The following is a 144,179-nucleotide window of genomic DNA, read 5'->3' as shown; positions in this document are numbered from 1 at the left end:
TTTGCCTTCAATACCATGCCCAGATCCATTCATTGTTGGCTTCGTGCTGATTGGGGAAAAGATCTAGTTGGATTAGGCCCGGCTCAAACATTGGATTTGCTGGTTGGAGTAATAACCCAAATTTATACTATGTATAAAAATGATGTGTGTTAGATCTGGTTGGTAAAATGGCGCATGAGATATTGTCCTACATAAAAAATACCTCATTAGGGGAGAGAAGGTTCAATCCCATATAAGTTATAATCTTTTTTCACTCACAACTGATGTGAGATTAAAGTTGTCATCCTCCTACAATAATATCTTTTTAATTTTACTTCAAAGTCAATGGGACTTTCAATTTGACATGGTTTTCGTTGTTCTTTTCACTTGCAATACAATGTGAAGGGTCTAAGGTGCACATGGGCCAATCCATGAAACATGTTTTATCAGGTCAAACCATCGTGTCATTTTAACCAAAATTTGGAAAATTCTTGCCAAGCGAAATTCTTTGTGCACCACGAGCGGTGTAGAAAATCCAACATAGAGCATACTACTTTATATGATTAGTCCACATAGCCATCGCTTTTCAATACATATTTAATGCCTGTAGTTCTACTTTTTAGTTTGAAAATTTTGAATGACAAAAATATCCTTACTCTTTGAAAAAAATTATGATATTCTGCATACAAAAAATTATAATTTTGATGCAAAATATCATAATATGCCGCAGGATGTCATAATTTTTTTCAAAGAGCAGCGGTATTTTCGTCATTCAAAATTTTCAAACAAAAAAGTAAAACTGCAGATATTAAATGCACATTGAAAAATAGTTGGACAAAAATATCATTTTCTATATTATGATATCTTGGGCCATATTATGACATCTTAGACCATATTATGATATCTTGCTAAGGCTGAAATCAGATCGGATACGGATCAAATACTAGCATATCCGTATTTATATTTATTTTGTCTGACAAAAATAAATATGAATACAGATATTATTTGAATGAAAAAATTTATATCCATATTTATTTTAAATAGATACAGATACAATTCGAATACTAGAAGTATGAATATAATTATGGATATAACTTAGATAATTAAATTTTATAACTATAGAATCAAAGATATTACTAAATATATGATAAATCAAGTTAATAATATATTTATATGTTGTATATTTTTTTTTAAAAATTAATAAGTAATTACTGGTGCGTTAAACCAGCCTTAAGATACGTGACATCATCATACGAGAATAAAGAGATGTCAATCTGAAAGTGCCAGGTCCCAACAGACCAATTGACCAGTTAGCAGATTCAGCTCAGGTTTTTTCTGACCTAAATAAAGAGTACCCTTGTGTTCTGACCGGATGACGTCTTGGCTAACAAAAAAATATTCAGATTGGATATTTACCGACCTAAACCCCGACACCTTATCCGAGATGAATGCTGTGACATCTCTATTTCACCCCGATTATTTACTGAGGTAAACTATTATAATAACGAACTTAATTATTCTGCAAACGTCCATGAAGGTTTTCTCAACCAAGCTACAGCTAGACACGATCTCCTGTCCAGCTCATATGCATAGCTGTATGCCAGCTCATAACCACCTAACAACTCCTCTAGCGATCTAACAAACTCTAAAACGGCCTTCTTAATCTCTCTATAAATAGAGGATCAGAGATCCTCCATCGGTACGTTTTATTCTCTGAAACTAGGAGAGACTCTGTCGGTAGAAAAGTAGGCCAGACTATTGGCTTCTATCCAGTTCTCTTCTAGTTCTATTCAATCTCTCTATCTCTTTTGCTCTTCTACTTTTTTTCACCCTTATTCTCAAAGCTCGAACTAACTTAAGTATCGAAGGGTCAAGAATCGAAGGATCTCTATCCAGTTTCTTGACTGATTTTGCAGATTGAAAGAATTCTTGTTAGGTCACAAGGCTTACTCCAGCCTAGCCTCACTCTGGTCGATCCAATCTACTCCAGATTTTGAATTCTGCAGTAATAGATTAGCGCTAGAGGAAGGGCCTGTCTGATTTCTTTTATGGAAAAGATGGTCAAGGCACGAGTTCAGCATCTCTCTCTGTCTGCTCCAAAAGAAGGAGCACCTGAGGTACCACTACAGCAACCAATTGCTGTTGATCCTCAGCAATTCAGCCTCCTTGTTCAACAAGTCTAAGCTCCGACAGCAGCTGTTCAACAGCTTCAAAAAAAGGAGGAGCAACTATCAAAAGAAGCTCCTCCCCCAAATGCTTGGTCTCAGCACAGCCCTCAATCAACCCACCAAAATGAACATCACATTGATGAGGATCACTGCGAATCTATCCTCAATACTTTGAAAGTTCAAAAAGGGTGGGACTTAGAGTACAAGGTTCTGGATCTTGAAAGGCATCTGATGGAGCTCCAGATAAGAGATTGATCTCAGAACAAACATAGTTTCAATTTTCGATCTCTTTTCTCTCATAAAATCTTGAGTGAACTAGTTTCATGCCGATTCAAGATGTCCGCCATCGAATCTTTTGATGGCTCTACTAATCCAATGGATCACATCGAAGGTTATAGGGCCCTCATGACTTTATAAGAGCCTTTCGATGCTCTATTATGCATTGCTTTTCCTGCAACCCTTAGAAAAGCAGTGAGGGTTTGATTTTTCGGACTCCCACAAGAGTCCATCTATTCTTTTGAGCAGTTTGGGAGGCTATTCATCACTTACTTTGGTACTAACAGACCTTATTTGAGGCATATGGATAGTTTTTTTTCTATTCAGCAACTGGAAGGAGAAGATCTCTGAAAGTATGTGGCTCGTTTTGATGCGGCCATCTTAGAAGTGAAAAATTTTAATAAATCAGTTGCCATGTTTGCTTTGAAGAAAGGACTTTGGAGCAATCATCTATTTTTTTTTTTGAATAAAAATTTTTTGGATACCTATGATGAGATGCTCGACTGGATGCGTAAGTACGCTCAGGCCGAGGAGGAGGAAGCTATTTTAAGGCAGGCAAAGAAGGATAACAATAAGAAAAAATAATTGAGGGAGAATGATGAGTAGACTAAAAATTCAAATTGACCCCAAAAAAATTCGAGATCAAGAAGCCCACCTCGACACTTTAATTCTGATGCCCCTCTGTCCGCTCCTCGAGCTCAAATTCTGATGAAAATTGAAGGGAAGAGATATCTTCGAAGGCCTGATCCTCTGAAGGCCCCTCCAGAAAAGAGAGACAAGCAGAAGTATTGCTGCTTCTACAGAGATCATGACCATAACACCGAGGAATACAGGCAGCTGCAGGATGAGATAGAAATCTTGATGCATTGGGGTTACCTCGACAAATATGTTAGACCGACCAAAATCAGAGAATACGAGCTCCCAACAGAAGGAACTTCTGATGATCACAACCAATCAATTGCTGGTGTTATTAATATGATATCTGACGTCTTACCTAGCATTGATGATCCATCCCTCAAAAGGAAGAAAACTGAAGATGTTGTTTCTTTTTCTAAAAATGATGTAAAGGAGATTCAAACCTCTCATAACAATGCTGTCATCATCTCTATGACGATAGTAAAATATGATGTAAAAAAAATTTTTATTGATAATGGAAGCACTACTGACGTATTATTTTATGATACTTTCTCAAAAATAAATCTAATCGGACAACTCAGACGGATCAGTACTCCCCTCATTGGTTTCTCAAAAAATCCGATGGCAGTCGAGAGAGAAATTACTCTACCAGTTACAATGGAACGGGAACCAAGGTAGTCAATGATATAGCTCACTTTTCTGATAGTCAGGGTCCATCTACTTATAGGGGGCATTTGGTTGCATGTAATCCTGATAGAATTACATATAATTTTGCAACAAGTAATCAGATTATATTATTTATTTCGTTACTTTCACAGATAATGCTGTATTACATGTAATGCAATATTATCTCAAAAAGAGGTAAACTGATTGCCTAGGGAGAGATGGCTATATGATTACATGTAATCTTACAATCCTGCAATTTTACAATCAGATAACTTCATAACCAAAATACCCCCATCAAAATAAATCAAAATAAATTATGGGTAGTATCAGTTGGTGAAAATAGAAAAAAAAAAATATAATGGATGATGTCAAAAAAAATGATTGGTTTTAAAATTAAGTTGTCCCTCTAGAAAATAAATAATAATCAATAAGAAAAGATGAAGATATTTTTTAAAAAAATTATTTATATTTTATATAATCTAAATTGTATATCAAACACTACAATGTCGGATTCTCTGTAATTTTACAATAATATTACTGCACATACCAACACTGCAATATAGAATTTTTTATAATTTTATCAAGTAATCACATTTTCTCTGCAATCACGTTACCATAGCAATATTTCCTATGTAATGCACCAAATGCTATAATAATGCTATCCTCGACCGACCTGATCTCAGTGCCCTCAAGGCTATTGTCTCTACTTACCATCTGTTGATACATTTTTCAATTAAGGAAGAAGTTGGTGAAATGCATAGCGATCAAATGGTGGCTCGATGGTGTTTTATGATTTTTGTTAAAATAAACCAACCAGCAGAAATTGTGTCGATTGATGTACCCGATGCATTGGATGAGATCAAAAAAATTCAAGATGAACCAGCAGAAAAGCTTGAAGCCATTCTTTTAGGAGATGATCAGAAAAAAATGATCCAGATTAGTGTAAACCTCAAGCCTAATTTGAGAGAGAAAATGATCAAGTTTCTGCGAGCAAATGCTAACGTCTTTACTTGGTCGGTCTCTGATATGTCTGACATCCCTGCCAATGTAATTATTCATAAACTGAACATGAATTCAAATTTCAAACCGATTTAGTAGAAGAAAAAAAAATTATTTTGAAAAGGCAAAAAGCCATCGATGAAGAAGTTGACAAGTTTTTAAAAGCAAAATTCATCAGAAAGACTCATTATCTGAAATGGATAGTCAATATTGTTATGGTCAAGAAGGCCAACGGCAAATGGAGGATATGCATCGACTATAAAGATCTTAATAAAGTTTGTCCGAAAGATAATTTTTTTTTGTTAAGAATTGATCAGCTCGTAGATGCTACTTCAAGTCACAAGCTTCTCAACTTTATGGATGCTTTCTCAAACTATAATCAGATCCAAATGGCTCTAGAAGATGAAGAAAATGCTGCCTTTATCACTAAAAGAGGTTTATATTATTACAAAATGATGCCTTTTGGTCTTAAAAATATAGGTGCTATATTCCAACGCCTCGTCAACAAAATTTTCAAGCAACAAATTAATCAAAATATGAAGATCTATATTGATGATATGATAATAAAAGCACCGAAGAAGATCGACATATTACCGACCTGAAGGAAGTATTTGAAAAACTTAGAAGGCACCAGATGAAGCTCAATCCTAACAAATATGCCTTCGGGGTTGGCTCAAGTAAATTTCTTGACTTTCTTATTAATCAAAGAGCAAATAAAAGCTAATCCTAAAAAAATTAAAGCATTATTGAAAATAAAATATCCGGCCTCTATCAAAGAAATCCAGTAGCTCACCAGACGAATGACGGCTCTCAGTCAATTTATTTTCAGGTCAGCTGAAAGATGCCTTCTATTCTTTAAAATATTAAGAAATATCAAAATTTTAACTAAACAGAAAAATGTCAGACTGCTTTCGAAGATCTTAAGAAGTATCTTACCTCTCCATCTCTTCTTTCTAAGCCAATCGAGGGTGAAGAGTTATACATGTATATTTCTGTCTCACCTTATACAGTCAGCTCAGTACTTATCCGAAAAAAAATAGATATTCAAAGACCTATCTACTACACAAGCAAACTATTGTGGGATGTAGAGATCCGATATAAAAAGATTGAAAAGATGATATATGCTTTGATCGTGACAGTTCGAAGACTCAGGTCTTACTTTCAAGCTCATACTATTGCAGTATTGACGGAGCAGTCGCTTAGATCGATATTACAAAAGGATTGATACTTCAGGTCGGATCGCCAAGTGGGCCATCGAACTCAATAAATTTGATATCCACTACCGACCTCGAACTGTAGTTAAAGGCCAGATACTAGTTGATTTTATCACAGAATACACTGTCCCAAATGATGGGTCAATCTCGGTAAGTTCTAAAAATGATAATTCATCTTGGATTCTATATATAGATGGAGTCTCAAATTCTTAGGGAAGCAACGTTAGTTTGATTCTGGCTAGTTCTGAAGGATTCATGACTGAGTAGGTCCTGAGATACAATTTTAACACTTCTAATAATGGGACTGAATATGAAGTCCTAACGGGAGGTCTCAGAATGGCAAAAGACCTTGGAGTCAGAAAATTAAATATTTTTACGGACTCATAATATGTCATCGATCAAGTTCGAGGTCAATTCGAAGCCAAGGATTTTATAATGGCCCGTTATCTGCAGAATGTCAAAAAATTATCCAAAAATATTGAAGAGCTTGAAGTGCTCTAAATTTTTAGATCAAAAAATACGCGAACTGATGCTCTATCGCACCTCGCCACTTTGGATTTTTCAAAACTAAATCAAAAAGTACTGATTGAACAGTTGGATAGGCCTAGTATTGAAGTGCTCTCCATATTTCAGGTTAGTGATGAGATGAGTTGGATTGATCTTCTCGTAGATTACATATCTAAAGGAGTTTTGCCCAATGATCTGACCTAAGCCAGAAGTATTACAAGACAAGATCCATAGTATGTTCTCCAAGATGGCCATTTATATAAAAAATCTTATTCTCTTCCCTTGCTTTGATGCTTGACACCATATGAAGCTGACTACGCACTTCGAGAAGTACATAAGGGAATATGTGAAAACCATCTGGGGGTAGATCACTTACTTATAAAGTAATCCGATAAGATTACTACTGGCCAACTATTCAAAAAGATGTAGCTGATCTTGTCGACAAGTGCGACTAATACCAGAGGTATGCTAATATCCAACATTAATCAGCCGCTGAACTTATTTCTATTACTACCCCTTGGCCTTTTATAATTTGGGGAATGGATATACTGAGATCTTTCCTAGTAGCAGTAGGCCAATATTTCTGGTGGTAGCCATTGATTATTTCATAAAATAGATAGAGGCAGAACCTTTAGCCCAAATTATAAAGAAAAAAATGCAAGATTCTGTCTGAAAATCTATAATATGCCTATTTGATTTACCTCAGATCATCATCACTGATAATGGTCGAGGATTTGACAACCCCAAGTTTAAAAAATTCTACTCCAAGTTTCATATTGACTACCGACTCATTTCTGTTAGATGTCCGCAGTCGAATGGTGAGGCTGAAGTAACCAATAGAACTATTATTGATTTGAAGATAAGGCTCACTGATGCAAAATGGTTGTGGGCTAAAGAGCTGTAGAGTGTACTATGGGCATATCGAACCACATATTGAATTTTGATAAGAAAAATTTCTTTCAGGCTCATCTATGAGACCGAAGCTATAATTTCAATTGAAATTGGCCTATTATCTGATAGAATCAGAAATTTTTATGAGGCAACCAATTCTGATCGGTTGAGAATCAATCTGGATCTTTTTGATGAAGTGAGAGAACAAGCTCATACTAGAATGGCAATCTATAAGTAGAGAATTATTAAATATTACAATGTTCAAGTGAAACCGAAGTCATTTCAGAAGGATGACCACATTCTGAGGCGAGCTGAAGTTTCAAAGCCTATTGAGCAAGATAAATTAGCTTCCAATTGGGAAGGATCTTATCGAGTCACTGATGTAGTTGGCTCAGGAACTTATAGAATTGAGAATTTAGAAGGGTATGTTATTTTTTATATTTGAAATTCTAAAAATCTCAAAAAATATTATCAATAAGAAAACTGTAACGAGCTCTTTTTTGTATGTCATGTCTTCTCATTTATCGAGATTCGATCCTTAAACCAGTAAAGCCCTGAAGGGCACATATGTCAATATGGATTTTGATATGGTGAAGCCCCAAAAGGCACATATATCCATCCAAATTTTGATTCGATGAAGCCCCGAAGGGCACATATATCCATCCGGATTTCGATTTGATGAAGCCCCAAATGGCACATATATCCATCTGGATTCTAGTCCGATAAAATCCCAAAGGGCACATATATCTATCCGGATTCCAATTCGATAGAGCTCCGAAGGGCATATATATCAATCTGGATTTTAGTTTGGTGAAGCCCCAAAGGGCATGAATATCCATCTAGATTTCAGTTCGATAGAGCCTCGAAGAGCATATGCATCAATTCGGATTCCAGTCTGATGAAGCCCCAAAGAACATGAATATCCATTCAGGTTCTAGTTCGATAGAGCCCCAAAGGGCATATATATCAATCCAGATTTCAGTCCGGTGAAGCTCCGAAAGGCACATATATCAATCCGAATTCTAGTCCGGTAAAGTCCCGAAGGGCATGTCTATCAATCTAGATTTCGGTCTGATAAAGCCCCGAAGGGCATACGTATTAATCCGAATTTCTATCTGACAAAGTCCCAAAGGGCATACATATTGATCCAGATTTCAGTCTGATAAAGAATCGAAGAAAAAATATTTTAATCCAGATTTCAGTTTGGTATTATCTCGAAAGGCTTGATCCCTCCATCAACCGATGAGTCTTATACCGAATGCAAGATCGAAAGGATCTTACATCGATTTCGAACTGATATGGTATTATATTGATCTTTAGAGTGAGATGTGTCTCTGAATTCTCTTGAAACATTGATCTCTAGATCGAATCTTAAAACTTGATCCATTCGTGGTCATACAAATAAAGGTATGTCTGAATTTTGATTTTTAGTTAATTAATGATGGATGAATTTAAAGTTATCAATTTTTGGTTATGTTGAATTATAAAGATATGTGTGGTTATTTTATCCTGACAAGCAATGGAATTCATTAGAACACAAGGATTAAATCATGACATTTAGAAAAATATTTCTTACAGTGATACGAAAAGAAAGTACAGAAGTGGGAACTCATATCAGGTTTACATGTTCCAAAAAAGAAGAGAAAAGAAAAAGAAGAAGAAGAAGATGACCTATATCAGGCCAATACATTTTGAGAAGAAAAAAAAATTATTGGATGACCACTAGCGCATTGGAGCTCTCATTGGTTGATTCTTTTTTGGTTTCCTTTGGCTTCCCAATAATATCGGTGGTAGCAAGCTCTGCAGTTAGGGTGGACTCCGATTTCTTACCGACCTCGAGGACTTTGATCTCTACTGGAGGCACCACAAATATAGACTCCATGACGATGACTTCAGTTGTGTTCACCCCGATAGTAGACTGATCAGATTCCTTCGCTGGCTCCTCTACCGCTTTAGAGGATGACTCAAAATCCCCCTTTACCCTCATCTCAATGGCCACCCTCTAAGTGACTTTGGAAAAATCTACCTTGGGATATAATTTTTTAATCAGATTGCAGCATTGACTGAAGGCATAATCATATGCGCCCTTGGAGCTCTCAGATACTTCATTCTTGAACTCCTCAGAGGTTTTGTATAGTTCCACTGCCTTAATCGTCTTGTCTTGCTCCTTTTTTACTTGCCTCTTCAAGGCCTCTATGGCCTTCTCATGAGCCTTATTGGCCTTTTCTGTCTCTCTAAGCTTTGGCTCCTGTTCTTTATTCTTCTTGGCGATAGTATGCAGATCAAAAATCATCTTCTCCTGTTCATTGATCTTTCATTGAAGATCCAGTAGGATTTGATTCTTCTCCTTCAGTGCCTTCTACTTTTCTTCAGGTTGATGTTTGAGTCTTACAGCGAGTTCGGACTCTTTTTACTTCTCCTCCTGGAGAATGATTAGATTGACATCCATGACCTCTTTATTCTTCAACAGGTAGGCCATGTTCTCATACATGACCTTGAAGTCGATAGTGACCTGCAAGACAAAGGCTCATGTCGATCATTCACCGAAGTAAAATAAAAGAAAGAAAGAAAGAAAAGAAAAACTCACATGCATGAGTAATTCGAATTCATGGTTGGCAATCTCTTTTGGTTTATTCTTTCGATGCGCCTCCAGATCGACGGTCGGCATCACTGATTCGAGAAGATCGCAATCCAATCAGGGCCGCTCCAAGAGTGACATCCTTGTCACGACGTCTCCCTCGGACGAACTCGATGGGGCCATAGAAGTTGCGGCCAGCTTGCATCCGGTTTCTTTAGAGGGTAGCGTAGGTCGGGAATTATTGTTCTTGATACTCACCACAGCAGGTTGGCAAGGTGGGGGTTCGAGTGATAGGACTCGGGGAGAATTTTGTTATCCCTGGGAGGCTTCACTTCTCCCCGAGTTGGCAAGAGAAGGGGTCGTTGAGGAAGATCGGGATGCCGTTTAGGTAGAAGGCAGCACCGCAACTTTGACTCTCTTCGATGTGGGGTCGGTGGCAAATGATTTTGGTTGGTCCTTCCTCTTTCTTTCCTCCACCTTCATTGGTTTGAACCTCATTTCTATATTAGACATGTGTTTTAGAATAACGAAGGCAGAAAAGAAATGATAAAATTGAAGAGTAAAATAATTCGGTCTTATCCCAAGAAGAGTATAGGCTGATACCGACATCATACAATATTTGATCATTTACTAGAGAAGATAACTTAAATATTTTGGTGGTAATCAAGGTTGAATGAGCCACTGCATCTCTGAAGAGAATTTCATCATTAGAGTTATGTTTGATATCCGAACACCCACAAGAAGTCCTAAAACCCCATGGAATGGAAGTCCGGATAAAGAAAAAATGACCTTTCCTGCTGTGAATCGAAGAGAAAAGATTAGATCTAACTTTATGACTTTTTTGAGGAGAAAAGTACCACCAACCTTTCTCATCGAGTGCCTTTTCAAAAGGACCAAAGATCTAAATAGAAAAATTATAAGATCTATGCAAAGAAAATTGTACATAATTATGAATACTAGATTTTTTTTAAATAATATATTTTTAATAAAATATTTTAAAAATATCATGGTTCAAAAATTATTTATGAAACTACCGTGGGGTGGGCATGTCGGATAAATTCGTGGGTTCAACCCACGAATCTAGTGGCCATGTGGATAATTTGTGGGTTGAACCCATGAATTCTCTCGATCCACGTGGCATATTCTCTCAGTCCACGCGGCACAAGAGCATGAAAGTTGATGTTTGAATTAATGTATAAGGACACGGATTCAAGTTAATTCGTGCCTTCAACCCATAAATTCAAAAATTCGTGAGTTGAGCCCATGATTTATTTTTTTAAATCATGACCCCAAGTCACGTTTTTCCTCTATTCCTCCCCACACCGTCGGTCCCCCCTCCCCCACTCCGTTCCCTCTCTTTCGACCGTCCGATTCCCTCTCCCCATGTGGTTCCCTCTTTCGACCGTCTGATCCCCCCTCCCCCATGCGGTTCCCTCTCTTCCGGCGGTCCCTGTCCCCCCTCCACAGTCTCCCCCCACCTATGTCGTCACGCTCGTCAGACGCCCCCTCCCCCTCCCCCCGATGCTCCCCTCCCCCTCCGACAAGGGTCCCGTTCACTGAGCCCCGCCCCCCTCCACGGTCCCCCTAGCTGTCGTTGTGTCCTCACCCTTGGAATCATGCCGCCCGAACCCCCTCTCCCCCCGCCCCCTCCCCTCCAACAAGGGTTGTGCTCCTTGTGGCCCACCCCCCCTCCACAGTCCCCTCCCCCGACTGTCGGTTCGATCATCGATGTTTTCATCATCCTGCTAATTTTTTTATATCATTATCTATTTTTTTTAATTGTTATAAGTGAAAAAAATAAAATTAATAATTATAATTTTTTTAAATATATAAAATTTTATAATATTATAAAAAATTATTGAGTCATATAATTTGTTCAAGTGAATTATTATTAGAAGATTTTATTTTAATTACTGACCTTGAGCCATGTAATTTACTTTATTTTGTATTTAATTGATGATTATATATATGTAAAGCATGCTAAAATTGTTGTATTTGTTATGTATGTTATGATGAAAGAAAATATCACGACTTTATGCTACATAAATAGTTCTATAGTTGATGGACTAAATAACATTGAATATATTGGTCGTCCTCAAAGAAAAATTAGAATTAAACTTGAAATTAAATTTAAGAAGTTGGAGAATAAATTATTCAAAGTCTTTCATATAGATAAAAGTAAGAATATACTCACGATAATATATAGATATTCACAGATTGTGCAGCTGTCATTATTAAAATATGAATTTGTTCCGATTAATGAAGATGAAGATATTGAAGTAATCTTGTCACGTTAGTTCACACTCATATTTATTGGGTGCATAGTTGTATCTAGAAGTACAGTCTATTGAAGCTTAATAGGATGAATATGAAGTAGTCGATAAGGATATAAGAACAATTCAGGGCATTGAACAGATTGGTCTATCTAGAACAACTCAGGGCACTAAACAGATTGGTCCATCTAGAATAACTCAAGACACTGACTATGTACCAGAGACTCAAAGTTTCAGACATACAGAGGATCAATTTTCTATAGTAGATCTTGATGTGGCAGGTGTCACTGTCAGACAATCATCAATTTATACACCTACTGATGATATGGTGCATATAGATAATCAACTATTTGAGGAAGATGATATACGAAGTGGAGATGAGATGGACTTTCATCCTCAGCAAGCTGATCTTCTACTAGTATAGAGTGCGGACCTGTGGAAAAGCACCCAAATTCAGAGATATTTGAAGCTCCTTCTGAAACATTTAGATCAATTGATTGGACAGTAGCTAATATATCAATGTCTTCTGGATTAGAGGCATGGTGTACTAGCTAGAAAAGAGGTGTCGAGTTGTCAAAAGGGTTTCATTTTGCAGATAAGATAGAACTACAAACTGCAGTAAAATAGTATCATATTGAGAGGCATTATGAATTTAGAGTTGTCGAGTTGGAGCCAAAGCTTTGGATAGTAAAATATAAAAATAGAGAGTCAGGATGTAATTGGATGCTTCAAGCCATTAAGCGATACAATTACTTTGAAATTACAAGGTATATCGGTCCACATACATATGTTTCGATTATGCTTTCTCAGGATCATTCTGGTCTTGATTCAAACTTTATTGTTAATAAAATTTAAGATGTTGTAAAAGAAATATCCACAGTTTCTATTACTGACATCGGTACAATTATTAAAAATAGATTCAACTATATGATCAGTTATAGAAAATTATTGGAGGCAAAGCAAAAAGCAATGGCATTGACATATGAAGATTGGGATAAATCTTATGACTTATTGCCAAAATGGTTATATACTGTACAAAAATTTAATCTCGACTCTTGAGTGAAGTTCATCAGTACTTCCATCGATTATCCTCCATTAGCTACATTTGATCATGCTTTTTGGACATTTGCATCATCAATTGAAGGCTTCAAACACTGTAAATCGATTATCAGTATCGATGCTACATTTATGTATGAAAAATATCAGGAAAAGCTGATGATTGCAACAACTATTGATGAAAACAATCAAATTTTTTCACTTGCCTTTGCTATAGTAGATGAGGAGTCTACTGATACATGGGGTTGGTTCTTGGCTTGTCTTAGATGTTGTATTACATCATGTCGTGATATATATCTTATTTTAGATCGGCATTCAGATATATTGTCAGTTTTGCAGAATGAACATCTTGGCTGGCAACCTCCAGATGCACATCATGTTTATTGTTTGTGCCACATAGCGAGTAACTTCAATACTTGGTTCCGAAACTTCAAACTCTGAGATTTGGTGAAAATAATTGGAATACAAACATAACTTAGGAAGTTCAATAAATGTATGATGAAGATTGAAAAAGTGAATTTGAAAGCTATTCAATGGTTGAATAAAATTTCTGTAGAGAAATGATCTCGTGCACATGATGGTGGTCGAAAATTTAGAATGATGACTACTAATTTATCTGAATATTTTAATAGTGTACTAAAAAATACACACTTTCTGTCAGTAACTTCATTGGTGCAACTGACGTTTTCTTGACTTGTATTATATTTTGATGATCGACGTGCCCAGACAGATGAAGCATTAACTAGAGATGAAAGATTTGTTCCATTTGCTATAACTTGTGTGATCGCCAACCAATCAAAAGCAACATCTCATAATGTCATAAAGTTCGATAGAGCAAATAGAGTATTTCAAGTCCAAACAGCATTCTGTGGGCTGTATAACAATAAAGGCAACAATACTCAGGTGATGGTAGATTTTAGTAGAATCAATACGTTTAAGTTATTATGTATTACAAATAAAAAATAATTTTTTGATCTAATAAGCTAATATGCATGCAGATAGTAAAGTTATCTGAGCATACATATACGTGTTAGAAATGGTAGTGTTATCATTTACCGTATTCTTATGTGATGGCTGTCTATGCACATGTGTCAATTGATTTTTGATGATATATTGATCGATGTTACACACTAGAAGAGTATTATCATAATTACAGCCATCAATTTCAATCCATCCCGCATGCAGATTATTGGGCACAATAAATAAGTGACATCACCATTATACCACAGAAAGAATGGTTGCGATAAAATGGAAGACCATGATCCTCTAAACAAAGGAATGAAATCGATTGGATAGAAGTTGGGAATAGAACTATATGCCAAAATTATGACGAAGTTGGACATAGTAGATGGACATGTCCGAGAACCAGAGAATAAATTTTTTTATTCTAACTTGTATTATTATCTAAAAAAAATTTTGTATTATTCTCAGTTGTAATGTGATACTACTTTTGTTCCAACTTGTTTCAAATATGTGTTTCTTTGATGGAGTATCAAATATGTGTTTATTTAATTCAGTAACAAAACTTTATTTTTACAAATATCTTCTATAGTATTGTGCAATGGAGCCAGGGCCGGTAGATCAGACGGTGTTATATGCTCAGGCGTCTCATCGATCTTCTACCATTTGGGATGGACTAGTATGTATTTATATTAGATGTGTTTAAAGACTCAGATATTTGAGTTAACTTCTTTTCATGTTCACAAAAGCATTTCTTTCTTCGATGTCGACGGCGAGAGCTAGCCTTTACTCGCTTGACTCGCTGGATATATGGATAGTTCCACTATTACAGCAGACGGATTTTTATGGGTTTAGCTGCGTGGGATCATCTCACTAGATTGACATTTGATCACCACATTCGTAGAGCGGTGGCATCCAAAAACTCATATATGTGTTTCTTTGATGGAGTATCAAATATGTGTTTATTTAATTCAGTAATAAAACTTTATTTTTACAAATATCTTCTATAGTATTGTGCAATGGAGCCAGGGCCGGTAGATCAGACGGTGTTATATGCTCAGGCGTCTCATCGATCTTCTACCATTTGGGATGGACTAGTATGTATTTATATTAGATGTGTTTAAAGACTCAGATATTTGAGTTAACTTCTTTTCATGTTCACAAAAGCATTTCTTTCTCCGATGTCGACGGCGAGAGCTAGCCTTTACTCGCTTGACTCGCTGGATATATGGATAGTTCCACTATTGCAGCAGGCGGATTTTTATGGGTTTAGCTGCGTGGGATTCATCTCACTAGATTGACATTTGATCACCACATTCGTAGAGCGGTGGCATCCAAAAACTCATATATTTTATCTGCCACTTGGTGAGTGCACTATCACTCTGAACGACGTCAACATTCAATTGAGTTTACCAGTTGATGGTCTTTCAGTGACAGGTAGCACATGTCAGGACTGGTGTTAGGTATGCTTTGATTTGCTAGGTGTTGTCTCACCTACTGATAAACTTAAGGATTGCCGATTGAATCTTGCATGGTTGGGACAATAGTTTTTCGAACTACTACTAGATGCAGATATTATAGCCATACAGTATTATGCTAGGGCATATATTCTGCAGCTGATTGAGGGGTGTTTATATGCAGATAAATTAAATAATATGATGTATATAATATTTTTGCCACTACTTATTGATTTTGAGGCTGTAGGACACTACAGCTGGGGTAGTGCAGGCTTAGTATAGTTGTATAGAGAGATTTGTAGGGCAAGTAGGATAGATGCACATGATATTGCGGGACCTTTGATTTTACTCCAGGGATGGGCCTGGGATAGATTTTCATCTATAGCTCCTCGTCAGTTACTTCAGCCTCCTATAGATCTTATTAAGGATTTGACAGGTGGAGGTACATTACCAGCTGGTCCTCTAGCCATGAGGTATGTAATTGCATGTGCTATTATAATCTTCAAACTCTGAGTTTTTGTATTTGAAGTATACTTGTATGTACTATTATAATTTCATTATGTAAGTGGAGAGATGCTTTTGAGGTGACGGAGGTTTCTACTCATATTTTACTGAGTTATCGACATCATCTTGATCATCTCGGATTTGAGCAGGTATAAACATAACTGATTTATATTATTTAGATAATCTCTTGGAACGACTATGTTCATATTACTTATACTTAACCCTGTGGATGAAAAGATTGTATATGACAGCCATATACTCCTCTGGTCCTAGCAGATCTATCATATTATTGTTTTAGTGGATAGCATATATGGCGGTGTTGGGTGATACTTTTATACTTTTTTATCATCGAGTGGCACTATCCGGATAAAGTGATGCGCCAGTTTGGATTACGACAGACTATTCTGGAGGTTTGTGATACAGATTTCAGACTTTATATTATCGATCTTCGGGGGTGAGCTGATCATAACTGGAGAAGAATTCATTAGCAGTGGATTACACTCTGGTAGAGTCAGTAAGATTATATTATAGACGGTCCGTGGCCAATGGTATGATGAAGTATTATGATGACTATATGGATTGGTATCGTCGCATTATGCATCGATTCATTTGTCGTGGTAGAGCAATGATTGACATCTGATAAGATTTCATATTTTATTTTTTATCTCCTATGATTAACACAGGTTTATTTATCTACTGCTCATCTTTTGTTTGTATCAGAGTGACAGTCTAGCGAGGATTCATTGTTTGGCTCATCCAGACTCGTTATCTACATCCGGACAGCTCATCCAAGATATTTATACTTCAAGCCTCCACGCCGTCCGACAGCATGCTTGTATCTCCATCGATATTCACAATCATAGCCATGGCATGCAGAGTCCACTCCTTCATCTTTCATGCATCCCTCATCATTAGGAGCACATGCATTGCATAGAGGAGGTACCAGACGATATTGCTCATCATCATTTTCGATCTTGGATCTTCCATCATTCAGTTCATATATGCCCTCGCCCGTGTATATGCATGATGATATGACCCAGTTTCATTTCACAGAGGAGACTGCAGCACATTTTAAGTATGCAGCGGATGAGTATGAGGGACCGAGTGAGGGTTCGATGGAGTATTGTACCGAGTCACATGAGGGTCCGACTCAGGATCCGGACGAGCATCGTATCAAGGAGCATGACGGTCCGATTGAGGGTCCAAACGAGCATCGAATTGAAGGACCAAGTGAAGCTCCACCTATGGGTCGTCAAGTACAACCTGCAAGGAAGAAGCAAAGACCACCTTGTGGCATATGATGTATATATTTTTATATTTTTTCATATTTGTAGGACGTATGGATTTATGGATTTATAGTATCACACATGTTTTATTTAATACATTTTGGCATGCCAAAGGAGATTTATGGATTTATCTAAGCAAAAAATATTTAACAAAAAAATTATAGTCCTAATAATTTAACAAAAAAAAATAAAAAAAAATTAAAAAAAACTTGAACTACCCAGCAGTCGATCGGCTCCATCCTGCGGTCGACCGCATTGGCACATTTTGCATGCCACAGTAGTTGATCGGACAGGCCAACATGGGTCGATCGGGTGGCTTGATCTACAGCGATCGATCAAAATCAGTAGGCGATCGATCGTATTGCACATTTTGCATGCCCTAATGGTCGATCGAACAGGCCGACTTGGGTCAACCTATCAGCTCGATCTACAGCGATCGATCGAAATCACCAGACGATCGATCGTATGCAAAGGGAATTGGGCTCTTGGTCGATCAACCTGAGGTTTTGAGCTCGATCAATCGGCTCGATGGGCCTCGATCGATCAAAATTCTCAGGTGGTCGACTGCAATGGCACGGCTTGCATGCCACAGTGGTCGACCGGCCTGAGGTTTCGAGCTCAATCGATCGACTCGGTGGGCCTCGGTTGATCGATTTTCTCAGGCGGTCGACCTTCCTGACCAATTTTTAATATATTTTTAAATTATAAAATTTTTTATTTAATTTTTTTATAATTATTGATTAACCATTTTGCTGCCAAAATCATATCTTAAATTTCTTATCTAAAATGACCGCAACAAAAGAAAGGTACATATGCTTACATCAAATCGAAGTATATTTATCTAAAAATAAATAAAAAAGATGACAGATCTTTGGGTGAAGACTCATATACTGCTACTAATCGCTGAAGTTTATTCATCCGAAGCAGGATCCTTTGGTGGTGGAGAAAATTGACGATAAAAATACGGTACGAATTGATCAAATTGTCCAAATTCCTCATCCAATTGGACACCCATCTGTGCAAATATCTCATCCAGTCGAGAATTCATATGTGCAAATCTCTCACTAACAGATATCTCCAATGCATCTATGCAAGCAGATAATGCATGCTGATCGGATGATTACTAATCGAACTATGTAGCATGTGTAGACTGCTCTCTATCGATAGGCTGATCACCTCTTTCACCGCCATATTCTTCTTCATCTACTGTAGACATACGTATCCATATCCCATCATGAAATGTATACCTCATATGCCTCAGAGATGCATAATTGTAAATATCACTACGTTTAATCTTGATAACTTTATCATCAGCCGTGATGTAGATATCAAATGCCTTGATTATAGCAATCAGAACAGCTCCATATGGCAAGATGATTTTTGAACTTTGAGAAATTCATTCATATAAAACATCATTAAATAGGGTAAATTAATCCTATCACCTAAAAGAACCATTCTGAGGAGATAAACATCTAAATATGATACGTATTCTCTATGACCTCCTCTGGGCAGAAAATTAAACATAAAAATGTGATGGATTAACCTAGTTTCAAGTGGTAATAGGTTTGCATCAGGTTTAGCAGTTGTAGTTATATTGTCATCAAAAATAATTCTAACACAAGAAGCATAGTCTAATACTGGATGATTTCAAATAGTACTATTATTGAAAAATCTATCACCATCTGATGGAATATCTAAAATTTGACCTCAAATTTTACAGTCAAATTTGATCAATTGTCCTTTAACATACGATGAAATGAAACAAAACTTACTATTAAAACTAAAATTACTATAAAATAGTGAACCAGAATAGGATATGTTAGCTTGTTAAGCATAATCATAGATAGCCAACCCATCTTTTTAAATAAAAATTTAATATAAAAATCATTAAAACTATTTAAATCGACTATTCTACTTCCTACAGCTTTTCTTTCAGAAAAGTTTGATTGAAATTTTTCACTACACTCACTATTTAGAAAAAAAGACTCTTTATACCTACGAGATGGTTGCTTTTCTTTTTCTACTCGAGTCCTCTTTTCTTTCGACAAAACTCTACTTTTTTTGAAGCCATAATAGATTTTAAGAATTTATGGACTAAATGCACCAATATAAGAAAATTTTTGAAAATCTCAATGAGTGGGGGGGTGAATTTAAAGACAATGAAATTATAGGTTGGAACCATGATTTTTCGAATTCGTAGGTTCAACCCATAAATTCATCTAACAGTCATCCAACGGTATAAAATTTCAAAAGAAATCATGGGTTAAACTCACGAATACGAGAATTCATGGGTTCAACCCATGAATTTTGTTTAAATTTAAAAAAAAAATTCATTGAGGGGCTGGATCGATGAATTTTTGAATTCATGGGTTGGACCCATGAATTTCTAAATTCGTGCAACCCATGAATTTTTGAATTTGTGGGTTTGAACCACATATCTATTTAATTAATTCGTGGCTCCAACCTATGAATTCAAATTTCAAAGTTCGTGCAAACAAGCCATGTAGACTAGGAAATTCGTGGGTTCAACCCACAAATTATCCACATGGATAGTGAATTCGTGGGTTGAACCCATGAATTTATCTGACATGCCCTTCCCACGGTAGTTTCATAAATAGTTTTTGAACCATAGTATTTTCAGAATATTTTATTAAAAATAAATTATTTAAAAAAAATCTTATGAATACTATAATCATCCTAATTGCGTTTGGAGTTATCTGAGTGGGGTAGACCCTATAGAAGTAAAAAATATTACTGAAAAAGGAGTGCAAAAGAAACCGCAGACCGGATCGAAGGGACTCATCGTAGAAAGCTATGCAACTTTTGGAAGGTTCAGATACCCGACCTTCTGGACCTGACAATATCATCTCATACTCGTCGGGTATGTCATATCTATCCCTAAGGGTTATGAGGTTCTCCTCGGTCAAAATAGATCCCTCTATTTTTGAATCGAGGTAGTTCATGAGACCATGCACAGAAAATTCTGCACTGTGCTCCGAAATCCCCTCACCTATAGAATTAGTTTTAGGGTCCTCCCAGGATGGATTTCCTACCTCAATAGCCAATAAAGACTGGGTCGACCTAATCTTCAAGTCACCTACGATCTCTTTCCCCTCTCTACCTTTTTAGGACATGTTTCTCAGGAGAAAATGTGAGGGAGAAATGAAAAGAATCGAAAGAGAAAGAAAGGTTACCTATGGCTGAAAGAGAGCAAATGAGGGAGGACCGATACCTAAGAGAGACAAATGAAATCCTCCCAAGAGATAAAGAATGGACTCCTCTCCTCCCATTTTGGTGAAGTTTCTCACTATCTCTGGCGACCATTCAATGCAGGGAAGCTTTTGAAGACAGTTTGGCAACACCTTCGCACGATAACAACAGAAATAAACAGTAATCGGGGGGCAAAAGCCTTTTATAGATGAATCGACGGTTAAGATTAACTGATCTCCTTGCCGATTTGTGACACTTGGTGTTAATCCGATACTCGATTAGATGGTGGTTTTGCATATCTCCCCCCAGATTTAGCCATAGCAGATCGATCTGTGCCCAAGTTGATAAGCCAATCAGACGTTGACAAATGGCGCACTCTTACTTGATATTTTCAAATCGTCAGTCCAAGTAATGATGATAGAAGATCTGGCAGATCATTTTCTGAAAGGTCAGGTCTCTTTATTTTCAACCAAGTAATTAATTTTGGTGCTCTCGAGACGCAGTGTATTTATTCCTGATGATGGCAACACTAGCCCAAAAAATCTTGAGGTAAAGCACAGAGATAAGATCTCCTAGTTGGTAAACTGCCGTGCCAAAATTCAAGTGTGGAGATAAGATCTTCTGATTGATGAAAATTGGATCAAAAATTTAAGCATGGAGATAAGATCTCCTAGTCGGTGAACTATCGAGTCAAAATTCAACTGTGGAGATAAGATCTTCTGATCGGTGAAAATCGGATCGAAAATTCAAATATGGAGATAAGATCTCCTGGTCAGTGAATGACCAAGCCAAAAAGCAAATGTGGAGAGAAGATCTCCTGATCGATGAAAAATCGAGCCAAAAGTCAAATGCGAAGGTAAGATCTCCTGGTCGGTGAAAACTAAGCCAACAATCAAATGAGGAGATAAGATATTTTGATCGATTAAAATCAGATCGAAAATTCAAGTGTGGAGATAGAATCTTCTGATCAGTAAAAAATCAAGTCAAAAATTTTAATTCAAAAATAAAATATCTTGATCAATAAAATCCGATCTCTATGACAAATGCCTCTCAAATTGATAAAAATCTAACCTTATGAAGATATTTTTACTTCTTAGTTTGATCAGAAAATTATCACCTCAGACATAGAAAGTGGAGGGTAAAGTATTGGTGCATTAAACCAACCTCAAGACACGTGGCATTATCATACGAGATCAAAAAGATGTCAATCTGAAAGTGCCAGGTCCCAGCAGACCAATTGACCAGTTAGCAGATTCAGCTTGGATTTTTTTTTACCTAAATAAAGAGCACCTTTGTGTTCTGATCGGATGACGTCTCAGTTAACAAAAAAATATGCAGGTCGAGTATTTATTGACCTAAACCCTGACATCTTATCTGAGATGAATGCTGTGACATCTCTATTTCATCCCGATCATCTATCGAGATGAACTATTATAATGACAGATTTAGTCATTCTGCGAACGTCCGTAGAGGTTTCCTCAACCAAGCTACAGTTAGCCACGATCTCATGTTTAGCTCATATGCACAGCTATACGCCAGCTCACTTACAGGTAGCTTTCTATCCACCTAACAAACTCATCTAATAGCCTAACAAACTTTGGAACGGGCTCCTTAATCCCTCTATAAATAGAGGGTCAGGGATCCTCCATCGGTAAGTTCTACTTTCTAAAATTAGGGGAGACTCTGCCGGTAGAAAAGTAGGCCAGACTCTTGGCTTTTATCCAGTTCTCTTCTAGTTCCATTCAATCTCTCTCTCTCTTGCTCTTTCACTCTTTTTCACCCATGTTCTCAAGATTTGAACTGACTTAAGCATCGAAGGGTCAAGAACTAGAGGATTTCCATCCGATTTCTTGACTGATTTGACAAATTGGAGGAATTCTCGCCAGGTCGCAAGGCTTACTCCAGCCCAGTCTCACTCTTGTTAATCCAATCTACTCCAGATTTTGAGCCCTACAGCAACAGTAATATATAAAATTATATAGGATTATATATAGATTCGGATATTCGGATACGGATTGGATAATTATTTATCCATATCTATATCTATTTTTCTTTGATGGATATAGATACGAATACGAATATTAATCGGATCCTAAAATTTCTATCCATGTTCCAATTGATCGAATATGAAAATAAATTCAAACGGATAATATGCATACTGATTTCATCCCAACATCTTATATGCATGAAATCATAATTATGACATCATATGATATATTATGGCATCTTACGTATAGTAAATAATAATATACCATCGCATATCATAATTTTTTTAAAAAATAAAAATATTTTTATCATATAAAATTTTTAAATAAAAAAATAAAATTATAAATATTAATATATATTAAAAAATAATAATTATATAGATCAACCCTATAAAATAATATACTCGAATTCTTTAGGCCGCCGGCGGCGCACGGAGGATCTCCCTCCTCGCCGGCACCCCAAGTCCATTCATTGTGCCCGTCAACCCGTCAACAAGCCACTTCCATAAAAAGACTTACGCATTGAAATGACAAACTAAGAATACAACTTGCACAAAAAATAATACCCAGATCGTACACCCAGCTACCAAATGCGAACCATTCCGCCGTCCACGCTGAATAACTCTACCCACCAAACTGTCGGCCCCACAGAAACGTGAAGGTTATTGTTCAAGTCAACGTCAGCTGTCGTGGAAAAATGGAAAAGAAGGCCAGAGTCTCCGTTGGAACTTCGGTCCTTTTTCGAGGTAAATTTGGAAATTTGCTTTTACCACGCGGACTAAATCCTCCGATCTCTCCGCGCTTTTTATTCCTTCATTTATTGGTTTTTTTCTCAGCTCTGGCCAGCGAAATAGAAACCAGAAGTCCGAATTTTGAGAAATTTTATTCAGTTTTATCCGCTGTCGATCGATTACATCGATTTCTATCCTTTCTTTCGTCGCATCTCGAGGTACTACGCCACTAACTTTTCGTCTCGTTCCTTGAATCCTCTCGAAACGATCGTTTTTTTTTTTTTTTTTTCTCTTGAGATTTCAGAACAGAATTATTGAGAACCGCTAAGCAGTGGTCGTTCGATTAGATTCTTTGTTATTTTGGTTGATTTGGTTCCACTTTTAGATAGATGTTGTTGGGTTTTTGGCGGCTAAGTTGATGTTCTATAAATAGAAATATACAACTTAGGAAAAGGGATTTCGATTCTTCTTCTTCTAAATATCTTCTCTTTGCTCTGGTGTTTTTGTTCTATGAATTAGGTTTTTTTTTTATTTTTTGGAAAAAAATCTAATATCTTATATCAATTTGTTCTTTTTTCTATATAACTGCATTCGTTTAGAAATGGTGGTTATGAGCAATTTTCTTCCTTTGCTTGCAGGTATCGGCGGAACGGGCAATTCCCTTTCAGCAAAAGAAAAAAATGAAGTTTTTTTGTGATTAGTTTGTCATCTTCCACAAATTGATCGAATTTTAAGGAGGAGAGGGGGTTCAGGCTGGCTGGAATCTGTGTTTTCTGCGACCAGAACATCCTCTCTCATTTGAAGTTTTGCATTTAATTCTAATTACTGTACAAAAAGAGAGGAAACAAAAGATATTCATAGCCAGGTAATAGAGTCGGAATTGGAGAATTGCTGCTGGAGAGATTGATTGGAACAGGGAAGGGAGTTCAGGGTTATGGGATCTGTTTGTTCCTGCTTGCACATCGAAGATTTCGAAGGATACACACATGCCAATGCTTCAGTTTATAGACAATGCATCTGTCTCAGATGCTTGGCTCAGCAATTGATACATGCCGTATGTTTCAATTTTAATGTCATTTCTTAAATTTCCTTCAAGTGTTGGGTTTCTGCATTATTTTGGGAACTTAGAAACCTTCTTGTCCCGTTTAAATAAAAAATTAGCATGGCAATTAACCTGTTGCCTGTTCTTTTGCCCTGAAAATTTACCAATTGTTACTAGTTTTTGTCCAGGACTTTTAGCTGAGTTTGACAGGATGACAAGTAGAATGACTAGTTGAAACTTTCAGACATTTAAGATGAAATTAGCATACAATTCTTACTTGCATAAACTGTATGGAAGATCATGGTTTGTTTCATTATCTGTGTTCCCATAATTCTATTTTTGTGATAAAAAGAATACAGTATTGAACTTAAGTTAAAGCAAACTGGAATTACACTAGTTTGCTGCTCAGATACCAGACATCACCAACAAAGAATATAATTATGTTCCGATGAGTAATGACTAGTGGAGACACTTTTGTACTTGGGAGGTTTGGTCACCACAAGCAGGTGAGGGTACACTATTATTTATTTTTTTCTGTCTAGTTGCTTATGGAAATATCTGCATAAGGGGAACATGATACAACTTTCAAGAGATATGATTGCAACCTGCAAATCTTCTTGCTATGCACTCATCAGTTTGTTTTTGTCATGGAAGATTTTGAATGGTCCATCATTAGTTATATACTCTTCTTGTCATGAACCTGGAATCAGGTAGCAGAAGACTAATGTGGGTAAAGAGTTTCTTAAATCACTTAATGGTGTAGATTGTCTCGAGAAATTATAAGAAACCATTAGAAACATAGAGGTTTTTTAAAAAAAATATATTTTTAAAATTTGAAAGTAGTTAATCTAGCCATGCTGACAGCTTTGTCTGTCAGAGAGCTCTTGTGCCCATTAACTTTATGATGTTTTAGTTATAACATGCCATGAGTTGCCTTCATTGTCTTTTCTAAAATTTTCTTTACGAAATTTACTTGTGGTAAGATATTAATATGAGTTATTTATGGGAACACTAAGGAGTTTTCTGCTTTTTGCTGTTCATGTTTGTGCTTGTTATAAATGCACCATTAGTATCATAAGGAGCCTGCTGTTGCTAACTATTTATGCTTTAAATAATAGAATGTGTGTTGTTGGGACAGTGAACTAAGTGTATCATAGGTCAGGATTATTGCAGTTTAACAGAATAACATTCACAGAATTGGATGTGCCTTTGGTCAATGGGTGGAGTTGAGAATTAATTGTTAAACTAAGGGCCTATTTGGATGTCTGAGCCCAAAATCCCATAGGATTCGTGGGTTGGGCCAAGACTAGTCAGCTTGGGTTAGGCCTATATTTATAAGAATCTAGGAAACCATTAGAATGGGCCAGCCCAATCCCATAGCCAAAAAAAAGACCTGCTGGTTGTCTTGGTCATGAGGTCTTTTGTTTCTTGCTATGGGATTCGAGCCCACCTACTCTAATGGTTTTCTGGTTTTTGTAAATATAAGCTTAACCTAGTCTGACTTAGCTGGTTGTCTTGGCCCAACCCATGAATCTTATAGGATTTTGGGCCCAGACTTCCAAACAGGCCCTAAGTGTTTTCAGTATTCACTGTCTATATTCATTTGTACAAAAGATAAAATGATGGGTAAGAATGCCTGAGATAGGAATATGTAGATAAATTGCACATTCAGATTGTTGATGATGACCCGTCATGAATTATTCTTGAAACTTTAGGTGATATCTAATAAACTATTTTTATTGCAGATACTTGATTGCTGAGCTATAGAAAGCGCTGACTAAGATATGCATTTCAAAAATGAAGATGCCGAGTTTTTCAGTAAAACCTGAAAATTGGAAAAATAATAGGAGTCCTGCAGAGGTGCTAGGAGTAGCGGTTGTAGAAAATAAAGTGAGGGAAATTATTAGAAGTTAGTGAGTGTTGGTTGCAAGTTTAATTTGGAGGTTCTGGAAAAGAGGAGTAGAATAAAGATGGCACAGATGGAAGTAGTGAGAAATGATAATTTTATGCTTCTAGACTGGAGTTGGCCTTTGATAGGACTCAATATCCATATACAATCTGCAGAGCTAATTGAAAACATTGAAATTTAAAACATGTAAAGGAGACCTACATGGTAGGTCGCACTGAATGAAGAGAATGTTTCATTGCAGTTAGTTAGAACAAAGGGAATATATGTCATAATGTGGATAGCTATTGAGGAAAATATACATGATGGCTGAGAAATTCTAAAGGTTAAGACATCATGAATGGAGCATCTCATGAGGTGCCATAAACCTGCAAATCTGCTATCTGCTTCATGTTCTGAGTTTGCTGCTTTATAGATAGCTGGTGCGTATGGTACAATCCTTGATATGGGGAAGTACATTGGCACAGAACACCCTGATATGCCTCAGTACAAATGCAAGAAAAAAGAAAGTGCGTCAAGCATTACCGCATGTTGATACATCCAACAAGATATGGCATAACACCTGCCTGGCTTGCCTCGTATCAGTGTGTATAGGCCCCTGTTATACTGGTCATGGGGGGCATAGTGCTGGAATGCACGAGTTTTGAACCCTTAATTTACAATCAAAGGTATAAAGGAAGCCACAGTCACTGCACCAGTGGAGTGTTGAAAGCAAGAAGCACCATTATTTTAATATGCAAAGTAGAAGGGAGCTGCTGAATGCCTAGGTATAAAGATGGGTATCGCCACCCTCTCGCTTGCCCAACTTCTGATTCAAAATGAGCCATAGGGTTTCATGAACCTGAACTGAAGCCAGGCTGCAGAACTGCATTCATAACTGATATGAATTGGAATAACTAGTTATTCCTTTATATGTTTTTCCACTTTCTGATTATTATAAACTGTGTTGATATCTGTAGAATGCAAATGCTTATAATCTATGTAGTTTGCTTTTTTACTTCAATCTAACACCTTTGTATAGATATTATGAGAATTGATTATGTGACAGTGCTTCATAATTTCGGAAATATTTACATGACTGGTGGTGCTGATTTGCTGGGTCATATGGATAGTAGTTATGCAGCATTTGTGTGAATACTTACTATGCTTGGGTTGATATTTCTATCATTACCTGCTACAATCTACTTGTGGTAACCAGTGTGATTACCTTTTTTAGAGAAGTAGCTAGTGTGCTTATAGATGTTTGTGAAAGTTAACTTGTCTGGAGGGAACATGGGAAGTATATCTATCCATTCTTGCAGGTATTAAATCTCGTGTTTTGCATAATCTTGGATCATGATAGGCTACTGTCTATTTAAAGTAACACTTGCCATGAAAATCAGGTTACAACTACAAACATTCAATAACTGTCCATCTAAAGAAATTTACCTCATGTTTCTGAAGGTTATTGAAATCATCATGTTTTTATCACACGATATGCACTCCTTTGGAACATTATAAATAGTTATATACTTGAAGAATTGTCTTTCCCTATGCTCATGCACGTGAAGGTAAGATACATTCCCACATTCAGCTCAAAAATATGTTGCACTTTTGTTTATATCTTTTTGAGAACAAGTGCACTTAATTTATTTCAAGGGTGCTTATCTTATATCTAAATTTATATACCTTTGTGTCTCCTTCCATGTGTAGCAGGAGATAATAAATTATACCCTTGACATGGACAAATTTAACATCCATAATTTGTGAACTTGGGTGATCATCTTGTGATAGTGAATAAGCTGGTTGCGGATATTGTGCAGTCTGGTGTTGAATTTAGTGTCATACACTGTTTTTGATATTTAAAGTATCTTGATAAGTAGACTTATTTGAAATGTATGATGTGCATGTGGTAAGCTGTCTTTTTCTTTCATCTTTGCAGTACACTGCTTTATTTCAAAGCGGGGAAGTGCGTGCTATCCCTTCATCTGTGCAGGGGACTGCTCCTATAGCTTCTGCCGCACTAGTCACAGATGATTCTATACCAGATACCTATCGCACTCCTCCAAGGCCTTTACCTTATGATGATCCTAGGTGCTCACGGCTGCAACATGATGGACTTATCTCAAGGCGTGATAAGTCCTCAAGCCATTGCCATGAGGAAACTGAACCACTAAGGAGAAATAGTAATGATGCTGACATAGAATCAAGGAGCAGACTAGACAAGTGGCATGGATCTAACTGTGAAGGGGGTTCCAAGTTGTGCCGTTCTGAGTCCTCACTGAAGCATCCCTTGACAGAAGACACAAAGGGAGCCACTTATTTTTTCCCTTCATCTGAAGATGAAGATGTGTGTCCAACATGTCTTGAAGGTAGATAACAGCAATCGTGTATTATATGTTGTCTTTACAAGCTAACCTCAAGATTTCTTATCAGATATCTCGTTTATCAGCTCTATCTGCCTTGCCCAAATGAACAAATTTGATTCTCTGTTTTATTGGTTATGCAAATTCAAGTTGTATCCTATAGGATTAAGCAGTAGAGTAGTACATGGACTGAGGAAAATATATACAAAATACTGAAATGAAGGGGTCACACAAGGAGCAGATAACACTATATGTCCCTAATTATTTGGTAGTATGACAGACTTCAGGATCATTGCACATATGCTGTTCTGTTGGGAGCTTTTACTCTCTGAAATAAATTATCCTGTTTAGCTTTTTTCTTTATCCGGAATTTTAAGCTTCTTCATTAGATTGTATTAACAAGCCCTTCAAAAATATTCTTGTTACTGTGAGAAAGGCAACATCTTACTCTGGTGAGACCTTACTGATGAGAGAAAGATCTTGCCATACTGTAATGATAAGGGGGGATTCAAAGCAATTCTTGATGAATACTACAGAGTCCTTGATCAGGTAATGGCATCAGAAGCTGCAGCTATATATTCTAGTTAGTAAACCCTAAACCTATTTAATGACTGGACTTATAATATTTATATTGTACTGAGTATTGACTTTATGGATTAGGATGTCATCCATCAAAGTTTGAGAAGGTTTCATGACCAGCTCTCAACTTGACATCTATGCTTTCATTTGGCATTCACTTCTTGATCAAGGCAACTCCAGGTAAGAAAGCACCTGCAATTAACCTAGAAGGACAATTGGTGGATAGAAAAAAGGTCTGCATTCTTGGTATCAGACTGTGTACCAGCAGAAGACCAGTAAGATATGGTACCATACCATACTGTTCCATATCAATACACCAAAATATATATTTTTTATTTCTAGTTTTTTAGAGCTTTCTTTATTTAGTTTTGAGTGGAAAGATAGTATTCTATGAGTTTGCTTTCAATGTTTAGATATAGTATACTTTAATCTTTCATGTTACATGTCTAAAGAATGGTTTGACTATATAATGAACATCAAGAAATCAAAAAAAAAAGAAATTGCATAGAGGTGGCAATTTATGATCCAATCCACCAATCTGACCGGCAAACTGACCTGCATTAAGCAAGTTCAGGGTTAGCATAAATAGGTCCAGGTCATATATGGGTCAACCCACCTAGACCTGTTTATTAATTGAGTTGGTTTCAGGTTTAACCCTTTAACCTGTTTAACCTATTTAACAATTAGATTAGGTCATGACCCGACCTATTTAACCCATCTATGACCCACGTAGCTTGTTTAAAACCCATTTAGGCCATATCGGTTAGCCCATTTAACTTGTTTAACTTGATTCAGCTCATTTATTAAATAGGTTATATGGGTCAGGTTGGGTTACTTGTTTAATAAAGTGGTTAGGTTCGGAATTGGATTTTTGACTTGTTTAATAAACAAGCCGGGTTTGGGTTGGCAGATTTTTGAACCGACCTACATCCAATGCAATTCGTATCCAATCTGACCCAACTTGATAGCCACCCTACCATTGCATAGATCTGGCTAACAAAATCATGCCAAAATATAACATTATAGCATTGTTTCTCTATATTTTTCAATATCTGTCCATTTACAGGATGTGACAGGAAAAAATCGAAGCAAGAAATATCTGGATCAGAGGAACATCTCAGCCTTCCACTCTATCTCTCCCTTTCTCATCTCCTCCTCTCCTTTTCTCTCTTATCTTGAAATTGAGGGAGAAAAAGGTTCTGGATTCCTTTCTCCAATTATTTAGGCCCCAAATTTGTAAGGAGCCCTTACCAAGCCAAACCGCTTGGAACCGAGCAGCTCCAGGCAGTTCAGTGCGGTAAAGATTGGTTGCACCGGGTCAAGCAAAATCCTGTTCCAAGACCATTAACCATCTTGGTTCGTGCTTGTTATGGTACTGCAATCCTTGGATCAGAAACCTGTTGTGGTGGCTACATGTATTAGTTGATTTTTCTTGTAGAATAGCTTGCCTTATTGTTAGGACTTTCAGTCCCTACGTGGATATCCGTTTACCATTTTGTTGTCATGTTGTACAAGGAATACATCTTGTTTAGAAATATGAAGTCTAACAAATATTTGTGGACTTCTTCCAAACTAGGATGTTGGGACTTATGCATATGCATTGTTAGGTTCCAAGATTTGCTTCATGACCATGACATCCAACATAAAAACTACTAGAGTGATTTTACTCGATGGCTTTCTTGCAAGTACTTCTGATGTCTTTATGCCCCTGTTGCTTAGCTACTTTAAATGGGCAACATGTTTGTAGTTCTTTTCTTAATGTTTCATATTTGCAGGTAATAATGTTTATCTGGTCTTTATGGTTCTATTTTGAAATTATTTGAGGTATTCATTTTTAAAACCGGGATGGCATACATTGTATAACAACCCAAACAATCCAAAAGAAGAAAAGTAATGACGTTTTCATTCCAAGATCTGCAGTTCTACCGCTACATTTTTAGGTAAGCCTCTTTTCCCACACTAAAGTTTTCCCCTTTTTATCTATGACCAACAATCATGACCAAATTCAAAGATGTCTTCAGTTTAACTTTAGGACTTATTATCACTACATCTTGATATTCTATCAGCTTGAGCCTTTGGACATTTGATAGCTTTGCATTGTTGAAAATCCCATTATTCTTCTCATCCCAGATATGCTTGATGAAGGAATGAAAAACCATGCTTGCTCTTGTAAGTATGGTACTGCCTTTAGAAAAATTCTCCAAGCCTTGTCAAGACTTCCTTGAGCCTTCATTTCTTGATCTTTGTAGTCTCATAATTAATTCTCTTTTTTAAAACATTCACTGTTCCGCAATCTTAATATTTAAGATGTAAGAATCCAAGGAACCTTTGTTTTAAAGTGTATGACATAATTATTCTTTTGAGAGACGACATGAGTCTGTTTTACAAACCTTCCCTAGTGATGACTCATGCATTTTCTCTTGGTTTGGCATTAGTCCTGGCATCTTATGTACCTACTGAAATAAATTACAAGCGCACCTTGATATATGCAATTGGTTTTTTTTCATGACTTTGCTATCTTATTCATCTGATGTTGTCTTTGGTACATTCCATGGTATAATATAATGGCCGGTATCGGTGCATATTGAGTGTACCAGACTGTACCAGTATTGAACCTGTATGCAGTACAGGAAGCGTATTGAGTGTCGGTCTGCCAAACTGACTGCCATACCAGATGTACTGACACTATACCATGGTAGTGATACAGAGTGCATTACCGAGATGGCAAACCTTGGTACATTCCATAATTTTCTTTCGGTTACATATGAATTGCCTGCACATAACACAACACTACCGACATTTTTGGAAATCACACCTTCATCTACTTTGATTTCTAATGTATATCCATCATGAAAGATGATCTTCTCTCATGATTCTTGAATCCATCCTTAAGATTTAGTTTAGGAACGAACCAGCCTTCTATTTGTTTAGGTTTGATACACCTGACCTTAGCTTGCACCAGGTTGATTTTCTTTTCCAGAAGACCCTGTGGCAGGTTAACCTGAGGGACCTGTGGTTGACTTGCCTGACATGGAACACTATAAATTGGCATCTGCTTCATGTTTAAAAAATATAGGAAGCTTTGATTGCTTCTTTATTGTAATGATTTCTAAGCTTTGTTAGCTTCATGTAGTTGTACATATTGTTGATGGATGCAGAGCATAATGCAGCATCTTTTTTTCCCCCCTCTTTAACCAATGTCATGTGTAATAGATCTCACAGACCTACTTATGTTTGTATATTGGTGATAAAACATGTTATATGCATCCCCTGTATCTGATCATTTTATTACTTTTGTTTAGAGCTTTAACTATGCCTGTTCTATAAGCTATTAACCCAAACCCCCAGCTGGTTTCTACTAGGTTGGCTTGCATCTACAAGGGTTCCTACTACTAATAGTATTAATGTATGTTTTCTAGTGATTTTTATTATATTTCCTTTTAAATTTGTCCAAGTCAAACTCAAGCGTACTGGTAGTCTGGTACTGTGAGCCTCTAGCTCTGCATCATTCTGTATTTCTTTCTTGTGATCCTTAATAAATAATTACTTTATGACATTGCTATTGAATTAGCCAGTTTCATTAAAAAAACTTTAACTAGTTATTTTAGAAATATCAAATATCTGTTTTTCTTATAGATGCTAATCAGCGTTGGCCAAGAAGTAAGGTTTAATTTCAACTGTTGAAACTCTAGGTGCTTTCGAAAATAAAATAGTTTGTTTCAGAAAATAAAATAGTTTGTTTCAGCATGTATTTGTGATATTGAATGTATGCTCATTTGCATCTGCCATAATCATTTGTCTGCAGAATATACTTCAGAAAATCCAAGGATTGTACTGCAGTGCACTCATCATTACCACCTTAGTTGTGTATATGAGTGGTTGGAGAGAAGTGATGCCTGTCCAGTCTGTGGCAAGGTAACTGCTTTGTCCCTAGTGGTGATAACAACTATCAATTCCTTCTTCTATTTGAGTGGTAAAGTTGGTCATTTACTGCATTTAAAATTCTCGGTCAAGCAGCAGTTTGTAAGTTGAACACAGTCATAGCTAATGTAGCGTTAAATAGAGCTAATGTAGGGAAAGAAAGGTGGGCATAAAGAGAATGGGTCATAGGTCCACTCATTTTTTTCAGCTCACTTATTTTTTTTTTATTTTTCATGGGCCATGTAGAATACAAGGTGACCAATTGTATGCTTTGTCATGGCAAATGGGCGGTATTTGTCAACATTATATTTTGTAGCAATATTGTGATTTACTATTAGTCTTCTAGATTTACATGTCTATTTTGGCTCATACACCAATGGATCTATTAGTGATATGCATTGAACTTTTAAATCCTATTCTTTTCTTCATCTAAGGTAGACACAGATTGATGGAGCAATGTCTTTCTACTTTCTCATAGTAATCATACTTTTTATTACCAACAATTTTTTTTGATTGAATAAATATCCCGACTTAGCAAAGTTTAAGTTTAAATAGAAAGCTTGGAATCTTTCTGTATGCAAGATGATTGCATCATAAATGCCTGCTCTTCAAGATTTTTGTTGCATGCATATTGGTTATAAGAATATTCCAATTGTATCTATACAGAATTGGCTTGTCGGTCCCAAAAACTCCATCAATGCAAAGCCTCTTTTGGATTTGGACTTCTGCATTTATTTATTTGTTTTTAGGCTCTATCTATCACATGTATATATACATGCTATATGATTTCTGGGTACCTATTTTTTCGTGCCCAAGTAATTTCTGCCTTATTGTTCCATCAAACATAAAATTTTTCAATATGGTATTTCTTGCTGCTGGATAGCTATGCAGGCAAACAGTCTTATGTCGTTACCATTGTACTCTGTAGTGGGGTGATTGACCATCAACATTGGTCAGATTAGCTCAAGTTATCCAACATGCCAATAAAATTAAACTTGTTTTCAGAATTGGCATGCACGAAATTTATGAAAGTTGAGTTTCATTAGTAGTAAGATTTGTGTTCTTTAAACCTTTGGATTTATAATGTTTATTCTGTGATTTGAGATCCTTAATTGTGCTTGACAGAGGGCATCCTCCTGCTGGCATCATATAGCATAGAATCCCAATTTGTAAATATTCTATGACTACCGAGTATTGAAATCATCAATGTTTGAGGAAATAGAAGTATTCCTTCGTCTCTTGAAGGCCAAATATATTGACATAGTCATGCTCACTATAAATGACAATCATATGTGAATATTGTAGGATTGATTACAGGACCCTTAAACTGTCTCTTTTTATTAACTCTCCATATTATTACCTTTATCCTCAAATTAAATAATGAAAATGGTGATAAATCCTACTAAGATGACCAGGAGTTCATAACGATGTTGAACTCTTCTATATGGGAAAAAAGTAGATCTAGACATAGAACAGACTTGGGGCATGTTGTTGAGTAGAGATTGAATTCATGTAGAGAGAAACGTCAAGGCCTAGGACCTAACTGTTTGGAACTACAGGTTAATTGTTAAAGTCTGAGCTCTAATACCAAATGAGAGAGTTGTCATGATAGAAAAGTGGAAGATTTCTATAGAGAGGACCTGAGCTTCCCTTGAATATCTAAGAGGAGACTCGCCACTGAAAATTTTGAGATTACATAATGCAGCATCCGTTTTATACTCTCATTGTCCATATTCTATCGGAAAGACAATTGGCTAGACTCCAAGACTTAAAGAATCACAGTGAACATGTTCTTAGATTTTCTGAATGTTGATTAAACAATTTGGACAGCAGATATGTTTGCGTAGTTTGACCTTTTTTGACGATGGGTCATATCAGTTGAACTTTAGTGATTGGTGCCTGCTACATCATTGCAGGGGTGTCTAATGTTCACCAGAGCTTCAAAAATGATGATATTTGTAATTAGGGAAATTAGGCCCAAAGGAGGAGAGTTCCTGGGTATATGGTTACTAAAATGGAATCCTTTAGAAAGTGGTTAGCTTCAAATTTATTGATTCATGTTCAGTATTGTTTTGAGTTGACTATAAATATAAAAACAAAAAGGAATTCAGTATGCAGCATCTAACAGCCTGGTTTTCTGATAACTGATATGAATTGTCTCAAATATTCGTCTGTTAATGAGTGAAGGCACATGCTTCATACCATTTCATTCTGGTACGTTGTTTTGTCAATTGGTTGTTCCTTCTAATATATCTGTGTGCTGGTTGTTTATTGACAGATGATGGTGTTTAATGAAACAACATGATATCAAGGTCAAGTTCAATTGACATGGAGGATAAACTTGTATCTGTGTCTGTAAATATACAGGTGAATTCTGTCGTACTCCAAAGGTTGTGTGTGTCTCTATTGCAAGTCTGCTCTTCATTCACAGGGCATGTTGAAGTCCCCATTTGTTCTCTGATTTGGGATGCGGTTTTCCTGCCACCCAGTATATTCATATGCACATAGAAGCATGTGCAGCATATACAGTGTACAGAAAAAAGTTTCTAAAAGATGTTCTTCCATTAGGAAGATTTCTTCCAAACAGTTTGTGCTTCATATTCTTCACAACTTGGAAAGCCATGGAAACGAGGAACCTGGTCATGTTCGCAGGAAACCTGATTCTCTGAACTTGCCTTCAGAGTAGTCTATAGTCTACAACACTTTTGGGATTGTTATTGGGGTCCTACGGGTTACTTAGCTCTCACTGGCACTAGTATGAAGCACTCATCCCATGTCGCATTTCCATATTTATTACTAGAATTTGAGAAAAGCAATGCAGATAATCCAATGAGGAGACCGTTGGTGGTGGCTGTGAAAGCTAGGGGTGGAGATCTGTAGATTCCTACGTCTTGTAGTTTGTGTTATATGTAGAGATTATCCTCTAAATTTCTCTAGCATTTGGATTTCGGCATGCGATTGTGAATTTGATCTGTTATTCTCCGTGATGCTTCTGAAATCACTACCTCCATGAAAGATGATATCATTAAATGTTTAACATGAGCATACTGAGTATACTTTAAATAGGTTCCATACTGTGAACAATAGGTATATTTCTGAAAAATCTTATTACTTAATGTAACTTTGACTTGGGCACCAGCCATGGATCCAAATTAAGTTCCACCAAGCTGCCATGCAGCAAAAGAGAGCACACTTGATGATGCTATTGATGTTTTCTATGTTTGTGGCGATAGCTGACCTGTACTGCCTCCGAGGGAACAAGAAATATCTTCGGTTAAGTGTACAGGCTTTGGTCCATTTTAGTAAGTATCATGAGAAATTATACCTTACACTGTATGCATGCCATCAATGATAGCCAGACATTCCTATGGGCTTTATTCATCCAACACTCATGTCGGTGCACTATACAAGAATGAGAAGCTGTGATTCACAGCTACATCGCACATAGCCATGTAGAATATAATTTCTCAAGGTCTAGGCTGCCAACCACAAAAGTTGCATTGATGCTAGAAAATGAGGATTATATTTTAATGCCTTCCTAAACTATCTTCTCATGTGAATTGTGGAACAAGCATGCTATGGAGGGTGCGAGCATTATGATGCCGGAGTATAAGTTCAGTGGCCGCCAATGGTGATTCTAATCTCCTTTTTTGATGTCTGTAACACTGCGTATTACGTGCTTTGAGGTGGCAGCCGCGTATTCAGGTCACAGATGAGCTACAGATTATTGCACCGGCCCATGCTGTACTTGGCCAAAAGTTTCCTCAAGATCTTCATGACAGATGTTTTGGGAAAATCAAATGAGACAAACATGAATGGGTATGAACAAAAGGTTCTTCTAGCAATGAATGCTATAATGCAAAATATGGACAGCCATTATGCAGATCATGGTATTTGATATATTTTTCAGACTAAACCAGGAAAAATGGAAATTATCATATCTTTCATCTCCATCATTTAAGGAGACTTTTTCTCCAGTGAAACACAGACAGCTACATAAAAGTGAGAACAGAACTATCACTCAACCGTGAACTTATATTATTTGCATGTTTTGGCATCGTATTTTTCTTTTACATTCCAATAATAGCAGTGGTTGCTACACTCCATTTATTCTGATGAACATAGTACACAAGAAACAAGAGGGGTTAATCGCTTATTCATATCATGCATGGATACCGTTATTTACATCCAGCCTTGAGTCCAAATTCCCGTCAAAGTTCCAAAGCTGACTGATATAATCTCTTTCTGGAGAACAATGGAGCAGATTCAAATTTCAGAATAGCTTATATGGGATGTAGGCTTAGCTGCTATAACTGGAAGGTCTCACACCATCATAGCACAGAGAGATTTAATTACAGGACGGGATAGAATGGAGAGAAAGCTGGCCCGTGACAGACACCACCATGTCTGATAAAAATTTCTCATTAGGAGAATTATCTACCCACTTACAGGGCGAAGCATCCAGGCAGGCAAACTCCTGTTGTTTTCCCGGTCAAGCGGCTGTATGACTTGCCCTCCACCTGTGCGTCTGGCACATTTACAAGGAAAAAGAAAACTTCAGCTTAAACTGCAGTTTTAGTGCATTCCGTGATTGTTTATGCTGTTGTGAGAATTTGGTGGGCATCTTCGGTATTTTGTTTTAAAAAAATGAAAAATAAAAAAGTGAGCTGAGAAGCATGGGATGCTAGACGATCCTCTATTGATTGATTAAGAGTGAACAGGAAACTAATCGACTTCATCGGAATAGAGTGGTATTCTATTTTCTTTGGTGGGTATGTCATGAGAAGTTCATCTTCTTTCTTTACGATTTGATGTAGCGCCTATATTTTCTTATAGGCATACCTTAGGCCAAGCAGTTTTGATTTTGTTTTGCTAACAGGATGGTTTGTCTGCCACCATTATCTGAAATAATGAAAAAGTATAACAACGAATCTCTCAAGCTGCATTTTAGATTTAAAACCAAATTAACATGCGGATCACAACAGTTTTTACTTTCAATATCAAGTGTACCGAGGGGGTAGAACGAACTGATTCCAACTATGCCATGCAAATGATAAACATATATATCAGTGGTACCCAAAGGTCATTGCATATATAGAGGTTTCAGTGCCCAAATGTTAAATGCAGCATTTGTTGTACATATTAGTCTGATCAAATAGAATGTCATTCTAGAGAATATTTGTCAAACAGAATCTCACTTCCTCATTTAGATCAAAACAACTTGGCAACATCGGCAACTTGGATGCAAAATAAAATTCCCAAGATAAAATATCAAAAGACAGGTCAGTGAAAAGATCAAAGACATCTCTCTTAATGGTCATCATAAGATATGTACAAGGAAAAATGCAAACTCCTTGCAAATTCATGGCAATAGAATATCTTAACAGAAATAAATACAATCTCGGATTAATGTTGTTTCTTCCAAACCATTTCTTCAAATTGTTCCTGTTAAGCAGTTATGCTTCTTATAACTGCTTTTTTAGAAAATATTTCAATGTTGCTGAATGGAATTGTTGGGAACCCACATCTGAAAATATGGTAAGGATCTTCTTTTAGAAAAATAAAACAAGCACAGAACTTTATTGTGGTTCTCTGATTGGGATGAAGTTGTAGGCACTGCAACAGCTTGAGGCATGAGAAATATCGGTTTATAGAGGCCAGCATCCGAGTGAAACAAATAAGGTTGCTGGACTTGGTACGAAGGGAACGTAAAGGTACGTGGGACTGCTAATTTTTTTGATACCAATGGGGTATCAGGTGGCTGGTTTGATGTGGGATAGGGAGTAGAAGAGCTGAGTTTATTTTGATCAATTGGGCAAGAGATATGGGAGCGTGCCGGACAGAGTGCCAGATGGATATCTTGCCGAATTCAGTGATGAAGACCAGGATAATTGCCGATTTTGGTGAGATGGCCATAAACTTTTATGGCGTATTGTGCCTCAATTGCTGTATTCACAGCACTTGCAGGTCAACAATTGCTGTTCTGGGATTGGGAGGTTGAGCTGGGTTAGATGTGTCCGGCTTGTTACTCTTGGTCCCATTCCCTTCACTCACCCTTTGCCACTTTTCTCTTGCTTTATTTTTACTTGTGTGGGTGAAGGTCATTTCCTCTACCCTCCTGACTGTGGATTCTTAATGAAATAATGGTGCATCTCTCTCTCTCTCTCTCTCTCTCTCTCATAAAGAGGATGAAACCAGCATTTCCAATAAACATCCTATTGGAAAATGAGCTGTATTACCCTAATTAGATATTCTAATTAGGGATAGTGGTGACTTTGGATTATAATATATTTCCTAATTAGATTCTTTAATTAGAAAAAATCAAGGTGGCAATGGGTTGTGCTATTTCCTTGTAAAAAGACTAAATATTGTATATATTGGGGACTACTCTACCCCATTTGAAATAATAAAAAATAATCTCTTTTATTACTTTCCTCCACGTTCAACATGGTATCAGAGCACCAAGTCCTAATCCATGAATTTTTTTGATTCCTAATCCCTCCTTTGTAACACCCCGGCCCAAAATCAGCCACAGCCCAAACCAAAAAAAAAAAAAAAAAGGAAAGAAACAGGGGAGAAGACTCCCGAAGGGAGTCTTCTTCCTCCGTTCAACGGCTCCCAATCGGAGTCGGAGACAAGCTCCCTCCAGCTCTATTTAAGGAGGAGATCCCTCCTCTCTCCTTTCCATCGAAAATCTCGGGGCAAAATGACGGCAATCACCGGAAATTCCTCACGGAGACCCATCACTGTGACATCCAATTTCTCGCCGGAAAAGCTTCGCCGGCGACGGAGGTAAGCCTCCTCCCCTTCCTCTCTCCTTCCCCTTCCTTCCCGTGCCGATGTGCATGCTCGTCGGCGACCGGAGTCGTCGGATTTTGTTGCGAAAGAAATCCTTTTTTTTGCCATTTTCCGTCGCCGGTGGTCACCACAGACCACCGGTTTGGCCGCCTCTTGCCGCCGAATCACCTCTCCTTTGGCCGCCGACCATCCCCGCGCCGGCTGCGCCGCCGGCCGGCCAACCAATGAGGGGATCAAAGATCCCCTGTTTCGGTCAAAAAACAAGCCGCGGGAAGGAAAGAAAAGAAGAAGAAGAAAAGAAAAGAAAAAGGAAAAAGAAAAAGAAAAGAAAAAGGAAAAAGAAAAAGAAAAAAAAAGAGAAAAGAGAAAGAGAAAGAGAAAAATAAAAATAAAATAAAATAAGAAGAGAGAAAAATTTTCTCTCTTTACCTTCTCTCTCCAGTTTCTCTCTCTAGATTCTCTCTCTAGATCTCTCTCTTTTTGTAGATTTTATCTCTCTAGAATCTTTCTACTCTCTCTGATTGCATCACAGACCCTAGGATATATTTGAATTAAAAATATGATGAATTGAGATTGCTCCGATATTCGTGCAGTAGATCTGATCTCAGTCCGATCCTATTCGAAATTTGTAACACTTGATTCATATTGAGTCACCCTGATAGGACCTCTGATGATCTGATCATGACTGCCTCATCGGAAGGATACGAAGGTTTCTCTCTCCACTTTCTCTCTCTACTTTCTCTCTCTAAAATTTTCTCTCTCTTCATGGATTCTCTCTCTAGAAGTCTTATGGATCAGTGGAGGATCCAGATACTTAGATAAATCCTAATTTTGATTAATCCTAAGAGAGGTCCTCGATTTGTGTTATTAAGATCGATTATCGATAATTTTCTCTATATATGATTTTTATATTTGATCATGGTTATGAAGAGATGATTGTCTGCATATGATATCGAGTGGAATATTTTGTTAAAGAAATTCATAAGTCAAAAAAAGAACATTGATTTCTGTGCTTGGATCAGTCACCGGTAAAGGTAAGAATCTCTGTACATGATCACTATTATATATATGCTATTTTACTGTTGGTCTTACATTATTGATTTTGCATTGTCGGATTTGAGATTGATGAATTTATTATATCTGAGATACTGTTATTTGATTTTAAGTATGAGTATGTTATGTCAATATATATGTATCAGAGATTGATGGCATGATTATATAGATATGACATATCTGAGTTGATCATAATGTAAGTCAGAATTGATTTGATGAAATCAATACATAATGATTAAATGAAAAGAAAGAGATATATGGTATGGACTAGCCTTGTCATATGAAACAGCCCGCCAGGAGCTTATGCCTGGGACAGCTCCCACTGGCTTACAGGTGGATCAGCCGGTCAGGAGCTCATGCCTGGGACAGCCCGCTAGGAGCTTATGCCTGGGACAGCCTCTCACGGGCTTTGGTACGTGGGACAGCCGGCCAGGAGCTCATCCTGGGACAGTCTTGAAAGACTTTTTAAGTGGATTCGTTCCGGATGATGACTGAGGTATAGACTTGGATAGTCCAGAGCCAGAAAGAAAAGGTTAAAAAAATCATGTGATTGTGAAAGGAGAAATGAAAGATAAGACATGAAATAATTATTGAATAAAAGGGGTTTCACCTGTTAACATATGATGATGCATCTATTTTAACAAGACAGAAAATTTATGAATGTTTGCATTATTCTGGACATTGAACATGAGATTTTATATTTTATTGCTTATCCTTATTTTCAGACTATATTACTATATCAGTGTGATATGGAAATTCTTACTGGGCTGTAAAGCTCACACTCCTTTATCTTTCTTTTCTTCTCAGAGTTACAGGACGTTTATGATTGGCTATGGCTTGGATTTACGGGTGAGCAGAAGGATAAATAGAGTGTCATAGTATTTGATCAGAAAATTGAAAAAATTTAAATTGTAATTATGTAAGATTTTACAAATTATTGTTGAAATTAATTGTTATGGATGTTAAGGTTGTAGTGATTTAATTTGGCCTTGCATATTCTTTAGGGCTTGCTCTAAGGAGTGTGTGGCCATCACGTATCTGACCCGGGTGTTGGGTTCGGGACGTGACATCCTTCTTCTAATCCTTTCCCTCATCTCCTTCCCACTCGTTCTAATCCTTTCCCACTTGTTCCTCAACTCCACCACCCAGGCATCACCCTGCCCTCATCTCCGTCCCCTCATCTCTATCCCGGCACCACCCTGTCCCCTCATCTCCACCGACCAATCCCGCCACCGCTGCCGTCTCCATCCAATCCTGTAACCACCGCCGTCGTCTTGCTGCCACCACCAACACCGTCTTCTTCTTCTCCGATCTCATCGATCCACCACCGTATTCTTCTTCTTCGCTGTCGCCATCTCATTGCTGACGCCGCCGCCTTGCCGCCGTGCCTTCCGACGCCGCCGCTGTGCCTTCTGTCGCCACTGCCGCCTCCTTCTTCTTCTTCTTTGTTACCGGACATCTTCTACTTCTTCGCTGCTGCAACCGCCTCAGAGCCGCCACGGTTCCGTCAACGTCGCCGCCCCGCCACGCCATCTCGCTGTGCAAACTCATCGTGCGATGCCATGAATTCCAGTGAACGAGGGAAACCCCTCTGCCGTGGTATCAAAATTTCTGCCATGGTATCAAGATTCCTTTCCACTTGATTTTTTTTTCCTTCCAAAAAAAAAGTGAGGATGATTATGCTTCAGTGATTTTTTTGTGAGAAAAATGTCAGACGATTTCACTGAGTTGGAGAAGACAATAAGTGAGGTGGTGACTCGTTCCTCTACTTCTCGATCTGGGATGGATAATCCTTCTCTTCAGATCAGTTCTGTTCGATTGGATAGATCCCTCACTTATCTTTTATGGGCCAGAAATGTGCGGCTGTTCATTAAAGCCCGTGGTTTGGAGGATTTTCTTACCGGAGCTAAACCACAGCCACCAACAGGAGACACTGCTTTTGTACAGTGGGAGTCAGAGAACTCACTCATGATGGCCTGGTTAATCAATTCTATGGTGCCCTCAGTTGCTCAGGGCATGTCATTCTTTGAAACCGCTCAAAAAATTTAGAAGGCTGCTACTCGAACTTATTCACAATATGGCAACACAACCCAAGCTTTTGAGCTCAAACGCAAGATACGTGCACTCAAACAGAGCAATTTTTCTGTCACCGATTACATGGCAGAATTTCAACGTTTATGGTCAGAGCTGGATTTTTATCGTTCCTTCAAAGCTAGTTGCGCTAGTGATGCTGCTGAGTTCAAAAAATTTATAAATGAGGAGCGAATTTTTGATTTTCTTGCTGGCCTCAATGAAGAATTTGATCCAATTAAAGTTCAAATTTTGGGTCGAAATTCTGATCTGCCTTCTCTCAATCAAGTCTTCTCACTAATTCTAAATGAGGAAACCCATCGATGTGTGATGATTGCCTCTTCTAATGAAACAGTCCGTACTGCGATGATCGCTAAGCCCCAATCACAGCCACGCAACAGAAGTGATCGAGATACGCGGGTATGCTATTATTGCAACAAAACTGGGCACATCCGTGATACATGCTGGCAGTTACATGGTTGTCCTTCATCTATCCAAGGTCGTGGTAGAGGAGGTCGACGAGGAGGGTGCTCTGGAGGAACAAATGGCCGTGGTCAAGCCACTTTTTCTGAAGTCCTCGATACTACTTCATCTGTTTCAGCATCTCTGTCTACTACGGCTTCGTCTACTTCTGCTACTCCATCTACTACTGTTGGAGGTTCTTTATCTGTGGAGGAACTTCAGAATTTACGTCAAATTTTGATCAAGCTGAACACTTCTAGCACTATCTCTTCATCTGCTACGAGTTTGCTTAGCAATTTTTCTTCCAATTTTGCACAAATTAGTTCTTATACTTCCAATAATAGTAGTGCACTTACTACTTTAGATACTTTCGAATATTGGATCCTAGAGTCAGGAGCTACTAGTCACATGACAGGACAATCCAAATCTTTTGTGTCATATTTACCTTGCTCTGGTCAGGATAAAGTATGTATAGCTGATGGATCCTTCTCTACTGTATCAGGAAAAAGAACTGTCAACTGTACACCAACCATAACACTGTCCTCAATTTTACATGTTCCTAGTTTTTCCACTAATCTTCTCTCTATAAGCTCCATTACAGCTGCTTTAAATTGCAAAGTAATTTTTTTCCTACCTATTGTGTTCTCCAAGAGCTGACAACGGAGGAGATGATTGGGTATGGTAGAATGCATGATGGACTGTACTATCTGACTGAAAGAGGACAGAAAGGTAATCTGGAAACTGGCTTGGTTGTATCTTGTTCTTCTAAGAATGCTGTGCATGAACTTCAGTTACAACATCGTAGGTGTGGGCATTTATCTTTTTCTGTGTTAGCAAGACTCTTTCCTAATTTATATAATATTTGTGACAAGCATACATTGGTTTGTGATGCATGTGAGTTTGCTAAACACACACGAACTACTTATCCTATTTCTGGCACTCGAAGTAGCAAAATCTTTGATATTGTTCATTCGGATGTGTGGGGGCCGTGTAGTACTATTTCTTTTTCTGGACACCGATACTGTGACATTTATTGACTGTCATAGTAGAGTAACCTGGGTTTACCTACTAAAGACAAAGGATGAGGTTTTCAGGTGTTTCAAGGAATTTCATAAATTTGTAAATACTCAGTTTAATACAACAATCAAAACTCTGAGATCTGATAATGACACTGAGTATATTAATAGAGAATTTCGTGAGTATTTAGCTACTCATGGGATTGTCTATCAGACTACATGTGTTGATACGCCTGCTCAGAATGGAGTGGCTGAACGTAAGAATCGACATTTATTGGAAGTAGCTCGGTCTTTGTTCTTCACTATGAAAGTTCCTAAGTATCTGTGGGGTGAGGCAGTTCTTACTGTAGCTTTTCTTATTAATCGGATGCCTCTTCGAGCTTTGAACTATCGCACACCACTTGAGTGCCTACAAGGAGTATCTTCTTTTGTTGTACCTCCTCGGGTATTTGGGTGTGTATGCTTTGTCCGAGATCATCGATCTACTATTGGTAAACTTGATCCTCGAGCTCTCAAATATATTTTTGTTGGCTATTCTGCTACTCAGAAAGGATACAAATGCTATTATCCTTCCGAACGGCATATATTGGTCAGTATGGATGTGACATTTCGAGAATCTAAGATATTTTTTAGCAGTGATACCATGGATATGTCCACCAATCAACCTAATATTGTATCCGACTTTCTCTTCTCTCCTCGTTGTTCATCTGATTACACCAATCGTGAGGGGGAGTCTGACCAAGAGTATGGCTCAGAGTATGGAGAGCATGAGCAATCAAATAGTAATCGACAGGGGGAGCAACAGTCTTCTCCACTTGTCACTGAGTCTGATATGCATTCTCCTACTATCCAACAGTCTCTTTTACTTGTCACTGAGCCTGATATGCATTCTCTTACTACCCAACAGTCTCCTTCAGAGTCAGCTCCGGTATCTTCCTCCTCCCACAATAATGATGGTAATATTTCTTTAACTGATTTACATCTTCTTATTGCTCATAGGAAAGCCTCTCGTCCACATGTTATTCCTTCTCGTTATCGTTATGATATTGCTAACTTTGTTTCCTACAAGTCTCTTTCACCTTCATATAGAACTTTTATTGCATCTCTAGCTTCTATCTCTGTTCCCTCGCACTGGAAGAATGCTATAGCAGATCCAAAATGGAAGGAGGCAATGCTTGAAGAGATGAAGGCCTTGGCCAAGAATAATACATGGGAGATTGTTCCACTACCTGCTGGAAAACAAGTCGTTGGCTGCAAATGGGTTTTTACGGTGAAACAAACTCCAGATGGGACTGTTGATCACTATAAAGCACGATTGGTAGCAAAAGGTTATACTCAGACATATGGAATAGACTATGATGAAATATTTGCTCCAGTTGCAAAAATTAACTCTGTGAGGACTCTTATTTCTTGTGCTGCTAATCTTGGCTGGAGTCTTTCTCAACTGGATGTCAAAAATGCCTTTTTACATGGAGATCTTCAGGAGGAGGTGTACATGAAAATTCCTCCAGGCTTCTCTAATACTGAAACTGCTGGAAAGGTGTGTCGGCTACGTCGATCACTTTATGGCTTAAAACAGTCACCTCGGGCTTGGTTTGATCGATTCCGATGTGCAGTACTAGAAATGGGTTACCAACAAAGTAATACTGATCATACCATGTTTTTTCAACATAACAGTGGAAAGGTTGCAATTCTGATAGTGTATGTTGATGACATAATTCTGACAGACGATAATCTTTTAGAAATTAATCGTCTAAAGATTCATTTAGCTCAATCATTTGAAGTCAAAGATCTTGGACCTTTAAGATACTTTCTTGGGATTGAAGTTGCTAGATCATCTCATGGTATTTTTCTTTCCCAACGAATGTATGTACTTGACTTACTAACAGAAACAGGCATGGTGGGTTGTAGACCTGCAGCTAGTTCGATTGAGCAGAATCATCATCTTATGGCTGACGGTGGTACTCCAGTTGATCGAGAAAGGTATCAACGCTTAGTAAGACGACTGATTTATCTTTCTCATACTCGTCTTGATATCACTTTTGCTGTTAGTGTTGTAAGCCAGTATATGCATGATCCTCGTAAAAAACATCAGGAAGCTATCTATCGAATTATACGATATCTTAAAGGATGTCCTGGACGTGGACTTATGTTTTTTCGTCATGGACACCTTAAGATTGAGGGATATACTGATGCTGACTGGGCTGGAACCTTGGATGATAGAAAGTCTACCTCAGGTTATTGTACTTTCTTGGGTGGTAATCTTGTGACATGGCGCAGTAAGAAGCAGAATGTGGTCGCTCGTTCCAGTGCTGAAGCTGAATATCGAGCCTTAGCTCAAGGGGTCTGTGAAGTCATATGGTTAAAGCAACTCATAACTGAATTGCATCTTTCTCAGACCTCTCCTATGACTCTTCTGTGACAATAAGGCAGCCATTAATATTGCTAATAATCCTGTTCAACATGATCGGACAAAGCATATTGAGATTGATCGATATTTTATTAAAGAAAAACTAGATCAGCGTGTTATTTGCCTTACATTTATCAAATCCTCCGAACAACTAGCTGATATTTATACAAAAGGGCTTAGTACTCCAGTCTTTTCATATATCTGTAACAAGATGGGACTGCATAATATCTTCGCCCCATCTTGAGGGGGAGTGTTGGAAAATAAGCTGTATTACCCTAATTAGATATTCTAATTAGGGATAGTGGTGACTTTGGATTATAATATATTCTCTAATTAGATTCTTTAATTAGAAAAAATCAAGGTGGCAATGGGTTGTGCTATTTTTTTGTAAAAAGACTAAATATTGTATATATTGGGGACTACTCTATCCCATTTGAAATAATAAAAAATAATGTCTCTTTTACTCCTTTCCTCCACGTTCAACACATCCTTATGCTGCCTTTTAACAACAAAAGACTACTAACGGCTGATATGTACATAGTATGAAGGCAAACTGGTTGTCTTACTTATTAGGCCATTATTTAAAAGCAAATAGAGTCAAACGTATCTGTGATCCCAACTTATGGTCACTGTATGAGGCAAAAGTATGTAAACAAGCAGATGGTATTGTAACGATTTATTTATTTATTTTTTTCAGCAAAACTATGTGGAAATAGTACCAGAATAACATGCTTGTTATGAGCAATGGACATTCTTTTTTCCCGTCTTTAAAATTGAGAACTTAGTCGAAGAAATTATACCCAATGCTTAGGGTGGGAAGAGAGTCTGTTGCTAGGTAGGGTGGCGGTGACGAGGAGCTTGTCTGGGGTTGGCCTTGTGGTTCCCAGCGTGGGTGCTCGGTCAAAGCCATCGCACCATTACTCTCCATGAGCTGCTCAGAAACATTCAGAAATCTGATGTCAGATCTTATAAACATAGTTATGCTGCAATGGAAGAACATCAACATGCAGGACCAGATAAATGACGGCATACCCTCCTCTCCAGTATGCTGTTTTGCTCATGCAACGCCTTCTCCTGTGAGAACTAACGGATAGTCAAATTGCATATGAAGACAAAAAGAACAGTATTTTCCATTGCTTTATCAAAATATTTACGATGTAATTGCACAAGAAATCTTACATTCCAGATATTTTTATGCATTACATTTGCATAACAAACAGCAAAATAATTTCAAAACACATAATACAATTTTGATGAGGGCTTATTTTATGTCACATGCTGTGGTTATGGGAGAAATCCCATTTGACATTTTAAAAATAGAGTTAGTTTGGGGACATGAAGGTCCACACTTCCAAGTTAGTCGATATGGATGTCAATTCGACTTGATCTTGGAATTCTTCGCATTAGAACCTCCGGAAATCCCAAAATACAAATCATAAAACCTCCTACTAGATATTTAAATGTTCATATTTACTTGGATTCTGAAATTAGTGAAATTTTAAATCATAAAGTTTCACGTTTTCAACTCTGATGTCCCAGAGTTCTAGTCATAAAATTTAAATTATGAACAGTTTTCATGATTAAAATTCCTTTGAATTTCCTTCAGGGATTTAATTCTAGAATTCTGATTCTAAGGCTGTAGTTATAGAGTTTCTGGTTTCTAAGCTCTTCAGGTTTTAGGACTACAACTTACAGTTCTAATGGACACATGGAGACCAAAACTCTGAAGTTAAGAATTGATGATTTCAGGAAATGAAACCCTAGAGTCCATAAGTCAGAGGAAAAGCTTAAAACATAGGTCAAGAGCTCTCTTAGTTGAGAACTTAAATGAGTGTTTTACATTAGACTTATTAAATTTCTAGTTTCACGAGCTAAAACCTTAAAGCTAAGAATAAAGGGGGAAAAAAAAACAATCTTCTAATGAGAGCTTCGTGAGTTTTGAGACTTCCATATCTGTAACCCTGTGACTGAACAGACAACGTCTCAGTCCTAATTGAGTTTCATGGTATAAAAGAGAGGGGAAGAAAGAGAGTACCAAACTCAGTCGATGGACCTAGAAATCATCTGCAGAGATTGTTAGCCTCACATTTATTCGACGACATCACAAGATTTGAGAAAAGAAAACCAACAAATTCCATTAGTCTCACACATAGAAATCAAAATAGATAAAAAGTGTCCCTAATTGAGCCAAAAATAAAAATAAAAGTTTCCCTCCACTCCTTCAGATTTCTATTCCAATTTTTTATTTAAGTAAACACTTTTCTATACAGCCTGAGAAAATCCAAAATTAACACAATTAGAATTCCTATTTAACTCCTTGTGGAAATGTGTCAAGACGTCCTTATAAAACATTCTCAAAGATTTGAAAGGATTACATCCCCAACTTATACATAAAGAAAATTCTAAACCATTGCTGTTATATTTTGGAGAAGAAGATAGGCAAGGTTTATTCATATATTCTCAGTTACAAGGCTTGTTGGGTTGGTGACATCAAAATGAGCAACTTAGCCCGTTACCATGTCCCATGTTAGAAAGTTGAGAAATTCTTTGTGCACCGTTGGCGGTGCAGAATCGCATGCACTATCCGTGGTGATTGGCTCACACATGGGGCCGGAAGAAAAAAAAAATTTTTTTTTTTGGCCGACGCGTGCACTGCCGATGGTGCACAAAGAATTTCTCTGGCAAGTTAAATGGGGTCATGTTGGGCTTTACCAATTAAGACTTATTCTGTCAAAATGATATGTAATAGTTTCAGATTTGTGAAGTCAGTTTTCCATCATTGTAAATGAAATAAATTAATGGCTTGAACTGCCATGTAAGGAAGATGCTAGTGGTCTCAAACATGAAGAAAAAGGGGTCCTGTATAACAGAATATCCTTTACCACTGGAGTTCAACATTTTGGGATGGAACAGTCTATCAGTATCGTATCTCATTTATAGCATAATCTAAGGCTCCCTTGTAAGAAGTCTCCATTAAAGTGGACTTTTGGTCATTAAACACGGCCGACAACCCTTTCCTTTGTTTAAGATTAGGCGGTTCTATTTAATGGAGTCAAAGGCCTCTTGAGGAAGGAAACTCCACTGGAGTTTCTTTTTTTTTTTCCTTTTTAAACGTACATGAATGTTGGGTGTGAAATGAGGATTCACACCTGCTATCAAATTCAAAGGACAGACTGCAAAATAAAAAATTGTCTTGGTCACGTTTTACAAGGTTTAAAATGCCTATATATATAAAATCATATCTTTTGAAGATTTGTTGCCTATATAACAAGTCATTCGTTCAAAATATCTAGTTTATTATATTCACTTTTCAGACAACATAATGGTAGGCAATAAATCTTGAGAATACATTTTTGCTTTTGTATCGAACAATTTGACTTCATAGACCGCATTAAGAAGTCTAGCATGATGACTCGTGTAGGTATATATTTAGTTCCACATTGGTTACGTGCTTGATAGATCTTTCACACTTAAAAAAGATCAAAGAACTCAAATAATACTTCCTAATTAGTTTTTTGGATGAGGCCTTATTACAAGTGATATTAAAGCCCAATCTATTGTGCATCACAACCTTTATTAGTCTTGTGGGCTCCTTGCTAGAGGGTATCATGCTTGAGAAGAACCTGATAGGTTCGAGGATTCAATCCATGGGTGGCCCCCTCTTGCTCGAAGTGTAGCTAACCATGATGAGAGCATCGCAAGATTAGGTAGCAGAGATTGTCATAATCCCACAATGATTAATAAAAAGGATGCCACATGAGTTTATTAACCTGGGTCAGTCCTCTTCCCAACTTAAACTTCTGAATTTTGAGTCCGTGACAAGTAGTATTAGAGCACAGACTTGTCCATGGGTCATATGGATTGGGGGATATTATAGTCCAAACTTAGACAGGCTGATGATGATGAACTAATCATGATGTTTGTAATTAGATTTATGGTACTTGTGATTAAATTTGAATAGATTTGGGCTCTTAGTTTGGCAAAGATGTTAGGACTTGAATGGAAGGAGCATATAAGGATCTATATGGATATATCTTTATTCCAACACCTGTTATATATTGGATAGATCTTGGATGCTCATGCAAGGTCAAAAAATCCAAATAATAGCTTTAGGCTAGCTTTTTTGGGTAAGATCGTGTAAATCCTCTCTTCACAATATGCATCTATCGTAAGCACCTTCATAGTTGTGTGCTATGTATGCAGACATGCACGAGTCCTTGTATGTGCATGTATTTACATACATACATACAGGTATATACATACTGTTTCCTGACATTTTAAACCACCACAATCTCACCATGATAATAGATGTGGTCAATGGAAGTGGGTCTAGATTCTTTGTTTGCCTTTAAAGCAAGGACTTTAATTTTTCAAGTGATTAAACAGATAAAAAAGAATAAGAAGAAAGAAATTGAAAAAAATGAATTCATTGTTTGATCAATATACACAATACAATGCAAAATATATATCACATTCTCTGTAGCCTAAACCTCAAACGGAAGCAAGACTTGGCCCACTCCCTTAGTGATAGAAAGATGTCCACCGGGTTTAACTTCTATTGTATGGATCACGAGGCATTCAATTACAAGTAGGTTGAACCTCCACTTTATATGTTACTCGGACTATATATATGAGCAAGTTGAGCCCCTGCTTCATGGGTTCCTTGACCTCAATGCATGAGTAGATTGAACCTTTGTTTTAATAACTTTAATCATATTAGACTATGATCTGGAATGATCTAAAAAGTTAAAACCTTTTAAATTCAATCAATGCATGTCGTCAATGTTTATATCACGATCAACAAAGAAAATTCTGAAATTTTACTCAAAAAAGAGGATTCTAAATTTAAATGTCCTAGCATATATTTTAGCATTCTAGCATAATGGACACATTTGTTTTTACATTTAGAGATGATCAAACATACAATTTTTATTTATAACTGCTCTTGCAAATGTGGATAATAATCGATAATGTAGATTTTTGTTTTGAATGCTCCATCATTGATAGTGACACCACTAAATCGTTTATCAAAGTTTATCTTTAAATGTTGAGGACAGATTAATTTAAATTCTCTAATAACTATAAATTTTTTTATAGAGAATTATAGATAAATCTCTAGCTCTACTTTCAATTTAAAAGTAGTTCACCAAATGAATTTTATGTAAAGTACTTATCCATTCCAAATATAAGTTAAAAACAACTATCCATTTTAGCTGAAATTACCCTTATATCTTTATACTCTTTAAAATACTATAGTATTACATTATTATAGTGCAGTAATCCTTCATAATAAGTTAGTATTACATTATATTAGTGTATTATTTCTTTTTAATAATGCAGTGTTGCTTTATTATATTATATTAATGTAGTATTTCTTTATAATAAGATAGTATTACATTATATTAGTATAGTATTTCTTTATAATAATACAGTATTGCTTTATTGTATTATACTAGCCTAGTATTTTTTTACAATAAAATGATATTATATTATCATAATGTAGTATTTTTTTATTGTAGCATTACTTTACAACAATACAGTGTTGCTTTATAATAATGCAGTATAACTTTATGATAGTGTAGTATTACTTTATAATAGCGTAATGTTATTTTTATTATAGTGCAATATTGTTATATAATAATATAGTATTACTTTATAATAGGTAGTGTTGTTTTATAACTGTAAGGATAATTGGATCATTTCAACTCATTTGGGTAGTTATTTTTAAATTATGTTTCAAATGGATAGAATCTTTAACTTGAAAGTTAAGTGGCTGGTTACTTTTAAGTTAAAACTCAATTAGATATTTTTCATTAGTTTTTTCTTTTTTTTTTTTATAGATTTGTATTGCATAGAGAAATGTCTATATTCTTTCACCTTCCATACTGAATGAAATCTCATAAACCTAATTATATTTACCAAAGACACTCCTAACTAATGCTGTAGATGGTAGTGAAAAATATGATAACTTGCCAGACCATTTCAAAATTATCAAATCTCAAAACAAGACCCAACAAAATGTATGGGTCAGGTTTGTAAATGACCACGTTCAAACAAATGACTACTAATGTTACACGCACATATAAGATTGTATTTTGTACAAGTATGGTTACATGTCAAAATGTACGGCTAACTATTACATATTGCGTGTTGGTAAATTATAAATACCAAAGATCAGATGCCGGAAATGGAAATGGTAAAACAAAATATAACTAAAACCAAAAAATTGCATGAAAGATATGATAATAGGTGAAACTACTTCATAGTATCTTTTCCTTGGATCTTGGAAAAAAAAACTGCCAAAATTCTATAAAAAAGCAAGGCACCAGTTATGAAGTTTGATATCCCCTTCAATATCACAATCAAACACTGAATCACAAGGGAAGTTGTATTAAATATTCACTAATTCAAAGAGCATCTGTTCTGTTTATGAATAATAGCATTATAACACCATGCAAGAACATTTAATATGATGAAGAAAAGTAAACGTGAACTGCCGTATGGAGAAAATAGTGCAAGCGCTGTATGACCAAATCAAATAGCAGAATGAAACGTCCAAGTTTTAAGAACTTGCACAATAAGCACTATCCTCAGTGTTAAGGCAAGCATCTTGATTTAGATTGACAGTTTGTATTGGCAGATCGTGACCTGGTGATTTGTAATTATTGTGGAAACCGGCAGGAAAAGCATAAAGATATACAAAATGAATTTGCAATGTAAAATTCCATGAAACCAAAATCATTTAAAATATATCCAACAAAGATAGTGGAGCCTGCCTTTCTCTGAAGCTCAGCAATTGAATCAAATAGAAGCTGGTTCTGCAAAAGCATAAAATAAAATAAAATAAAAGAAGAAGAAGATCTAATAGCATTGACAACACAAATTGATCATGTAAAACCATTAGGAAAGGCATTCTCCCACTGGAAGAGACATGAAACGCATGCATGGAAATCTTAAAGGTTCTGGCATCCACAGCCATGGTAGCAACTAAGAAACAAAGGATACAAGGGAAGGAAGCAGTATCTGCAGGAAAGCTTGTATGGATGTTACAACAGGATTAGTGAAATGAGAAAGATTGATTCACCCTTCTGGATCTTATATGTCTCAAAGCACCATCAAGATGAAGCTCTAGTTGTTGAAGTTCTTTAAATGTCAAAGATTCAAGTTGTTCTCCCATGAGATGCCTGAACATATCACAATATGAAAACCCACGTCAGATGTTTATATAACTGGTAACAATGGTTTATGATCACCATCACAATACCTCTGACTTTTTTGTAGAGCTTCGACCTTGGACCTTAGTTCACCATAATCATGGCACCATCTTCCCTGTTTAGCGTACTCACAATGATGTCAGATATCTGGTAAATTTTATGGGTCTAACGGAGTGAAGCATTAAGATAAAGTATTCCAGTCCTCTCAATTTATTTCTCTTACCTGTGACTTAGGATCTTCTTCTACAAGGGCTCTTTCTGCATATGAATAACACTGGTAGCGTTCAAGAATCTTTTCCATGCTGTTAGAGAGAAAAAAATCAGCTCTTGACTTCTATGTCTATTATCTCACTACAGATTCAAAGATGTGGATTCAGTTCATCTATGCGTCTGAAAATTCTTTAAGCCATTTTTCGATAGTCAGATCGTTATACATATCATTTCTTAACGGGGTTGGCATCTAAAATGAACCTATGAGAAAAGTTCCAATCAGCAAAGATTTAACTTTGTTTTTAAACTTATCCAAAGGTACCAATGTAACAAGAAAAGAGAAAAACGATACAAATTAAGTTTAAACACAAAGTAGCCTCAGAGACGTATACTTCTGCAGCTGCTAATGCTTCCTTTCTAACGGTTCTCCATGATGATATCAAACAAACAAACTTGCCAAACAGTTAACAAACAAATACCAACTTCAATGCTTGAAAGAGGAACAACCTGTCTGTATTCATCTTTCCATCATGAATTAACATCTATGTTGTTTCTATCTTCATTTTGTTGCAGTGGTGGAGTAAGAAAAATAAGGACAACGGGTTGATTAAAGATGCAGCACAATATAAAATTAGAGTTGCAGTGCTTCTTGCTCGGTAAAGTGAAAACAATAGCTGACGTATGTGTCTTTGTTTATTGTTAAGTTATACGCTGTTTGTGTGTACAACTAAAAGCTAAAACAGAACTTGTTAGTGTTATAGATTTATAGGTCCTCTGTTAGCGACGAGTAAGTCCTGTTTTTGGCTGGTTGAATTCCAGCATTGTAAATGCTCCTCCCTATTCGTCAATTGCACAACCCCGGGTTAGATCGTCTGTCATCCTCTGCAATGATATGTGTGTTGCGGCCGCTTTTTCTTCCTAATTCTTGTTGTATCAGCCTCTTCTATTGGCTGCATTATAAAAACATCTAAACAGAATAACCATCAACAGTGTTTAATTGCCTAAAGTCCGCACGCCTAGAGGAACAAGGAGTTTGTTCCTGTCCCAACAAGGAGTTTAGCTGGTGTGGTACTACAGAGAGAACGAAGGAAAGGGTGCTTAGTTGCTCACAGAGACAGATGTTTTCAGATTAGCAGAATTCTAGAACCAGGCTTTCAGGATCTGAGACTGCATCTATCAGTGAGCAATATTTATTCAAAGATATCAAAAAATTCAAGGGGGTGGGTTTTGTTGCTTAATTGCGCAGAGGTTACCCATTCTTTAATAGTCGAACAAGTGATTTCAATAGTTTTGATAGGAGAATTAGCCATGAATATGAAAATCCTATTGTTCCTTTCCTTCCATATACTCCAGATGTTGGCAACGGCTAAGCAGTCCCATCCGTGATTTAGGATGGTCTTTGGCAGCCTATTTCTCCATTCTCCCTAGAATTCGTTAATGTTTCTTTGGCTTTTCATTTAGCATCTACTTTGTACATTGCCACCCTTCTTTGTTTTTGGGGTTGTTGTAAGATGCTTTCTGTAAATTCACTCTATAGTTCTTCTAAATAAATTGGGTGAGCAATGTGGAAACTTCCCATTACTCCCCTCCTTGGTCACGAAAGAAGGAAAAAAAAAAGTGATATGCTGCCGGTGTAACGTCTACATGTATAATTATTGTAGAAAGCCAGCATAAACGTTTTCCCTGAATAACAAATCATGAGAGCAACCTGTCAAGGAAATAGAAGAGAAGGAACAATTTGCAGACAAGAAATCAAGCCATTGTGTAATGTCATACCGATCTAATAGATCAAACATATAACAAGCACAACAAATATTCCTCAATCAGTTACACATACATATATATGCATATGACACAAGCATGCCAATAAAGAAAAACTTCCAACAAAAAAATGGGACAAAAAACAGAAATTTTTTAAATTTATATTACTGCATAGGACCCTGAACAATCCAAGAAAGAGGACATCCGCATAACATATCCCAGCAACACACCAATACTAGGAGCCTTACAAGAAAAAGAAGATATACAAGGAAGAGCCTCCTCAAATCTTCGTTACACATGCCCTACTCCAATTTTCTATCACTCTGTTCATGGTTTTTTGCAACTCCTACAACTCTAATATATTCATAACCTAGTTTATCTTTCCTATTTTTGCCACAAATCCATCTTAGCATTCTCATTTCTTTTAATGGTCATATTGAGGTATCTTTTGGTCATCAATTCTAATTGGTACCATGAGAAATTCTTTGTGCACTGCGGGGGGGTGTAGAAAATCTGATGTGAGACATACCGTTTTATGTGATTGATCTACGTAGCCACCACTTTTCAACGCATGTTTAATATCTGCAGTTCCACTTTTTCGTCTAAAAAATTTGTATGACGAAAATATCCTTACCCTTTGAAAAAAAATATGACATCCTATGACATATTATAACTTCCTATATGTAGGATGTCATAATATGGTATAGTGAATTATGATATCCTATGTATATTATGGCATCCTGCATCAAATTATGATTTTCTACATGCAGGATGTCATAATATGGCCTACGATGTCATAATATAGCCTAAGATATCATAATATGGAAGAGATATTTTTGTCCAATCATTTTCTAATACGCATTTAATGCCTGCAGCTTTTTTTTTTCGTTTAAAAATTTTGAATGATGAAAATGCTCCTATTCTTTAAAAAAATTATGACATCTCATGTATATTATGACATCCTGCGTTACCTTATGACATCCTATGGATAAAAGTTATGACTTCCTGAACGTAAGATATAATAATATGGATATATGATGTCATAATTTTTTCAAAAAATAGAGATATTTTTGTCATCCAAAATTTTAAACAAAAAAGTAAAACTACAGACATTAAATATGTATTGGAAAGTGTTGATTACGTAGATCAATTGGACAAGGTGGTGTGCTTCCCGTCGGATTTTCTACACCACCCGCGATGCACAAAAAATTTCCCTTGGTACCATATATTCAACTTTATCTTACCAAATTTATGCTCCATATACTCTATCTTTGATCGATTAGTTTTTAAGCTCTAATCCTCTAAAGTTTTCTTTATAAATTATTTACAATTTAATCTAGTTCTCATTGGTCAATACAATATAGTTTGTAAATAACATACACTATGGTATATCTTCTTGAATATTTGTAATTAGTACATCCATAATTATTGCAAAATATATGGATAAAATGCACATAAGTTTATTATATAAATTGGGTTATCATGCTTCAATGACACTCGAATTAATCTTTTATTCTTTCAATTTTATAGAATATTATGAAAGAATTCCATGCTGAGTGTTCAGAACTTGGACACGACTTCAATCTAAATGAATTTGGGTTAAATTTGAATTCATATCACATTCCACCAATTCTTCATAATTTTTTTAGGATTCACTTTCAATATTATAGAAAATGATGATATATGCAGTTTTATGCTCTTCACTTTAATCAGTAAAGTCTTACAATTTCAAAGCAATCATAAAGGTTTGTGCTGAGTTGAAGTCAAAAGGTATTATAAAAGTTCAACTTCAGATTTTTATTCATGCGGATTTTTGCAATTGAGTTTCAACATCAATTCAAGCCTCTAATATTCATTTTATCAATTTTGCACACATGCAAATTTATGGAAGATAATTTCGGTCCAAGTAGGATCTAAATTAGAACTAATTTAAGAATTTAAGAACCTAGAAGGATCACCAATTAAAGTTTTGTGAATCCTTATCTGAATTATAAAAGGCATCTCTATCCCTGAGGGTTGTTCGTGTGCCTTATTATTCCCAAAATTAAGCAGCCATAAAGAACTTCACCATATGCTGCTTTGAGCTGAAAATTCTTCTTGGATCTTTGTAATTTCTATGTAAAGTTTGAATTATGTAAGCCTTGGATTTGGCTGAAATGGATCTTGTGGTCTAGTTTTGATTGCTATTATTGTGATTTACCATTATCAATCTGTCTACAATCCATGACGCGCTCTAGGTTTCTGTATGACAGCAGCATGTGCACGAGGTGTTTCAAGAAAGGCCTAAACAGGTTGTTAGGCTGATACTTGTCTTTTTGGAAATAATCCTAACCGAGCTAGGAGTCCAAGAGTGATCAGAAATTAAGAAATATGAAACAAAATTCTATAAACTAGGAAAGCAAGTAGTGGTGCAGCTAATTTTAGTTCAATGGATTAAAACCTGAGGCTAGTGATGGGATGGAAAGTGACTGCCAAAGTAAGTAACCAGCAAGGATTCAGCCAAAAGAATTAATGTCTCCCAACCTACCTCATCACATAGATAGTTTCTACAAGCTTATACATAGAATAGCCTCCATGAACTTGCATGGATTTTCACCTTTGGTATTGCACAAGCAACTGAACTGGACTAACCTAACCCTTGCATGGTAATCTGCCAACATACTTGAAGGGTCTACAGAATAACCTCAACACCATTGGGATAGCTTTCACGAGCTTACACGTGGGACAGCTTTTATGAGCTTATGTGTGGGATAGCCTCCATAAGTTTATGCATAGAATAGCTTCCATAGGCTTACACATGGGATAGCCTTCACAGCTTATGCGTAGAAAATTTATTTATCAATTATGGACTAGGGCATGATCTTGATTAGTTCAAAGCTAGAAAGTAAATTATTATCAAATCTTGAACTATGATAAACAGAAACAGATGATGAGACATATGAAACCAATATTGAATAAATTGATTTACCTACTGATATGTCATGATATATCTTTTTGATAAAATGGATGTTTGACATATGTTTCTGCTGATATTTATCGATTTAATTGAGTTATACTAAATATTTGATATGACATTTCATGCTTTATATTGCTTATTATTATTTTCAAATCTAATATACATAAATATATATTATAAAATAGAGGCTCTGCCAACATTATGCTCTCCTTCAGCCGGTTTGTAAATAGTACATCAGCCATGTGTATATGAAAATACTTTTTTGGAAACATATTTAATAAATGATTATTTAATTTCATATGGAACCATTTCAGCTTCACATGTGTGAATACAAATATGATATAATGGGATAGTCATGGTCCTTTGTCATGTTTATAAATAGTGTATCAGCCATTTGTATATGAAAAATATTTTCTTAAAAATGCATCTAATAAATGGTTTATTTAATTTCATGTGGAAACATTTCAGTTTCATATGTGTGACTGCAAATGTGATATCACTAGATAATCATAGCCCTTTGCTATGTTTATAAATAGTATATCTACCACATGCACGTGAAAATACTTTCTTGGAAACATATTTGATAAATGGTTATTTAATTTCACATGGAAATGTTTGCGTTAATGCAAATGTGAAATCACGGGGATAATCATACACCTTTGCCACATTTATAAATAGTACATCCGCCACACGTGCATGAAAATTATTTCTTGAAAATGTATTTAATAATTAGATATTCAATTTCACATGGAGATGTTTCAATTTCAGTGGTGTAAATGCAAATGTGATGTATGAGGAAAAGCATGGCCCTTTGTTTCTCTTGCATTTCTACAAATTCTCTTTTCTTTCCTCTCTTCTCTCCTCGTTGGTCGATCATCTCCAAAATTCCAACATAGGAGATTTCTTTTCTCGATTTCTAATTTTTAGATTTCTCACGTGCTATTGGTTGGAGGGACTCATGCTAGTTACTTTACTAATCAATTCTTGATTGGGATCTCACAAGGCCACTGGTGTTGTCTTCACGATCAAGTCCCATGAATTGGTGTATCCCCACTTTGCTTGGAGCTCAAAAATACTGTTGCCATTGGTAGTGATGCTGACCCTATAGAGGAAGGTCCTTCTGAGGTGACATCATTGTATTAGCCATCTGGACAGTTGGAGGGACTCAGAGGAGAGGATCAAAGAAGAGGAAGGAGAGATAGAGGGGTTTAAAAATGGTTAAAAATAAAATAGAAAGAAATGAAGGGTTTAAGGGGCTTTGCAAAATCTACGCCGTCGTATCTTCTCAAGATTTGTCCAAGTTTGACAATATTCATTGCTTGAATTTGGTGCTTTTCCATTGTTGTACTTTATTAAATATTAGTAAAATATATGTTATTTTAAAATAAATATATAATTAATAAAAAATAATATTTGTAGGTAGTATATTTTTAAATAAGAGAAAATATCCAGTGCACTGCATGGATTATATGCTAGTTATATTATTATATTGTTATGGATGTGCGAAGAATCTTATCTGACTAGAAAGCTCACACACACACACACACACACACACACACACACACACACATATATATATATACATATGTGTGTGTATGTATGTATGTATATGTATATATATATATGTATGTACATATATGTATATATATGTATATATACATGTATCTATCTATGTATGTATATATAAATGTATGTATGTATGTACATATATATGTATGTGTGTGTGTGTGTGTTGCATTTTTTTCCAGAGCCACACGATGTATAGTTATGGAAGGGTCGGGCATGCAGTTCGAGCATTAGAATTATTAGTTAATTTATTTTTTGATACTAATGCATATTTGAATATTTTATAATTGAATAAGCTTGATTATTTGGTTATGGCAGATGGTTATGGCAGATTATGTAGTTGGAGTATTTGGCATTTAATTTTTGATTTAAACTTTTAAAGTTATTGGAAATTTGTTCATCTTAGGCCTTGCATGACCTCTACAGTGATACTCTAGAATTCTTGTGGTCATGTCATGTGACCAACCCATATGGTAGGTTTGGGGCATGACATACGCTGATAGATAAAAACACATTTTTTTCTCATGATACAATGCCCTAAATGGAATCAGTCTGTCAAATTCTAAACGTCATGGTTATTGTCACCTTATGAGGCTACACTCCCATGCATGAAACATGTCTCACGAAGTGTGTTGTTGTTGCAGCGTGATGCTGTCACCCGAGTTTATGAGTTCCAAGCAATATAAGTCTTGCGTCCCATGCATTACGGATAACTCAGTTACCATATGCTGTAAATGCAGCTACCATGGATGTTCCTTCCCATATTTGTTAGAGAAGTACAAATGCTTTAACAACTCAAAAAGTGAATGCTAATGAGTGAATGCTACTGCATGCAACCTCCATAGAAATAAAATTCCAAATCCTTAAACAACAATCCGTATAAGGTCATTTATCATTTGTGAGCAACATTAATTATGCTTGTGATGCCAATCTTTCAAATGTATATATTGTTGTTTGGACGTATCCCATGAGAAGATTTCCCGGTTGTATGATACTTTAAAAAGATAAAAGAATCCTGTTTGCCCAAATGCGTTCAGTAACAGTGGCAATGACTTCTTGCAAAGGGAAACTGACAAAGAGATTCATATTTAAGACAACCAAAATTCAACTTTAATTTTTTTTTGGAAACTCTTATAATACTTGTGTTGCTGGCTTAGCTGCAGTTGCGAATTTATAGATTATGAGAGGCATTTGTGCTTCTCCACCGGTCATAAAACTGCACAGAACGTACCACATCTACTTTGAGGTTCTTAGGTTAGCTCTAACACATTTTCCTGAACAGATAATGTGATAACCCGGCCCGATGGGCCAAAAGCCCACAAAGCCCAAAAAAAAAAAAAAAAAAAAAGGAGGAAGACTCCCGAGGGAGTCTTCCTCTTCCCCGATTCTGATCAGGAATCGGAGTCCTAGGACCATTAAAAGACCCTAGGACGAGCTCTATAAGAACCCCCCTCCTCTCCTCTAAGAGTAGACCCATCAGTCACCGACGATCGTCGGAGTTCTTCTCTGATTTTTTCGATTGAAGCCGCGGCCCCTCGACTTGTGCTTGCCGTGATTTCACGCCGGTGGAGGTCATCGAAGGCTGTGGTAAGTCCCTCCTCATCCTCCCTTCTCTCCCTTCCTTCTCGTGCCAGTGGGCATGACTGCCGGCGACAGGAGTCACCGGATTTCATCGAAAAAGGGAAGCCCTGTTCGGCCTATCCCTTTTCCTGGTTTTTAAGGCGCCGACGGTCACGCCGACCGCCGGCTCTGGCCCCTCCGAACTCGGGGGAAGGTCGTCCCTTGCCGCCGGCCACCGCCGGGCAAGGTGCGGCCGTGAACGGCCGGTCAAAGGGTACGGGGACCTCTAGGTCCCCTGTTTCAGCCAAAGAAGGCCACGGGAAGAAAAGAAAAGGAAAAAGAAAAGAAAAGGAAAAAGAAAAGAAAAAGAAAAAAAAAGGGAAAAGAAAAAAAAAAGAGAGAAAAAGAAAAGAAAAGAAAAATATATATGTATATAATAATAATAATAATAATAATAATAATAAAAGAAAAGAAAAATATATATTTATATAATAATAATAATAATAATAATACATGAAAGGAAGTTTCTCTCATCCCTCTCTAAAGCCTTTCTTTCTCTAGAATTGGACTCTTTCTCTCTCTACTTTCTCTCTCTAAGAAGTCCTATGAATCTCCTATTAGGCCATCTTCTCCACTCCTAGGGACCTATGACCTTAAATCGGTTTAGAGCCGAAGGGAGAGATTTATTGGACTGATCATCAAATCGGTCATTTCCTTATATTATGTAATTTTATTAAATATATGAAATAAAATTTATTGATGATTTAATATTTTAAATAGGACTGTCTGATTCTTTTAAGAAAAATTAAAAGATCCAGGACGATCGAGGTAAGTGAATTTTATGCTCCTTATTTATTTTTAAATGATCATGCTTTTATGTAAAGAATTGCTATTGATAAAATCATAATTTTTCATAAAATAAGGATCGGCATATGTGATATGAAAAAATATGTTTTATTATGAGCATTGATTTCATGAATATGTCTTATAAAAATAGCATGATTATGAAGCATGGATTTTATTATTATTTTTTATTTATATATATGTATGTTTTAAGAAAAAGATAAAATGATTTCAAAGGCTTTCAGATGGCTATGAATGAATCCTTTCGGGAAGGTCGACATCCGGAGCTAGCATCCACACGAAACATGGCCTTACCAGCGGGTATAAAGTTGGCACATGAATTAAGAACTCTGTCGATTAAAAAATATGACCCTGTCACGGATATAATAGTGACCTTAGCATGAATGTCTGTGAGCAATATTTTGAAACATGATATTAATACATGATGAAAATGATTTACGATTCATAATTGTGAAATATACATGATTTATGCATGCATAATGAGCTTATAACTTGTTTTATTATATGCTCTATGAAATGTTTATTTTTACAATAGTTGTTATTTGCTAAATGATGCATTATCATAGAAAACTTATGCTTGATCCGGTAAGGAAGCGAAAGTCTACTTACTGAGCTGGTGTAGCTCATATTCTTTTTGTTTTCTTTTTCATATACAAAGAAATAAGGCTAGAACTGATGGAAAGGAAATCCAGGCTTGGGGATCAGCAAGCAAGCTTGAAAATTTTGCACTAGGAATTCAATTTATATTTATGGATTGTAGTCATTATGAATTTTAAGACTTGGATTATTTCATCTTTGGATTTAGATACTCTGAACCAGTTTTGATTTAATTAAATATTTAAATTAAACTTTATTATTATATTTATTTATGATATACCTGTTATTATATTAAAGAAGATGAATTTTGGCTTCGTGTTAGCGTGGGTCCATCCCTCGGTAGCATGACCGTGTTATGTCCCGGATTTGGGACGTGACAGATAATTGTAATCCAGCTTTGTATTTTCCTTAAAGCACGTCACCACCATATCCTCTTCCACGTTGAAGATTCATATCCAATGAAATCACATGCTCTAGTTAGAAAACTGCTAACACCCATAGACTTCTGATATTTTTGTAACTTTCTCAGATTGCTACTCAATCTTGAGCTCATACTTGTTGAATAAATGATGACATAACCTCATACAATGTACAAAATGAATCAAGAACTAATTGACGGTTTGTGCATTCTCATTCATCCAATTTGTCTGCCAATATCAACATCATATGTAACAAGATCCTTGATAACATGATATAAGGCATCTTAAAGATGATGTAACGCTTATTCTTCAACCTTAAGAATATCATCTTTCATCTAATAAAAGATAAAAGAAAAACTAGAAATGCCGTCCTAGCTAATATCCAAGCTCACCATTCAAAGAACATGGCATGGCCGGAACATTAGTTCCCTAAGCCAGCTCACTTCCTAGGATCATCATCATTGTTGCTGCAAAGACCCAGATTGATGAGGTCAAACTGGTCTTGCCGAAAGAAGACAAGGTCGAAGGATCTTTAGTAGAAGATGAGGTGCTGATGGAGATGGTGTCTCCTGAAGTGCCGAGTTGGACCTGCAAAGAAGTCCCTGGCCCAAAGATTTTTTGATGGAGATCCTCTGAGGTTCAAATCAGCTAAGAATTGAAGAATAGAGAGAGACAGAGAGTAGTATAGTATAGCATCTTAAAACTATCGAATACTAACCTAAGATCCCTCTTTTCTCCCTTACTTTTAAAGGGTGAGCAATGGTTTTGTACGCCATAGCTGTTGGCTGTTCCTGGAATGTGCACATGAATCATGCAAGTAGAGACTACACTTTGCATTTGCAACATGGAGCTAGCTAAAAGTTGTTATTCCAAGAGTGATCAAATCTTGTTAGTTAGGGTTTCCTCCTCTGACTTTCTTGCTAAGTCCGATCTCCAAGCTTAAACTGGTCCGATTCCAGGGTTGTTCGATCATCCTTGTCCTGCCATAGCTAACTTAGTTTCACTTCTCTCTCTCTCTTTTAGATTATATCAAAGATGAGTGCCTCAAGCTTGTTAGCGAATAGCTGGGCCTCTGATCGAGACCCATCTAGTGAATGGAGTCCTTGGTAATGGGTCCTCCTCGGATGGTTCCGAGGTCGAGGAGGTGCCAAACTTTGGCCCATTTTGAGTAGCTTCTATCCTCCCCCATAAGGACTTGGAGGTCATTCACCTTTAATGTCAAGTTCGTTTGAAGTTCATATTGCAGCTCACCGATCCCGATGACCAAATAGCTAGACCTCCCCCAAATCAGGTTGGACTCTATGAGTTCTTCAAGGCTGGCCTTAGGTTACCAATCCACTCTTTCATCATAGATCTTCTTAGGCTCTTCATAGTTCTTCAAGGCTGGCCTCATAGTAGCTTTTCTCTCATACTACCTCAATGTCGAGCACTTGTCTCTTTCGAATGTTTTTCTCATTCAAGTAACATCCTAAAGAGGTCGAATGGTGATACGTCTCTCCTCAGATGAGATGTTGCCTTGTTCGAGGAGCTATTTCCTCAGTTCGTAAGTGGAAAGAGCATTTCTTTTTCATGTCAACAGAGCAGTCTTAAGATTTTGACACTTTAGGGTGTCAACCTCATTGGTCATCGGATAAGACTTTGAGGCTTACAAATACCAAGGAGGGTTCTTTGAAGTTCATATTTAGCCGCAGTTCCTCCTCTATGCATGCTCCTTTTTGAGGAGATGCTTCATAAAGTCGACTTGAGCCCCACCAACCCTCAAGGTAAGTGAAATATTTATAATTTATTTTACCTCAATTTGTCCTGACTTATGGTCACCCATTTTTTAGCCAAGAAGTCTAAGGAACTTAAATAGCTACGCCACATCACCAAGAGAAAGAAGCCCTCAAGTGGCACCCCAACACCCAAGCGAGGCCAATTATCGATGCGATCCTGGCCCAACCAGCTCTCGATTCTCCTCAGGCTTTGGCCCGAGGTTCAACTTTGAGGAAGGGGATGACTTTCTTAAAAGCACAAGTTATTTCCCCCTCTAGTTGGTCACTTTGGGGGATCAATTCCCCTTTCAACAGCATCATCTTCTCTCTGAGGTGCAACAACACCTCGAAACTCTTCCCAGACATCTCGTTGAGCCGATCCTTCGACTTCAGCTCCTTAGAAATCCCTGTAGAATCCAGCCAAGGTTTTCAGGACTTGAGGTCAGGCTTGACAAACAATAGGATTGCTCGTGAGCTACTTCGGACAGCCATCCTCGTAGCTGACATCAAGGCCATTGATGCGCAAGGCTCTAAGTACCACATTAAGGATTTGTTCGACTCCCTTCTTTGGGTAAGTATGAATTTTTTTTTGTTGAACTGACTCGATCCCCTCAGCTCGTCCACCATGTGGACCATTTTGTGGGAGTCTTGAAGGCGGCCATGCGGCCATCGGAGGAGGCCAGGCTTAGGCCGTGGAGGCCGAGAAGGCAGCTATGGCCTTAAAGTCGAAGAAGAAGGCCAACAGGGAGATCGAATTCCTTAAGGCCAAGGTTAAGTTGTTGGCAACCAAGGTCACTAACATTAGGGCTTAAGCCGAGGCTCGAGTCACCAAAGCCATCTGCACCGCGACCACATAGTGGGAGAAGGAGCTCCAAACAGTGAAAGTCGAGGCGATCGAAGGTTTTCATTCTTCGAACGAGTTCTTGGTGGCCAAGATGGAGTTCGCTGTCGAATCTTACTAAGAGGGTGTGGCAGACTATAGAGCCAAGATCTAGAACCTCTTTTCGGATCTCGACCTTAGCCAACTAGATGCCGAAGATGAAGCTGTGGATGTCGAGGGAGCAGGATTGGGTGGCACCGAAGAGGCATCAATCGAGATCACCGAAGCTGCCCCCTAACCTTCGCCCATGATCGTATTGGCAGAATCTAATACTCCAACCAAGGAGCTTGCTGTCCCTACCGACACCTAAAACTAGGATCTTCTTGTTCCTTTTCTTCTTTTCTTTTTTTGCACTTAAGCTCAACATAGGCCAAGCAAAGTTTGTGGTTGGGTTCTTTTGGTATTCTTCGACTTCGACCAAAATGACTTTATAATCGACTTGACCGACCTGATACAAATATTTTTTCTTTTTTAATACAAATCTTGTTTTGATCTTTATTGCTTGTTCTCCATCACCAACCACAGAGTTTCCCAAGTTGTGGAGGTCAGGACTACTTTAGTTCATCCATTGCACGTAGGATATACATAGCCCTAGCTCCACGATAAAAATCTGATCTCCATCCAGTCCATCTTAAGGTTGAGGTACTCTAGCTAGTTCCATTGAGGGGTCCCAAGAGGTTAGCCCCTTGGATGTCATTCTTGGCCTCCACTCAACTCATCCGAAGATCAGCATCGGTTGGCCATTTCGAAGGATCTCCGAAGGGTTAGTCCATTTGTCATCGTTCTTAACCTCCACTCAACTCATCTGAAGACAAGGAGTACCAATTGGCCGTTTTGGGAGCCCTTGAAAAGTTAGTCCCTTCATCGTCGTCCTCGACTTCTACTCAACTCGTCCAAAGATGAGCACTGATTGATCATTTTGAGAGATCTTTGAAGGATTAGCCTCTTCATCATCATCCTCGATCTTAGCTCGACTCATCCGAGGATGAGTGCCGATTAGCCATTTTGAGATAGGCCAAATCGACAAATGATGGACTTCTATATGAAGTTGCGAACTTTGACTACAATGATGCACGCTAATGCCTCCACTTTATGAAATAATCAATCATGACAAGCAAGAACTTTTACACTGTCAAGATTGGAAAGGGTTCGAGGATATCCATCCCTCATTAGGCAAAGGGCTAAAGCATAGTGATTGGTGGTAAAGGAGTCGAAGGTTGGCATTGAACATTAGCTAGCACTAATCAATCTTCGCACTTGGTCAACTGCATCCTACCATAACATCAGCCAAAAATAGCGTTATCACAATACTTTGTAAGCTAGAGCTTTATCCCCAAGATGGTTATCACAGATGCCTTCACGAACCTCTTGAGGAGCATAATTTGCTTCTGATGGATGCACACATCAAAGCAACGATAAGGAATAAGACTTGTACAGCTTTCCTTCATGAATCAGATACCGAGGTGCTTGGTGCTTCAATTTTCTAGCCTCCTCATGATCAGCGAGTGGCATTCCATCTTTCAAGAATTAGATGATCGGATCCATCCAGCTCGGCTCCTGATCAATCTGCATTACTGAGGTCTCTTAATACTTGATCTTTCCAAAATCTCAATATATGAACTTCTTTTAAGGAATCTCCACAATGGTGAGCTTTGACAAGAGATCAGCCATGGTATTTTTCGACCTCAGGGTCTATCGAATGTTTAAAGATGCAAGGTCTGACATGAGATCTTTTACCTTTTACAAGTACTTGACCATATTGGGTTCTTATGCCTCATACTCATCTCGTACTTGGTCAACGATGAGTTGCAAATCACTATAAACCTTCAGATGTTGGACTCTCAACTCTTTGGCAATCTTAAGTCCAATTACTAAGGCCTCATATTCAATCTCGTTCGAAGCTTGGAACCCCAAGCGTAGGGCATACTTTGTGAGTTCTCCTTCTGAGCTAGTGAGAATCAATTTGATCTCGCCTCATTGCATTGGAGGAACCATCTATGTGAAGAACCCAGCACTCCTCAAATTTACCAACTTCAAATTTTGGTGTAGATTCTGCCTCTTCAGGGATAGAGCCCTCCAAAAATGAAGTCCGCAAATACCTAAGCTTTGATAGATGGCTGGAGGAGATATTTTATATCAAACTCTCCAAGCTCAATGGCCCATTTCGCCAGCTGATCTGAAGTCACAGGCCGATGAAGTACCAAGCTAACAGGTTGGTCAGTAAGAACGATTATTATGTGCGCTTGAAAGTACAGACAGAACCTCCTCACTGGGATTATGTGTGTACATCTTTTGCACCCTCATATACCTAGTCTATGTGTCAAGGAGGACTCAGCTTACATAATATACTAATTTTTTAAGTATACCTTCTTGTCAAAAGAGCACTATGCTAACTGCTAGGAGGGAAACTGCTAGATACAAGTATAGCACCTCATCTGACTCTAGTTTGTTAAGGAGTGGTGGAGAGTTGATGTTGGGAATAGTGTCCCAAAGCCAATCGTCAGCCTGTTGACGGTTGTGCTTATTTTTGTATATGTACATGAATTATGAATTAATAAAAATTATTTTGATATTTTTCATCACAAAATATTTCATCTTCTAATGAACTCCTATGTTGTGGTGAAGTCCTTAGGACTATTTAGACTCGACAAAGGAGGATTTATCTTTTAGTCCTTAAATCTGTTCGCGACCAAATGATACGTTGTTACCAAAGACGACAACGTTTATCAAGCATTGGTCGTTGTGTGCCATATAGGTTGGTTGTCCTCTTAACCAATGAGTGTGGAGACACCGATATGACATACAGGTGAGATGTAAGGGTACATCTACACTGAACGTGACCGACTCTGGAGCTATTTTTGCTGTCAAGATTTGCTCCGATGGAATATGGGTATAAATGTCCCTCTGACTTGAAACCGCCACGGTGATTTGCAAGCAACTCACTGCACTTAGGCACTGGACTATCTGAATTTCTAATTCAGTGACGGAGGGCTGCTGGGTGTAGTCAAGTACTTGACTTATCGGTGCGTATGTCAAGATAAAATTGACCACTCCAGTTTAGAAGCTGTGTACAGTCGTGTTTCAATTTAGTAAAACTTTGGCCAAGGTAGTCCTTGTGAGTTACAGGACTGTTTGAGTTGAGCACGATTCAGATGATCTAATCAGGGTTGACAATTTAACCCTGAGTCGTCCTAAACACAGAGGTCAAAAGGATGAATTATACAGTAGCCATATTCACGTAGGTTCTGAGTGTTGCGATTGCGACTATTCGACCTATCCGATCATCGGGTATCATTGCTAGATGATCACTTCGATTAGTACAGAAATTGGTTCCTGTGCTATCGGCTTAGGTTTTTCTGTGCTATCGGCTTAGGTTCGAACCTGCGGGGTCACACACATTAGAGGTTCCTATCTGATCTGATGGCTGATGAAGAGTTCTAATACTCGTGGACTATGAGTCCTACGTGTCTGGGACTCTGTGATCGAGAATCAAGATTCTCTGATTACGAGTCTCACATATTTTGGGTACCGGGGTCAAGAGTCCCACTGGTTTGGGACTCTTCGATCAGGATTACATATCGATGAATTCTGATGCCCGATTCCCCATCGGATTTGGACTCAATATTTATGAGAGGTTTAATTAGTGATTTGATCACTAATTAATTCAATTTGATTGAGTAATTATTTTTTGGATCAAGTCCAATTGAATTGGATTCAATTGGGTTTGATCCGATTATGTTAAGAGTTGACCTAATCGTCGAGATGGTTTGGTCCCTGATTTGATCAGAGATTGAGCTTAATCAATTCCTGATTTGATTAGAATTTTATTGAGCCTAATTAAGCCTAATTTTGTTGGGTTTAAATTAGTCTAATTGGGCCTAACTTATTTGGTTCAATTAGGTTGGTTTAAATAATGAAACCACCTTGACCCATTCTCCCTACGCCACCTCACTTCCACTGCGCCCTTTTGAATTCACGAGAAGGAGGTTCTCATGAATTTTTTCTCACGCAAAGCCCTCCTCACGCTCTACTTTAATGCGTCATATGAGTGGATAAGGATGATTGGTTGGCCATTCAAATTCAAAATAAAGTTTGAATTTGAATGAGCAACCAATCTTAGCACCTTGACCTTATCCTCTTTTAACGCCCCATTTATTACACAAGAAAATGTTTCTCATGAAATCACTCACGCACAAATTAAGCCACGCCCTCCTCTTCTCACGCCCTTAGTGGATAGAAATAAATTGATTTCCATTTGAATTCAAAATTTGATTTGAATTCAAATGTGCAATTACTCATCTTTATCCTCTCACGTGGATAAGACGTTCGACATTGTTTTAAAAGGAGGAGAAGAGTGGGGCGTGTGCAAGAAAAAATTTTGGAGAGAAAATTTGGGTGTGAGGAATCCTTGTGCGTGAGGTGAAGGTCTATATCCTTCCGAGAGAAAAAGAAAGAAAAGAAAGAAAAAGTGTGTGCATGGTTTCAGTGAGTTCTTCAGGGTTTCAGCCTGGAGTTCGGAAAGTGAGGTGAACTACGAGTGTCGTGAAACCACCAAATTTCAGAAAGATCTTCAACATCCTCTAAGCATATCTGCTGATGATCCGGAGCATCCGAAGAATCGACAGACATCGATTGAATGAGTTCGATCAGCATTGGCCGTCGAAAGGGCTCTACAACGAGCTAGCACTCGTCAGGAGTCGATCAGATCGGAAGCTTCGTGTGGATGATCCACAGAGGCCAGACATGCTGTGTGGCTGCATCGCGACGATCAGACTCCCGACGGTGATCAGATTATGGCGATCTACTACCCGCACAAAGGTATTGTGTTCTGAACACATTACAGTAAAGTATTTACTGTTCAAATTCGAATTTTAAATTTAAATGCATGCATGCTATATATCATATTTAGATCCTAGTGTAAGATAAATTCTTATTAATTAATTAGATTAATTAATAATTTCACTGTAAAATAGTAATTTTGAAAAAAATTTAAACTTATCATTTTACCCCTGCATTGAATTTCCCCACAAATGATATCAGAGCTAGATTTTTAGATATGATATATATATTTGCATGCGTAGATTAAGTTGTAATCTAAAAGTTTAAATTTAAAATTTAAAATTTAAAATTTAAAATTTGAAATTTGAAAGTTGTTCGAAATTTAAAATTCAAAAATTTAAAATTCAAAATTTGAAATTTGAATTTTAAAATTTGAAATTCAAAATTCAAAAATTCAAAAATTTGAAATTCAAATTTTGAAATTTGAAATTTGAAATTTAGTTGAAATTTCAAATTTGAAATTCAAAATTTGAAATTTAAAATTTAAAATTCAAAATTTAAAATTCAAAAATTTGAAATTTGAAATTTGAAATTTGTTTGAAATTAGAAATTCAGAATCAAAAATTTGAAATTTGAAATGTAAATTTTGAAATTGATATATTTAGATATACTTGATCTAAGTAGCAAGTAATCGAATTGGGTTGATTACCATCGCCATCCGATCATAGGAGAAAAGTAGGGTTTAAAGATCCTCTCCTCCCATTCGATGGGGTCTCCTATGGTAGTAGGGGTGCCACTGCCACTGTAATTATATCCCATGCAGATGAAGCAGCGAAAGAAATTAATTGTATAGGTTCAATTGTGAAATTTATCATGAATATGTTAGATTAGATCTAAAGAAATATTCATGATTTATTTTGATTGAATTATTTTCTGTTATGTAATTAGCAATAGGATTGTTATTTATGAAATGTGCTGATCTATTTGTGAAATGAGTCAACATATTTGGTGAACAGAAAATAAATCTTTCAAATTTAAAAATTATTTTCGAAATGCCAAACCCTGATCCATTAGTCCAAATACTTAATTAAAAGAATTAAGTGTTGTCTAGTAGGTCTAAAATTATGAATTAAGACCTAAGACAATTGCATAAACTTGTGGGTCAATGTATTAGATGGATTAGGTCCATAATTGGGTTAGACCTAAGGTTAGGTTAAAGAAATGGACTAAATTAGAGTAATTGATCAAATCTAATCAAAAGTTGAATTAGATTAGGTCAAGGATACTCTAGACTCAACTCCAATAGTTGTAGTTGAATGGGTCCATGTCTTTAACTAGACCAAGATGGACTTAATTCATGGCTACGGGGTGGAACCCAATTTACTAAGTTGATCAAATTAAAACTAATGAACCGATTGATGTCTAAGGTAAGTTTGGCAGTTTGACCAGTGGTTTTTAAGCGGGAGCTACTCGCAGTGATTCGATCTCTGACGAGTTAATGGCATATCCCCACCACTGATCTCACTTACCTCGCCAACCTGGTGAATTAGGTTTTGATTACATCACTTGGTGATTAGGGCTCACCCATGTCATTAGGTAAATCAGTTTGACTGATTTAGGTGCTCTTAATGCTGGCTTAATTAAATCCTTTTTAATCTGACTTGGTGAAGTCAGTGGGAGGATTGAAATTGACTGGTAATTTATTTTCTCATCTATTCTTTAATAAAATCCTCAAAAATTATTAGGTCCTAAAAATGATTAAGTTATATTGATAACTAAGTCATAGCCTCCAATTAAGTGAGTGATAATGAGTCCATTAGTTTAATAATCATTGGAGGTCCAAAGGCCTGGTGCTTATTGACTAATGGAATTATCATTCATAATATGATAATTTGGTTTGAGTCTTTCTGATGGTGGTCAAGTTGGCCGGCCAAAGTCGGGCCTGATCATTTATTGATCCGATTCACCAAATCAAATCATGTTAATGGTTGGACCTAACCAGATCTTTTCAGTGGAGGCTAAAGCCTACTGATTAGGTTCTGGGACAAAATCAATTATTAGAAGTTGTTTAGAAAAAATAACTGGTTATGGACCTACCCATAGATTCACATGGGTTGACCAACCAAAGTGGGCTCGTGTGTAGTCTGTGTGGATTTTAGTACTCACTAAGAAATTAAAGTAATTCCTCGAATTGGAGGTTGAAGCTACCAATTCGTAAAAATACTGGGAGAAACTTTAGACTAAAGTCCAAGTCTTTAGTATTAATAATTTATGTACTAATATAGGTCTGGTTTTTCTTTATGCAGCTATGGCCACTACCCTGTCGCTCCGGTCATTATTAGATAATGACAAGCTCATGGGACCTAATTTCGATAGCTGGTATCGAAAATTAAAAATCGTTCTTGAGTATGAGTGGATCCTTTATGTAGTAACGGATCCGGCACCTGAGAAGCCAGCCCTGAATGCTAGAGGGACGATCCGAGACACTTACCAGAAGTGGCTCAACGACCGCACCACCGTCCGATGCATTATGCTGGCGGCAATGAATGATGAGTTCAACCGCAGGTTCGAGAACGCCCAACCATTAGAGATGCTTCAAATGTTGAACGACTCCTTTGGCACGCCTGACAACGTTGAAAAGCACAAAACTAGTTGTGCCATTTTCAATGCTCGGATGAGGGATGGAGCCTCAATCACTGATCATGTACTGTACATGATCGAAATGATTGAGCGCCTAAGTAAACTGGGCTTTCTCCTGCACGAGCAGCTCGATGAGGATACGATCCTTAATTCTCTGCCCAAGTCCTTCCTTCCCTTTCTTACTCATTTTCGAATGACAAAGCCTGCAGTGAACTACCACGGCTTGTTGGGGTTGCTGCAGAACTTTGAGAAAGACCACCAGCTCCATAAGGAGTCGGTAAATGTTGTGGGAGGATCTTCTTCTGATCGTCGACCCTTTAAGAAATGGAAGAAGAACAAGAAAAAGAAGAATAAGAAGGTGCAGCTGCATGCTGGGATGTCAGCACAGGGTCAGACCAAGAAGCGCAAGCCCGACTAGAGCCAGGCGGAGTGCTTCTTTTGCAAGAAGCATGGGCACTGAAAAAGGAACTGTCCTCTATACATTGCCTCACTGGATCCGAACAGGCCAAAGAAGAAGCAAGGTACTTATATGATAACACCTTACAACTTTTCCATTTGTGATACTACTGCCTGGGTATTGGATACCGGAAGTCCTTATCATATTTGCAATTCGATGCAGGGTCTGCAGGTCAGTAGGAGATTTGATGAAGGCGAGAGGTTCCTGAATGTTGGAGATGGAAGTAAAGTTCCAGTTCTAGCATTAGGAATCATGAACCTTATAATCAATTCTCGAAATATAATTCTGAGTGAATGTCACTATTGTCCAAGCTTTTTATTAAATATTATTTCTGTAGGCCTTTTGGCCATGTACGGTTATCAATTTTTAATAAAAGAAATCGTTTGCAATATCATTTTGAATGGTGTTACAATGTTTGTTGGACAATTTAATAATGGAATTTACTTTCTATCACAACCTGTTAATGTGGTTCAAACCTCCGATAAACGTCCTAGAATAGATAATATGTCAGAAGTTTACCTTTGGCACTGTAGGCTAGATCATATCAATAAGAACAGGATAAACAGGTTGGCTCAAGAAGGAATTCTTGAAGTAGGTGATTGAGAATCACTTCCAACCTGTGAGTCCTGTCTTCTTGGTAAAATGATCAAGTCACCTTTTACTGGAAAAGGTGAGCGATCCAGTGAACTCTTGGTCTGGTACATTTTGATGTATGTGGACCCATGAGCTCAAGTGCAAGAGATGGATATTTCTACTTCATAACCTTCACAGACGACCTATCGAGGTATGGGTATGTCTATTTAATGAAGCATAAGTCGGAGTCGTTTGAAATATTCAAACTATTCCAAAATGAGGTAAAATAATAAACTGGAAAGTGTATTAAAACTCTTCGATCTGATCGAGGAGGTGAATATCTTTCCAATGAGTTTCTGACATATCTTGGGGAGAATAGGATTCTCTCTCAATGGACTCCTCCTGGAACACCACAGCATAATGGTGTATCTCAAAGGAGGAATCGGACCTTGTTGGACATGGTTCGATCCATGATGGGATTTGCTGGTCTGTCGATCTCCTTCTGGGGATATGCGCTTAAATCGACTTGTTACCTTCTAAATAGAGTTCTGAGAAAGTCTGTAACCAAAACGCCATATGAGATATGGATAGGACGTAAGCCAGTACTCTCGTACCTTAAGGTTTGGGGGTGTCCGACTTATGTTAAACATTTAACTACGGACAAGCTAGGACCTAAGTTTGACAAGTATAATTTTATAGGATTTCCAAAAGAGATCAAAGGATATTATTTCTACCTGACTGATGAGCAAAAGGTGTTTGTCAGCCTTAAGGCATTCTTTTTGGAAAAAGAGTTCCTTGGTGAAGGGACTGTTGCCTCTAAGGTCGAACTTAACAAAGTTCGACGGGTGGAAAAACTAACACAAATTGCTGAACCTGAACCGAATTTGATTAGATCAGATCCGGAGCCCATTGTTCAAGCACCCTTAAGGTGATCTGGTAGAGTACCACGTCAACCGGACAGATACTATGATTTCTTGATCCGGGATGACGATCCTATCGAACTTGATGAAAATGATGAGGATCCGATCACCACATGGATGCAATGCAGAGACCCGACTCTGAGAAATGGTTAGAGGCCATGAAATTCGAAATGGAATCCATGAAGGTCAACGATGTGTGGACATTGGTTAACCCACCTGAAGGAGTAAAACCCGTAAGGTGTAAGTGGGTCTTCAAGAGGAAGAGGGGCGCAGACGGAAAGGTGAAAATCTATAAAGCCCGTCTGGTGGCCAAGGGATATCGTCAACGTTTTGGTATAGACTATGACGAGACGTTTTCTCCTATAGCAATGCTCAAATCCATTCGGATTATGCTTGCGATAGCTGTCCATCTGGACTATAAAATCTGGCAGATGGATGTGAAAACAGCTTTCCTAAACGGAGAGCTGGATGAAGAGGTGTATATGATACAACCTGAAGAATTCACATCCACTGATGAGTCTAAGGTGTGCAGACTACAGAGGTCCATTTATGGACTTAAGCAGGCATCTCGGAGTTGGAACATACGTTTTGATAGGACGATCAAGACGTATGGCTTCGTTAAAAATGGAGAAGAGTCCTGCATTTATAAGTGGACTAATGGTCCAGTAGTGGTATTTCTTGTATTGTATGTGGATGATATTCTCTTAATCGGGAATGATGTCCCTGCATTACAGAGAATAAAGATTTGGCTGTCATCACAGTTCTCCATGAAGGATTTGGAAGAAGCTTCCTACATCCTAGGGATGAGGATCTATAGGGATAGATCTAAAAGGTTGCTTGGTTTATCCCAGTCTACGTACATAGATACTATGCTGAAGAGGTTCAGCATGGAGAATTCCAAGAAAGGCTATCTACTGATAGGCCATGAAATTTCTCTCTCGAAGAGGGATTGTCCGACAACACCTCAAGAGAGAGCGTATGGGTAGGATTCCATATGCTTCGACAGTGAGATCTATCATGTACGCCATGACATATATATGACCAGATGTGGCATACTCACTAGAGGTAGTGAGTAGATACCAATCTGATCCAGGGAAGAATCACTGGAAGGTTGTTAAAACCATCCTAAAGTATTAAAGAAATACTAAGGACCAGTGGCTTGTTTATGATAAATCAGACTTGAGACTTATAGGGTTACAGACTCTAGTTTTCAGTCTGATCACGATGACAGCAAAAGTGTGTCGGAATTTATTTTTATCCTTAATGGTAGGGCTATATGCTAGAAGAGTTCCAAGCTACACACAGTGGCTGATTCAGTTTGCGAGGTGGAGTATGTCGCTGCATCAGATGCTGCCAAAGAAGCGGTGTGGCTGAGAAAATTCATCATCGAGCTCGGAGTAGCACCCTCCCTTGTTGGTCCAGTTCTGCTCTAATGTGACAGCTCTGGAGCCATTGCTTAGGTGAAGGAACCCAAGGCACACCAGCAGACGAAGCATATTCTGCGCCACTACCATCTCATCCGAGAAATTATGGATCGAGGTGACATCGACCTTCAGAAGATCGACGGAAAGGAGAACCTGACCGACCCATTCACTGAAACCATTACGGTGAAGGAGTTCGACGACTACAAGTCGAAGATGGATATTAGATACTGCACCGATTGGCTTTAGGCCAAGTGAGAGATTATTGAGAATAGTGTCCCAAAGCCAATCGTCAGTCTGTTGACGGTTGTGCTTATTTTTATATATGTACATGAATTATGAATTAATAAAAATTATTTTGATATTTTTCATCACAAAATATTTCTTCTAATGAACTCCTATGTTGTGGTGAAGTTCTTAGGACTATTTAGACTCGACAAAGGAGGATTTATCGTTTAGTCCTTAAATCTGTTCGTGACCAAATGATACGTTGTTACCAAGGATGACAATGTTTATCAAGCATAGGTCGTTGTATGCCATATAGGTTGGTTGTCCTCTTAACTAATGAGTGAGGAGACACTGGTATGGCATACAGGTGAGATGTAAGGGTACATCTGCACTGAACGTGATCGACTTCGGAGCTATTTCTACTATCAAGATTTGCTCCGATGGAATATGGGTATAAATGTCCCTCCGACCTGAGACCGCCACGGTGACTTGCAAGCAACTCACTGCACTTAGGCACTGGACTACCTGAATTTCTAATTCAGTGACGGAAGGCTGCTGGGTGTAGTCAAGTACTTGACTTGTCGGTGCGTGTCAAGATGGGATTGACCACTCCTGTTTAAGAGCTGTGTACAGTCGTGTTTCAATTTAGCAAAACCTTGGCCAGGATAGTCCTTGTGAAGAGTCACAGGACTGTTTGAGTTGAGCACGATTCGAATGATCTAATCAGAGTTGACAGTTTAACCCTGAATCGTCCTAAACACAGAGGTCAAAAGGATGAATTATACAGTAACCATATTCACGTAGGTTCTGAGTGTTGCGATTGCGACTATTCGACCTATCCGGTCGTCGGGTACCATTGCTAGATGGTCACTTCGATTAGTACAGGAATTGGTTCCTGTGCTACCGGCTTAGGTTCGAACCTGCGGAATCACACACATTAGAGGTTCCTATCTGATCTGATGGCTGATGAAGAGTCCTAATGCTCGTGGACTATGAGTCCTACGTGTCTGGGACTCTGTGATCGAGAATCAGGATTCTCTGATCATGAGTCCCACACATTTTGGATACCGGGGTCAAGAGTTCCACTGTTTGGGACTCTTCGATCAGGGTTACATATCGATGAATTCTGATGCCCGATTACCCATCGAATTTGGACTCAATATTTATGAGAGATTTAATTAGTGATTTGATCACTAATTAACTCAATTTGATTGAGTAATTATTTTTTGGATCAAGTCCAATTGAATTGGATTCAGTTGGGTTTGACCCGATTAGGTTAAGAGTTGACCTAATCGTCGAGATGGTTTGATCCCTGATTTGATCAGGGATTGGGCTTAATCAATTCCTGATTTGATTAGGATTTTATTGAGCCTAATTAAGCCTAATTTAGTTGGATTTAAATTAGTCTAATTGGGCCTAACTTATTTGGTTCAATTAGATTGGTTTAAATAATGAAACCACCTTGACCCATTCTCCGTGCACCACCTCACTTCCACTGCGTCCTTTTTGAATTCACGAGAAGGAAGTTCTCATGAATTTTTCCTCACGCCCTACTTTAATGCGTCATATAAGTGGATAAGGATGATTGGTTGGCCATTCAAATTCGAAACAAAGTTTGAATTTGAATGAGCAACCAATCTTAGCGCCTTGACCTTATCCTCTTTTAACGCCCCATTTATTACACGAGAAAATATTTCTCATGAAATCACTCACGCACAAATTAAGCCACGCTCTCCTCTTCTCACGCCCTTAGTGGATAGGAATAAATTGATTTCCATTTGAATTCAAAATTTGATTTGAATTCAAATGTGCAATTACTCATCTTTATCCTCTCACGTGGATAAGACGTTTGACATTGTTTTAAAAGGAGGAGAAGAGTAGGGCGTGTGCAAAAAAAAATTTTGGAAAGAAAATCTGGGTGTGAGGAATCTTTGTGCGTGAGGTGAAGGTCTATATCCTTCCGAGAGAAAAAGAAAGAAAAGAAAGAAAAAGTGTGCGCAGGGTTTCAGTGAGTTCTTCAGGGTTTCAGCCTGGAGTTCGGGAAGTGAGAAGGCGAGCTACGAGTGTCGTGAGCCCACCAAATTTCAGGAAGATCTTCAACATCCTCTCAAGCATGTCTGCTGACGATCCGAAGCATTCGAATAATCGACAGACATCGATCGAAGTTCGATCAGCATCGACCGTCGAAAGGATTCTACAACGAGCTAGCACTCGTGAGGAGTAGATCAGACCGAAAGCTTCGTGTGGACGATCCATAAAGATCAGACACGCTGTGGCTGTATCGCAATGATCAGACTCTCCCGACGGTGATCAGATTGCAGCGATCTACTATCCGCACAAAGGTATTCTGAACATATTACAGTAAAGTGTTTACTGTTCAAATTCGAATTTCAAATTTAAATACATGCATGCTATATATCATATTTAGATCTTAGTGTAGGATAAATTTTTATTAATTAATTAGATTAATTAATAATTTTCGCTGTAAAATAGTAATTTTGAAAAAAAAATTAAAATTACCATTTTACCCCTGCACTGAATTTCTCTACAGTTGAGGTATCTCTGTAGCTCATTAAATGCAAGTTGGCACTCTCCCATCTACTGAAAGTCCTTCAAATGTTTGAGAGCTTTGAACAACAACAGACTCCTTTCGATCGATTTTGAGAGGAATCTATTGAGTACTGGTATCCTTTACCTTAGATGTTGTACTTCTTTGACCATCCTTGATGGTGCCATTTCTCAAAGTGCGCATATCTTCTCTGGATTTGCTTTGATCCTCAACTGCGACACCATAAAATGAAGAAACTTACCAGAGATGATCCTGAATATGCACTTGTTAGGATTGAGCCCAATATGAAAGCACCATAGTGTAGTGAAGGTCTCTTCAAGGTTAGTGATATAATGCTCGACAGCTCTACTTTTGATAAATATGTCATCCACATATATCTCCATATTTCTTCTTATCTACTCGAAAATCTTGATGAATCTTTGATAGGTTGCCCCCACTTTGTTCAGGCCGTAGGACATGATCTTGTAATAAAATGGATCTTTATCAGGAGTAGTCCTCTCCTCATCCTCAGAGACAATGTGGATTTGATTATTAGCCAGAAAAGGCATCCATAAATGAGAGAAGCTGGTGGCCCAAAATAGTGTCCACCAATTGATTTATCCAAGGCAATAGATGTCTTTCGGATACCCTTATTGAGATCAGTAAAATTGATACATACGCACCACTTTTCATTCTTCTTGACTAGTACTATATTTGCTAGCCATTTGGGGTAGTTTACCTCCCGAATAGGAGCTTATCTACCTCTTCCTCTATTGTTTTCTGATGCTCTAATTTGAAATTCTTTTTTTGCTTGGCAGGATGATGCTCCGAATCCATGTTCAAATGTTGAATGATAACCTCTAGATCTATGCCCAGTATGTCCGAAGCTAACCAAGCAAAGACATCCATGTTTGATCGAATAAATGATGCAAGATATTGATGGTCCTCAATATTTATGTTGGAGCTAACAAGGACCATTCTGGTTGGGTCAGACTCTCCTAGCACAATCGATATGAGGTTTTCTATTGGTTGCCCTCTCTATTATGTCATTTCATTATAGACATCAAGCTCCTCTAGGGGCTGAGGTTCCATGAGAGCTCTCCTACGCAAGGTTGCTATGTAATATTCCTTAGCCAGCTTTTGATCTCGCACCTTGCAGATCTCATTTGGAGTGGGGAACATAATTAGCTAATGATTGGTTGACAGTTGACACTATGGCTTGGAGAGTATTTAACCTTGGTCAACCTAATATGGCATTATCAGTGGATGAAATTTTTACGATCAGAAAGTTGATCTAGACGATTGACTGCCTTGATGTTCGGCCTATAATCACCGACAAGGAGATGACTCCCTCTATAGGTACTGCATTGCCAGAGATTCCAATCAAAAGAGAATCAAGTCTCTTTAGCTAGTCTTGAGTCAAACCAATTCCTGCGAAAGCATTATAAAATAAAACATCCTTTGAACTTTCATTATCAATCAAAATATGATGTATATTATAATTTATAATATTTATAATTAATACACATGGGTCATGAGGGCATTACATCCCTTTGGAGGTTTGCATCGGAGAAGATGATTTCTCCATCTTCAATACTTCACCTCTTCTATGTCTTTTCTTAAGCTAGCTAGGCTTTGGGGTCAGATTGTCAAACTGCTTCCCAGAGATCCTATGCATCACTCTCACCACATGCCTATTCTCTTGGGAGCCATCAAGCCATGGTAGTTTAGGCCTGCCTTCATTTTGGTTCGACCGTTCTTCAACATATCACCTCAATCGTCTCCACCTGATGAGTGTTTCGATCTTGTCTTTGAGATACCAATATTTGTTGGTATTATGGCCGTGGTCTCGATCGTATTGATAATAATTTTTCATATTCCGCCTGTGGGGTGGTGCTATCATTCTCCTTGACCTCAGCAGATCTCCCTGATGGTCGATCTCCATAAGTATCTATGCTTGGGGTGTATTGAGTGGAGTATAATTTTTAAATCTTTGAGGCGGAGTTCTAGATTGGTGGTGTCTAGGTAAGGTCCTCATCCGATTATCATGAGGTGTCTGATATTGGCGTGATCTTCTATCAACTTCCTTGAGGCTCATCACTGGGGTGTTCTCCATGCCAAACCCATACACCTCCATGTTCGTGTACACTGCTCTCGCCAATATTTCAGAGAAGTCCATGTCGAGAAGAAAGTATTCTAAAGTAGTCCACCTTTGAAGGCAGTCATGGCCACTGATTGATCTAAGTCACATACTTCGAGGTAGCAGCATTGAAAAGGCCAATATACTCTCGAAGAGACTCATCCTCTCGATATTTGATGCTAACGAGCAAGTTTGGGCCATGGTGTCAGCAACAACTGCTGACGAAATAGGTTGCAAACAGTCAGTTGAGCTATTCAAAGAAGTTAATCGAGCCAGGCTGAAGGCTAAAGTACCAATATAAAGCTACCTTCCGCAAACTGGAGGAGAATGTGCGAAAAAAGATTCCTCTATTGCTCCGTGGAGAAGCATTAAAGCTTTGAAGCTCTTTAAGTGGTTGATGGTATATGTGCTCTCATCATATGGCTCCAGTTGCGGCATATTAAACTATGTTAGGTCGGCTCATCCATAATCATTTTGGTGAATGGAGGGTTGGCATTGAAGTCGAGCTCCACGTTATGCTATTGAGTTCGCCTTTATAGTGCCTCGATTTGCTTCTGTATTTCCTAAAATCTCCTCTCCATCTCGGTATCCCAATCGGCATAACAATCTTAATGCCGAAGAGAGAAGTTGCCTGGGGTGGAGTCCCCTCACCATGGGGTTGGGGAGCGCCTGACTGGCGCTCCTAAGTTGGTTGTGTCGACTATGCCCCTACCTCAGACTACAAACAAATGGTTGCTAACTTGTCAGTCGAGCTCAGCCTCGATGCGGTGCATCTGACATAGGTTGAGCAGTAGTGACCTACTGCATTTCTTGTACCATAGTGTTCAAGGTTTGTACTTGTTGGATAAGGCTATTGAATTGATCATTAGAGACCGCCAGCATAGGCTGAGTAGGTGGTGGTGCCTGAACCGGTTTAGACACTATGGCTTCCTGCAGAACATCATTGGGTTGTGTGCTGTTTGGGTGGTTAAAAGCTTTTGAAGCTCCTCTTCATGGCCTCATAGGAAAATATTCTCTCGAAATGGACTTTCGACAATTGGAAACCCTTTCCATAATGCCAATTTGTTGCTACCAAGATCCAAACCGATGAGATTGGACTGGTCTCTTTGAAATAAGACAAGGTGGAAGGATCCTCGACAGAAGACAAGGTGCCAATGGAGATGGTGTCTATGGGGTGGTGAGTTGGATCTGCATAAAAAATCTCTGACCGAAAGGCTTTTCTATTGGGACCCTTCAAAGATCAAGTCAGCTAGAAATTGGAGAACAAAGAGAGAACAATGTAGTAAAACATCTTGAGGCTAGTAGAACATCTTGAGGCTATCAAAGACTTACCTAGGTCCCCCTTTTCCCCTCTAATTATAGAGGATGAGCAATAGTCATGGACACCAAGGATGTTGGCCGTTCTTGAAAAGCACGCATGAACCATGCTAGCAGAGATTGCACTCTACATTGGTGATGCGGAGCTAGTTAATAGTTGTCGTTTCGGGGTTGATTGAATCCTGATAGTTTGGATTTCCTCCTCTGATCTTCCTGTGATTGGAAGAAGGATTGCTCATATGTAATAGTTGACTTGCCGAACTACCGAATTAGAATCAGACTCCTTGGATTACATCAGGTCAGTCATAGTCAACCATTACACATCTTGGCCAAAATCGAAGACCAAGTTGGCCGAGTTTGGGGTAAAGGCCCACAACAATCATGACACATCAATGCTTCTAGTTAATCAATGAGCCGGTACCATGTCTTTATTAATAAGCAGGAGGAAAGGAGCCACCATCTAGGGATTGAACCATAGTGGGACAACATGCTAGAAAACATATTTTTGGGGGTACATGCCAACTAGCCCTTCTCCCTTTTTTTTTATTCTAGTGGCAGCAAGTTAACGAGATTCCTCATGCTTTTCAAATGGAGTTTTCGTTTCAGAAAGAAATTCTCTCAAGCCCGCAAGTACCTAAAAAAATAGATAGTGTTTTTGGATTACCCCAAAATAGTTAGATCCAAAGCTTATTTATTGACTCTATCTGGATGATTGAGAGGAGGACACCAGTTCCAAGGTGATGCGATGTTTCAAAATATTGTATTGTTCCGAAACCAATGCTTTCTTTTAAAGAGTTGTAACTATTCGAAAAAAGATATCCGACAAAAAAATATTTTAAAGCATTTAAATTTAAGGATAAGATTTTTTTTTAAAAAAATTATTTTTCAAAATTAAATTTCCTACAATCTCCCATAAAAGATTTTAATTCTGAGAAAACATAAAAAAATCTGGGCATCTTATAGGATACAATAAGTGAGGTGTCCCATGGACTTGACCTCACTTAATATTGATAGTATCCAGTCAAAGCAACCATAATTGATTACATCTTGAACAAGATCTTTCTTTTAACTCAGATTTTAACTGATCATGTACAGTATGGATCAAAGGCCTAATTAGTATCTTGATTTTTTATGAGAATTTTATTAAAGTTAGCCCAAATTCTTAATCACAACCTATACAATAATTCTCATATAGATAAGTCCTCTAAGGATATTTATGATCTAATACCCTACAAATTTTCTATCTTGGACTCATTGAGAGAGTAAGTCAACCTTTTCAATTTTTCTATCATTGATAAAAGCACTCATCATAGGGATGGGAGAAGATATACTCTGAGAATATGCTTTGGCACAATCACTCAATCAATTTTATGTTTATCATATTGATCCTCATTTATGAAATCTCCAATCATAGAGATTGGGTATTTATTGTTAGTGGACAAATACTGGGCTTAAGCCCCAACCCCCTCCATAATCCTAGGATCCTCTCCTAGACAAATCACTACTAAAAATAAGAGCTTCATTGATAGAATTTTCAAATAAATGTGATCCATCAAAAATTTTTGACGGATTACTAATAGATTTCTATTAAAAAAGGAGCAACAAAATATAATTGATATGTCTCAAAATCTCTAACAAATTTTTGATGGATTATTTGTTATAAACAACTACATCAAAAAATCCATCAAAATTTTTTAAAAAATTCAAAAAAATATAAAAAAATTAATATGATAGATCTAATGACCTTATTATCCGTAATGTTTCTGATGGAAACTTCTATCAGAAGTATTATTTTAATAATTTTTAAATTACTAGAATAGTTGTTTTTGTCGGAAAGGCGATTAAAAATATTTTAACAAATAAAAATAGATTTTCTAATAGATAATCTATCAAAAATTGATGTCATAAGTTTGACAATAAAATTTGAGATATATTTTTTAATTTTTTATAAAATAAATTTATAATAGGTGGATAGAAGGATTTGAACTACAAATCTTTAGATAGCTTATCCACTACCTTAACCATCAAGGCCTAACCATGCCATGTTTATGTCATGATTGATAAAATATTTATACCATTTAAATTCTTACATATATATTCAACTCAAAACCCTTACCCCATTGACTAAGCTTCCTTGTTAGATCGTCGTGTTTGCCTGCTCGGCCCCTCCAACTTCATCCGATTAAGGTTCCTGAGGGTGGAAGAAATAGAGAAAAAAATAATGAAAAACTCTAGAAAAATCAAAGAAAAAGTTCGAAAAAATTAGAGAAAAATAAGAGAAAGATAAAAAATTAAAAGATAAGACTTTTTTCCAAAAATTTCTCTTTGCTTCTTTTCATCTGAATGGGATTTTTATCCTCTCAAAGTTCTCATATTTGGGGGTTTTGCCTGTGGGAATCTTTAGTATAAGAGAGATTTCAGAGGCTTTACATGTCCTTAAAAACTGATGAGCATATGATATGGCATATGGTGAATAGGCAGTATGTTGATGGTACTATGGTGCATCTATACAATAGTGACGCATGGAAGCATTTCAATCGATCTTACCCTGACTTTGTCTCTAATTCAAGGAATGTGCAACTTGGACTGTGTACGAATGGATTTAATACATTTATCCACTCATCAACTCCTTACTATTGTTGGCCAACGATTATAACCGTGTATAATTTGTCTCCCTCGATATGCCTCAAACAACCATATATGTTCCTAAATATGGTCATATCGGGATCGAAAAGTCACAAGCATATCGATGTTTCCTTAGATCTTTAATTGATGAGTTAAAAATATTATAAAATATGGGGCTCAACACTTATGATATTAATCAAAAGTAGAATTTTTAAATAAGAGCAGTTTTTTATGGACAATCAGTGATTTTTCTGCCTATTGTATGCTATCACATTGGAGCATACATAGAAAACTGGCTTGTCCTTATTGTACAGAGCGTACTAAGATATTTATTTTAGAGAAAGTGGAAAAGAGTCTTTTTTTTTGATTGCCGCTATCAGTTCTTGTTTATCAATCACTCCTATAGAAAATAGCGGGATACCTTTAAGAGGGGTACAATTAAAAAATCTCTTCCGCCTCCTCCTCAGTTATTTGATAATGAGTTATTGCAAAGAGTACGAAGTCTCTTTGATATCATATTTGGCATTTAGAGTCGTAAATAAAAAATTTTGATTTTGGTACCCAATATAATTAGATGAAAAGGAATATTTTTTAGGAGTTGCTTTATTGGCACACAAATTTCATTCGACATAATTTAGCTATCAAGCATATTGAGAAAAATATTTCTGACAATGTATTGAACATAATAATAGACATCAAAAGAAGACTAAAGATAATGTAAAAGCTATATTGAATCTGCCTTATATTGTAAGCACCACATTTGGAGTTGCAATAAGATAGTAATAGAAGAGTATACAAACCTAAAGCCACCTACAGCTTGACTAGAGAACAAAAAATTGATGTTTACAATCGGGTTAAGGAGTTAGAGTTTCTAGATGGCTGTGCTTCAAATATATCCCGGTGTGTAGAGGAATGTAAATTTTATGAGTTAAGAAGTGATGATTGTCATTGTTTATGGAGAGATTGTTACCTATTGTCTTTCGTGACTTATTACCAACTCCTGTTTAGGATGCATTAACCAACTCAGCCATTTCTTTAAGGACTTAAGCTCTACTATTTTGTGCATTGAGTATATGGAGACATTGGAGAAAAACTTTGTGGAGACCTTATGTAAATTAAAGAAGATCTTTTCTCTAGATTTGCTTGATTAAATGAAGCACTTGTCAGTGCATCTTGCTTATGAGGTGAAAATTATAGGACCTGTTCAATTTCGTTGGATATATCTATTTGAAAAGTAAAGTTAGTAATTGAGTGATCATAATTCTTTTGAAGTAATTAAATAAAACAATTATTTGTATACCTTGCTAACTTATTGGTGTAACTGTTTTATTTATAATTCAGATATATATTCTATTTAAAATAAAAAGTACGAAATAAGACTTTTGTTGAGAGATCGATTTATGAAGCTCGTATTATAGAGAAAATTTTAACTTTTTGCTTACTTTGAACCTGAGGTTCAAATATGATTGAATAGAGTTCCATGGAACGACAATGGGGAGTTGAGAGGTTTGTGGGACTTGTCTATTTTTCTCCATCATGGTCAACCATTATGAGAAAAACTCAGTAATGATTACTGGGCTAATGAAAAATAGCTAGAGAAGCCTGAAGCTGGCCATGTTAATCGAATGATGGAGGGATCTATTATCAAATATTCATGTGGTTCGATACCCAACGGAACATATAAGAAAAGAATGGTGAGTGATGCAATAGAAAATTCTTTCCTCGATTAAAACCAACTCACAAGAAAGTTGGGCTTGATCCGACCTTGATACTAGCCGACCCAAGCTAGAAAAATCTCAAAATCCGTGCGATAACCTATCATGATCATATAAGGAGATAATGTCATATCTCTCCAAATAGAGTAAGAGATAACACAGAGTAAGGGCCTGATCCTCTAAAGACTAATAGGGAAAGAGAGAATAAAGAGAGAGAGATGCATTGAGTCTTTGAACTAATCCTAATGTTCTTTCTTTTTTTCATCCCTTCATGATGGGACTCCACATCCTTTCCATCATTTAACATCGCATCCAAACTCCCAAAAATGTCCTTTCTACTTTTTCATCAAGATAAGGGAAGCTTACTGAAGAAGTCCCATAGGCAATCCATGAGTTGGTGAACAATGCCAACTTCAACTACACGGCCATCGACTTTTTCATCTAGACCATAGACTAGAGCCATGAGACATGAATCCCAACTACATGGCCAAGATGTTTTGGCTATGCTGGATAAAGCTGGCACAATCATCTCCACTTACTGTGAGCATCTCCAGCTTGATCAGGCATCAACCAATCTCGAGGTTTCTTCGATCATCTCCAAAATGACCGGACATTGATCAGGATCCACAGCCTTCTAAGGAAGATCTGTGTTTCATCTTCCACCATCATGAGTCAAGCAAATAGATTAATATCCAGGCCATCCTAGTTGGACTCAAAGCTGGGGGCATATGATATGGATCCAAACAAGGATATCACAGCTGATTAGAATCTAGATAAGAAAAGAGATTATGAAAATCCCTCGATTTTTATTCCAAATCATGACAGATCCATGCTTCCTCATCCATAATTTAAAATTTTAAATTTTTGACGGAATCCAAATAAAGAGATTACGGGAATCATTTAGTTTTCACCTCCAAATCATGATGGATATGTGCTTCCTCATCTATATAAATAGGACCAAGGAGATCCTAAAAGCACAAGCTCTGAGAGGTAGACTCCCATAACTCAAACTCTCATCGTAAGAGATTTTCAAGTTCTCATCTATCATTTTGTTTTCTTTTCTTACAGGTCTACAAGTCTTAAGCACCAAAATGCGAGCCCGAGGTGAAGACTGAGCTGAGGTAAAGGCTGAGCCCAGGTGCAGCATAAGGCCAAGGTGAAGACTGAGCTAAGGAAAAGATCGAGTTGAGGTGAAGCTTGAGGCTGAGATGAAGCCTGAAGCCAAGGTCAAGATTGAGACTGAAATCGAGTTACCAAGCTTGAGACTGAGGTGAAGATTGAGCCAAGATGAAAACCAAGGCCAAGCTATCAAGCCTAAGATCGAGACTGAGGCTAAGCCAAGGAAAGATCAAGACTGAGGCCAAGGTATCCAGCCCATGGCTAGGGCAAAGACTGAGCCACGGTAATGGTCAGGACTGAGGCCGAGCTATCAAGTTTATGGCTGAGGTGTAGACCAAACCAAGGTAAAGATCAACATCGAGGATAAGCTATCAAGCCTAAGGCCAAGACCAAATCAAGGTAAAGACCAAGGCCGACCTATTGAGCCCATGGCCGAGGTGAAGCCCATAGTCGAGGTAAGGATCACGATTGAGGCCAGCTATCAAGACCAAGCCTAAGTCGAGGTAAAGATCAAAATCGAGGCGGAGCTATCAAGTCTAGGATCGAGCTGAGTCACGGTGAAGATCAAGATTGAGCTATCAAGCCTAATGCCGAGATGAAGATAAGCTGAGATAAAGATCAAGACTCAGGCTGAACTATAAAGTCCGAGACCAAGGTAAAGACCAAGTCGAGGTAAAGACTAAGTCAAGATGAAGCTTGAGGCTGAGGTCAAGATCAAGATCGAGCTATCAAGTCAAAGGTCGAGATGAAAAACAAGCCGACTTGAGAAGGCCGACTTAACAAAATCGACCTAACGAAGCCAACCTGATAAAGTCAAACTTAGAAGACCGACCCAATAAAGCCAAACTAAGAAGGCCAACGCAACAAAGCCGATCTAAGGAGGTTGAACGGACAAAGCCAACCTGAAGAAATCGATCTGACAAAGCCGATCTGACAAAGCCGACCTGAAGAGGCTAACCTAATAAAGCTTACCTAAGGAGGCTGACCTGACAAAGCTGACTTGAAGAACCTAACCTAATAAAGCCTATCTGAGGAGTCCGACCTGACAAAGTTGACCTGAAGAAGCCGACCTAAGGAGGCCAACCTGACAAAGTTGACTTGAAGAAACCGACCTGATAAAGCCAACCTAAGGAGGCCGAACTGACTAAGCCAACATGGGGAGGCTAAGGTGTTGGAGATCTAGTACCGATTGTTGCAGCCTTCTGATCAATTGTTGTAGCAGAAAGAAAAAAGAAATAAAAGAGATACAATCAAATACGTGGACTAGACCAAGATTTATCTTCACGGGGCATACAAAGGCTTCGCTATGAAAGAGAAAATAAGTACAACAGGAGATCTCACACTCTCAACTCTCATACACTAACTTCTCAATAAGAAGTTCTCACCTCCCATCTCCCACCCCTAACAAAAGCTCTCACAAATTCTCCAAGGAGACCCTCTCATAGGCCTGTAGTGTCAGGATCCTCGACGCTCCTAGATGCTTCCTGTATTTTCAATCGCTAAATCATATTGCAACCTCTGCCCCTACACTCACGGCCACTCTCACAATCGTTCTGAGACACTCTCGACTGATCTGTCTGCTGCTCACACCAAGCCACTCCTCAACTATTCTCAGTCACTGCTGTTGATGCCCTGGGCACTCTCAACCCACATGATCTCGTTAAGACCCTCGTTGAGAGGTGTTGAGATGCACTCACTTCTCCACAGCCGTCAGCCCTCTTTACAGGGCCAAAACCCTCTCCAGATCGAAAATCTACCTTCAGAAGGATTCAAATTACCTTCCTGATAGATGGATCTTGATCGCTCGCATTTTTGGCCACACGATTGTGCAAAATACCATCCGAATCATTCCTCAGCCATCCGATCGAGCAAAACAATACGTGAACCACCCATAAATCACACGAAATGCACGTGGACCGCATGGTCGATCCATGCACCATGCGTGGACCATATCTCCTCCCACAGTCCATCATGGACTACATTGGATGACCTGGGCCACGTATCTGCATGCCCATGCTGGGCCACACGCCAGTGCCTGGGCCGTACGTTGCCGCAGGCCTTGCGCACCTGTAGGCCACGCCTGCAGGCCTTATGTGGCTATGATCCGCATCTTCAGGCCCCCCATGACATACTCTTCGAGCTGAGTTTTTTTCGCATCTAAATTTTTGCTGCTGTGGGTCGATTTCAAGATGCCAAAATTCTAATAATCTCCATCTCGACTCGACATTCGGTCTCCTCCTAACTTTGAGAGCATTTGGATGATCTCACCTCCATGCCCTAGGATAAATACCTGCTACTTTTGGATGGACAAACATGGGAGTCGAGCTAGACCACTCGATTCCATCTCCATCCTGCATGACCTGAGATATGCTCGACGTAGCCTCCCAGCGATATCACATATCATCCTCCTGAGTCTCTCATCTTATGCTCGATCCACCTTCATCTAGAGCTCCACCTCGCACTGGGCTCTCACGGACATCCTCCACGATGGACGGCTTCTCCTTATATAAGAGAGCATCGATCAACCCTTCGCGGTTGATCTCTACTTTGATTGCACATTTTTTTTCATCTTCAATCTTGATCACTACCGCCGCAACCTAAACAAGTACACAATCTGGTATTGCCTGGCTCTGATACCACTTGTCGAAGATCTAATACCGATTGTTGCGGCCATCTCACCAATTGTTGTGCCAAAAAAAAAAAAGAAATAAAAGAGATACAATCAAATACGTGAACTAAACGAAGGTCTATCTCCACGAGACAAAGGCTTCACTATGAAAAAGAAAACAAATACAAGAGAAGATATCATAATCTCAACTCTCATACACCAACCTCTTTAAGAAGCTCTCACCCCTTACAAAAGCTCTCATAAATTCTCCAAGGAGACCCTCTCATAAGCCTGCCATACCAAAATCCTCGACATCTCTGAACGCTTCCTATATTCTCAATCGCTCCATGCCGCAACCTCTGTCCCAACACTCACGGCCACTCCCACGACCGTTCTGAAACACTCGACTAGTCTACCTGCTCCTCACATCAAGCCACTCCTCAGCCATTCTCTATTGCTACTGTTGATGCCCTAGGCGCTCTCAACCCTCTCACGATCTCACTCAGACCCTCGCTAAGAGATGCTAAGATGCACTCACTTCTCCACAGCCATCAACCCTTTTTATAGGGCCAAAACCCTTTTCAGATCGAAAACCTACCTTTAGAAGGACTCAAATTACCTTCTTGGCTGTTAGATCTTGATCGCTCGCATCCCTGGCCACGCGATCATGCAAAACACCACCTGAATTGCTCCTCAACCGTCCGATCGTGCAAAACAACACGTGAACCACCTATGAACCACACAAAATGCATGGGAAATACACGTGGACCGCATGGTCGATCCATGCGCCATGCATGGACCACGTCTCCTCCCACGATCCATCATGGACCGCATTGGATGGCCTGGGCCGCGTGTCTGCGCCTGGGCCGTGCGCCCGTGGGCCATATTTGCAGGCCTTGCATGCCTGTGGGCCGCATCTCCGGACTCCTCGTGGCATGCTCTTCAAGCTAGACTTCTCGGTATCTGAATTTTTGTTGCTGTAGATCAAATTCGAGATGCTAAATCCCAAAATAAGAAAACTAAATTGAACTCTTTTGTAGGGTTTGAAGGAAAGGTTGGATCTGGGCCAATGACCTTCATAATTATGAGTGAAGAATGCCCCTCATCTCAAGATGAGCATAGAAAAAACCTTGGTCGCTCGAGAAACAAGAGATAACCCTATAATAGGACCCTCAAAATCCTAAAAGCATTAAATCAGATCGAAAACCTCGGATGACCATGAGTAAAGAATGCCTCATATCCCAAGACAAGCAAAGCAGAAATCCTTGATAGCTCGAGAAGCGAGGGATTATCCCAAAAGAGGACCCTCGAAACCCTAAAGCATCAAATCGGGCCTAAGATTTGGATGACCATGAGTGAAGAATACCCTCATCCCAAGATGTGCAAAACAAATCCTTGATCACCCAAGAAGTAAGAGATAACCTATAAGAGGACCCTCAAATCTCTAAAGTATCAAACTGGACTGAAGACTTCGGATGACCCTGAGCAAAGAATGCCTCTCGTCTCAAGACGAGCAGAGCAGAAACCCTTAATCATTTGAGAAGGGAGAGGTAATCCAATAAGATGACCCTCGAAGTCCTAAAAGTATCAAATCAGATCAAAAATCTCGAAAGACCATGAGTGAGGAATGCCCGTCGTCTCTAGACGGGTATAGCAAAAATCTTTGATTGATTGAGAAGCGAGGAATAATCTCATAAGAAGTCGTCAAAACCTTAAAAGCATCAAATGGGCCAAAGATCTTGAACAACCATGAGCGAAAAATGCCCCTCATCCCAAGATGAGCAGAGCAAACACTCTTGATCATCCAAGAAGCGAGAGATAATCCCATAAAGAGAACACTCAAAGTCCTAAAAGCATCAAATTAAATCAAAAACCTCTGACAACCACGAGCAAAAATGCCCCTCATCGTAAAACCAGTAGAGTAAAAATTCTTGGTTATTCGAGAAGCGAGGGATAACCCCATAAGAGGACCCTCAAAGTCCTAAAGTATCAAATTAGATCGAAGACCTCGAATGACTATGAGCGAAGAAAACCCTTCATCCCAAGACGAACAAAGTAGAAATCTTTGGCCACTTTAGAAGTGAGAGATAATCTTATAAGAGGACCCTAAAATATTAAAAGCATCAAATCAAACCAAATATCTCGGACAACCATGGATGAAGAATGCCCCTCATCTTAAGATGAGCAGAATAAAAATCTTTGATCATCCGAGAAGCGAGAGATAACTCCATAAGAGAACTCAAAATTCTAAAAGTATCAAATTGGGTTGGAGATCTTGGATGACCTGAAAGGAATATGCTCTACAAGCCAATCGACTTATGTATGTAAGAGATTTTTCTTATAATCTTTCAGATTTATGTAAATGATATTTTTTATATTAATAAAAAAATATTTTTTATTTCATCATGTGCTGCATCTTATGTTTTTAATTAAGATCATGATGAATTTCATAAATTAAAATAATAATTTTAGGATTATGATGAGATCATACCTATGAGACCTAAAACCTTAAAATCTTGATCTAGAACATTCTTAGTTGGAGGGACATTGAGTCAGGGATCGATGCTCCGAAAGAACTAACACATCCTATGTATGCTCGGTAGAGAGAATAGCTGATCTCATAAGCTACTTGTGGGAGACACTAATACAAGGGTGTGGGTACTCATTAGAGAATGAGTTCACTGAATTGATTCGACACGAGAAATATCTTATGAAATTCTAATATCAAAAGATGTTTCTCTAGTGGGGGTTATGCATGTGGTCCTTAGATTTGAAACCAGCAAGGTCCCTTAATGCATATGAAACCATAGTTTTGGTTCATACTCATTCATGACTTAGTCATATACGGAGTGTTCTGGATATGATGGATTATGTATGGAGGTTATGAGTAGATCAACATGGAATCGATCACTCCTAGTAAAAGGAGATCGCATCCTACTTATTCCAATCGAGAGATGATTCAAAAAGACTGATCAAAACAGAATGAAAATTAAAAAAAAATTAATATTTTATTAATTGAATCATCATCTTATGATCGAGAGAAATATGAATATGAGATTGGATTTGACTTGATTCCATATCCATAATCATATTCGGGATGCTGGATGATCGAAGGATTGAATTGCACGGCAACTTGCCACGGAAGGATATTTTTAGTATTTCTATAAAAAAATTCCATATCTTTCGGATAAGCATGACACGTTGCTAGACATCAATCATATTTTATAGATTTTCATGAATTAAAGAGTTTAATTCATGAGTCGATTAGAAAGGGTTCTAATTTGATAACTTGGATATGCATCGGTTTGACCTAATTCGATTAGATGGACTCTAATCAATTCGGGTCAACATAAATCCAGACCTATTGCTGGCTAAATGTGGAACCCAAAAGGTCACACAAATCAAAAAATCAATCAAAAATTTTATTTGATTTAATCATGGGATATTGGATCCTAATTGGGTGCCTAATTGATAAGCTAGCACTTGTTGGCTAACTCAAGCTCCTAACCTAATCTATTTGGGTTTGAAACCTTGTCAATAAATCAACCAAAATTAAGTGAGACTTAATTTGATTAGTGCCTATTTTAATCAGCCTTAATTCAAAATTTTTTCATGATTTTAACACCATTTATTAAGAGTCCCAAGTTGGTAGGACTCTTGGTGTAAGGCGCCACATTGTTTGGTGCAAGATTTTTTGCACGTACAAGAAGTCCTTCTCCAAAGGGATTTTAGTCCAAATTTTCATGCCATTTTAATCCTTATTTGATGAGGTTCAACGCCCAATTTTATGGGCTTTTAATAAGATTAAAATCTTTGGCTAATGGGGCATGGAAATCAGGTCATGCGTTTGGGATTTAGCGCATGAAAGCTTGTAACGTGTGAAAGGATTAGAGTCCTCATGGAAAGATCTAATCCCAATTTTTGATGCCAATTAACCTCTCTCTTTTATCTTGTTACATGCTATTTTATAGAATTTTAATGGGACTAAATACCAAGTTGGCGTGGAGATAAAAATGGATAAGGTTTGGTGCATGGATTTGGCGCACAGCATTTAATCTTGACGTGCAGATGGACTAAGAGTCCTTCTACACGTTAATTACCTTTTTAGAATAAGGATTAGAGGGCCAAGATTTAATCCCCACCTTTGGTTGAGTGATTTGACCAAGTCAAAACACATTTAGAGGGCCAAAATGAGATCTTGGTGGTGCCAATTCTAAAAGGCTGAAAATTTTTTCGTAACTTTTCACGTATCAATTCTCTCTCGGGATTTTAAATTAAATCTAAGGCCTTAATCAGATTATGGCGTGGGATTTGGATGGCTATGATCAGGTTTAACCTGGTCAAACAACCATAAGGAAGTTCGGTTATTGAAAAGAAGTCATACGATGCTTAAATGTCATATGGGTTCTTAAGACATACAGTCTTTCTGATTAAAAGACGTATTTGATACGTTAATAACCAGATCTAAGGCCTTTGTGAATAGACATATTAGCGTCTATTCGTACGTTATAAATACCCCCCCTTTAGTCTGGATAAAAATCAATCAAAAGTCTGAAAAAATTTCTTTCTTCCCTTGTTAAGACAAGGTCTCATAGTGCTAAGACAAGGGGTCTTCTTTAAGACAAGATCTTAGACTTCAAGACAAGGAGTCTTCCATTAGGACAAGAGTTTAGGAAGATCGTTTTGAAAGGCTAAGAGGGGTTTAGGCCATTTAAGAGAGAATTAGTGGAGTGCTGGAAATTGATCCTAGCAAGGCAAGATAGTTCTCGGAAGGAGAATTTGATAAGGCAAGGTTCTGCTAGAGCGTTTCCTTGATCTTGATTTCATGTGGATCACCTGTTGGAGGATGAACATTTGGACGCCTCGTGGAAAAGAAAAAGATACCGGCTTCTTCCATTCTTCACCGATCTAAGGTTTCGTATCTAAACCTCACTTCTAGGCATATATGTTTGATTGAATACATCAAAGGAGATCCTAGGATTTTGATTTTTGGGTTTATTGGATTTCATAAACTTTTTAAAATCTTATCTTCCGTTGCGTGATCCGAAACCCAACGGTGGTATCAGAGCCTCCTTTGATTGATTCAATCAGATGTGATATTTATTGATGATCAGATTTTGTTATTCATCATTCTGTAAGGTTGCTCTGACATAGTGGTGGATGCCTGCTATGTGGTGGATGATTATCTTAGAATGATGAAATAACAAATATTATTTTTGTACATAATGTTTTATGATTAATCGATCATATGCTATAATCATGAGATGGTTATGTAGTACATATATAATATGTTAAAATTGAACTCTTAGTAGCCTAGTATTCGAATAGTTATAATCTGATTGTTTGAAGCATGTAAGTTATTATTTTTGTTATATGCTATATGCTTCTTTAATAGAATATGCATGAGACCAGTCCAAGCCTTAGTAAAAATTATATTAAGTCAGTAGTAATAACAACAATTAAGCTTGTCGATTCTTGAGACTATTAATCTTTTGGTGTCTAGGAGTATTTCAAGTACGGTGGTTATTTAATTGGTTCCGTTCGCTAGCCTGACCAACTTTGTTAGTGTCTAGAAAAGCAATGGGGGGACTCCCACCAAACTTGTTTTTACACTTTTCTGACCAATTGTATTAATTCGAATCTTGAATTTGGATTGCTTAATGTTGAAAAATACTACTAAGGGATCTTCCTTCATGCTAGGTCAATATTATATCAAGAACCACAGTAGGTTTATTGTGTAACCACAAAGCTTGCTGTAGGGACTGATATAATGTAGTCCTGGTGTATACAAGATGCTTATAGTAATTTTGGATATACTGCTTTGTTGTGTTACCATAATAGCAGTTATATTCAATTTTGACTGTATAGAAATGAAGGGTTATACTTAACTAGAACATTATAGTTTGTTGTGCAACAACAAGACTATTAATGTTCTAGAGGCCAGGATAGAGTTAAGAATTGCATGAGTTGCAATTGGAAAGAGTTTCCTACCTATGAACTCGTTAGAATTTGTTGTGTTACTACAAGGCTCTTACAAGAAATTAGGATCTCAACCCCACTTGGATAACTCTAAGCTATGGTGTTCGATAAAACAGTGAAAGACATAATTAGATACAAGACCTTATTTAATTATGCTTGTCATCGTAAGTCGGTCCTTATGTTATGTTCTTTATTTATTATAGATTAAAATGGTATCTTCATTATCACTGAGAGGCATCTTGGATGCAAATAAGTTGACCGATCCAAATTATATGGATTGATTGAGGAATTTAAAAATTATACTCACGCAAGAGAAGATCTCCTACATACTTGACACCCCAGACCCGAGGCCGTTAGGAGATGATGCTACTGAGGATGAAGTAGCCACATACAAGATGTGGCAAAATAATTCTCTTACTGTCAAATGCATCATACTTGTCTCTATGAGTAATGATCTACAGAGGCAGCATGAGAGCATGGATACTCACTCCATACTCCTCAATCTAAAAGAGTTGTATGGAGAGCAGAGTAGAACTACAAGGTATGAGATATCCAAGCAATTATTCCATTCTCTAATGACAGAAGGATCATCCATGCAAGACCATATCCTTAAGGTCATTGACTTGATCATCAGATTGGGTCAATTAGATTTTGTAATGGATGGGGAGTTAAGCCAAGATTTGATCCTGCAATCACTTTCAGAATCATTTTCACAGTTTGTGGTCAATTTTCATATAAACAAACTGAGTGCTTCATTGCCTAAGCTATTGAATATGCTCAAAACAGTAGAGAGCTATATTAAAATGGATAAGGCTCTAGTTCTTCTTATGGGTAAGACCTCTAAGAAGAAATCAGGCGTGAAGAGTTTAAAAAAGAAGTTGAACCCTAAAGATGGTGGCATGAAAAGGAAGAAAGGGAAGAAAGCTTCTAAAAAGGATACTTACTTTCACTGCAGCAAGGCAGGATATTGAAAAAGAAATTGCAAGGTTTACCTTGCATTTGTAAAAACTGGTGCAAGTAATGCATCAAAAGGTATGTATGAGATACATACAATCCTGTCATTAAGTTCTCCTAATTCAGACTCTTGGGTATTGGATACTGCCTGTGGTTCTCATGTATGCAAGTCATTGCAGGGGCTACAAAATCTTAGAGTTTTGAAGAAGGGTGACTTCGAGCTCTACAACGCTGGAGGAGAGTCCATTCAAGCAGAAATCGTGGAGACTTATATGTTGAAGTTACCCTTTGGGAAGATCTTAGAGTTGAAAAATTATTATTATATGCTTAAGATTATTAAAAATATTATTTCTGTATCGTTGTTATTACAACGAGATTTTGAAATAAATGAAAAGAGCACTAGATGCTCTATTTCTTTTTCTAATGAGTATATCTGTGACGGCATTGTTAATAATGATCTTCTAATTCTTTCTCTTAATGACAATATTTTTCATGTTGATGAAAATAAAAAATGTAAGAGAGAATACATAAATAATACTTTACTTTGACATTGCCGACTTGGTCACATTAGTGAGATAAAAATTAACAAGTTATACAAAGAAATATTTTGAACCTTATGATTATGAATCATTAAGGACTTGTGAATCTTGTTTTGTGGCAAAAATGACTAAAACTCCATTTAGTGGACATGGAGAAAGGGCAAATGAGTTATTAGGACTTGTACATACAGATGTATGTGGTCCTATGACAACTGGAGCTAAAGGAGGATACTCTTATTTTATAACGTTCACTGATGATTTACCTAGATTCGGATATGTGTATCTTATGAAACACAAATCCGAAGCTTTTGATAAATTTAAAGAATATCAAAGTATGGTTGAGAAACAAACTGAAAAGTATATTAAAATCCTTCGAACAGATCGACGAAGAGAATATCTTTCAGATAAATTCTTGAACCATCTTAAAAAAAAAAAAAAAATTCTCTCTAAATGGACCCCTCTTTATACACCACAGTTGAATGGTGTAGCTGAAAGGAGGAATCGCATTTTATTAGATATGGTGCGGTCCATGATGTGTCTTACAGATTTACCTGTCCTTCTCAGAGTATGCCCTAGAAACTGTCATATATATTTTAAATAGGGTACCTTCAAAATCTATGCCTAGCACTCCATATGAGTTATGGAGAGATAAGAAGCCCAATCTTAAGTATCTTAAGATATAAGGCTGTCCAGCATATGTCAAAAAAAATTTTGAACATAAGCTAAGTACTAGGGTAGATAAATGTCTATTTGTAGGATATCCTAAAGAGATTATGAGATATCTCTTTTACCATCTTACTGAACAAAAGATATTTATCAGTAGACATACTATTTTCATGAAAAAAGAATTTATCCTAGAAAGAAGCGATGGAAGAAGTATTGAACTTGAAGAAGTTCAAAATGAAGTACAAAATATTTCTCAATCAGAAGTACCTATTGATAAGGTACAACCACAAGTTACACCTCTTCGTATGTCAGATAGAGTGCGAAATGCACCTTTGAGGTATGGATTTGTTATTGAGAATAATGAAGCCCACGATATAGAAAATGATGAACCTCTGATCCATATGAAAGCTGTCATGAGTAGGAACTCAGACAAATGGCTAGAAGATATGAAATCCGAAATGGATTCTATGTACACCAACCAAGTATGGACTTTGGTTGATCCACCGGAGGATGTTACCCCTATCGGGTATAAATGGGTCTATAAGAAAAAGATTGGAGCAGATGGTCAAGTAGAAACCTACAAAGCCAGATTGATGGCTAAGGATTTCAGACAAAAACAAAGCATCGATTATGATGAAATATTTTCACCTGTTGCCATGCTCAAAACAATTCGGATTATGCTTGCTATAGCTGCATACCATGGTTATGAAATCTGGTAAATGGACATAAAGACCGTCTTTCTTAATGGTTATCTTGAGGAAGAGATCTATATATCCCAACCAGAAGGATTTGTCTCAAGTGAAAGATCAAATCAAGTATGTAAGCTTAAGAAATCCATTTATGGATTAAAGCAATCCTCGAAGAGCTGGAACATCCATTTTGATGTAACAGTCAGAGAATATGGCTTCATCAAAAATATGGATGAATTTTGTGTATATAAGAAGGCTAGTGGGAGTACCATTCCCTTCTTAGTTTTATATGTGGATGACACACTTCTCATTAGGAATGATATCCCAATGTTACAATTGATCAAGTTATGGCTATCATCTAAGTTTTTCATGAAAGACTTGGGTGAAGCATTCTTTATACTTGGTATAAAGATTTATAGGAATAGATCTAAAAAATTACTAGGCTTATCCCAGTCAAGGTACATAGATCTTGTGCTGAAAAGATTCAGCATGGATGGGAGTAAGAGAGGTTACTTACTTATGAGTCAAGACATACATCTCTCTAAGAAAATATCTCCTAAGATACCTAAAGAGAGGAAAAGAATGAATTCTGTTCCCTATGCTTCGGCAGTAGGATCAATCATGTATGCAATGCTATATACCAGGCCTGATGTTGCATATGCCTTAGACATTGCTAGTCGTTTCAGGCTGATTCAAGAGAGGATCATTGAAAAGTAGTGAAGAATATTCTTAAGTATTTAAGAAGAACTAAGGATATTTTTCAAGTTTATGGGAGATCTGATCTAAAACTAGAAAGATATTCTGATTCTAGTTTTCAGTCAGATCCTGATGATAGCAAATCCACTTCAGAATATATTTTTACTCTGAATGGTGGAGCAGTGAGCTGGAAGAGTTTCAAACAGCAGATTGTAGCTGGCTCAACCACTGAGGCAGAATACATTATTGTAAGTGAAGCCATCAAGAAAGCTGTCTGGATGAAGAAGTTCATCACCGAATTAGATGTTGTTCCTGAGATTGAGAATTCAGTACCACTTTACTGTGATAATACTGGAGCTGTTGCTCAAGCAAAGGAACCAAAGTCTCATCATAAATCCAAGCACATTCTAAGACGCTTCCACTGCATTCATGAGATTATCGAAAGACAAGATGTTGTCATTGAATGAGTAGATACAAAGAACAACATAGCAGACCCGTTCACTAAAGCTCTACCACAGCAGCAGTTCGATCACCATCTCGATTGTATGGGGTCAAAAATAAGAGCGATAGGCTTTAGTGCAAGTGAGAGATTGAAAGGAATATGCCCTACAAGCCAATCGACTTATGTATAAAAGAAATTTTTCTTGTAATCTTTCAGACTTATGTAAATGATATTTTATATTAATAAAAAAATATTTTTTGTTCCATCGTGTGCTGCATCTTATGTTTTTAATTAAGATCATGATGAATCCCATAGATGAGGACAATGATTATAGGATTATGATGAGATCATACCTATGAGACCTAAAACCTTAAAATTCTGATCTAGAACATTCCTAGTTAGAGGGATATTGAGTCAGGGATCGATGTTTCGGAAGAACTAGCACATCCTATGTATGCTCGGTAGAGAGGATAGCCGATCTCATAAGCTACTTATGTGAGACATTAATTAGAGAATGAGTTCACTGAATTGATCTGACATGAGAAACATCTTATGAAATTCTAATGTCAAAAGATATTTCTCTAATGGGGATTGTGCATGTGGTCCTTAGACCTGAGACCACCATGGTACCTTATACATATGAAACGATAATTTTAGTTCACGCTCATTCATGACTTAGTCATATACGGGATGTTCTGGATATGGTGGATTATGTATGGAGGTTATGAGTAGGTCAACATGAAATCGATTACTCCTAGTAAAAGGAGATTGCATCTTACTTGTTCCGATCGAGAGATGATTCAAGAAGACTTTGATCAAAGCAGAATGAAAATTAGAAAAGATTTTTAATATTTTATTAATCGAATCATCATCTTATGATCAAGAGAAATATGAATATGAAATTAGATTTGACTTGATTCCATATCCATAATCATATTCGAGATGCTGGATGATCGAAAGATTGAATTGCACAGTAACTTGCTACTGAAGGATATTTTTGATATTTTTATCAAAAAATTTCACATCTTTTGGATAGACATGATATGTTGCTAGACGTCAATCATGTCTTGTAGGTTTTCATAAATTAAAGAGTTTAAATCATGGGTCAATTAGAAAGGGTTCTAATTTGACAACTTGGATATGCATCAGTTTGACCTAATTCGATTAGATGGACTCTAATCAATTCAGGTCAACATAAATCTAGACCTACTGTTGGCTAGATGTGGAATCCAAAGAGTCACACACATCAAGAAATCAGTCAAGAATTTTATTTGATTTAATCATGGGATATTGGATCCTAATTGGATGCCTAATTGACAAGCTAGCACTTGTTCGCTAATCCAAGCTCCTAACTTAATCTACTGGGTTTGAAACCTTGCCAATAAATCAACCGAAACTAAGTAGGACTTAATTTGGTTAGTGCCTATTTTAATCAGCCTTAATTGAGAATTTTTTCATAATTTTAACATCATTTATTAAGAGTCCCAAGTTGGTAGGACTCTTGGTGTAAGGCACCACATTGTTTGGCACAAGATTTTTTGCGTGTACAAGAAGTCCTTCTCCAAAGGGATTTTAGTCTGAATTTTCATGCCATTTTAATCCTTATTTGATGAGGTTCAACGCCCAATTTTATGGGATTTTAATAAGATTAAAATCTTTGGCTAATGGGGCATGGAAATCAGGTCATGCGTTTGGAATTTAGCGCATGAAAGCTTGTGACGTGTGAGAGGATTAGAGTCCTCATGGAAGGATCTAATCCCAATTTTTGATGCGAATTAACCTCTCTCTTTTATCTTGTTACATGCTATTTTATAGAATTTTAATGGGACTAAAATACCAAGTTGGCGTGGAGATAAAAATAGATAAGGTTTGGCGCATGGATTTGATGCACGGCATTTAATCTTGGCGTGCAGATGGGCTAAGAGTCGTTCTGCACGTTAATCACCTTTTTGGGATAAGGATTAGAGGGCCAAGATTTAATCTCCATCTTTGGTTGAGTGATTTGACCAAGTCAAAACACATTTGGACGGCCAAGATGGGATCTTGGTGATGCCAATTCTAGAAGGCTGAAAACCTTTTCGTAACTTTTCACGAATCAATTCTCTCCCAGAATTTTAAATTAAATCCAAGACCTTAATTAGATTATGGCATGGGCTTTGGATGGCTAGGATCAGGTTTGACCTGATCAAACAACCATAAGGAAGTCCGATTATTGAAAAAAAGTCATATGATGCTTAAATGTCGTAGGGGTTCTTAAGACATAACTAACAATCCTTCTGATTAAAGGACGTATTTGATACGTTAATAACCAAATCCAAGGCCTTTGTGAATAGACATATTAGTGTCTATTCGTACGTTATAAATACCCCCCTTTATTTTGGATAAAAATCAAACAAAAGTCTGATAAAATTTCTTCCTTCCCTTGTTAAGACAAGGTCTCGTAATGCTAAGACAAGGGGTCTTCTTTAAGACAAGGTCTTAGACTTCAAGACAAGGAGTCTTCCATTAGGACAAAAATTTAGAAAGATCCTTTTGAAAGACTAAGAAAGGGGTTTAGGCCATTTAAGAGAGAATTGGTGAAGGAGTGCTGGAAATTGATCCTAACAAGGCAAGATAGTTCACAGGAGGAGAATTTGATAAGGCAAGGTTCTATCGGAGCATTTTTTTGATCCTAATTTCATGTGGATCACTTATTGGAGGGCGAACATTTGGACGCCTTATGGAAAAGAAAAGGATACCAACTTCTTCCATTCTTCACCAACCTAAGGTTTCATATCTAAACCTCACTTATAGGTATATATGTTTGATTGAATACACCAAGGGAGATCCTAGAATTTTGGTTTTCGGATTTATTGGATTTCATCAACTTTTTGAAATTCTATCTTCCATTGCGTGACCCGAAACCCAACATGACCATGAGCGAAGAATGCCCCTCATCTCAAGACGAGCAGAGCAGAAATTTTCGGTCATCCAGAAAGCGAGAGATAACCCCATAAAAGGATCTTTGACACTCTAAAGCATCAAATTATGCCGAAGACCTTAGATAACTATTAGTGAAGAATGGCCCTCATTCCAAGATGAGCATAATAGAAATCCTTGGCCACCTGAGAAGAAAGAGATAACTTTTTAAGAGGACCCTCGAAGCCCTAAAAACATTAAATCGGGCTAGTTGAAGCCTCAGATGGCCATGAGCGAAGAATGCCCCTCATCCCACGAGTAAAATAGAAATCCTTGATCGCCCAAGAAGCGAAAACCCCATAAGAGGACCCTCGAAGCCCTAAAGTATTAAATCGGACCAAAGATCTTAGACGACCATGAGCAAAGAATGTCCCTCATCCCAAGATGAGCAGAGTAGAAATCCTTGATCGTCTAAGAAGCAGGAGGTAATCCCATAAAAGGACCCTTGAAGTCCTAAAGCATCAAATCTGATTGAAGACCTCGGATGATCATGAGTGAAAAAGTCCCTTATCCCAAGACGAGCAGCGAAGAAATCCTTGATCATTCGAGAAATGAGAGATAACCCTATAAGAGGATCCTCAAAGCCCTAAAAGCATCAAATGGAGCCGAAGATCTCGTATGATCATGAGCGAACAATGCCTCTCATTCTAAGACGAGGAGAGCAAAAATTTTTGGTTGTCCGAGAAGCGAGAGATAACCCTATAAGAGGATTCTTGAAGCCCTAAAGCATCAAATTAAACCGAAGACCTCGAACGACCAAGAGCAAATAATACCCCTCATCTCAAGATAAGTAGAGCAGAAATTTTTGGTCATTTAAGAAGCGAGAGATAATCCTATAAGAGGACCCTCAAAGTCTCAAAAGCATCAAATCAGGTCAAAGACCCCAGACGACGTCCATGAGTGAAGAATGCCTTTTGTTCCAAGATGAGCAGAATAGAAACCCTTGATCACTCGAGAAGCAAGAGATAACCGCATAAGAAGACTCTCGAAGCTCTAAAGCATCAAATCAGAATGAAGTGCTCGGATGACCATGAGCAAAGAATACCCCTCATCCCAAGATGAGCAAAGCAAAAATTTTTAGTCACCCAATAAGTGAGAATAAATCTCATAAGAGGACCCTCAAAGTCCTAAAAGCATCAAATTGAATCAAAGACCTCAAACAACCATGAGCAAAGAATGCCCCTCGTCCCAAGATGAGCATAGCAGAAATCCTTGATTGTCCGAGAAGTGGGGGATAACCCCATAAGGAAACCTTTGAAGTCCTAAAGACATCAAATCAGATCAAAGACCTCGAATAATCATGAGAGAAGAATGTCCCTCATCCCAAGATGAACAAAACAACTCGAGTAACAAGACAATCCCATAAAAGGACCCTCAAAGACCTGAAAGCATTAATCTGAGGTCGAAGACTGTGGATGACCATGAGCAAAGAAAGCCCCTCATCCTAGGACGAGATGAATAGAAATTCTTGGTCAGCCAAAAAGCATGAGGTAATCCCATAATGAGACCCTCGAAGTCTTAAAATGTCGATCTAGACCAAAGACCTCAGGATGATCAAAGAGCTGAAAGCCCCTCATCCTAAGAAGAGGGGAGCTAAAAGCCATGGCCGTATGAGAAACGAGGGATAAACCTATTAAAGGACTCTTAAAATCCAAAAATATCATCCCTAACAAGAGCGACCCAACCTAGAGTAGCTCTTCATCCGTAGGATCAGCAACGAGCAACAGTACGATGAAAAGAATCCTTAAAAGTTCAAAACATCAGCAATGCTGACCTAACACAAGATCCTCGAAGGAAAATCACATAAAGATACTCAAAGCCATTCTGAGGATGAGCTAAGCTAAAGAATATGCTACCTTCGAGAAACCACCTAAAGATGTCTGAACACCTAGGCCTATGCCATCCAACCTAAAAAATGTTAGGTTGATTATCCGAATGCGGCTTGCTTAAAGTGATGCTACAATCTCTATGTGTCGGATGACTGAATCAGGACTAGCATCAGCTACTATTTAAAACTAACAAGATCATCCAAAGGACCGACCTACGAGGAATATCTTTAAGGTTAGTAAAATAATTTAATGCACAAGAAGATCTAGGCAGCAAAATAAAAAGATGTAGCCATAGCTTCAACATGACATATGTCGCTCACAAAGCCAAAAGAATTGATCTGATATACTCCCTTCATTTGACCTACTTATAGTTCGAACTCGAGAGTAGGGGCATATAATACGAATAGAAAATTCTTTCTTCAGTTAAAGCTGATGTACAAAAAAGCTGGGCTTGGTCTAATCTTGATGCTGACCGAATCGAGCTAGAAAAATTTCAGAATCCACATAACAACCTACCCTGAACAGATAAGGAGCTAATGACTTATCTCTCCAAGTAGAGCACGAGATAACAAATATATCTCATCAGATAAGATAGAAAATAATAATCATATCTCGCCCAATCAGATAAGACTAATAATTTGATTCTCCTTCCTCCTTACGGTACCTTGACCTCTGTTTATAAATAGAGATCTATAGGGGATTCTCAAGGTATGCACTCTTTTCTCTCCCAATACATACTCCTTCCCTCTGTTTCCTAATTTTTTAACTTGAGCATCGGACGATCACCACCAGAGCCAACTCTAATCAAGAATTATTTTGTAGGCCAAGTGGCCGCCATCGAGCGTCTGCCTATGCCTCTTATCCAGCCGATTCGACATCAACCAAAAGACCAGCGACAATCGTGAGTTAACAAGTTATAAACTTAATTTTACTTGTTTTAGGTACTTAATCTTAAATCTTTTTATTATTCAACAATATCATGTGTTGTTGAGTATAGACATAAGAGTGTAATAGAAACCAAATCATATGGAATTATTCAGCCATACTCATATGCTGAAGAAAAGGTTAGAATATATTGATGCCAAGACAAACAAAGTTATTATGAGTCATGAATTTATTTTATATTAATATATTATTACGTAAAAATTTATATATTTATTATACTTGCAAGAGTCTTATATATCGACTATTTTGCCTAAGTCTGGTGATGATACCTCATTGTAGCCTTTTTTTGATGTTGATTCGTGTGGGAAGCAATTGGAGATCCCAATAAGGATCGATTATATGGCTTTAAATCTATGACAAAAGTAACATCTATAGTTGGAGGTCCTTTTGCATCTATTGTACACAACCAAGCGACTCATCATTCCAACCTAATTGGATATACAAGCAATTTAAGGAGATGCTTAACAAATGGATAGAGGAGCGCTTGTAGGCATAGCTTGTCGAAATAGAGGTATGAGTTGAGGCACGTTCAAGGAGCATTGAGATACCACCTTCAGATTAATTTTCACCTCCCCTTCTAATGGCAATGATCCTCAACTACTGATTGATTAGATATTTAATATTTTAGATTTAATGTATATATATACACTTATAAATATTTGAAGAATTTAATTCACTTAACGGTAAACTTTAGATCTTGAATATGTAATTGATTGAATATTAACAAGTGAATCTGTATATTTTATTTTGTTAAATTTGATATTACATTTAGGTTTGTAAATTTTTGATGGATTTTTCATCCATAAATTTTATCATAGATTATCTATCTGTGAATGAAAAGAAATTCAGACATAATAATGATATATTTTTGATAAATATTCTATTAAAAATCTTTTTGATGGAAAATCTGTCAGTACGAGTGTCAAATTATAAAAAATTTTATGATGGATAATTTCTCAAAAAAAATTCTGACGAACTATCTATCATAAAATTCTATCGTAGTTATATTTTCTAACAAAAAAATAATATTTGTTGGAGAATGTGAAAAGTATATTTCTGACAGATTATTCCTTATAAATCTATTAGAAAATTTTTTAATGGAAACAACCTATCAGAAAAAAATTATTGATATAATTTTTTTGATAGATGAGAATTTATTAGAAAATCCATCAAAAACATATTTTTCAATTGGTTTTATAGGTTTCTGTAACAGAATTATCTGTCAGTGAAGTCCTTATTTCTAGTAGTGAATCTTAATTGATTAATCTACCAAGTCTTTTTTTTCAAATGTGACAAATTTCAAGAAAATAATGTTATTCTTTTTTACTTGTCTTATAAATTTATGACAAATCCAGATACATCGATTCATCTTTTTATTTGTACTTTTTTGATCAGTTGGTTCAATGATGATTTTATTATCATAATGGATTTAAATTACCGAAACTGGCTTAAGTACTAAAGGTAGCTCTAAGATAAGATTTTCAATCAACTTTATCTTAGTACATGTAATATTCAGAATAATCAACTCAGCCTCCATGGTGCTTCTAGATATAATGATTAGCTATAAGATCTCCAAGCTACTACAGCACCACAGAGAAGAAAAAAGTAAATCATTAGTTGATTTTAGATTAAGAGAATCATATCTAAGTTAGTAATATGAAAGATTTGATCAAAATCCACATGACCAAACCTACCATATCAAACACAAGTTTCAACAGATTTAAATGTATATGTTTGAATAGTTAATTCATATCTTTCAATAATACAATTCTATATTTTGAATTAAATACAATGGAGAGTAATAATAATAACAAAATTAAATAATTGCATTAAGAATATGATAGATAAAGCAAATTTATGATTTATGCACATTTTTCAAAGCAGCAGCAATATATATTTTGAAAACAACTAATAACATGCACAAGTTTGAAAGTAATAGAAATTTTTGCGTAACTTTTTTTTTTTGAAGATGTAGGAAATTTCTGCACAAAATATTGAAGATACAAAAAATTATGCCCCACTTTTTGCACAGATTTTAAAGAACAAGAAAATTCTTGAGCAGATTGTAAAGATTCAAAAATTTCTACATAGATTTTAAAATATATAGAAAAACTTTGTATAGAAGTTAAGCTTTGCAGAAAAACAAATTGCATAAAAATTGAAGTCGTAGAAAGCTATTGCATGGATTTTGAAGCTATGGTAATTTTTTTTGGGGCACACATTTTGAATATGCAAAAAATTTCAGCACAGGTTTTAAAGTTGTAAAAGAATTTCTGTATAGACTTCAAAGCTTGCAGAAAATTAATTTGCACAAAAGCTGTAGAAAACTTTTGCATGGATTTCAAAGTCACAGCAAATTTCTGCATCGATTTTTTTTTTTAATCTGCAGAAAATTTCTGTACACATAATTTAAAGTCTACAGAAACTAACTTACATAGAAATTAAAGTTGTAGAAAAGTTATGCATGGATTTTAAAGCTACAAATAATCTCTGCATAGATTTTTAAAACTGCAAAAATGTTATAGTTTTTAAAGTTTCAGAAAAGATTCTACGAAGTCTTGTATCTGGAGAAAATTTCTGTAATATTTCAAAAGTGCAGAAAATCAGATTATTTTATGGTCAGAAGAATATCAATTTCTTAAAAAGATGATTATTGGAAAGAAAATAATTTTTAAAAGATAAAGCTCTCAGATTCTTTACAAATAAAGCAAATCTAGTTTTATGCAATCAAATTAAACTTAATAAACAGCTAATAGCAATTTCTAGCATAACCACAACTCACATTCTTAGACTTTTAGTGTTGTAGTAGCCACCAACTTCTTGACTTCAACTATTGCCTAAGGAGCTACCTTGGCATCATACTGAGCTCAGCTGATGAGCACGACTTAGTTCTTACTGAACAGCTATCTAGGAAAGGCTTGGCTGACTGGACTCCGCAAGATCCGGGCCAATCCCCTCGTCCAAACACATATGGGCCAATATTTTCACTCTCACACATGTAACCATCACCCACGATGGTCGCACATGATATAAGCATGAAAGATCTGGGCCCATTACCAAAAGCCATGGCTCAACCTCTGGAGTCTAGCTAGTAACGGGCAATGTTCTTCCCTTTATATAAAGAGGGGAGAAGGAGACCCTCAAGTTCTCATTCATAAAATAATCTCTCCATCTTCTTCTCTCTCTTCTGACTATTCTGGTTTTATTGACTTAAGCATCGAAGAATTTTCTATAGGACAATGTCCGACAAGTAAACTGTCTTTTGATTTTAGGTCACCTTTGAAGGAAGATGCCATTCTCTAGTTTGGATTTTGGCTGACCACCTCCAGCTCCGCCAAACACTGACCTCAACCTACAGGTTTATGGCAATAGTTGAAAATATTTTTTATCTAAAAATTACTATATTGTTTTATTATGATCTTCAATCAAGATTATAAAAGAAAAAAAACTACTAAAAATAAGACAAAAGATTGAGAAGAACTTGGCTTGATCGAGGCACGAGAGAACACTATCCTAAGAACGTGATTTATCCCCTAGGTACGGGTCTGCAATGATTTTCATCCTTCAGATACAACAACCCCGCTCAACTTGGTCCTCCATTAATGAGCATGATCACTGGGGAGGATTGACCCAAATGACTTCCTTCACATGCCAAATAAGAAAAAGAGTGGAAAAATAAGAAAGAGGAAAGTTGAAGTCTCTATCTCAAAAGAAAAAGTCTCTTAGGATAAAATATCAGTAAGTTGATAGATGAGATACTGTTTATAAATTATCCCAAAATAGTAGGATCTAAGACCTATTGATAGACTATTTGGATGACTGAGAAGACGCCACAGTTATGAGATGATGCGATGCTTCGAAAATCGTATTAGGAACCAACATTCTCTTTCGAAGAGTCATAACTTTATGGAAAGAGGCATCCGACAAAAAGATATTTTAAATCATTTGAATTTAGAAGATAAGGTTTTTTAAAAAGATTGGAGTTCAACTCTGAGGATGTTTAGGGATATTTTGTTGTTTGAATTTTCTTGATGTATTGATGACAAAATGGTGTGAACAACCATCCTGGCAAAAAAAAAAAAAAACTCGGTCCCAATTGCGATGGTAAATCTGGACTACCCATCTAAAAGGATGATTCCATGACCGTATCCCCCACCTTGAACCCTAATAAGTTTCAGCTCTTAACATCAGACCAAAACAAACCATTAAACTGCCCGCACCTTGAACCCTAATATCTTTCAGCTCTTAAACATCAAACAAATCAAACTATTAAACTACTCTTATAGGGGTAAGGATCAGAAAGCAAAGAAGGATACCTCGATTATACATCATATCCAACTGTGGCAGACGAAACAAAAGATAGGTCACAATCTCAAAACCTGAAGATAAAATTATCTAGGACACAAATAGTAATTTCTGTAGCCTTATCATAGTATTCACCAAGTACGTGCCGCGCGAAACAAGCGGTCTCTCTCTCTCTCTGTCGCTCGGAACTGCATCAGCCCTAGCTGCCCGTGCTAACTTGAACCTAGAAGCGACCTACGCTGGATTATCGAAAAATATTCACGATGGTATTCATCAAAAAATTCGATTGGCCCTTTCCGCAATTAAGAAACAAGACAGAGGCCAGTAAAAATTGGAGAATCAAAGCTCCAAAAAAACAAAAACGAAAAAAACAAGTTTCCGGCGCCTAAAAAGCATTGTTCGTATATCACCGCTATTTCCTTCCAAACGCTCAATTACCAACGCGGAAAGAAGGAAGGAGACCTACTTTGGCGATAGAATGAATTGGTTCCCTCAAGCGCTCCGGATTTCACCCGTAACGGCAACGACACCTTTCCCCAATCATCATTATTTGCCCCCCAAACCCTCCACTTTCTTGAGGAAAAAAAAGAACAAATTCATTCTCCTTCATTCCCCTCCTATTTCTCATCCTTAAATCGAAAACATCACCAACGATATGCAAATAAATCGAAGCAATACTACCATCCAAGGTCAAATAGAAAGCAAGAACAAACAGCTATGAAATCGGAGAAAAAAAAGGAACATGGCGGGATTGTCGGGGTTCGGGCGTACCTGGCGTTGGTGGAGTACTCGTAGAGCTTGCCCTTGGTGGAGAAGACGATGAGAGCGACCTCCGCGTCGCAGAGCACCGAGATCTCGTGCGCCTTCTTCAACAGCCCCGACCGCCGCTTGGAGAACGTCACCTGCCGGTTTATCTTGTTCTCGATCCTCTTCAGCTGCACCCTACCTCTCCCCATCCTTCCTTCTCTCTTACGATCGATCAATAGTAAATGGAATCCAATATGAATGAAAGAAGAAGCCGAAAGAAGAAGAATCCGCCCTTTTGTGCCGTTGTTCTGGGAATATATGGTTCGATCGGGATGAAAAGCGGTTTCGGTAAACCGGAGTGGTTTTGGGGATGCGTTTTCGATTTCTGATTGGTTGTTGGGGCCCCAGGCACACCTGTCCATTTGTCATTGGCTAAGTTGCTGCAAATCGTCATTGTCGCCACGGAATTGGGCGCACGCTCCCGCTTCCGTACCAACCCGCCTTCTGTTCAGACGGCGAGAGCGCCGGCCCCACCCTCTCATGTATCCCGACTACTAACATCACAAATCTCCTCCGACCATTCTCTACTTCGGCATTTCGCTGGGACCCACTCTCGGAGGGGACGGAACTCTTCTCCGCGAGTCAAAAGTATGCGTTGAGCTATTGGTCGGAGTGCGGGGTTGAGGTGGTTTCGACGGCGGGGAAACTGGTGGATGAGCAGCGGGGAAGGGGATCACCCCTGGAGTTGAGGGATTATTGCGAGTTTGCCATCAGAAGGCACGGGACTCACAGCAGGGATTGGAGTTTTGACGGGTCCGCGAATGATGAGGCTGCCGGACGAGCTCGCCACGTTCGCTGGTCTCGTTTGCGGTGACGTAGGTGGTACCTCGGAGACAAGCTAGAAGCTAACCATGTGAACGGGAGGGATGGTTCCGTACCATGAGCAGACGGCTACCTGTGCTCCGTTGCCTTCTAATGTGATCTATGTTGTGCTTGGTTGTTTGATGTTGATCGGTGATGGCATGGAAGCACTGCAGATCAATGTTGGTCACTTTTTTATATGTGGGCATAGATTTTGTGAACATGATCCCGCTTGCTTGAATTTAATACGGCATCAACTTTAATGGTCCATTAGTATGTAACCTGTGCTTCCCTATTTATCTTGAATCAAAATAAAAATTTAAAATATTTTATTAATATATAAATTTTTTATATAATACAATATATAATATTTTTGTTAGCCGGTGAATTTATATTCATGCCGGTCTTCGTCTATCATAATTTTTTTATTTAAATTAAAAATATGGATACCAAATAATTTTATTATAGTATTACTAAATTGAGTTTCATAACAAAATATGAACCAAAATAAATAAACAAATAACCCATAATTTTAAATATTTAATATTTGATATTTGATATTTAAATATTAAATATCAAATCTTAAAATCAATAAAAAATATAATCCATAATTTTAAACTTATTTTTCTAATAATCAATTTTTAAATCAAATATATATATATATATATATATTGTAATTTCATACAATCAAAATTATCAACTTTATTTATGTTGATCTTTGCATGTTTTTCGGATCATATATAATAAATTTATATATTGGATCCTAAAATTAATCTTAAAATACTAAAAAAGTCTTTTTTTATGAATTAGTGTCATCCATTTGACACAATCATTTTTTTTAATCTTCTACTATTTTGTCAACCGTATATAATAAATCTCGATATTTTATACATTTGGACATAAATTCTTAAATCGATCTAAAAAATCTAAAAAAGAATAATTATAAAATACAATACCATAGTAAAAAATAGATTGTTTATTTGACTTAGAATAAATTATTAATTAATATGAAAGAATTGTCACATGGTTCATCATTCATGATCAAAATTAATATGGATTTTATGATTCATATATTTATTTACAATTAGAAAATTCATGCATAAAAAGACTCAAGTACATATTTAAAATTAAAAAAAAATTAAAACTAAGTTTTAGATAAGATATCAAGTATATATAGATATGGAACTTTTCTGACCTTGTCAAATACAATTAATGCACTAATCAAATATATCATACACCAATGTTCACACTTTATCATATCCTATATATGAATACATGGAATAAATAAATAATGTGCACTCACATGCATAGCTCATTCAAAATTTCAGATCAAGTTTGGTATTATTTTATTTCAAATGATAAAAGATTTCAATAATTTGTTAGACCAATTTGGTTTTGAGACACATTCAAATAGCAATTAAGAAAGATACCATTTCAAAAATATAAAAAATAAAAGGCAAAAGCGTATAGTTTATTAATTAATTAAAATAAAAGAAGAAAAGCTGATAATTTACCTTTCTTAATATTTTTCTCCTTCAAAAATAGTGGCTGCCTTCCTGATTGAAGACTACCTTACCAAACTAACTTTCCCGATCCAGTACAAAACATTAGAAAACCCACATCACTGCCACTACCCTCTGAAATTGTTGCAGCTCGTAAATGAAAGTACACATATACGTAAAGAGACAATGTGAATGCAATCACTAATTTATGAACTGTGCTTACAATAAGTTTAGCACTTTTTTTATTAGAAAAAAATAAAGAAAAACGGAAGCAATCATGTCAAAAAATATAAAGACATTCTTATTGAATTTATCAAAATATGCCTAAAAAAATAGAGAAAGTAAATTTAATGTTTTATAATTTCTAAGAGATATGTAAAAGCTTGCAGCTTTCGTTTACTTTTATCTACAATTAATTCAAAATTTTTTGATAAAATATCATCATGTGTTACTTTAAAATTTTTAAAAAATAAAATTCTATTGGCGCCACAGACAACCTTAAAGTTCTTCTAGACGCATTTATCATTTTAATTCCAAAATTTCTACACAATACTTAAAAGAAAACAGTGTCATTCTTGATAATTAAAAGGCATCAGCAACATGCAAATAAATGGTAAGCATTAGTCAAAAACAGAGTACAAAAAGAAGAAGAGCAAGTAATTCACCTTTGTTCCTATCCTCTGCTTCAAGAATTGCGGACGCTTTCCTGATGGAAGACTGCCTTACTGTAACTGACTTTCCAAAACTGGTATGAAGCATTGGAAGGCACTCAGCACCCCCATCCTCTAAACTTACTGTAGATCCTAAAAATAAGATGTGTTGGAGAATACCCACCGACCGACCAATGGCCGAGGGGACCGACCGACCAATGGCCGGGGGGACCGACCGACCGACCGACCAACTGACGGCCGGACCGACCATCCGACCGACCGATTGATGGCCGGAGGGACCGACCGACCGACTGACGGCCAGACCGACCGACCGACCGACCGACTGATGGCCGGAGGGACCGACCTACCGACCGACAGCCGGAAGCGACCGACTGACGGACGCCATCACCGGCCAGTTAACGGCCCATCACCGACTGAGGGTATGTCGGACGTACCTCTCCTGACCGACTAAACCCGGAGGTCTGATGGCCGACTCACGTAAGGCTCGCCGACTAACGGAGGGGCCCGACGCCACTCAGCTGGCCACCAACCTAGGGTCGGTCGACTCCTCCGATCGCCGTACAACCACCAGAGCTTGTCAGTCCTGACAGCCGCATGCGGCACGGCCATCTAGGGACATTGTCCCGCCAAGGGCATTGTCAACCCTAGTGATTTGACAGCCCCACGGCGACGTGACACTTTCACGGCGACTCTGACAGTCTACAGTGAGTTGACAATTCCTCACTTGTCTGCGCCATTAATGACGGCGCCATACCGTGCTCCATTATATAAATCGGGGAGGGCAACAGTGCAAGGGATCCGCTCCCCCCACTTCTCGACTCCAAAATCACAGGCTCGCTCCTCTCTCCCTCTCTCCCTCGATTGAGCTCTCTGTCTTCATTTCACTGTTGCCCAGTCACCTCTCTGACTTGACCGTCGGAGGATCCCCGCCGGAGCCGCCTCCGGTCAGTGTGGACTTCTCGTTTTTGCAGGTGCACGTTCCCCGGCGATCGGACGACGAGGCGATTGGCCACAACAAATTGGCGCGCCAGGTAGGGGGCACGATGACGAAGACAAGAGCCCAACGATCGAGGATCACAGGGTCGGCGAGGCGCTCTTCCCGTCGGGAAGAGGCCTCCCCGTCACCACCGGCGGCGGAGCCCAGCTCTCCACACCCCGCAGTGACCACGGAGGCACAGATCGCGGCCATCGTATGGCAGATGACCGTGCTGACGGACGCAGTCAAGAGCCTCCAGCAACAACCGGCGGCCCGTCCGATGCCCTCCAGGAGCAGCCGCCGACGACCGCGCCAATCTCCGTCGCCTCCGCACGAGCGCCCCCAACAGCGCTCCCACGGAGAGGAGGAGGGACGGCCATGGCGTGACGACCGACGGTCCCAGCAGCCCTCTCCTTCCCTGCTGGAACGGGCAAGGAAGGAGAAACGACCGCGCACGTCGTCGGCCTCCCTCTCGAAATCTTCCGGAGACTCCACTCCCGGGGTCTCCCAGCATCGACGAGCGGACAACTACGAGCGTCGGTTCGAGGAAATTGACCGCCGGCTCGTGCAGTTGCAGGTGGACGGCCAGAAGTCTTCGAACGACGTCGACTTCCAGACCACCCAACCTCTCTCCCGACTAGTCCTCGACGAATCGATTCCCAGTCGGTTCAAGATGCCACACGTGGAGCCATACGATGGCTCCACCGATCCAGTCGACCACCTCGAGAGCTATAAAGCTCTCATGACGATTCAAGGGGCAACCGACGCTCTTTTTTGCATCGGCTTCCCCGCCACACTCCGCAAGGCTGCCAGGGCCTGGTACTCTGATCTTCGGTCGGGAAGTATCCACTCCTTCGGGCAGCTCGAGCACTCGTTCGTGGCCCACTTCAGCACCAGCCGAAAGCCGCCGCGAACGTCGGACAGCCTTTTCTCCCTCAAACAGGGGAAAAATGAGACGCTCCGATACTTCGTGGCGCGATTCAACACGGCCACGCTTGAGGTCCGGGACCTCAACGAAGACATGGCTATCTCAGCCATGAAGCGGGGGCTGAGGGCATCCCGATTCACCCACTCTCTGGACAAGACCCTCCCCCGGACGTACGCCGAGCTACTGGAGTGCGCATACAAGTACATGCGTGCAGACGAAGGAGCATCTGACCGACGCTTGGCCGAGCCCAGAGGCCCGAAGGAGAAGCAGAGGAAAGGTCGGGAACCCGCCGAACCCAGCAGGCCCCCGACCGATAGTCGGGTCTCGCCACCCCGACGAATCCAAAAGTCACCCTGGCAACAGACCCCGAGGCCGGCACGCCCCAGGTATGACTCCTACACTCCTCTCTCCGCTCCTCGTGCATAGATTCTAATGGAGATCGAGGGGGAAGAATACCTACGACGGCCTCCGCCTCTGAAGGCAAAAGGCCTCGACCGTCGGAAGTACTGTCGATTTCACCGAGGCCACGGCCACAACATCGAGCAGTGCCTCCAGCTGAAGGATGAGATCGAAGCTCTCATCCGTCGGGGGTATCTCGGTAAATTTCGGAAGGGTCCGCCGACCCAACCGGTTGCCGATCGACGACCCCAGCCGACTGAAGAAGCGGCGACCAATCAGCCGACGGCCGGAGTCATCAACATGATCTCCAAGCGGCTGGGCCTGGGGATGTCTGCGGGAGGGGAGCCGACGAAAAAGCCGCGCCCGGACGACGTAATCACCTTTACGGAGGAAGACGTTCGGGGCGTCCAAACTCCCCACGATGATGCTGTTGTTGTGTCGGCGACAATAGCAAATTATGATGTAAAACGAATTTTTGTTGATAATGGAAGTTCGATAAATATTTTGTTTTACTCGACCTTCTCCCGGATGCAACTGTCAACCGACTGACTTAAGAGGGTCTCCATGCCTTTGATCGGCTTTGTCGGAGATGCTGTCACGACAGAGGGAGAAATTATCCTACCCATGACGGCCGGCACCGAACCACGGCAAAGCACGGTCTACTTAACTTTTGCGGTCGTCCAAGTTCCTTCGGCCTACAACGCCATCCTTGGACGACCCGGATTGAACGCCCTCAAAGCGATCGTCTCGACGTACCATCTCCTCGTTCGATTCCCGACCAAAAATGGGGTCGGGGAGATGCGCGGGGATCAACAGCTCGCCCGACGATGCTTCCAGATCTCCGCTCAAAGCGACGAGTCGAGGGGCTCCCTGACAATCGACAAGCTGGACCAGCGGGAGGAGGAAAAACGAGGTTCGCCGGCTGAGCAGCTCGAGGCGGTCCCGATAGCGAAAAATCCGGATCGGAAGGTTTAGGTCGGGTCTCAACTGCCCGACCCCGAACGACGACGACTGACGGAGCTGCTGACGGCCAATGCCGACATATTTGCTTGGTCGGCAGCAGATATGTCGGGCATCCCCCCAGAAACAATAACCCACCGACTCAACATCGACCCGACGATGAGGCCGGTGAGGTAGAAGAAAAGGTCCTTCGCTCCAGAGAGGCAGAGGGCCATCGACGAAGAAGTGGAAAAGCTACTCGAAGCGGGCTTCATCCGAGAATCCACGTATCCCGATTGGCTCGCCAATGTTGTCATGGTCAAAAAAGCCAACGGGAAGTGGAGGATCTGCATCGACTACACCGACCTCAACCGAGCCTGCCCAAAAGATAGCTTCCCATTTCCCAAGATCGACCAGCTGGTGGATGCAACGTCCGGATTCCGACTGCTCAGCTTCATGGACGCCTTCGCCGGATACAACCAGATCCAGATGGCACCTGAAGACGAGGAGCATACCGCTTTCGTGACTCCCAAGGGCCTATACTGTTATCGGGTGATGCCCTTCGGACTGAAGAACGCCGGCGCCACCTACCAGCGACTTGTTAATAAGGTCTTTAAAGATCAGATCGGGCGCAACATGGAGGTGTACGTGGACGACATGCTGGTGAAGAGCGCGCAGATCCCGGATCATGTTCAGGATCTCGAGGAGACCTTCCGCACCCTTCGACGACACCGAATGAAGCTCAACCCGACCAAGTGCGCTTTCGGGATGACCTCAGGAAAGTTTCTCGGATTCCTCGTTTCTCAGAGAGGGATTGAGGCCAATCCTGAGAAAATAAAGGCGATCCTCGACATGCGTCATCCGAACACCAAGAAGGAGGTCCAACAGCTGAACGGAAAAATCGTCGCTCTTAGCCGATTTATTTCTCGATCAGCTGAAAGGTGCCTCCCATTTTTCAAAACTTTGCGCCACGCAAATGGTTTTTCTTGGTCGGATGAGTGCCAACAGGCCTTCGAAGACCTAAAGAAGTACTTGGCTTCCCCGCTGCTGCTCGTAAAGCCGCAGGTCGGGGAGACCTTGTATCTCTACTTGGCCACATCTTCTGAGGCGATCAGTTCGGTGCTCGTCCGAGAAAATGAGTGCCGAACCCATCAACCTATCTACTACACCAGCAAGATGCTCCACGGCACCGAAGCCAGATATTCGGAGATGGAAAAGATGATCTTCACCCTGACCGTCTCCGTGCAACGACTCCGTCCATACTTCCAGGCTCATGCCATAGTGGTGCTCACCAACCAGCCCCTGAGGGCGATACTGCGCCGACCGAACACATCTGGACGACTCGCGAAGTGGGCGATGAAGCTCAGCGAGTTCGACATTCAGTACCGACTAAGGCCTGCCTTGAAGGCTTAGGTCTTGGCCGACTTCATCGTCGAGTGCCCGACAACCGACCAAGGGTCGGGAGCTGAAGACCTAGGACGAGACGTGGTCTCCGAGCCAGACCCGGTCTCCACCTGGGTACTCCACATCGACGGAGCTTCAAACGCTCAGGGAAGCGAAGCCGGGCTCCTGCTCACGAATTCGGATGGGGTGGTCACCGAGTACGCCCTCCGGTTCGACTTCAAGGCCTCCAACAACCAAGCCGAGTACGAGGCACTCCTCGCTGGCTTGAGGATGGCGAGGGAACTGGGCGTCGACAGCCTTCGGGCATTCTCCGACTCTCAGCTGATCGTGGGGCAGGTCAAGGACGAATTCGAGGCACGGGATCCGACTATGGTCAAATACCTTCAGAAAGTGAAGGACCTCGTGGCACGCCTCAGGTATTTTGAAATTTTCCACATCCCTAGGTCGGAAAATGCCCGTGCCGACGCACTCTCCAAATTGGCGACATCGGCCTTCGACTCTTTGGGTCGGACATTCGTGGAGAACCTCGATCAGCTGAGCATCGATCGGGTCGAAGAAGTACAGCAGCTAACCGCCGAACCAAGCTGGATGGACCCGATCGTTCGGTATCTGACCGACGGGATCGGCCCCGAGGATCCCGCGGAGGCCAAGCGGCTCCGATGGTCGGCCTCCCAATATGTAATCATGGAGGGCCGACTCTACAAGAGGTCGTTCTCCCTCCCCTTGCTTAGGTGCTTGGGACCGACCGACGCCGACTACGCTCTCCGAGAGGTTCACGAAGGAATTTGCGGGAATCACTTGGGGGGCTAGTCCCTGGCCTACAAAGTCCTGCGATAGAGCTTCTACTGGCCTACTATGAGGAAGGACGCGACCGAGTTGGTCCGGAGGTGCGAACCTTGTCAAAGGTACGCCAACATTCAACACCAACCGGCCAGCCAAATTGCTCCTATTGTCACTCCATGGCCCTTCGCCCAGTGGGGGATCGATATTCTCGGTCCTTTTCCACCAGCGTCGGGTCAGAGAAAGTTCATAGTCGTCGCCATCGACTACTTCACCAAATGGGTGGAGGCTGAGCCCCTGGCACAGATTATCGAGCGGAAGATGGAGGATTTTATCCAGAAGTCTATCATCTTCAGGTTCGGGTTGCCGCATACGATCATCACCGACAATGGACGGTAATTCGACAACCAGGACTTCAGAGACTTCTGCGCCAGGTTCCACATCAAGCACCGACTGACTTCAGTCGGGCACCCACAGTCCAACGGCGAGGTCGAGGTGACCAACCGGACCTTGCTCCACGGACTCAAGACCCAACTAAACGAAGCCAAAGGCCTCTGGGTCGACGAGCTAGGCTCCGTTCTGTGGGCTTACCGAACGACCCCCCGCGTTCCGACCGGAGAGTCGCCTTTCAGCTTGGCCTATGGAACGGAGGCCATGATCCCGCTCGAGATTGGACTGCCATCTTCAAGAGTCGAGCGGTATCAAGAGCCGGACAACTCCGAATGTCGGAGGGCCGACCTAGACCTCCTCCCTGAACTACGAGATGAGGCTCAAATTCGCATGGCTTTGTACCGACAGAAGGTCGCTCGGTATTACAACGCCAAGGTCAGACCAAAGCTTCTCAGGCCTGGTGACTTAGTCCTGAGGAAGGCAGAGGTCTCGAAGCCCCTGGACCAAGGAAAGTTGGCTCCAAATTGGGAAGGGCCCTACAAGGTAGCAGACACTTATGGTCCGAGAGCCTACCGACTGGAGACCCTTGAAGGGAAACCCATTCCCCGAACTTGGAACGCCGACAACTTGAAGTTGTATTACCCGTGAACTTTGTAATTGTCCAGTCGGAATACAAATTCGGTTTGAAATCTCGGAGTTTTAACTCTTCGACTAATGATCGACGCTCACCAAGGTCAAGCCCCGACATACCAACGTGGACTTAGTGTCCACCTGGAACCGACGACCTTATCGACGGTAACGCGTCGGACCCTTACAAGGACCGATGCATCCAGATGGACGGGAGTTGACACTCCTTCGACGGTCGACGATACATCGGACCCTTACAAGGACCGATGCACCCTTATGGACGGGAGTTGACACTCCTTCGACGGTCGACGATACATCGGACCCCTACAAGGACCGATGCACCCATATGGATGGGAGTTACACTCCTCCGACCTTCGACGACACATCAGACTCTTGCGAGGACCGATGCATCTACATTGACGGGAGTTGACACTCCTTCTACGGTCGAACTTTCGGGCCAGACCGTCGGCTAACATACCGATCAGGCCCCGACCAAAGAAAGGCGAAATACCTACGCGACCGACGTTGCGACTCCCGACCGAGCTACGGCCGGTCGAGGGATATTCGGCTTACCACCGTCTATCGCACAATGCGACCTTAGTCGCATTCATAACTTACCGACCGAGCTACGGCCGGCCAGACGATATTCGGCTTACCACCGTATATCAAGAGGCGCAGCATGAATACCCAACACGAGGGCCTCGGGATCCGACTTGTCGTCGTTTCCCCGACTGAATGCGCCGGACGATATTCGATTGAACACGTCAGAGGGGACCTGACTACCGAACCTTTACTACGGTCGGTCGGCTCCCGACTCATCAGACGTGCCCGACTAACGACCTTGACTATCAAAGGCCGATCCAAAGTCGGGACTTACCCTATCTTCGTGGCGGCACGAGTTGCCGAACGTCCTAACCGACTTATGTGAGTTAGCGACTTACATAAGTTAGCGACTCACGAAGACATTCAAAGTTTTCATTCAAAGAAACGGGCAAAGGAAGAAGTGAAAAAAAAAGTTTTCATTCAAAGTTAAAAGTAAGATTTACAAAGTCGGGTCGAAGTCCGATTACAAGTATTCCAGAAAAATAGAAAAGACAAAAGTCGGCAAGGCCCGATCACCCTTCTGATTCGATCTCCTCGACCGACGGAGGATCGGGGATGACCGGCGTGTCGGCCACGATCGGCGTTGGGTCGATGGCTGAAACAGGACCTTCGGTCGGTGGGGGGCTGGCAGTCGGCGCCGCTTCCTCCGGGCCGCCTTCCTCCGCCACGACGATGCCTCCCGACGGTTGGTCGGCCATCTCCTCGGTGGATTCCCCCTCGACCCCCGGTGGGACGATGCTGCTGAGGTCCAGCTCCGGGTACAAGGCCCGGACCGCATCCCGACCGTCCTCGTACCCCACCCGATACGAGGCGAAGCCCGACTCGAGCATCTCCTCCCGATACTGGTCGGAGACCCGGAAGTCCTCCACCGTCCGACTGGCCGACTCCTTCGCCGACCTTGCCTCTTCTTCCGCCCGGCCGAGCGAGTCCCTTGCCGACTCTGCCTCCGCCTTCGCTATGTCGGCATCGGCCTGGGCGATCGATAGGTCCTCCTCAGCTTTGGCAAGTTTCTCCAGGCTGGCCCGAAGCTGCTCGCGCTCGCCCTGGAGTTCGGCGGCCATGCCATTTCGCTCGTGCCGCAGACGACGCACGGCCCGACCCTTGTGTCTGGCCTCCTTCTTGGCCGACCTTAGCTCGGACCGGAGCCGGGAGACTTCGTCTACCAACTTGACCTCCCGATCGGCCGACTGCTGTAGGTGGTCGACCAACATTGCTTTCTCGGCTTCGGCCATCGCCGACCTCTCCTTCCAAGCCGCCCGGACGTTCCCGAACCTCCGGTATCTGGCTTCGAGCTCCGACATTGTGCAGATCAGCTACCGATGCAAGCGCTTCGTCAGGAACACATGGTGAGAAAAATTCTAAGGAGAAGGAAGGCGATACAAAGCTTACCTCGACCATGGTCGGGTAAAACTTGGACAGCATCTCGGTCACTTGTCGAGACCTCAACGACTCCACGTCGGCCGGGAGGAGGATCCCCTGGCATAACCTCCTCGCCAGGTTGTGGTCGGCCAACGCCGACGCACCTTCGGGGAACTGTGCGCTGGGCGGCACAGACCGGCTCCCCGACCTTGTTTCGTCCACGGGGTCCATCGGGGCTTTCCCTCGATCGGCCGCCCCGACCGACGGAACTGGCAGCGAGGGGATGCTCGAAGTAGAACCAGCACCCCCCGTTGCGGCCACAGACGTCGCCGGATGATGTTCGGTTTCCCGAACGTCATCCGGCTCCACCGCCTCCGGTGAGGCCGTCGATGTTCCTTCGACCGCTTCTTCCACCGGCCTCTCCTCCGCACGCGCTGCCGGAGCCGCGAGCGCTATGACGGGCTCCGATTGGTCGGTCACCGACGCTTCGACGGTCGGCGCCGCTGGAGCAGGCTTCTTCGGAGGACGCGAAGGTCCGGCCCCCGATGCTGGCCTCTTTCTTGTCGCAAATTGCCGAATCTCAGCGTCAGTCGGCCGCATTCTTGGAGGTGTCCCTGCGATACCGACAAAGTGTTAATCAAAGAACCGGACCAAGGGCCGAATGAAAAGGAGACCGGGGGATCGGGCGATACCTAGTCGGGGGACCAAGCTCAGGCCGGCGTCATAGAGAGCTTGTTCGGTAACAAGCTCCCTCTGCTTCAGAACCGACATGTCTTTGAGTCGGTGGAAGTCCTCCCGGTCGTCCGCCTCCACCCGGCTGTTGTCATTGGCTTCGGTTCGGGGCACGCCCCAGTGAGAGGGAAAGCCCCAAGAAGATGAAGATGATACAAAGAAAAACTGGTTCTTCCACCCGTGGATGGACGAGGGAAGACCAGTGATGAAGGAAAGGCCCTTCCGGGGGTTGAAGAGCCACCACCCTCGGGCTTTAGGGTGGGGTCGGAGCACAAAGAAGGCCCGGAAGAGCGAAATGCGAGGGTTGGTCGGCAAAAGCTGACACAACAGCGCAAAGCTAATTATGAGACGGACGGAGTTCGGCGCTAGTTGCGCTGGACAGAGTCCGTAATAATTCAACAAATTCCGGACGAACTCCGGAATCGAGAGCCGAAGACCCACGCGAAGGACTTCGACATACAACGCCAGATGGCCGGGCGGAGGGCTGTTAACCCGACCGCCGGCCCCTGGGGCGGAGAGTTGAAACTGCTCCGGGATGCAATACTGCTCCCGAAGCCGATCAACATTCGGCTCCGAAAGCGAGAAAACCTCAACTTTCGGAGTCGACCGGGAGTCGTTAGTCGGATTTTCCGACCGAGCTCCCCGAGTCGGATTTCCGGCCATTACACCGGAACCGAACAAGGAGAAGAAGAAGCGAAGAGAAAGAAGAAGAGGCAAAGAAGAAGAAGAAGAAGAGGAAAGGAAGACCACGAACCGGAAGAAACTCTTCTGGAAGCAGGAAAGCTCTGCCCACGACGACTGACAAATCGCCTGGATAGAGTTTCGGCAGCAAAATGGCGATAGTGAGGTCTTGGGTCCGGATGGTCCTATATATATAGGGCCGTCCGACGGCCGAGATGTCTCTGCGCCGACCGAAGCTTCGCGGATGTGCGACACGTGGCGGCTTTCGGGTGGCCTGAGGATTCGGCGTGCCCCACCCCAGGACAGCCGCACCGCCCATATTAAATGCGGGGGGCGCCGGCCAACCACCTTCGACACGCGGCAAACGGGGCCGTGGTTCCGCATTAATGCGCTCGCGCCGATTCGCATTCCCGATGGGACGCCTGACAGCGCCCCGCGCTCCCAGAATCGGCGTCGGATATCCGATCGTCTGACACCGTATCGTCTGGCACCCGACCTCTGACACTGACGTGTTGTCTGACGTCGACAAGATGCGACGTCTGATACCTGACGCCGATGTGACATCTGACACCGACTAGACGTCTGACGCCAGCGAATCGCTTGGCATTCATGAGACGCCTGACATCGGATCAACCCGCGGTACGGTCGGAATCTGGCATACGACGAATCCACTCCTGTTCGCCCAGGGTTGCTGCCCAAATAAAAGCATCGGTCAGCTCACCGTCCGACTCAAGAGTGGAGGGGGGCAACTGTTAGAGAATACCCACTGACCGACCAATGGCCGGAGGGACCGACCGACCAACCGACCGACTGACGGTCGGACCGACCGTCCGATCGACCGACTGATGGCCGGAGGGACCGACCGACCGACCGACCGACTGACGGCCGGACCGACCGACCGACTGATGGCCGGAGGGACTGACCTAACGACCGACAGTCGGAAGCGTCCGACTGACGGACGCCATCACCGGCCAGTTAACGGCCCATCACCGACTGAGGATATGTCGGACGTACCTCTCCTGACCGACTAAACCCGGAGGTCTGATGGCCGACTCACGTAAGGCTCGCCGACTAACGGAGGGGCCCGACGCCACTCAGCTGGCCACCGACCTAGGGTCGGTCGACTCCTCCGATCGCCGTACAACCACCAGAGCTTGTCAGTCCTGACAGCCGCATGCGGCACGCCATCTAGGGACATTGTCCCGCCAAGGGCATTGTCAACCCTAGTGATTTGACAGCCCCACGGCGACGTGACACTTTCACGGCGACTCTGACAGTCTACAGTGAGTTGACAATTCCTCACTTGTCTGCGCCATTAATGACGGTGCCATACCGTGCTCCATTATATAAATCGGAGAGGGCAACAGTGCAAGGGATCCGCTCCCCCCACTTCTCGACTCCAAAATCACAGGCTCGCTCCTCTCTCCCTCTCTCCCTCGATTGAGCTCTCTGTCTTCATTTCACTGTTGCCCAGTCATCTCTCTGACTTGACCGTCGGAGGGTCCCTGCCGGAGCTGCCTCCGGTCAGTGTGGACTTCTCGTTTTTGCAGGTGCACGTTCTCCGACGATCGGACGACGAGGCGATTAGCCGCAACAAGATGTATATTAACATAAGTCGATAAACAAAAGGCATGACGCTTTTGTAAACTACTCTTAAAACTTTTCACTAGTGGATAATGAAAACAATAAAAAAAGGAAGCAACATTTATCTTTCTCCATATCCACTCCTTCGCGAACAATTACTATCCTCCTCACAGAAAACTCTTTCACAATGACTAACTTTCCATAACCAGAACGAAACATCGGCGCCCATTCAAAGAAATACGTTCTTTTTTGTTCTACTATTACTAAAAGTTTAAAATTGATGAGTCTAATACTATAACAAAACAGGATATTAACGACAAAAAAAATTCGATGCTAATAGCTGATTTTCATCGTTAATAGTTATTAGTGATAAAAATTTTGTCACTATTTTCGTCGCTAATATTTAGTTGCCAATAATACCATCATTGATAATCTTTTATGATAAAAAATTTTTTTCATCGCAAATAATAAATATTATCAACAAAAAATATTTGTCGTTAAAAATATTATTTTTTTCAAAAATTATTTATGATGAAAAATTTTAGTCGTAAAAAAGATAATTTACGATGAAATTAATTATTTGGGATGAATTTTATTCATCGCTATTAATTTAATTAAAAATTTTTATGAAAATAAATTTAAAAAAATATTAGCAACGTAAACTTTTCGTCGCCAATATAGCAATTTTTGATGAAAATTTTTATCACTAATAAACATTAAATTAATAGCGACAAAAATATTTTCATCGCTATTAATTTAAATAAAAATTTTATAAAAATTAAATTAAAAAAAAATTTTAGTGACATAAATTTTTCATCATAAATATGGTTATTTGGGATGAAAAAATTTTCATCACTATTAATTTAATTAAAAATTTTTATAAAAATCAAATTTAAAAAAATATTAGCGACATAAATTTTTCATCATAAATACAGTTATTTGCGATAAAATATTTTGATCGTTATTAATTTAATTAAAAAATTTTATAAAAATTAAATTTAAAAAAATATTAATGATATAAATTTTATATCACAAATATTTCAAATTTTGACGTATATTTTCATTGCTATTAATTTAATATAAAATTTTAATATTTTTAAATTTATTAAAAAATTATTTACGATCAATTTTTTATCGCTAATATATTTTTTCATGATCAATATTTTATCAGAAATAATTTTATCGCTAATAATTTATAGGTATTTTTTTAAAATAATTTATAAATATATATATATTTAATTTATATTTATATTATTTTTTATAAATTAAAAATAAAAAATAAAAATAAAAATAAAAAATTTACACAACAAGTCTACAAATAAATTTTATTATTTTATTATATTAAATTAAAATTATAAGAGATTTAAAATAAAAATAAAAAGCTACACAAATAGACCGTCAACTGTCAGCATCTGCAGAAGGGGAACGTGTTGAGGAAGGGGAGTACTCGGATGAGCTTGGATCGGCCTGCTACTGCTTTATCTGCTCCATCTGCGTCATTCGCTCCATCATTTGGATCTGAAACTGCTGGTACTCGTCGACGCGTACAGTCAACTCATCAGCTCGCTGCTCAGCTTGCTCCTGCACCTCCACCAGTCGAGTATTGCAGGTAGTATGGATGTCAGCCCTGAATGAGTATGAAGTTGAGGCAGCAGTGATCCCATACCCTAGACCCCTAACATAATAGGATCTCATACCAAGCACCTGATCATAGATCTCGTCATCTGTGAATGTAGTCGAGCCCTCAGAGATATGTTGGGATCTGATGTCTATCATACGGTCTTAAAAATTAAAGTTATAGTTATTTTAATTTCGTATTGAAAATCAAATTACGAATGAAAAAAATAATTGAAAAAACTTATAAAGAGCTCCTAACTCTCCGTCGTCCACTCTTCTGACTGTCGCTGGTGGGTCTGCTGGTAGATATCGATCCTACCAGAAAGCTCGCTACTCTCAATATCTCTTTACAATTTGAGAATAATTAATTAAAAAATTTTTAAATAGCTAGAGAATTATATACTAATTAAAAATTACTTACCATCTGCTCCATGTGATGAGCGAACGACCTCGAACCCCCACAATGCGATATGGTCTGTCTAGCCCGATTCGCGGCATTTTGGATATATCTTCTCTGTACAGTTAGCAGTCAAATTAATAGATAACAAACTGAATTTAAGAATAAATGATTCAATCATTAAACTTAAAAAAAAAAATTTGATGTGTAACCTGATATGTCAGATCCTCGTAATGCTGGCATATGATAGTCCAATCATCCACAGTGATGCTGTCATAGGGCCATTGCCGCGCTACCTCCATCCCATGATCCTACATCACATGGTACCAATGTCGATGGATGTGATGGCAATAGTCCTTGAAATGCAAAGATAAATGAGCTTTTACAGCTTACCGCACATGATCCTCTTCAAAATCAATAATATCAAAAACACTCTGCCAATAACAAATATAAGAAGAATATTATGCTAATTAAATATTCATAGTATAATTTATTTTATCTATAATTGGGTGTAAAAAATCTCTCTCTGAGCTGGTACAATACGACGTCAATCGAAAAGTGTCACGGGAGCATAACTGCGGCATATGATGCCCAACACAGTCTGCCACGATTCGCACCATCCCCTAATGGGTTTGATATAGCAGGGTGGTATCTCGATACAGAGACGCTGTCCCAGATGCTCACGTCTCCAACATTCTAGAGCGAGATTCTTTGATGGACCTCGCCCTTGCCTCACTATTGGTGGAGACTGACCTGAAATAATAATAAATAAATTATTAATATAATAACTATCCAAATAAAAAAAATCAAATTTTATTATATAAAAAATATAATAATACCACTCAGACCCACCTCACTCAAATCCGTCTCACTGAGATTTGCCAGTGCAAGACCCTCTGGCGACAGAGATGGTGCGGTAGTGAAAATTGATGAAGGCACCTCAACCTCTGAGGTAGACAGCGAATGCGAACGTCGTCGTCTGTCTCCTAATGCCATACTTGCAATTCTTGATATATAAATAAATATAATATTGAATAATAATAACAAAAAATAAATTACATTTTAATGAATAGAATTATATCGTATACCATTATTAGTCGATATTTTATTTCATTATTGTAAAAATTTTGACAGTATCTCTCCATGATTCTTCAAGTATACGACGTGAATATGGTGCCTACGCATCCTATCCACCATATACCCAAAGAACAGTAGACAGATAACTACTGAGTACCACATAATAAAATAAAATATCAACTATTAACAATAATAAGATTATTATTTTTTAAAAAAATCTGAATATGGGATATCCAAGAGTCGATCGCAATCAAGATCGACTCTTGAATGAAAATTTACGGCTCAATGTAATTTAACTACAATCTTTGAACATACATTCAAAGATGGATTTTTAATTTATCAAAAAAGAGTAACTCTACATTAAAATTTTTTCATCAAAATTTTCAACAGAATTTTTTCTAAAATAAAAATATTTTTTATATTTAATTATAATAAATAAAAATATATAAAATAGTATATAAAATAATTAAATTATAATAAACAACAGCAATGTGCATCGTGGAATAAAAAAAATTATAAATTTCAGCAATAACATTAAAATAAACTATAAGCAGTTGAGCATATAAAATAATATTAACGTAAAATAATAACACAAAACCTAATCCCGAGGATCCGATGATTTTTTATTTTTTTTAAAATATTTTTTATCTAAAAATAATAAATAATTTTTTATTTTTTAAAAATATATATTTTTTAAAAATATTTTTTCTCTTAAACGAGCTCCGGACTCGACCTTCCATGGCCCCCGCTCCCATGGCACTGGTGCCATCACACACCCCGCACTACTCAGACTCGACCCCCACGATCCTCGCTCTCGCAGCACCACCGTCATCACCCACCCCTCGCGAGCCACCCCCTGCGGCGCCACCACCCTCTCCAACCCCCTGCGATCCTGATCCCAATTCAAATCCTGATCAGATTATGATCTGGATTCCAATCTGAATCAGGATTCGATTCAGATCCCGACCTCGATCCAATTCGGATCGTGATCCAAATTTTATTTTTATTAATTAAATAATAAAATATTTGATTAATTTTTTTTATTTTTTTATTTTATTTATTTTATTTATTTATTATTTATTTATTTTTATTTTTCTTTTCATTTTTTTTTGTCCTCGTTTCTCTCTTCCCTTCCTCTATCCCCGCCGTCACCCATCCCTCCCCACCGTCACCTCTCCGGTCGACCCCCTCCCCACCGTCACCTCCCCGACCGACCCACTCCATGGCTCCATGGCACCGCCGTGTCGTGGTCGACCCCCTCCATGCTCCATTTCACCCCTGACCTCCGACCGCCCCCTCTTCGGCCCAATCTCCACCGACCGACCCCCTCCCCGATCCCGTGGCACCGCCGGCCGCCCACGGCCCCCTCCCCGCCCCCGTCTCGACCCTGGCCGCCCCCTCGACCCCATCTTACCCCCATTTCGTCCCCGACTGCCAGTCGCCCCCTCTCTAGCCCCGTCTCCGACGGTCGACCCCCTCTCCGGCCTCGTGGCGCCACCGGCCACCCACAGCCCTCTCCCAACCCCCGTCTCACCCCCGATCACCCCCCGACCCTATCTTGCCCCTGTTTCGCCCCCGACCACTGACCGCCCCCTCCCTGGCCCTATGTCCGCCTGCCGACCCCCTCCCCGGCCTCATGGTGCCACCGACCACCCACGGTCCCCTCCCTGCCCCCATCTCACCCCCCACTACCCTCCGATCCCATTCCGACCCCGTTTCACCCTCGATCGCCCCCCGACCCCATCCCCACTAGTCGACCTCCTCCTCGGCCCCATAGCACCACCGGCCGCCCATGCCCCCCCACCCCGCGCAACCCCCTCCGCCCCTCGATGGCCCGATCAACACAAAAAAAAAGGTTGGAACCTTACCTCCGACAAACGACGGTGCAGACGATGGACTGCGGTGGCAACGACGATGATGGCGAGGGGCTCGCCGGCGGGAAGAGAGGGAGGGAGAGCACGGAGAGGGAGAGGGAGAGGGAGAGAGGAGAGGGGAGATGGGAGAGCATAGAAAGGGAGAGGGGAGAGGGAAAGAGGAGAAGAGAAAGGGGAGAGGGAGGGAAAAAAGGTTTCGCGTGAAGGGATATCAAGTTGATGTGCATTGAATGCAGAATTATTAGCGATGAAAATTTTCATTTCTAATACAATTATTAGCGACAGAAAATTATTTTCATCGTCAATAATTTTCGACAAAAAAAATCCTCACTAAAAAAATTTTTTCTCTAAAAAAATTATTTGTAACAAAAAAAATTTCATCGTTAATAGTATTATTAGCAATAAAAATTTTATTTTCATCATCAATAATTTTTACAAAAAAAATAAAAAAATTTCTCACTAAATTTTTTTTTTCACTAATATAATTTTGTCCAAAAAAATTATTAGCGATAAAAAAAAATTTCATTATTGATAACTTTATTGGTAACAAAAATTTGATTTTCATCGCTAATAATTCTCATCAAAAAAAAAATTTCACTAAAAAATAAAAAAAAAATATTTACGATGAAAAAATATATTTCATTGTTAATAACATTATTAGCAATAAAAATTTAATTTTTGTCATCAATAATTCTCATAAAAAAACTTTTCTCCTAAAAAAAATTTCTTCTAAAAGAATTTCATCCAAAAAAAATTAATTTTCTTTAATCTAAAAAAGTTTTGGTCCAAAAAAAAATTTTCAAAATAATTTCATCAAAAAATTTATTTTTTTATTAATTAAAAAATTATATAAATAATTAATTTAAAAATAATTATGTACATAAAAAAATAGCTTGGCTATCCTTTGTAATGCATACTTTTATGGATCTAAGACATGTTAAAGAGCCTAATTGATCTTCATATGATTTTGTTAGGGTTGATCAATTAATTGGCCTAAAAATTTAGTAATATTTTTTATATGATTAGGAACTGTGGTCGATACAAGGATTTGTCATCCGACAGAGTTTGATTTCTATCTTTACAGCCATGCTGGTATAAAGGTAATATTTTTTTTATATTTTTTTCTCATTATTTTATTTTTTTGGGTTAGGAGGGGCTAATCCCCCCTTTTCTATCCTACAATGATGAGTGGCAACTGGTGAACTGATTTTTATAGGTAATCTTCTTGATTTTAAGTATTTGCATAATCTAATTTTATCTAATTTTTAAAATAATTTTTTATCAATTTATTTATGCTTTGATTTCATTCAAGGGACTAGCAAACTAACACATTATCTTGTACTGTTGGATAATAATCATTTTTCTGTTGATATATTGCAGATGTTAACTAACAATCTTTGTTACACGTGAGTTAAATTCTGATCGTATTCTTATGTTTCACAAATACCTTATTTGGACCAATTTTTAGGTAATCTGCTGGTCTTAGTTTCTATATAGAGTCTGATCTTTTTGATGGAGAATCGATATCAATTAGTGGTTTCAAGAATCAGATTGCTGTGGTGCATCATTTGTCACAAATTAATGACAGCATTCAAGAAGTTATGTTTTTCTGTTAAAAGTATTATCGGATTTTATTGTCATAAGAGATTATTGGCCAAATTTTTTTGGGATAGTTTAGAAGTAAATGATATAATTTAATTCATTGAACAGTTGATAAAGTTTTATTTTTTATACAATTGGAAGTTAATACTTTCTCTGAATTAAATTCCTTGCGTTTAATTTTCTGAGGTGATTTACTCCTAGATCTTATGGATGGTTGATTCGGTTGTGCATGAAAAATTTTGTTACATGATCCAACAAAGTTTGAGTACTAGAAGAATGATTCTTTTTTAGTATAGAAAGTCATTTTTTTTAATTTTTTAATTTTTAATTATTTTTATAATTTTTATAATTTTTAAATTTTTAAATTTTTTATTTTTTTAAAATATTTACGATAAAAATATTTTTATCGTAAATAATTAAGTATTTATGATGAAAAATAATTTTTCATCATAAATAGTTAATTATTTATGATGCAATATTTTCATCCTAAATAATCTATAATTTTTATATTTTTTAAATTTTAAAATATTGGCGATGTAAATTTTTCATCGAAAATAATAGACTATTTATAATGGAAAATTATTTTTTATTATAAATATTAAATTATTTATGATGTAATATTTTCATCATAAATAATTCATAATTTTTATATTTTTTATTTTTTTTAAAAATATTGATGATGAAAATATTTTCATCATAAATAATCGACTATTTATGAAAAAAATTATTTTTAATCATAAATAGTCAATTATTTATGATACAATATTTTTATCATAAATAATCTAAAATTTTTTTATTTTTTAAATTTTTTATTTTTTTAACTATTGACGATAAAAATATTTTTATCATAAATAATTGACTATTTATGTCTGAAAATAATTTTTCATTGCTAACACTAAGTTATTTTTAATGCAATAATTTTATCACAAATAATCTATTATTTTTATATTTTTTAAATTTTTTATTTTTTTAAAATATTGATGATGAAAATATTTTCATAGTAAATAATTTTATTTATGATAGAAATAATTTTTTATCATAAATACTAAATTATTTACGACATTATATTTTTATCAGAAATAATCTATAATTTTTATATTTTTTATATTTTTTATTTTTTTAAAATATTAATGATGAAAATATTTTCATCACAAGTAGTTAACTATTTATGATGAAAAATAATATTTCATCACTAACACTAAGTTATTTATGATGTACTATTTTTGTCACAAATAATTTATAATTTTTAAATTTTTTAAATTTTTATTTTTTAAAATATTGATGATAAAAATATTTTCATTGTAAATAATTTTTATTTATAATAAAAATATTTTTTTATTATAAATATTAAATTATTTATGATGTAATAGTTTCATCATAAATAATCTATAATTTTTATATTTTTTCAAATTTTTTTATTTTTTCAAAATATTAACGATGAAAATATTTTCATCATAAATAATTGACTATTTATGATGAAAAATAATTTTTTATTACTAACATTAAGTTATTTATAATGCAATATTTTAGTCACAAATAATCCATAATTTTTATATTTTTTAAATTTTTTATTTTTTAAAATATTGATGATGAAAATATTTTCATCTTAAATAATTTCTATTTACAATGAAAATAGTTTTTCATCATAAATATTAAATTATTTATGATATAATATTTTTATCATAAATAATCTCTAATTTTTATTTTTTTAAAAAATTTTAATTTTTTTAAAATATTGACGATGAAAATATTTTTATCGTAAATAATATTCTATTTATGATGAAAAATTATTTTTCATCATAAATACTATATTATTTATGATGTAATATTTTTATCATAAATAATATTTAATTTTTATAATTTTTATTTTTTAAAATATTTTTGATGAAAATTTTTTATTATAAATAATAAAATATTTATAATAAAAAACTATTTTTTTATAAATATTAAATTATTTATGATGTAATATTTTTATCATAAATGATTTGTAATTTTTGAATTTTTAAAATTTTATTTTTTTAAATATTTATGATAAAAAAATTTTATCGTAAATAAAGAATATTTATGATGAAAAATATTTTTTATCATAAATATTTAATTATTTATGATATAATATTTTTATCATAAATAATTTTTAATTTTTAATTTTTTTAAATTTTAATTTTTTTAAATATTCATGATGAAATTTTTTTTGTAAATAATGAATATTTATGATGAAAAATATTTTTCATCATAAATACTTTAATTATTTTGCAACATAATATTTTCATCATAAATAATATGTAATTTTTAAATTTTTTTATTTTTTGTAAATATTAGTGATGTAATATTTTCGTTGAAAATAATATTATTATCGATGAAAAAATTATTTTTATTATAAATAATTAAATTATTTATGATAAAAATATTTTCATCTTGAATATTTATAAATTTAAAATTAAAATAAATATTGTATTATTTACGATGAAAATATTTATTATAAATAATTAGGTTTACGATGAAATCTTTTTTCGTCACTAATTACGAACTATTTACGATGAAAAATTATTTTTTTCATAAATATTTTATTATTTATGATGAATTTAATTTTTCATCATAAATATTTTTATGGACGATGAAAATATTTTCGTCGTAAATAATTTTATCATAAAAATATTTTTTTCTTGTAGTGTAATTCGATCCAAAGAAAAAAAAATAATGGAGCATTCTATCTAAATGAAATATTTCTGTAGTAGCCATTTTTTCTTTTAAAAAATACCAATATGCAAAATTTAAAAATTTTCTCAAGGGATTGTTGGGAGAAAAGAAGGATGGGTGGAGAATGCTTACATCATACGCTTCGTTGATCCGATGAAACTGAATGCCGCAATTGCTTCCTTTGCACGTCTGGATGGTACTGTGAACAAAAAAAAAATTATTTAATTTATTTTTGAAAAAAATATAATAAAAAAAAAAATTTATAATAAAAAATAGTCAATAAACTCATATCATCCTACCCCTCTCTTGCAACTAACTCAAATAGATCATATAGTTTGAAAACAAACCAAAAGAATAAAATATAATCCTAGGCTTTTATTTTAGGTCTGAGCAACCAGAAGCTCTAAACCACATTCAACAAATAACCTAAGAGGATATGCATCTACCTCAAGGCTTCCACTGGCAAAACCCTGGAGCATACCAACGTCAGGCACTAATTTTTCAAAGCAAACAGTAATTTATATAGAACCTGCTTTGCATGGAATGCAACATGAAAGAAAGGAATTATGGTTCTTCTCTTGAATGACACCAGCAATTTTCTTCTACCATTCGGGTTGTGAAAAAAGCCATGAAAAAATCTATGAGAAAAAAAATTCCATCCAAAGCCACCCACCCAATTGAGACACCTGTTATCGAAAAAAGCAGGGAAAAATTAGGGAAAAATATAGGAAAAATTAATGAAAATAAAAAAAAAGTTGAAAAAATTAAAGGGTAAGATGTTTTCCCACATAGATTGATCCATTTTTTTCTTTTTTTTTTTTTCTTTTCATTTCTTTCTTTTTTCAGAGATCTATGGGAAGGAAAGAACCTAATGGAGATCAAAGGGGAAGGACGATGCCGGTGATAATGCAGAGGAAGACAACGGCATAGATTAATAGGAGGTGGCAGTGAGGAGAACAGAGAGGAGGTCGGTATTGTGAAGAAGATTGGAGGGGGAAGGCCGATGACAGTGACAATGGAGAGGAACACAATGATGAAGACTAACGGAGGTAGTGGTGATGGAGAGGAAGGTGATGATGGAGACTGACGGAAGATGGTGGCGAGGAGAGTAGGGAGTGCTTGATAAGGGTTCGAAGAAAAAAATGTTTGCAGGAAAAAAATTTGGAGCTGCCCACCTGATCGAGACTCCTATGATTGACAAAAGCAGGGGAAAAATTAGGGGAAAACATAGAAAAATTTAAAGAAAACCAAAGAAAGGCAAAAAAATTAAAAGACAAGACCTTTTACCACATAGATTGATCTTTTTCTTTTTGCCTTCTTTTTTATTTTCATTTCTTTCTCTTTTTTGGAGATCTGTGGGAAAGCATAGGGAGATTTGAGGGGAAGGATGACTTTAGTGATGATAGAGAGGAAGGTAACGATGCAGACCGATGAGAGATGGCAACGAGGAGAGTGGGGGGACAGGCATCCACGAGGGTTCAAGAAAGTTTGAGAGGGCTCTGGAAGGGTTCGAACAAAAAAATAAAATAAAAAAAAATAGAGATCTGTGGAAAGGAAAGTACTTGCGGGAGATTAGAGGGGGAAATCCGATCTCGGTGAGGATCGGGAGGAAAGCAACGATGGAGATCAGTGGGAGGTAGTGGCGAGGAGAGCGGAGAAGAGGTGGAAATAAATCTGCGAGGGTTCAGAAGAGCTTGAGAAGCTTCTAGACTGCTCGAAAAGGGACTGAAGGAAAAAAAGGCAACGCCATTTGTCCCCCGTAAATAGCCGACACTTGTCACGCTGAGAGGCCTTTGGTCTCAACTTTAATGTATTGTATATATGTCAGCCAGGTAACACCATGTAACGTTCTCCACTCTGATTTTGTATCTTTTACTCTTTTTTTTTTTTTTTTTTTAAGGAATTTTGCTCCATTCTATGTTTGAAGGGAGAACACTAGAATTTCCATATTGGAGTATACAAATGTAACACTCTCTCTTCCTCCTACCTTAAAGACTAACCAACCATGTGGATTTTATCCCAGGCTCGATGAGTCAAAGGATTTATAAATGAACCAGCACTATCTAATGTGTTGAATATATAATTAAACACAGTCATCATGTTATAATGTCAGATTATTTTGAAAAAAATTTGCTATAGTGCTCCAAAAGATAGTTTAATCTTTTTATGACTGATCTACTTTTGACTATTGGATTTAAGAGAGATGACTTAGATTTCTCTATCAAAAACTAGCTGGAACACCAATCTGCATGATTGGTACGATCAAAATTTTAAAAATCAGGATTATTTGAACATTGAAATAGATGACAAGTCCCATAATTAAATTGAATGTTAGATAATTTTTTGTCAAAAGCTTTCACCCCACCCCTCTTCTCCTACATTACAATTTCTCAGTGGGGTTGAGTAGGGGCGAGGGGGGTAGATTGGGGGGAGGAGTGGTTGGAGTGTTCTAACCACTACAAAGGAGAGAGGGGGAGCTTGGATCTTTGCCAAGGACAGAGATAGAGAAGGAGAAGGAGGAGGAGGGAGTAGAAGGGATAGAGGACGTGCGTAGGTGAAAAGCTAAGTGGTGGAGAGGTGGGTGGAGGAGAAGGAAGAGGAAAGGGGCGGTGTGCGGCGATGGAGAGATGAGCGGTGGACCCGATAAGCATGAGTGATGGGCAAAGGAGGAGGAAGAGGCAACATGTGGTGGCGGCCCGAGTGACAGAGAGGTGTGCAAAGGAAGAGGGGGAGGAAGGGGTTGGCATGTGGCAGTGTGGAGGCGAGCAACGAGAAGGTGGGCTGAGGAGGAGGAAGCATTATTTTTAGAAAAAAATAAAAATATTAAAAATGATGATAGAGTAATATGTCTTAAATGCTCTTTATAATAAAATATTATAAAAAAGTAATATAGCAATCATCTAATTTGAAAATATATAATATCTATGATGCTCCTCATTCCGCTAATAGTGTGATGTTCTATTGATTTTAAAACATACAATACCTATAATTATTGTACTTTTTTTCGCATATTAAGTTTTTATAACCAATTAGTTATGTCACCACAGTATCAATGGAGCGTAAAATGTTTTGTAACCATCCCCCTGGCCGACAGAGACAATTCGCCTGTAAAAATGAATAATTGGTGCCAATCAAAATGTTTTTGTTTGTAGAGCTTAAACAGCTTACAAGCTGCTCGGATAATTGCACCCCTTAGCAAGTACATATACCAGTGACTTTATTTTGAATATATGTCTTGTAAGATGAAATCTTGGATTTTGTTCCTGTAAATACTCTCCAAACAGTACTACCAGAATGCAGCATTGTCTTTGAAGTTTCTAATTCTTATGGAGATAGCAATGCCCTGCTACAAGTGATTGTTAGAGATTGGTGCAACTCCAGATAGGTTGAACCGTTTATTTCAAGCCATGTAATTGCCACGTCTGTGGTAGTGTAGCTCAGCAATTTTACTTAATGAACTAAGCAACCATCTACCGAGACTCCACTCGGGTCCACAAGGAATCCTTATCATTCAAATTTATACGTATTACTTTTCCTATTCCACTGCGTACAGTTTTTTCTTTTTTTTGGTAAACACGTACAGTTTTTTCTTTGATAGTAAAAGGGAGACGGGACAGGAGATCATTTTCTCCTGTATGGCTTTTGCTTTTTATATTTTTTTTGATAAATATGGCTTTTGCTTTTCGAATAGCGAAGGTGGCTTCCTCCGGCCAACGTACCATGGCTGGTCATTCCCACGTCCCCCTTGGGTACAACGATTTATTGCAATATGGCCCATCTAATCGACAAGATTGGGATTTTTGATTTTTTACCAAGAGAAGAAAAGTTATTTCCAAACTAACTTTTCTTTCATGCATCTAACATCTTCCATGTGGTGGTCGAAGATGCACGATCCAAAAAGGCATGCTCGGCTCGGTGAGGCAAGTTTGAGAAATATCGGGAAGCAACGAGAAAACGGAGTAGCAGTGGCTCTGGCAAAGTTGAGGTAGAACTCATGGGCAACGATGATCACTGCAGAAAAATTATTTTTTGGCAGCAGTCAAAATTATCATTAAAAATTATAAAAGTTATCAATTAACCTATTTAATGGTGGCTCATGTGACTGACCGTCACATTAGTCATTAAAAATCATATCACTAAAATAATTAATGATTCAAAATATGAATGATATTAAAAAAAAATTTTTAATGACGGCCAAATTATGATCATTGAAAGATCAAAGTTTATTAACAATCTTAAACGGCATCATGTTGGGAGGTCGGTCGGGTGCGCTCAAGATGCGAGCTACCCTCTATAGATGGGAGATTTGTAAGGAAAATCCTCTTATCAGAGTGTGTTCGATGGACGATCCTCCGATGCCTAAGTTAGTCAAAGCTTAGGGAATGGTTTGAAAGAGGAAGAGAGATGAGCAAGAGTGCTGGCCATTTCCGCTAGGAGTCAAGCCTTACCAGAGGGTCCCCTCTTTATCTCTTTTATATTGAGAGAGTATTGTAGGTTGTTATGTTAGAACCTGATAGAGAGATGAGTAAGAGTGCTGGCCATTTCCGCTAGGAGTCAGGCCTTACCAGAGGGTCCCCTCTTTATCTCTTTTATATTGAGAGAGTATTGTAGGTTGTTATGTTAGAACCTGATAGACTGTCATAGCCTATGAGGCCATGATTTGATAGACCATTGGAATTTATCTACTATCCTGTGATTCGGATTGTTAGCCATGGGTGTTGATGGTGGATTGTACCCATGATTTGGAGGTTGTTGGAGAATCTCCAGATATTGTCTGGATAGCCGAATGCGCTAGGAACCTAGGGTAAGGTTCTAGGACCACTCACATGGTCTTCAGACGCTATCAGCCAAATCCCGACCTTGAGATTGGTATATAACCAATCGAGGTGAAGGTCGAGTGGAGATCGATCTCGTAGTGCCATCTTGTCTCAAGAGCCGGTCTAGCCTTATCAGGTCATTAATGGGTGCTCAACTTCATCTCAAGGAGGAGAGCTTGACTTCGATAATGAGTAACCCCCATAACAGTTGCCCCCACTTTCGAGTCCGAAGTGTCATCACTTTGAGCGATGAGAGTAGTTAGTCGTCCCCCTCTCCTCCCCCCTCCCCAATCTCTCTTTCCTTGGGGTATCTATTTACACTACAGGAATTTAAGACTTTCATGATGTTTAAAAATTGAAACGTTGCAAAAACATAAATTATTTGGCGATATTATGAAACGTCGCTGATGAGATTGATCATTTACGACGTTTGGGTAAACATCGTGGATTGTAACATCTTTGTACGATGTTTGAGGTTAAAACATCGTATTTTGGTCTAAATTTTTTTTCATCTAGATTTTTTTTGTTTTTGCCCGCTTTGCATCTAGATTTTTTTTTTCTTTTTGTTTTGCCCGCTGTTCACCCCTGCCCCAAAATAAGTGCGCCTTTCCCGTGCCCCAAAATAAACGATCCCTGTTCTCCCGATTATGCCACCGCCTCTTCCTCTCGTGACGCATGCCGCGATCGGCCGTTTGCCTCCTCCGACGGACCGCCATTCGCCACCACCACCGTTCGCCACCACACCATTGCCGTTCTCCTGATGCCATCGCCTCTCACCCTCGCGATGCATGCCGCGGCCGTTTGCTTCCTCTCTGCACGAACCGCCGTTCGCCACCACCGTCGTTCGCAGCCTCTCACGAACCGCAGTTCGCCACCTCTCATGGACCGCTCGTCTCCTCTCGCCCACACCACGCCGCTCAAAGTCACCTATCTCCCATTCATCTCTGTTCGTCACCGACCTCCATGGTCTATTCGGACTTTCCATCTGCCGGCCGTCGTTGTCTTTTCGAGGCATCGTCATCGTCCCATCAGCACTTCCTCTATCGCCATCATCATCCTTGATCTCATCTTCTTTCGAGGTCTTCATCTTCTTCCTCCATCGTCATTGCGGTCTTCCCATTTTTGCTCATTGCCATCGTCATCGCCGATCTTTCCATCTTTGCTCGCCACCGCCGCCGTCGTCGCCATCATCGTCATCGTCATCGCCGTCCCTATTGCTGGTTCAGGTATTGCTTCTGGTGTTGCTCGTTTCCATGGGTGTTGCTGGTCGATCTGATAATTTCCCTATTCATGTTACCTGTGGGCTGTGGGCTGTGGTGATAGGTACCAATCAAATAAAAAAAAAAGATTTGCATGCTTTGACATTAGATTGTGGATATGTTTTCTTAAGTTAACATTAGATTGTAAATAATTTACATGCTTTAAGATATTTGTTGGTTGCTAATTAATTAAGAAGGTGAAAAAAAATAAATTTATTAGGTGAGATTATTCTTTATCTATTGTTTGCCACTAAAGTATGATTCAGAAAGAGAATCAAAAAAAAAATAATGCAAGAATCTCTTTTTTCTATTGTTTGTCACTAAAGTATGATTTAAGGAGAGAATCAAAAAGAAAACAATGGAGAACGCAAGCAGACATTGTTAGTTCAAAAAAAAATCATAGTATATGGTAGTTAGGACACACATTGCAGGACTGCCAATATGGGTGGTTTGTCAGGGTCAAAACCATATTTAAACAAAAAAAAGAATATATCAAAGCTTGCTCAACTAATATAAATTTTTTTAATTAAATTAGCAAGAATATAAGTTGACCATTCTCTGGTGCCACATGGGGTATGTGTGTACATATACATATATGTATATGTGTACATATGTATGTATGCATGTATGTTTATGCGGGTGAGAGAGAGAGATAGAGAGAGAGAAAGGGAGGTATTATAAAAAAGTAGAAAAATATTTAGATGTGAGTTGTAGGAGACCGCAAAAATTTAGAAGTTTAATTCAAACAAGCCAAATACTTGATCCAAATAAATAATTCATGTTTTTCTATGTTAATGCCTGCTCTATTGCTTTTCTTTCTTTGCTTGTTTTTTCTTGTTATTTTTTTTGTAAAGACGTGATTTAAATGGCACATTTGCTAAAGTTTGTTTGGATTTTAATGATAGATATTTGTATGTAACATAGATAAGCATCGGATGAATTATGTTAAGTTCTCTCATAAATACATAAAGAAAGTCAAATTGTTTATGACTTTTATGGCTCAAAATAAGGATAAAGATTATGAAATTTGGTGTCCTTGTTTACATTGATTGAACATTTATACGGAGCCTCAAGAGAATATCTTCGATCATCTATTGAGATTTGGCATAGATCAATCATACACACGATGGATATTTCATGGCGAACGGACAGAATTTCAATTCTTCAATAATCGAGATAGACTTTCATTTGTAGATACAGAAAGTGATGAGTTAGGCGATGACTCAAATGAGGATGATGATGATGATGGGATAGGAGACTTGCTACGTGACATCGGTAGTTTCTTTAACGATTGTCCTATTGAGAAAAACTTGAAAGTTTCTACAGGTGCTAGCCGTTTTTGTACCGATGCCTTTAATGATTTATTGATGAAAGCTACCGAAGAGTTGTATCCAAGATGTACAAAATTTTCAAAATTATCATTTATTATAAAGTTGCTCCATTTGAAAGTATACAACAAATGGAGTAATAAGTCTTTTGATATGCTATTGTCATTGCTGAGAGATGTCTTGCCTAATGGACAATCCTTGCCAAAATCTTACTATGCAGCAAATCACTTCCTACAAAACTTAGGCTTGGGTTATGTGCCAATACATGCATGTAAATATGACTGTGCTCTCTTTTGAAAAGAGTATGAAAACTATGACAGTTATCCAAAGTGTGGAACATCGAGATGGATGATTAATGATGGTAAGGATAAGAACATCCCTTATAAAGTATTACGGTACTTTCCGTTGAAGTTCAGACTGCAACAATTATTTATGTTAAGAAAAACAACTAAAGAAATAAGATGATACAAAGATAGA

General features: G+C 38.4%; 2 protein-coding genes across 7 annotated transcripts; one reads left to right on the top strand and one right to left on the bottom strand.

Annotated features, from left to right (window-relative positions):
• The first annotated feature begins 23,299 nt into the window (after positions 1–23,299).
• LOC105056067 (E3 ubiquitin-protein ligase At3g02290) lies at positions 23,300–36,208 on the top strand. Of its 6 annotated transcripts, none has more exons than XR_012136326.1 (6): positions 23,398–23,594; positions 24,015–24,430; positions 28,246–28,675; positions 31,073–31,188; positions 33,054–33,163; positions 35,448–35,464. XR_012136326.1 is itself a non-coding variant. In XM_073247818.1 (5 exons), the coding sequence occupies exons 2-5, from the start codon at positions 24,311–24,313 to the stop codon at positions 35,472–35,474; spliced, it is 687 nt and encodes a 228-aa protein (XP_073103919.1). In that variant the 5' UTR covers positions 23,300–23,391; positions 24,015–24,310; the 3' UTR covers positions 35,475–36,208. The 6 variants fall into 6 exon arrangements, 4 of the variants coding, with proteins under 4 accessions (XP_073103919.1, XP_073103920.1, XP_073103921.1 ...); XR_012136325.1 differs by lacking the exons at positions 31,073–31,188; positions 35,448–35,464 and adding exons at positions 29,106–29,218; positions 29,330–29,523; XM_073247818.1 differs by lacking the exons at positions 23,398–23,594; positions 31,073–31,188 and adding an exon at positions 23,300–23,391 and having other exon boundaries at positions 35,448–36,208.
• Positions 36,209–37,184: 976 nt separating this feature from the next.
• Positions 37,185–112,894, bottom strand: LOC105056068 (protein VERNALIZATION 1). The gene is made up of 9 exons (XM_010938134.4): positions 112,623–112,894; positions 54,416–54,494; positions 54,243–54,307; positions 54,063–54,162; positions 53,755–53,796; positions 48,011–48,052; positions 47,779–47,909; positions 37,619–37,697; positions 37,185–37,414 (listed from the first exon to the last, which is right to left on the bottom strand). Exons 1-9 carry the CDS (start codon positions 112,805–112,807, stop codon positions 37,352–37,354), a joined length of 786 nt encoding a protein of 261 aa, XP_010936436.1. The 5' UTR covers positions 112,808–112,894; the 3' UTR covers positions 37,185–37,351.
• Between the last annotated feature and the right edge of the window lie 31,285 nt (positions 112,895–144,179).

Source organism: Elaeis guineensis, chromosome 13 (assembly GCF_000442705.2).
Source record: "Elaeis guineensis isolate ETL-2024a chromosome 13, EG11, whole genome shotgun sequence".
NCBI classification, from domain to species: Eukaryota; Viridiplantae; Streptophyta; class Magnoliopsida; order Arecales; family Arecaceae; genus Elaeis; species Elaeis guineensis.
Note: the sequence above shows the minus strand (reverse complement) of the source record. Positions and strands in the feature narration are given on the sequence as shown.

What these genes read in the sequence shown, in the direction of transcription:
- LOC105056067 (XM_073247818.1), top strand. Translation starts at nt 24,311, where the DNA reads ATGGGATCTGTTTGTTCCTGCTTGCACATCGAAGATTTCGAAGGATAC. An exon ending in CTCAGCAATTGATACATGCC is followed by an intron (nt 24,431 to 28,245) that starts GTATGTTTCAAT and finishes TCATCTTTGCAG; the next exon opens with TACACTGCTTTATTTCAAAG. An exon ending in GTGTCCAACATGTCTTGAAG is followed by an intron (nt 28,676 to 33,053) that starts GTAGATAACAGC and finishes ATTTGTCTGCAG; the next exon opens with AATATACTTCAGAAAATCCA.
- LOC105056068 (XM_010938134.4), bottom strand. Translation starts at nt 112,807, where the DNA reads ATGGGGAGAGGTAGGGTGCAGCTGAAGAGGATCGAGAACAAGATAAAC. An exon ending in GAGTACTCCACCAACGCCAG is followed by an intron (nt 54,495 to 112,622) that starts GTACGCCCGAAC and finishes TCTCTCTAACAG; the next exon opens with CATGGAAAAGATTCTTGAAC. An exon ending in TTGCTGAGCTTCAGAGAAAG is followed by an intron (nt 48,053 to 53,754) that starts GCAGGCTCCACT and finishes TAGTTCTCACAG; the next exon opens with GAGAAGGCGTTGCATGAGCA.